Source organism: Grampus griseus, assembly GCF_964374135.1.
Source record: "Grampus griseus genome assembly, chromosome: 9".
Lineage (NCBI taxonomy): Eukaryota > Metazoa > Chordata > Mammalia > Artiodactyla > Delphinidae > Grampus > Grampus griseus.
The window spans coordinates 34357622-34501800 of NC_139003.1; the positions used below are offsets into that span (position 1 = coordinate 34357622).

The 144179-nt window shown below is 37.9% G+C and overlaps 1 protein-coding gene across 1 annotated transcript; it reads right to left on the reverse strand.

Moving 5' to 3' along the window:
- Positions 1-10540: 10540 nt before the first annotated feature.
- On the reverse strand, positions 10541-110101 carry MDFIC (MyoD family inhibitor domain containing). Its single transcript, XM_082662482.1, has 4 exons — positions 109924-110101; positions 87928-88050; positions 48070-48342; positions 10541-11872 (listed from the first exon to the last, which is right to left on the reverse strand). Exons 1-4 carry the CDS (start codon positions 110006-110008, stop codon positions 11625-11627), a joined length of 729 nt encoding a protein of 242 aa, XP_082518608.1. The 5' UTR covers positions 110009-110101; the 3' UTR covers positions 10541-11624.
- Positions 110102-144179: the final 34078 nt, after the last annotated feature.

Consider the following 144179-nt stretch of genomic DNA (forward strand, 5'->3'; position numbering starts at 1 on the left):
ATTAATGCAAACGTGGCATGTAATTATGCAGTGTATTAGCCCACCATATTTTTCATTTAGAAAAACTTTTTGAAGACGATCTGCCATCTTCCAAATGACGGGAAATTTTGAGTGAATATAGAAAGAATACAACTTTTTTGTCACAAATATATGCAGGCATTTGATACTTTTCAAAATCAGATACTTGTTGAAAATTAAGAAAGCATAAAAGTAACATGTTTTCTCTCATTAAATATGAATTTTACTCCCCATGGAAATAGTCATAGGCAGATACTCTTCTTTAAAGAAGAAATGATTAAAATGCCAATAGTATGCACTGAAATATTTTAAAAATAGATATGTTTTGAGCTAGCCTCTGACTAATTACTAGTACCACCTATATACTTCAGTACAGTTTATCATATTTAAGGTCAAAGAACCTAAACAACAAAACGTTTTGTTTAAAGGAAAATGTAATCTAAATAAATGGCAACCATTTGACTTCATAATATATGAAAAGCCTTAGCATACGACTCCTTTTATTCTATGATGTGATCTCTGAAAACAAAAACACCCAAGGAGTCAAAATAAACATTTTAAGAATCTAGCCAATTTAAGCTTTGGTTTGGATTTCCATTGCCTTGTCTTCCATACTTTCAATAATTAATAAATATTTTCATGAACAGATAAAAGCCCTCAGTTCATATTTTATGATCTAGTTGACAGATGCAAGTCAAACTTCCACCTGGGCAGCTGTATTGTGATTCCCTTCAAGTACCAGCCTCCACCACCAGGGACAAGTGACTTCCTTTTGCCCTGGTGACTCTCCTTCTCCCTTATGATCCTCAGGACACACCTATATTTTAAAGACCTCCTTGAAAATCCATTAGTATTTGCAACGTGAATTTAAGTATTTACATTTTAATGTAATTATTTTGTAAAAAAACAGAATTTAATTCTATGATCCTTTTGCAAATTTTTTGCGAAGAATAAAATAGTTAAAGCAGGTTTGGGTCACTTTATTAGGTAGAACTAAGGAAACAATGTATTAGGTAACGTATGACCTCAGACATGATGGGAACTGGACTTACTCACTAAGCCGATTAAAGAATGATTCATTTAACCAGTCAGTAATCAGTAACTGGTTAGGGATCTTTCGATTTAGTTAAAAATGACCCATCCATTGTGTGCGTAGCCCAGTGAAAATTTCCCCTTTCTTTCAGTTATTATGCTCGTAATTTTCATCCAGTGTGTTGTAGTAATACAAATCCAATTCTGCACATTGTTATTCATGATATACATATATGCTCATTTATTTACTCATTTGTTCACATATTAATTCAGTAAATATATAAATGGACACCTCTTATATGCCAGACACTCTGGAGATCCTTTGTCCACGTCCCTTTGCTTCTGTTTTTCTCTCACTTCTCCCTGTTAACCCCTGGCTTACATCCATTAGCATACATCCCTAGCATACTAGGGAAGTGGAAAATTTTACTCTAACATTTTTCTCACTGGTTCACCCACCTGAACACTATGTATACTACCATTCCCATCATATAAACCCTAAATGGAATTCTGACAAAGTTTCCTAATATTGGTGAAACCGTTTACAAGTACTTTCAGATCCATTAACTCACTAGTGAAGACATGACACTGGTGGCCTGAAACATGTATATACTTTAAAATTTCTATGAATTTGACTTTGATTTAACATTCATACAGTTTTGTATGCAAACACAGGGCACATTTAACTCGTTATTTCACCTGGAATAGTCTTTCAATTCTCTTTCAGAAATGTGTTTAATTCTGTCCCTCCCCATGGCGCCCCCACCCCCCAATCCGTTTCTACAGTCAATGCCTTAGGTCAGGCCCTCACCATCTTTTGTGCAAATGAACCCACAATCTTTTAGCTCCCGACCCACGTTCATCCTCAGTCCCCTCTAATCCATCATTCCTCTGCTGCCCCAATAAAATTATATCAAAATATAAATTTGATCTTGCCATTTCCTTGATTTAAATCCTCAGAAGGCTTCACTTTGCCTACAGGTCAGAGTTCAGAAGACTTCAGCAAAGCAGTTAAAGTGCTGCCTTGTTGGACTCAGTTCTACCTCTTCCCATAATCACCAACTCTATCCTTTCCAACATTACTGCAACTTCAGAATGCACCAATAACTATTTACTTTCTCCAAATCCCAGTTCAAATATTACCTCTTCTAGGAAAACTTCCTGGCTCTCCTGGGGAGCATTAGTCAGCCTCCATTTCTCCCTTCTCTTAGCAATTATACTGTCTCTATTAAAACTCTTTAATTCTATCAAATTAATCTGCATTCTCTCTCTAAACTGAGAATTCGTAAATGGACATCTTGCTATCCCTATTCCCAGCACAGGGTCTGGAACAAACAGGTTATCAGTAAAGTCTCCTTGACTAACTGGGTGAATATTGAGGCATCAGTTAAAATGTTGTCAGTTTACCAACTTGGGGGTTGAACTGGAGGACCAAGGTTGATACTGGACCTACTTTAGCTTAGAACTGTTTGACTCTGAAGGCATACAGATGTCATATTCAATTGTTTTATTACCACTGGTTACATTCACGTAGAGTCCCCAGATAGGACATTTCTGGAGGGATTCATTTCCATGCTAAGGTTTCTATGGTGGGTCTGCTTATGTCAATAATGTTGAATCATTTTAGGTTGTAGGGAAACATTATCTCTAGGGATCCTAGAGCTTTATAAACTCAATAAACTTTGGACCATTCATGGTGATGATACCCTCTTTCTTTCCATCTCCCACCGTCAGCTTGTTATAGTCTCAAATATTAGCATGGAGAGGTGTGATCATTGAACCTGAAGTTGTCAAGTACATTTCTGGAGTGTCTAGTGTAGTTCTTGCGATATTAAATTAGACTGTCCATGTTAGAGACAGACATCTAAGAGACCACCAGGATTTACGTTACTTTGATAAATCTTAGAAACACATGATAACAGTATTGGATTCAGACAACATGTGCATTTGCACACACACAAACTCACTTTTACTCAGTCAGAGTACTGGCAGGAAACAGATGGCTCACTCAAAGGGCTTAATTGAAGAGCATTTAATAAAAGGGACTGTTTACAGAGGAACAATCAGTTGAAAGGTAACAAAACAGGGATTTTTGAAGTTCCAGGAACCAGCAGAGGTGGGAAATATTACTTCCCCATGCCGGAGGGGGCAAGATCACGGAGTTGAAGCTATGGGACAGGGGTCACTGCACAAGATCACCTTATATGGAGGAATGGAGTTGTTAAAAATCACTGCCTGGCAGGAAGGGGGCCTAGGAGCACAGTGGGAATTAGTACCTTGACCTCTATCTCCTCCCACCTTCTGATTTCCCATTAGTGCTTGCCATCAGCCAGAGCCAATTAGAAATCAGAAAGCAAGGGATCCTGGCACAATGCAGGCAGAGACAGAGAACAGAGAACAGATCTGCAGGGACCTATGGAGAATGACCAGCAAATAGTCTTATGAAGAACATCTATCTCTTGGGGCTTCCCTGGTGGCGCAGTGGTTGAGAGTCCGCCTGCCGATGCAGGGGACACGGGTTTGTGCCCCGGTCCGGGAAGATCCCACATGCCGCGGAGCGGCTGGGCCCGTGAGCCATGGCCGCTGAGCCTGCGCGTCCGGAGCCTGTGCTCCGCAATGGGAGAGGCCACAACAGTGAGAGGCCCGCGTACCGCCAAAAAAAGAACATCTAACTCCTGACTCCTCATCCATCTAGGAAAAAACAAAAAGACTCATTGATAAGTAGGAACAAGACAGTGAAATACTGTGAGTTGATTGACTTTGGGGTCAATGTGTATAATAAGAAATAAGTAGCACATATAAGTATCTTCAGATAAGTAGCTATGATTTTCAGTCTCCCTTGGAGCCCATGCCAGGACATCCACTGAAGGTAGGAAAGATGGGAAACAAGGAACAAGGCAGATAAGAATTCAGATCCCAACTTCCTCACTCCAGTTTCAATCAGAGGCGTTGCTGCTGAATCTCTTTATTATATTAAGTTGTATATAAGATTGCTTAAAAAAAAAATACCTCTCTAATGGAAAGACCTGGGAATAGAAATCAGGTTTCCTACATTCTATCAGGAACTGTGTGGCTTTAGGAAGTGAACTTAAGCAGTCTGTCACAGTGTTTTCATCTGTAAAATGGAGGTAAAAATGTATATCTTGGATAAATCATGGCATTGTGAAGATCAAATGAGAAAATGTCTATGGTTTCCTTTTGAAAAGTTAAACAAGCTCTACTAACGTCAGGCCCTATCACTTTTGGATACTATCTTATAAAGCTGGTCCCTGAGTATAAGCTTGCCAATCATCACATCCTCTCTTTTGGGCTATCTTTCCTCTACACATGGAGCACTTCACTCAACTCCAACTGAAACATCACATACAAAGAAAAGATAAGCAGTAAGAAAATCCAAATGTATTGGCAATACCACTGCATGTTAAAAAGAAAGAACTAGACTCAGGTTGAACTCCGTTTTCGTGGTGCATAACTCCCCTTTCCATAGGTCCTATTAACTTCAAAGGGAGCTCTGTGCATGTAAATGATTATATTTATTGGATGCGCCAACTCATTCCTATCCTCCGGGCACAATTAGAAATATCATAGAAAAATGAATGTAGAGACTTGGATCCATGTTTGATATTTTATGGGAAATTTCCCATAGTTACAGATGTTAAAAATCCTGCCCAATGGTCCAGTTACAAATTTGTAGTATTTCTTCTTCTGTCATCCCTAGAATTATTTTTTTCTCTGATTTTAGAATATTCTTTTTTACATTAAAGGAAAAATATTCTCTTTAGGTCCAGATAAGCTAGTGATAAAATCTGGGCTTGTTGTACAACTTGGTATTGTAATACAAATTTAGACTGCAGACCCCTCTCTCTTCCAAGGAACTATTAGCACTTCCCTGAGAGTATATCATTAATACTTATAGCAAACCTGTTCCCACTTCAAGTTCACTCTGGGAACTGCTGGTTGAGACAGTGTCTAGGAACTGAATTCCTGGGTGTCCAGTTTAATATTACATTTCACTAAACCATACTGTAATTTCAGTGTTTGTTGTAAGTTCAGGCCATTATCAATGTTCTTGTTATCTAGTTGTAAACTCGGGTTTTTTTCCAGTTGAAATTGCCACAGTTAGTGGAAACAGATGGTAGGTATATGGAGAACTGTACTTTTCATAATGATTTATTGTTTGTTCTTTTTACATTTTTAAATGTCTCGTGGTTCTTGGTAGAACTGTCTCTAGAACTAATTCTTACAAACAACTTAATATCTTCACCTGGTCTTATCAGTGAATATAAGGGCCTTGCAAGTGTTACAGGCATGGCTTCTCAGCCATGCTATGTATATTATACACCCAAGAGGGCAGGTCAACTCTTTAACTGTACATTTTTTTTTGTAAGTGACAAAAAAGGAGAAAAATGGAAGAAGCCCCTCAAAGTGAATATTTAGAACTATGATGAAAGAGAAAACAGATACTATTCAATGATGAAAACCTTCACTGGAAGTGTACCCACATGTGATGGGTAGTGTGAAAAATACAAAGATTTTTTTAAACACTATTTTGTTAGCAATATGATTTACAAAAGATCATTCTAACTAGCCTTATAGAGAAACAAATAAAACCACATGCGCAAAGTAATTCGGATCCACTTTGAATTATTTGTAAGAAATAAGTAAGCAAAGGCAGTTTAATTTTAGTAAATATTTATAGGGCAAAACAATCCCAAGTATATATAACAATCAAATTTCTAGTGAAAATGTGTGTAAGTAGGTTTATTTTGAAAGGAGAAGTCCTACTCCCAGTGTCATAACCAATTAAATTCTCCAGGTAATGACCCCATTTGCATAGTGAGCGGAACCCACAAGTGGGAATTTTAATGGGCACACCACCTGAGTACAGTAATTGAGAGTGACACAACTTGAACTAGTTTTGTGCTTACCCCACTGAAAATTCTACTCATATTATTTTTAATGTCAAGCTACAAGTCAAATTTCAAGATGATGGATTTGTTCTTTTTTAAGCACTGAGTTTGAATAAAAGAAATGCTTTAATTCTGTTATGCATTGCATATCTTTGCTTTAACTAATCTGTAGTTCTGATTCTCACCATTGCTTCATTTTCTTCAGTGATTTGAATTTAATTTTATTCATTAATTTGTGAATAATTAGATTAAAAAAATACCATGTCCTCAGCAGCCAAATTGCTTTAGGATTGCCATTTAATGTACTTTTACCAGAATATGTATTATCGTTAAGCTGGATAATAGTTTACTAAAACGTAATTGTGTAAATATGCCCAATTATTCTTTCTGATGATCTAACAAAATCTAATATAATATGTATTCATGGGCATTTCCCTCCTCCTTCACCTCAACACCAATAAAACGCAGTTCCTGCAGAGCTGATCACAGGTGCCTTGTCATCTGAAGGTGTTACTTTTAAAAGATATTCTCCTTATCTCTCAGGCACTATTCATGTCCTTGAAAGAATTGTGCATTCTGATTGAGGGATCATATGACGTCCACAGTAAATTATATAATAAAGGTGATCTCGAGACTCTGAGAGTCAGACACATATGATGAACTGTGCTATCTAGGTTTTGAAATGACATTTTAAAACTTCTTTTGTTTCACTCTAAGATTGCTTGAGATCCTAACTATTTGTAGGTGTTTGACACCACTCCGCCACATCTGTAATTGGCATAGCATCCAGCAGACAGGCTCTGTACATCTTTACACTGCAACCTACCAAGTTAAGAAATGTATTGGTTCAATATAAAACAGCAGGCTGTTTTTAGACATAGTTACTAGTGCACAAGCTTTAATATGGCTTGGCTTCATCCTATAATGAGATCTTTTGGTTCCCTGCTCAACGGGCTTTTATTCCTTTGCAAAAGGCTATGAACTATGTCAAGTGGATCAGCTGCTTTTGTACACCCTCTTTCTTGGCTTTGGAATGTAATTCCTTTGCTTCTACCCCTTTATGCATCAGACAGAACTTAAGAACCTTTTCAGTTTTTCAAGCTAAACTTAGAATTTGTTTGAATTTGCTTTTCACTATTTTCCTGATAATTACATTCTCCACTGAACCTCAAAGACCTGCCTGAAAATGAACACTTAATTGCAGAGCTATACTTTGTCTTTAACACATATAGCTATACTCGATGTTGGTAATATGTCCAGGCATGGGTATCTAAAGTGATTTCTTCATGGTCCCCTCACAAATAAATTCAAGAGTCTCTTTTAGCAAGGGCTGAGGCGAGGCATCAAGGGCATACATAATGGACAAACAACAGAACTGGAACTAGTGGCCGCGGTTCAGTCGGAAGGGAGGGAACTACTCAGGTTGACATTTGGCAGCTTGGGGCTATAGTTGTTACCCTAGTGGGAGACGTCACACTGTTGTCCCAGTCTGATAAAGAATGAGGTGCTGCAGATTTCTGCTTGCCTAGATAGAGATCCTGCTTTCCAGGTGAGGCTCAGATGTGGCTTTGCTTAGAATCCTTTCCACGTACAGATTGCCGGTTGACTTTATTAAAATTTGATCATTCGGATGATACTGATTCATAGTCCTTTAAAGTACAGGGAGCAGCCATTGTGCACTGGGAATTTTGCAGTGTGAAAACACATGGTGGATTTGGTCACCAATGACAGTTTTTGCAAAAACCACCCTCTACGTTAGGGCTGCATCATAACGGTATTCCCTCTCCACAACCCCTTCCATTTTAACCAGAATCTCTAAAAGTAATCTGAAACGAGCAAGTATATATCAGTAGCCTCACTGTTGGAACTAACAGTTTTCTCACGGGAAGCGCCAAACTTCTTCCCTAGGATGAAACATCCTGAGGGTTTTTTGACTCCCTTGAGGGGCTTAGAGAAAATAGTCACTATAAATTTATTGGTTATAGGGGACATGGAGATGAAGGGTTAAAAAGACTGCCTTGTAGTACCTAATCCTCGATTATAAAATATAAATAGTGTAGAATAAACCCTATCCCTGTATTAACTGCTGTTTAAAACAAAAATGGTATGATTTCCTATATTAGTATTAAAATAAGAGAAAAATGGATATTATAGTATCTGATTAAATTTTATCTTGCTTGTCAGATTAGATGTAATAAACCTACAGGCCTACAAATCACAAGTAATTGGAAAGGGCATAAAGGTCTTGAATAATTTGAAAAATAATCTTACTAATAAATAAACTTATTCATTAGGTGGTTGGGTAAATCTAGGCATTTAAACTGGAATTCAAGAAGGCAAGCCACAGAGACTCTGGACTCAAGTCTTATTTATGTTAGGCAGTGAGTTTGACGTTTATAACATTAGAATCTAGGGCACTGATAGAGTTTGTATGGATAAAGAATGAAAAGTTATTACATAAGGTTGCCTTGGTTACTCCTTGAACTGTTCAGAGAAGCACTGACTGCTTCAGGTGAGGAAAATGGATATAGTCGATATACTATAAAAACACAAAAATAAAATTATTATATTCCTAAGTAAAAAGGCTTCTCCTAAATAAAGTGATTTTGGGGGATAAATACTAACAGTAAAACATTTCCTGTTACTTAAAAATTGTGACACTAAAGATCCTAGTTGAAAGTACTTCTGATGATTTACTCTTGGGTGAAATTCATTAAATTTAATACCCAATTGCACAGCTATTTTGTGTTTAATTTCAGTACACATATTTAAAATAACCTACCACAGTTTTTATAAGTTGGGAGATAATTCCAAAGCAAATGAGTAAAAGCAATTTACTAAAAAAATGTACAAAACATGCATTTTGCTCTATTGTGAATTTTTAAAAGAAAACTATGTTTTGAAATCATTTGTCAACTATGATTTGCAGTATAAACCGATCTGAATCTTTCATAGTTCATTTATGGGCATGAGTCATGTGATTTACATAATAAGACTAGGGAATCTTTAGAGAGGGATGTAAGGAGAAAAGAAAAGCTTAAGGTTTTAAATTATAGTTGAATGCGTTTAAATATCAATATATCAATTAGATTGAAAATAGGCTAAAGAACAAGAGAGAAGTCATTTTTTAAATTTCATAATAATATATTTGGGATAATACAGATCCAGTTGAAAAATATTTAAGATTAAATTTCCACATTTAAAAAGAGACCAAATCTATAACTGTAAACTAGAGCACTTAGTCATGATGACCATATAATTCAACAAAACATTTTACATACAGAAATTCTAAAATACACATTGAAACTATTTTCACATTTGCCTACTTTTGTTTTTTTCATTTATTTTTAAAAAATCATACATGGTACTTTATGGAGTGACTGCAGGATAGACAATAGAGCAAAAGTACTGTGAATATAAATATGAGAATAAAATTCTGCTATCAACTAATGCTCTCTGTTACAGAGAAACATTATTTTAAAAGTGCTAATATCATCATCGCAAATAGTAGCAGAATACACTTAAACATTAGTCAAACCATTTGGCTGAAAATTTTTGCAGGACAAAAAGTATAATATTTTAATGATTTCAGGTCATTAGGAGGTTTTATATGTCAGTATAAAGTTGATACTCTCACATCCTAATATATATGCATAAGTTAACTCTGGGTATATGTAAATACTCAGACTCTGGTTACTATGAAATAGTAGAAAGATGTTCTTATATTTCATTTGTTACATCAAAGATGCTCTTTAGACAAGGAACAGAAAGACAGCTGTTTACTAGAACTCTATTTAAAACGGACAATTTAACTGTGTGTGTGTGTGTGTGTATGCGTGTGTGCGTGTGTAAACAGTACTGAAAGGGGGATTCAAGAGTCTGCTAACTTTTTTTTCTTTTTTAAGCCTTTTAAGTAATGATACAAGTAGAAACTAAGTTTCATCTCAAAGGAAAAACCGTGGGTCTCATACCCATGCTTTATATTTAAAATCTTTCTTAAAAGACTAAATTTACTAAAAGGCTTCCTAAAAGTATGCATTTGTTTTTACTATCAATTTGATATTCAACTGGAAGAATCAAAAATAACTATTCATCCAAAGGTATACTTTCAAAATTTCTACAAGGAATTACATTAAATCAAACCAAACTACAATTTGGGGACATCAAACTTAGTAGGAGAGCAGGTAGTATGAAAATTTATCCTCCCTTTCATCTGCATCACACAAAGTCTCTATGTATTAGTAACTTTGTAACTTACTAAGTCGCTAACACTTAGTAAGTCTTGTAACTGACTAATTTCTTTATACTTAAGGATATTTATAACCTGCCATAATGGTTTCATTTAATATAAAGTTGCAGTACTGAAATTCGGTCATAGTAGTGGATGTCAAGATTCCTACTGAATTGGAAGGAATGGTTTGCATTTAAGATTAACTGTGTTTATAAATATTGGGGGGTTGTTGGTTTGTTTCTTAACAACCCCCCCAGCAAAAGACTTAAAGCTCTCAAAAAGAAAAGCTTTTGAATAAATCAAAATGAGAATGCTGAGATTTTAATATTAAAAATCTCCTAATTTAAGTGTAACTTTTCAAAAGTATTCCACATTCTTTAAAAAACATAGCTTTTTAAATAAAGCATTGTTTTTATCAAAACTTTATCATAACATCTAAATTATGTAAAAAAATGCATATTATTAGTTAATTTTATAGTTTAAAAAAAGAAAATACATACTTAAGGCGTTTTTCTTCTAACTGCTCAAGGGCACACACAGCTCAGGCTAGTCAACTAAAACTTGGTCCTAAATATAATTCATTCAAGCAGCAGATGAATCACTCATCCTAAGAGGCCTCCTTCAAATGCCACATTCTCCTTGAAGCCTTCTGAATATTCCAGTAGACATTAGCTTTCCTTTCTGTGTATTCCTATAGCCTTTTGAGTTTCTCTCTCTCATAATCCTCACTTCAGTATGCCCTGTGGGCTGGTTTATTCTTTACTGGTCTCTTTCCTCTTCTAAACTTTCCTATGCTCCTCTGGATTGGAGCTGAACGACATCCATCTCTGTGTTGCAGCAGGAGATTACACACAGTAGGCACTCAGCGTTTGCTGAGCGAGTGGCGAACACAGCATGGAGATGAACACTGGGTCCCCGACAACTGTGTGGGTTTGTTTCCCAAAGTTTAAAGAATACTTACTTTTAACCATTAATAAACATCACAAGTAAATTGTCTGATTTAAATAACCACTGAGAAATAATACATTTGGAGCAAGGGGCTCCTAAGAATGGTTAAAAGAAATAGAAATAAGTAAATAAAGGAGGAGACATTTTGTCTTTTTCTTTCTCCCTCCCTCTCTCCCTTCCTTCCTCCCTCCCTCTCTCCCTTCCTTCCTCCCTCCCTCCCTCCCTTCCTTTCTTTCTGTTTTGTCAAAATGTCCCTCAGTCGTTGTAACCTATTAAGAAGTCTAAAAGTAGTTAAAATTTCACATATTAAACCATGTAGATTTGGTTAGAGGAAAAAAAAGGCTCTCAGAGATTTCCTAAAATAATGAGTTAACAGTGCAAATACTGGATTGTTTGATGAGAATCTTACCACGTGCTTTTCTTTCCCCCTTAAAAGAAAAATTTTAAAACACTCTCCAGTTTTAATGCAAACAGAAGATAAATATTTACGAAGGAAAACAAATTCCACAGCATTCCATACAGATTTCCAAACAGTCTGATGATTCACAACAGGCATCCATGATGCCACAATCCATGTCACAGGGGCAGTTACAGTCATCTCCCATTTCATCTCCGCAGCAACAGCAGCAGGCTTCAGAGGTGCAGATGCCACACGAAGCTTGTCCCAGGACAATATTGCAGAGGGTCAGGAATTCACAGAACAGGCAGGCCAGGATACAGTGGACACAGCAATCTTCATTTTCAGTTGGGAGGAGGCCACATAGTCAGAAAAAGGAGGAACACAAAATATATAAATCATCAATATACTGAATAATAAGAATGGATGAAAATAATTAAGTAATCCAGAACCTAATGACATGCAGTCCTAGTAGTCTTTTGTGGGCTGGAAGCATAAAAAGAAACAAGTTAAATTCTAGATGAGCAATCTTTAGAAGTAGATACTGGATCTGGGGAAAAAAAAAAAAGATTGTACTTGTGTATATGTGTGTGTGCATGTGGGTTAGAGTATTACTCACACACTGTGCACTGGTCCTGCACTTTTCTATGCCTCTCATCCGTCTTCGCTATCTACTGCTCTCTGCTAAATGACTCCATGACATTATAGTCCTTCAGAAAATAGAAATTGCTTTTCCACTTCCTGTGTGGCAAAGTACTTTACATTTCTATTATTTCCCGAGACATCTCTAGTGATGCCTCTCTAAACAATAAATTTCATGAACTGATATAAAAAAGTGAGAAATCAAATGGATTACAATCTAATAAATTTAGTACACCATGTTCTAAACTTTCCTGTAGAATTTTGGGGCAAGTAAGTAAAAGGAACAACTGAAGAAAATTTCTGTTTCTGGAGGACTTTAACACATGCAATAAAAATAATTTAAGACCAATGTTATAAGACATTTGTCTATTTTCAGAAATATTTGTGAATTTTTAGCAGGATTATTTCTGGGTTTGTATTTGTGTTCCTTTCCTTCTTTTTCTTTTCTTTTTTAAATTTCATACAATGCAAGCTTTAATGAGGGGATTCTGCTTCCAACAACAACAACGGTACAGAACAACCCCCACCCGCATCCCACTGTCACGTGACTTGTGTATTTCTGTATTTGGCTTTACGACTGAGTGCCTTTGATGGAGTTTCATCAAATTGTGTATTCCATCATAAACTCCCCAACTCCTTGAACATTGCCATTTCTCTGTAGTCTCTAACTTTGTAGAGAGTCTGTAACTTTGTAAAAGGGGGAAATGTGGGAGATGCATACTCTACATGCCAGATGGCAAAAAGGGGAGAGAGTCAGAAAAAACTCAAAAAGGAAAACTCCAGAGTTGGCTGCAGAAATAAAGTCTAGGAGTTCTCTGGTAGCCTAGTGGTTAGGATTCCCGGCTTTCACTGCCGTGGTCCGGGTTCAATCCCTGGTCAGGGAACTGAGATCCCGTAAGACATGCAGTGTGGAAAAAAAAAAAAAAGCTAAAAAACACACCAGTGTTCCCTCCCAATCTTCTCAGTGCCAAGCCCACTCTCATGTAAAATTGTCTATGGAGCAACTGGAAAAAGATCACAGAACTGTAAGACTGTGAGCTTCTCTCCATCTTCCCCTAATGTGTTTAGTAGTACAGTAGTCCTCCTTTATTACTGGGGGATACATTCCAAGACCCCCAGTGGATGCATGAAATCACGGATAATACTGAGCTCTATATATACTATTTATTTCCCATGTATACACACCAATGATGAAGTTTAACTTATAAATTAGGCAAAGAGATTAACAATAATAACTGCTAGTAAAAGAGAACAATTATAACAATATTCTGTAATAAAATTTATGTGAATGTAGTCTCTCTTGAAATATCTTGTACAAATTTAATGCTTTTTCTATCTTAACTACAAACTTATTAGGTACTGTGGCCATAAGTTTTTACAGTTTGAGGTACGACAGCAAAATTATCACAGATTTCTTTCTCCTTCTTCACAATTTCATGGATAGAAGAGTCATTCTTACCATAGACTTTAGCAACCTCAGCATTAATTTTTTTTCTTTCCTTACTGAGAACTTTCACCTTTTCACTTAAAGAATTACTTTACAGCATCTCTTTGGCATATCTGAGTTGCCAGCATCACTACTCTTGTGCTTTGGAGCCATTATTATGTAAAATAAAAATTACTTGAACACAAGCACTGCAATATTGCCACAGTCGGTCTGATGACCAAGAGGGCTGCTAAGTGATGGTCAGGTGAAACATGCTGGACAAAGGGATAATTCATGTTTCGCGTGGGATGGAGTGGGAAGGCATGAGATTTCATCATGCTACTCAGGGCAACATGCAATTTAAAACTTATGAATTGTTTATTTCTAAAGTATTCCATTTAATACTTTGGTGTTGCAGTTGACTGTGGGAAAATGAAACCATGGAAAGCAAAACCACAGATAAGTGGGGATTACTATATCCAATCATATTAGGAGAACAGTAAAATCAACTTCATGGATCCAAGTCCACAGGCTTGGAAAGTTCTTTGTTTCTAGAGAGTCTATAGTTTCCCTCTTTCTACATTCTTTCTATAAATTTTTATCCTAATATCTTATATGTATCTGTTCAGTAGAGTTTTTCCAGGATTATGTTATCGTGATTTGTAAAATATCTGAAATGTTATGAAGAGCTAGCTTTATTATTATTACTCCTATTAAGAAACTAGTGTTTAACTGGAAAGCAACCCAGTTCTATTCAATATGCCTTCAAACAAATATCCATATTAACTAATTCTAAGGACACTTCTAACCTTAACTTTGTATTCTACTGTGGAATGCTTATATTTCAAGACTAAGAGGAGGAATCCACAAAAACTCACTTGATACTGAAAAACATTAAGTATAGTTATTGAGCATTAGATTCTTTATGTATTAATCATAAAATATACATTGAACTGTATGTAGTGAATCTATCAGTCTTAAAGGGGAAAGAATGGCCTTCCCACCCAGCCTTAGAAATAGAGGGTAATGATACCTTTGAAGCCTCCTTTGGTCCCTTCCTAAATCATCTTCCTCTTCCCTTGCTTTTCATTGTACTTTATACAACAGTGAATGTGTAAATATCCCTACATAATCTATCAGAAAGGAAACGATCCCATATAAATTCCCATAAGTAGCATTTTTCCTCAATATCATGTGTTTCAGACTTACCCTTCTTGATTCATGTAGCTAAAGTTCACTTGTTTTCTAGATGTACAGTATTCCATTGATTTAACACACTGTAATTTATTTATTCATCCTACTTAGGAGTATTTTGGTCATTTCCAGTGTTTTGCTATTCCAAACATTAATGTTTGAAACAGTTTTGTGCGGGTCTCCTAGAGTACACATGCCAAATAACTAGCAGTAGAATTGTTGGGCCACAGGATACGCATACGTTTAATCAAGTTAGGTAATACCACATTTGCTTTCAAAGTGATTGCTCCAAAATGTATTCCCACCAACCAAGTATGAGAATGCTCATTGTTCCACATCTTCACCAATCTATGAAACTGGCATATTTTCATATATGCCAATTCATTGAGTGTGAAATGGCATCTCATGGTGGTTTTATTTTGCATTTACTTGTTTACTAATAAGTTTGAACATCTTATCATGTTTTTGGCCATTCATGTTTCACCTTTGAAACAGATGTTCATGTATTCCCCTCACTTTTCTATTGAACTGCCTTTTTCTCTTATTGATTTGTAGAAGTTCTTGATATAGTCAAGACATCAGTCTTTTGTCAAGTATGATTGTCCTCTCTCAGTATGTGGCTTTTTGTAGTTAAAAGAGATAAGATACAGATGAGTTATCGTTTAGACCTTGAGAGTTTGAACTGATGAAGAGAAATTCAAATCTTGTTTTTAGCTGAAGATATGGGATAATAAGGCTGAGGAAGTAAAGTGGCAGATAGCCAAGTTTGGCAAATGAGTCAGTGAAAAGGAGAGGAGGCATTAACAAGATTCAGTAGCAGAATGAAATAAAAAGTTTTAGCGTTTGATTCAAAACAAGGGAGTGCAGCCATTCCGATATACAGAAAGGGAGGGGAAAACAATAAGTAATCAGGAGGGAGGGACTGAATGTAACATGTGAAATCAGCTGCCCTCAGGATGACAAGGAATGGGAGTGACATTCCCAACTAAACAACTCATTGGTGCTCATAGAACATATTAATTTGAGAATCAAAGTCCCTTCCAGATCTTAGACAATAATGATGGTTGTTATACAAAAATCAGAAGCCCTAAGCCAAGAATAGAATCTCTCCAAACTCCTACTTTTAGCCAACAAGATCTACAAAGTAACTGAAGTCTGTTAAACTTTGCATTTTTAGTAAACAAGGAACATGAAAAAATAAATTCTTAGCGCAAATAGATCGAACACTCGTTTTCTAGACTGTCTTCAACAACATAGTGTAATTTCTCTTTTTTTGAATTTTATTTTATTTATTTTTTATACAGCAAGTTCTTATTATCTATTTTATACATATTAGTGTATATATGTCAATCCCAATCTCCCAATTCATCCCACTCTCCACCCCACCCCCATCCCCCAGCTTTCCCCCCTTGGTGTCGATAGGTTTGTTCTCTACATCTGTGTCTCTATCTCTGCCTTGCAAACCAGTTCATCTGTACCATTTTTCTAGATTCCACGTGTATGCGTTAATATACGATATTGTTTTTCTCTTTCTCACTTACTTCACTCCGTATGACAGTCTCTAGGTCCATCCACGTCTCTACAAATGACCCAACTTCATTCCTTTTTATGGCTGAGTGATATTCCATTGAATATATGTACCACATCTTCTTTATCCACTCGCCTGTCAATGGGCATTTAGGTTGCTTCCATGACCTGGCTATTGTAAATAGTGCTGCAATGAACATTGGGGTACATGTGTCTTTTGGAATTATGGTTTTCTCTGGGTATATGCCCTGTAGTGGGATTGCTGGGTCATATAGTGTAATTTGTACAATAGATACAAGCAGTGGTTTTACATAGAATCAGAAGCCTGGCATTAATGAAGAAAAAAGCATTTATTAATTAAGAATGTGTAATCTTAGGAGAAGAGATATTTTCATCACTCTTTCAATTTTTTTAACTATTTAAGAAACTCGGCAATTCTGTTAAATTCTGGTTTAAGCTCTTTACAAATACTAATTCATTTGATTCAAATAACATCCCTAAGAAGCAGTAATGGTATTATCCCCATTTTACCACAGACAGATTACAGAAAACTTAGGAAATCTTCTCAAAGTCACAGAGTCAGGAAGTAGTAGGCAGGGTCAGAACCCACACAACCTGCCTGTGTAATCCATGGTCTAATCCAGCATGCTATGCTGCCAATACAGGGATGGGTCACTTCTAACAGTTCATCTTCCTGGCGGGAAAAAGATCAGTTATAAATCCAACTGATTTCTGCTGATATGTCTTGCTGATCTGTTTTCAGCCTCGATTCACATTTCCTTTCTAAAGATGATTCTGAATTTTAGTTTTAATGAAGACTTGATAGTAAGTATTATCCTTCAACATGTTAAGAGCAAAGCTGATGAGTTGGAGAACTCATAAACTTCCAGTTACATTGTTGAAACAGACATAAGACGTAGGCAGCCAAGAGAGAGACGATGTGTCAATCAAAAGAAATCTAAATTTAAAACTTAAAAATTAAGGTTCATATTTATATGAACAGAAGCATTGTAGAGATTATATAGGAACTCTACTGGTAAAATATACGGTTATGACAGAGTTCTCAAAAGAATAAGCCCTTTATGTAAATACTAAAACTTACAAAAATAGTCATCCTCTTAAAACATAGGTCCTACATAATTTACTAGACAAGCACTTTGGGCTGCTCTGAAAAATCAAATCTATGAATAGGGCACGTAAAGAAGCCACAAACCAAAATTCATTTTAGATATTAAAGTGATATTAAGCAAGGTGCATTTACAGAAACATCTACCAGAAACACATTCATTTTCTGTAGGTTATAAGTAGAGAAATACTTAAGACATGACAACAAAAAAAGAAACCAAAAAATGAATCCCTAAATCCTATCAAATCAATTTAATAATCTGGTTTGTATTCCTTTCCAAAAGCATTTTTCTTTTCAGTTGTGTTCTAGAAAGTAGTTTGATTGTGATTGGGGTAACGAAAAGGTTAAAATAAACCAAGAAGAAACAGCTGTTACAGTTTCTGTCACTGCCACCCCTCCCACTCCCAGGGGGATGGAGAATCATAAAAGGCATTATGTTGTTGGTTTTATTTGAAGCAAAGAGAGGATCGTAAGAATTAACAAACTAAGAAGACCTAAATGGAGAAACAAACTTTAAAAGAGACGAGTCCTCTGCATCCATGTAGTTCACTGTCAGAAATAATTGTTTTTCCTGCTGTTCTTGTGGTTTTTCGTTTTCATGGTTTTATTCGGTCATATTTGCAGTTGTTTGCCAAAAGTGTTTAACCTTTGAGAAGCCAACTAGGTTCTGGGAAGAATGCCTGTTCCAAACTAGGCCCAAAAGAATTGCACAATTCAGTGTATTACTGAGAGGAGAACTCAGCACAAGACTGACAGCTACTGTAAATTTAGGAAAACAGAGAAACACACCAGCAGCCAAGGAACTAAAAAGAAAGCATAAAAGGAAATCTTTAGCACAACATTTGACTCTTAAAAAAACTGTTATGAATTACTTGCAGACACAAACCCAAACAAAATCTCTGAGTCCTCTGAAAGGTCATCAATGTTAAATCCATGCAGCTGGCATATCTGGCAAGTGTCTAGCTTCCCAACACCCTGAAGGTAACAACTGAAACTTACTTAAACAGCATCTTTGATGACTGGTGAAACTATCTGTGACTGATCTGAGGGCCTTTGTTCTCTTGAAATGAGATGGAAGACTTATTTTTATAAGAATACACGAATTTAATAATAAAATCCCAAATTGTTTTACCCAATCAGAGGTGGCTCAAAATACTAGGCAAATGTGAGGAGAGCAGTTATAGTGAAAGGAACCCTAAGAACCATCAGAAAACTCTTTGCACAGGAAACTCAGCTGTATTCTAAATAAGTCTGTTTTTTTTAGTTTCCTTCTTTTAAGATGTGGTATGACAGGTGCTTTGAGTCTCTTGAAACAAAGACACTGTACAGCAGAGTACAGGGAAGGGCAAAGAACAGTGAATTCTGAGAATAACCCACAGCCCATTTTTAAGCGAAGGTAGATTTGTATGTGTCTTATCTTGACTGATCTCTAATAACATTTCCTATGACTGAAAATGCTTGAAAATACTTTCTTAATCAGGTCCCCATCATGTAGACTATATACTAAGAAACAGGGGTTCATTATTTTTTTCAACAGGTCAACAGTATGCCAAAGAGCAAATGCAGGTTAAAGCATGAACAGTCAGTTATGTGTAATTAGTAATTTGGGAGATTGTATTGCGATCAAACCTGACTCTAGCTTTATAATCAAAGCCACAGAGAACCCACAGGTGTCCCCATGTCTTTAGCTGCTAAGGCTCACATCCGCCCTGGGAGGGCACAGGGGGACTCACCACGCAGAGCAAGAGGCATTCCACTTCCCAGATATTGCTTTGCTGCAACTGTTTCTCAATACAAAATCAAAAAGCAGGCTGAAAGTGGGTTTTGGTCATCCTGAATTGCAGCCAGGATGGCTAAGTCAGTATCTGGCCTCTGTGAAAAGCCAGCTGTGAGGGACGAGACACAGACATCTCCAGGGAGTTCTGCTCCTCAAGTCACGGGGGCAGGAAATATTTACTAAGACGGCACGATAGCTTAGCTCCAAGTAGCTGCATGTCTCCAGGCCAGAGGACGCACAGCATTCTGGCCTACAGCCCTAGAATGACCTGCTGCTTGCATAAATTGGCCTGAAGTATGCCTCCCACACAGAGCCCTCTGGCACACTGCTGTCCCCTCGAGGCCATGCATCTTAGCCAAAACACAGTCAACATTTTCCTAGTAGGGAAGAAAGTGAGATAGGTCGGGAGGTAAAAGAAAGAGAGGAGCTACATTTTCCACTGCAGCACAAAGAGGACCCCACACTTACAGAAACTGAACAATGACCTTTACTATTACCTTTCCTCTCAATAAACTCAAAAGAACTATAGAAAAAAACAGTACCATTCTCCCACACCCCACAAAAGGACTCCTCAATCATATACCTAACACGTGTCCAAATCCTAGAATCCATCCTCCTCCTGTGGGAAGTGCATTCGTATTTTAAATTACAGTAAGTGGATAGCACAGATTTTTTTTTTGATTCTCTTATTTGTTTGCCCTGCTGCCTCCTCTGTTGCTGATTCATTAAATATTCCAAACTTTCAAGAGAGATTTGATCCAGTAATTGTTGGTCATGACTTAACTATAGCACTGATTCAAGTATTCCTTTCTAAAGAGTCACACTTTATAAAGTCTAGGAAGATAACATATATATCAGGTCACCTTTTGTTTCCCAGGAGCTTAACACAGAAATCTGCCAGGGAGTAAACACTCAGTTAGTAGAGGTGTTTATTTAAAACACTTAAAATGCAAAGTTAGTATGTGGACAGAGAGGCAGGGAAAGAAGAGTGAAAAAAGAGCAATGGTGCAAGTATTATGCATATGAGTTTACTGAATCTCTACAGTACTTTAAGATCACACATTTGATAGCTGGTAATAACAGTACTGTCCTCATAGGGTTAAGGTAAGTATTAAAAGAGACAATGTATATAAAGTACTCAGTAAAGAATTCATGTACATACTTATTAATATTACTGTGATAGCAACAAAGATAATGGCAAAATATTTATTCTAGAGAGGGTACAACTCTCTACCGTTCGATGTTTCATTCGCTCTGATTACCACAACAGAATAGGGCCATTCAATTTTAACCTAAGGAGGTTTATAAAAGGCTGTTCATAGTTCAAATACTTAAAAAGAGAGAATCAAGAAGGTAGTTCTAAGAGACAGAATCTGCAGAAGAGTGGAGCAGAAATCTGCCCAGAAAGATTTAGTCAATCTTATGTTTGGCTATGACAGGAGATTTAAAAATAATAATCATTTTCCATATTTAAACTATTATCCATTTATTTTCTCAGGAAGCTAGAAAGCAAAAACAGAGGAAAACCATACTTGAACCTACTCAATGGTAATTTTATTAAGTTGGCCAGTTGAAATATCTCTAATCCAAAAAGTTTAATTAATAGGAAGGTTGAATATAACTTTTGGATAACAAAATCTACTTTAGATCTTAAAAGCATTTTCCTAGAAAGAGTCACTGTATAAACAGTCTGCTAAAGTTGGTCACAATATCATCTATGGTTAGGACAAAAAATAAGTAAATCCTCTAGGTTTAAGGAAAATATATATTTGTATAAAATGATGTAAGAAATCTCTCCCAAAAGCCTAACTTAATATTTTCCTGTTTTCACTTTTGTAACTGTGTTTATTTAACAATTCACCTTTCAATTTCATTTCTGATTCGTGCTTGTTTAAATATTGTGCGAGGTATATTATGAGAAAAATCAGCCTTTTTTTTTTTTTTTAAAGCCATGTGGTACTGCAGTTGGGTGATCATGTAAAAGGTGATGATAGTAAAATAATACCTTTGCCATACGGGATGCTATTTATTCATTTTTATTGAGGTATAGTTGACATACAACATTGGTTTCAGGTGTACAATGTAATGATTCCATATATGTATATAATGCAAAATGATCAAAATATGTCTCAGTAACATCCGTCACTGCACATAGTTACAACTTTTTTTTCTTGTGATGAAAACTTTAAAGATCTAATGTCTATCAGAAAAATTTCAAATATGTAATGCAGTATTACTAACTATAGTCAATCCATATGACTTATTTATTTTATAACTGGAAATTTGTAGCTTTTGACCCCCTGCAACCATTTTGCCCACCCCCACCCCTAGCCTCCAGCCACCAGCAACCTGGTCCTTGTGTCTATAGCTCCTAGCTGCTGTTGTTTGTAAGAGGCCACATATAAGATCATAATGATATTTGTCTTTGATTTATTTCACTTAGCATAATGCTCTGAAGGTCCATCCATGTTGTCGCAAATGGCAAGGTTTCCTTCTTTTTAATGGCTGAATAATATTCCATGGCATAAATTTCCACATTTTCTTTAATCATTCATTGATTCATGGACACTTAGATTGTTTCCACGTCTTGGCTATTGTAAATAATGCTGCAATGAACACTGGGTTGCATATGCCTTTTCGACTTAGTGTTTTTATTTCCTTCAGATAATACCCAGAAGTGGAATTGCTGGATCACATGGTAGTTCTTTTTTTTTTTTTTAATATTACTTATCTTTTTTTTTTTTTTAATTTATTTTTGGCTGCCTTGGGTCTTCATTGCTGTGCACGGGCTTTCTCTAGTTGCGATGAGCGGGTGCTACTCTTTGTTGCCGTGCGTGGGCTTCTCAGGGCTTCCCATTGCGGTGGCTTCTCTTGTTGTGGAGCATGGGCTCTAGGTGCATGGGCTTCAATAGTTGTGGCACGTGCGCTCAGTAGCTGTGGCACACGGGCTTAGATGCTCCACGGCATGTGGGATCTTCCCAGACCAGGGCTCGAACCCGTGTCCCCTGCATTGGCAGGTGGATTCTTAACCACTGTGCCACCAGGGAAGCCCACACATGGTGGTTCTATTTTAATTTTTTAAGAAACCTCCATAGTGTTTTCCATAGTGACTACCAATTTACATTCCCATCAACAGTGCACAAGTTTTCCCTTTTCTCCACGATCTCACCAACACTTCTTATTTCTTTTTTTCTTTTTTTTGGCTGTGTTGGGTCTTCATTGCTGCACGTGGGCTTTTCTCTAGTTGCAGAGAGCGGGGGCTACTCTTCACTGCGGTGCACGGGCTTCTCATTGCGGTGGCTTCTCTTGCTGCGGAGCGCAGGCTCTACGCGCATGGGCTTCAGTAGTTGTGGCTTGCAGGCTTAGTTGCTCTGTGGCATGTGGGATCCTCCTGGACCAGGGATCAAACCCATCTCCCCTGCATTGGCAGGTGGACTTCCAACCACTGAGCCACCAGGGAAGTCCCAACACTTCTTATTTCTTGTCTTTTTGACAACAGCCATTCTAACAGGTGCGAGGTGATATCTCATTGTGGTTTTTTTAATCATATTGTTTGTTTCTTTGCTATTGAGCTATATGAATTCTTTATATATTTTGGGTATTAATCCCAATTTGCATATACTTTCTCCCATTTAGTAGGCTGCCTTTTCATTTTGTCGATGGTTTCCTTTGCTTCGAATAAGCTTTTTAGTCTGAAGTAGTCTCACTTGTTTATTTTTGCTTTGAAGGCAATGCCTTCGATTTTTGGATCAAATCTAAAAAATCATCACCAAGACCTATATCAAGGATCTTACTACCTATGTTTTCTGCTAGGAGTTTTATAGTTTCAGGTCTTACATTCAAGTCTTCAATCTATATTAATTTTTGTGTATGGTGTAAGATAGTGGTCCAGTCTCATTCTTTTGAATGAGAAAACTATCCAGTTTTCCCAGCATCATTTATAAAGTGTCTGTCCTTTCCCCATTGTATATTCTTGGCTCCTTTGCATAAATTAATCGACCAATATCCGTGGGCTCATTTCTGAGCCCTCTATTCTGTTCCATTGGTCAATGTGTCTGTTTGTTATGCCAATACCATACTGCTTTGATTACTACAGTTTTGATATAGTCAAAATCAGAGCACGTAATTTCTGAAGTTTTGTTCCTTTCTCAAGATTGCTTCGACTATTCTAGGTCTTTTGTAGTTCCATACAAATTTTAGGATTGTTTGTTCTATTTCTGTGAAAAATGCCATTGGAATTTTGATAGGGATTGCATTGAATCTGTATATTGCTTTCGAGGGTATGGACGTTTTAATAATATTAATTCTTCCAATCCATGAGCACAAGTATCTTCCCATTTATTTATTTTCTTCAATTTCTTTCAACAATGTCTTATAGTGTTCAGTGTAGAGGTCTTTCATCTCCTTGGTTAAATTTATTCCTGGGTATTTTATTCATTTTCATGCAGTTATAAATGGGATTATTTTCTTAAGTTTGATAGTTTATTATTAGTGTATAGAAATGGAACAGATTTTTTTATACTAATATTGGATACGGCAACTTTACTGACTTCATTGATTAGATCTAACAGTTATTGGAAGTGTCTTTACACGGTTTTCTACAAGATCATGTCATCTGCAAACAGAGACAGTTTTACTTCTTCTTTTTAAATTGGATGTCTACTTCTTTTTCTTGCCTAAATGCTCTGTCTAGGGCTTCCAGTACTATGCTGAATAAAAGTGGTGAGAATAGGCATCCTTGTTTTGTTCCTGATCCTAGAAGAAAATCTTTCAGCTTTTACTGTTGAGTATGTTAGCTGTGCGCATGTCATATATGGCCTTTATTGTGTTGAGGTATGCTCCCTCTCTGCCCACTTTGAGGGTTTTTATCACAAATGGATGTTGCATTTTGTAAAATGCTTTTTCTACATCTGTTGAGATGATCATGATTTTTATCCTCCATTTTGTTAATGTGGTGTATCACACTGACTGATTTGTGGGTGTGGAACCATACTTGCATCCCTGGAATAAACCCCAGTTGATCATGGTGTAAGATACTTTTAATGTATTGTTGAATTCAGTTAGCTGATATTTTGTTAAGGATTTTTGCATCTCTGTTCATCAAGGATATTGTCCAGTAATTTCTTTTCTTGTGGTGTCTTTGTTTATTTTTGGTATCAGAGTAATGCTGGCCTCACAAAAATTTGGAAGTTTTCCGTCCTCTTCTAGTTTTCGGAAGAGTTTGAGAAGTACTGGTATTAATTCTTCTTTAAAGGTTTGGCAGAATTCACCAATAAAGCTATCTGGTCCTGACTTTTGTTTATTAGAAGGTTTTGGGTTTTTCCGGGGTTTTTTTTGTTTTGTTTTTTATTACTCATTCAATCTCCTTCTTAAAAATGGGTCTTTTTGGATTTTTATTTCTTCCTGATTCAATCTTAGTAGGTTGCATATTTCTAGAAATGTATCCATTTCTTTTAAGTTGTCCAATTTGTTGGTGTATAATTGCTCATAGTAGTAGTCCCTTATGTTCCCTTGTATTTCTATGGTATCAGTTATAATGTCCCCTCTTTCATTTCTGATTTTATTTGAGTCACCTCTCTTTTTCTTGGTGAGTCTAGCTAAAGGTTTAGCTAAAGGTCTATCAATTTTGTTTATCTATTTCACTTATTTCCACTCTGATTTTTGTTATTTCCTTCCTTCTACTAACTTAGGGCTTTGTTTGTTCTTCTTTTTCTAGTTCCTTGAGGTATAAGTTAGGCTGTTAGAGATTTTTCTTGTTTCTTGAGGTAGGCATTTATTACTGTAAATTTTCCACATAGAACTGCTTTTGCTTTGTCCCATAAGTTTTGATATGTTGTATTTCCATTTCATTTGTCTCAAGGTATTTTATTTCTCTTTTGACTTCTTCTTTGACCCACTGGTATTTGATAGCATGTTGTCTAATCACTACACATTTGTGAATATTCCAGTTTTATATATACATATAGTTGATTTACAATGTTGTGTTAATTTCTTGTGTACAGCAAAGTGACTCAGTTATGCAAATGACATTTTTTCATGCTTTTCATTATGGTTTGTCACAGGATATTGAATATAGTTCCCTGTGCTCTACAGCAGGACCTTGTTGTGTATCTAACCTATATGTAATAGTTTGCCTCTGCTAACCCCAAACTCCCATTCCTTCCCTCTCCTAACCCCCCCACCCCCACCCCTTGGCAACCATCAGTCTGTTCTCTATGTCTGTGAGTCTGTTTTTGTTTCATAGGTATATGTGGAATCAAAAGTATGACACAAATCAACATAAGTTATATCATATAGTATCTGTCTTCCTCTTTCTGACTTACTTCACTTAGTATGATAATCTCTAGGTCCATCCATGTTGCTGCAAATGGCATTATTTCATTCCTTTTTTATGGCTGAGTAGTATTCCATTGTATATATGTACCACATCTTCTTTATTCATTCATCTGTTGATAGACATTTAGGTTGTTTCCATGTCTTGGCTATTGTAAATAGTGCTGCTGTGAACATAGGGGTGCATGTATCTTTTCAAACTATAGTTTTGTCTGGGTATATGCCCAGGAGTGAGATTGCTGGATCATATGGCAACTCTATTTTTAGTTTTTTGAGGAACCTCTATACTGTTTTCCATAGTGGCTGCACCAATTTACATTCCCACCAACAGTATAGGAGGGTTCCCTTTTCTCCACACCCTCTCCAGCATTTGTTATTTGTAGACATTTTAATGATGGCCATTCTGACTGGTGTGAGGTGGTACCTCATTGTAGTTTTGATTTGCATTTCTCTAATAATTAGTGATGCTGAGCATCTTTTCATGCATCTATTGGCCGTCTGTATGTCTTCTTTGGAGAAATGTGTATTTAGGTCTTCTGCCCATTTTTTGGTTTAGGTTTTTTTTTTTGTTATTGTTGAGTTGCATGAGCTGTTTGTATATTTTCGAAATTAAGCCCTTGTTGCTTGCATTGTTTGCAAATATTTTCTCCCATTCTGTAGGCTGTCTTTCTGTTTTGTTTATGGTATCCTTTGCTGTGCAAAAGCTTGTAAGTTTGTTTAGGTCTCATTTGTTTATTTCTGTTTTTATTTCTATTGCCTTGAGAGACTGACCTAAGAAAACACTGGTATGATTTACATCAAAGAATGTTTTGCCTATGATCTCTTCCAGGAGTTTTATGGTGTCATGTTTTATGTTTAAGTCTTTAAGCCATTTTGAGTTTATTTCTGTGCATGATGTGAGGGTGTGTTCTAACTTCATTGATTTACATGCAGCTGTCCAACTTTCCCAGCACCACTTGCTGAAGAGTCTGTCTTTTTCCCATTTTATATTCTTGCCTCCTCTGTCGAAGATTAATTGACCATAGGTGTATGGGTTTATTTCTGGGCTCTCTATTCCATTCAATTGATCTGTATGTCTGTGTTTGTGCCAATGTCACACTGTTTTGATTATTGTAGCTTTGTAGTATTGTCTGAAGTCTGGGTGGGTTATGCCTCCTCCTTTGTTCTTTTTCCTCAGGATTGCTTTGGCAATTCTGGGTCTTTTATGGTTCCATATACATTTTAGGATTATTTATTCTAGTTCTGTGAAAAATGTCATGAGTAATTTGATAGGGATCCCATTAAGTCTGTAGATTACTCTGGGTAGTAGTGCCAATTTAACAATATTAATTCTGTGAGTCTGTTTCTGTTTTATAAAGAAGTACATTTGTATCCATTTTTTTAGATTCCATATCTAAGTGATATCATATGATATTTGTCTTTCTCTGTCTGATTTACTTCACTTAGTATGATAATCTCTAGGTCTAATCCATGTTGCTGCAAATGTCATTAAGTCATTCTTTTTTATGGCTGATTGCAGGATCATACGGTAGATCTATTTTTAGTTTTTTAAGGAGCCTCCATACTGTTCTTGGATGGATGTTTTGAATATATCTGTTAAGTTCATCATGTTGTTTAAGCTATCCATTGATGAAAGTGGAATATCAAAGTCCCCTACCATTATTGTACAGCTATTTCTCCCTTTAGATCTGCTAATATTTGCTTTATATATTTAGGTGCTCCAATGTTGGGTGCATAAATATATATAAATGTCATATCCTCTTGTTGGGTTGACTACTTATTGTAGTTAAAGTTATTTTTACTACTTTTGTCTTTCAACCTCGTAATTGCTTTATAAGTGATTAATCTACCACATTTACAATGTTAGATTATTCTGAATTTTACTATATATTGACCGTTGCCACTGTGATTTATACTTTCATGTTTTCCTGTTACTAATCAGTGCCCTTTCTCTTCAGCTTAAAGAAGTCCCTTTAATGTTTCTTATAAGGCCAGTCTAATGATGATGAACTTGTTTTGCTTTAGCTTTTTTGGAAAACTCTTTATCTCACCTTCAATTCTGAAGGACAACTTTGCTGGGTAAAGTAGTCCTGGTTGGAAGTTTTCTTTCTGCATTTTGAATACATTGTGCCACTCCCTTCTGGCCTGCAAAGTTTCTGCTGAAAAATCTGCTTATTGTCTTATGGGTGTTCCCTTATGAGTAACAGTTGTTCTTCTCTTGCTACTTTTAAGATTCTCTCTCTGTCTTTAAATTTTGACATTTTCATGATAATGTGTCTTGTGGGTCTCTTTGGGTTCTCTTATTTGGAAATTTTGGGGCTTCCTGAATCTGGATATCTGTTTTGTTCTCCAGGTAAGGGGAGTTTTCAGCCATTATTTCTCAAAATAATTTTCCACGCTTTTCCCTCTTTCTTCTCCTCCTGGGACCCCTATAATATCTTCACCCTTTTTTTTTTTTTTCATTCTGCTGCTCTGATTAAAGAGTTCCACTGCCTGTTTTTGAGTTCACTGACCCTTCTACTTCATCTAGTCTGCTGTTGAATCCCTCTAGTGTATTTTTCAGTTCAGTTTTGTGTTCTTCAGCTCTGTGAGTTCTATTTGGTACTGTCTCATATTTCCATCTCTTTGTTGAAGTTCTCACTATGTTCATCCATTCTTCTCCTGAGTTTGGTGAGCATCTTTATGACCATTATTTTGAACTGTTATCAGGTAATCATTCATCTCTTCTTCATTAAGAGCTTTTTTTGAGAGTTTTTTCTTTCTCGTTTTGCCATTTGAAACATATTTCCGTTTCTTCAATTTCTTTGACACCCTGTGTTGACTTCTATGTATTAGAGAAAACAGCCACCTCTCCCAGTCTTGAAGGAGTAGCCTCACATAGGAGATAAACCTTACTGTTCAATCCTGCCCTAGCCTTTGGTTGTCTCTCAAACCTTTGTGATTGTTGAAGCAGCCTATTTTATTTTTAGCAGCTCCCAGTATTTGAGGGTGTGCCAAGACCTAACAAACAGTGTCCCTAAGAGGAGAATTTCAGTCAGCACCTAGGTCCAGGATGATTAGAAGCTAGACCTTAGTTAGCAGCTTTTAAATATATTACACTTCTGTGGGACCACAAGCATAAGTTCACTGGCCACCAATCTAGAGGTATCCCCTGGGTAGCAGTCACAAAATCAGGGCAGACGAGTCTACAAGTTCCTTTCCAGGAGATACTGGTGATCTGCAGCAAGGAAGAGAGGCAGCGCAAAGATGGCATCCATTGACCTCCATCCCCAAGTGTAGCTCTGCAGCCCCCTAGATAAGTGCCAAATCAGAAGCCTGCCCCTCCGGCCAAAGCTCAGTTCAAGCAAACAGGCATCTTTCACAAAAACACTGGGGATGTGTTTTAGTCTTCTGTCTGTGAAGTGCCCTGGGAGTGACAGCTAGCCAAGAACTGTCTCTCCATTGGTTACGTACCGTGGGATCTAGGAACGCAAGACCTGCTGGCCTCCTGAGCTAGGCGATCATGGAGCGTTCCCTGGCCCCTGGGTGGCAACCATAAAAACTGGCCCCCAGATGTGTATAAAAGCTCCCCTGGTGGATACATGGGTGCTCCAGAGCAGAGCGGAGGAAGAGCACACAGACAGCGCCTGCCCTCAGGTTTACATTGCAGGCCCTTAGAGGTGTGTTTAATTGGAAGCCTGCTCCTCAGGCCATAGCTATGAAGATAAGCTAATAGGCTTCTTTCACAGAAAGAGTTTCTTAAGACTATTGCCTCTTGATGTGTGTGGGTAGGTGGGGGGGGGGGTGTGTGGCCATTTAAGAACTCTTTGTCCTTTGGTGATGGTCTTCTGGGACCCTTGAGCATAAGCCCCAGTGGCCACCAGAGCTAGGTGATCTAGAGATATCCCTGGGCAGCAGCCATAAGAATCAGGGTGCTAGAGGAGGGTACAGGTTCCTTTCTGGGAGATACCCAGTGAACTGGAGGGAGGCGGGGTGGGGGCACAGAGATGCAGCCTGCCCACCTCTGTCCCCAGAAAGAACTTCAGTGGGCCCTTAGATGTGTGTTAAATTAGATGCCTGCGCCTCAGGTTGATACTTTAAGTTAAGCAAATAAGTCTCTTTCACATAATGTTTGGTACCTCTCGATTGGTTGTCTTTGCACTGGTCCCAGGTGACAGGTGAGTCACAGCAAACAAGCCCTTTAAGACTTGTTTCTCAGTCACTGTAGCCTTGTTGGTCTCACGGAAACGAGTCCCACTGGTAATTAAATCTAGATGTTTTGGGAGCTCATCTCTCCGTTGCAGGTCTTAAAAGTTGGTGTCTCTGATGTGAGGTTTAAACCCCTCACCCTCAGGGAGAAACTCCAGGTTTTGAGTTCTCTCCTGATTGTGCGTCACTGCACCAGGGGTGGGGTTTACGGTGAGATTGTGTCTCAGCCTCTCTTATCTTCTTTGATGTGGGTTTTTTTTCTCATTTGCCTGATGTGTAGGAGTTGCTCAGCTAGTTTTTAGGGTTCTTTTTAAAGAGGAACTTGTCCACTATGTAGATTTGGTGTGTCTTTGGGAGGAGGTGAGTTCAGGATCTTCCTATATCACCTTCTCCCTGTGTAGAATGTTCTTAGGCTAATATCAGTGACTATTACAGAGCACCCAGGGTTGGCCATGTGACACGAAGTTTTTGTGGCAGTGTGGGAGTAAACAAACACACTAAGAGGAAGCTGACAGTACACACAAGGCTGGGGTCAGGCACAACAACGCTCCAGGCACTTGAGCGTTCCTTAGCAAGAGTCCAAAGGGCTGAGCGGCCCCAGCAGTGACTGTTCCTGCGGGCCCCCATGGAGGCAGGGCAGCACCCCCAGCAGGACGCACAGGCCTCACGCAGGCAGGAGGAGCCTCACTTGAGAAGGCCCAGGATGTGCTCCCTGGCCCTGACAGAAAAGCCGGGCCCCAACCAAAGAGGCACAGCAGTCAACAGACACTGCAGGAAAGATGAAGGGAAACAAGCCGAGTAAAACGTTAGGGCGAAATGAGATACCAAAGCACATTTCAAAGCTGTGCACAGGAGGTAAATCCTGTTATTTATGGGATTAATTTGTGAATCAATGATGCCATTGTTCCTCTTTCCGCATCGCTCTCTCTCCACCCATGTTATCTGTTAATACCATCTGATTTTTTTTTTAAGGCACCATTACAAGTCTTAGATGAACAGGACATTGAAATTATAAGATATAAATACCTCCACCTTAATTTAGCGTACAAAAAACTCCAGAGCCAAGAAAAATGTATGATCTTGTTGTTTGCAATACTCTAGAATCGACAACAGCATATAAACCTGGTCTTCTCATACAAAAAAAAATTGTGTAGCCTTGTTAGTTATAATACTGTAAATTGTGTAAAAGAAGATAAAAACCCTCTTACTTAGCTGCTTCCCAATCCTCTGCACTCCATCAGGGACACCGCCCCCCCCACCCCCGGCTGAGGTTTCCCTGAGTCACAGCTCATTACCTACTATGACAATTCAGGCAGCAAATGGCAGAACTACCAAAAGAAATGCTGTAAGTGGTGGCGGTTGCTGTTTGTACGTCTGGTTTTGTGCCCCCCAAGAACGTTATTTCCCTGTTGCTGGAAGCCTCATCGAAACCAAAGATGTTTCCATTTATGATCACCCTGCCATCTTCATGAGTGGCACAGACAGCCAAGTATTATCCTATGTATTAGGATCTGGAAAATTAAACCCTGTTTTCTAGTCTTGACTCTGTCACTAGTAGGCTCAGTGACCTTGAGCAAGTCATTTCACTCAGTGTCCATATGCATAGAATGTGGGGGAAAATGATCTCCAAGTTCTTTTCAAGCACTACGTTTCTATGATGATACAACCTACTATTATCTATAAACAAACAGTAGATTTTAAAGCTCAGGGTCTTTTCTTGGCCTTGAAGAGAGCCATTGCTTGATTAACACAAAGGTCAAAGCACAGTGGAAAGTTAATTAATGCTGAACAGGAGGTGACTCCAAGCCAGCTAAGTCCCAGGAGCAGATGGTCAGATAGCATGTGTTTGTTTGTTAGGTGAAGAGAAAGCAAAGATGGATACAGGTAGTGGAGAGGCTATGCAAAGGCACACAGACAAGAATATGATAGTTTTAGAGATAAGAGTGGCTCGGTATTGTTGGAGCAGGAAACCCAGGTAGAAAGCCTTAAATTTTCTATTTCAGAAATGAGGAGGTAGGGACAGCATCAGTGGTAATAATATGGTATCAGTGTGGGTCAGGCAGGATGACTCTGAGGAATATTAAAGAAGGTGGGATTAGTAAGAGTTGATAAGACCCTGGAGAAGCAGTGATGGGAAGAGAAGAGTCAAGTGTGACTTCCTGGAGCTATTGACCAAGAAAGAAATAGAGGAAGAAAAATAGTTTTGTTAAAAATATTTTGAATGTAAGACAGGTTAAGCCTGAGAACACTCAAATAGAGATGTCCAAGAGGTGGCTGGAGACACTAGTTTGGAGATTGCGCGATAGAGCTGGGCTAGGGAGTAAGGCATGCCTGAAACTCTTAAGAGTGAGTAAAATCAAGTAGCCCAGGGAGAATGTCCCGAATGAAAAGAGAAGAGCTGCAAGGGAACAACAGCATTTAAGGAAAGGACTGAGCACTTAACAAGGGAGCAGAAACTCCAGGAAAGGGATGTGCGTTGGAAGCAAGAGAGAAAAATATTTCTGGTGTCAGCTCTGTTTAGCCAGAGAACTTTCAAGGATGGAAATGAATAGCAGTGAGATAAGGAGTGACGACTGAATAGAGAAGTAGGGACTACAAATGCAGATAGCTTTTCAGGAAATCTGTGAAGGGAAAGAAAAACCTGAGGAAGCACTACAAAGGGACGCAGAATTGAGAAAGAGACATACACAAACACTTGGATAAGCTCACAACATATATGCTGTGAGACAGGGAAGACTTGCGTAATTGCAAGAGTTAAAACAATATGGGAAGGGGTACTCAGAGGACTAAGTGGATGGCAGGACCTGCAGTAACAGGATGTGCTGCAGCAGAAGGGAGCCATCTGTTCCTTTGAGATGGGAGGTAAAAACAGGTTCAGATTATTTAGGTAAGTTTAGGTAAGTTTGCGGGAGAGGCTCGAGGTGGAGAGATACTGAGGAAATGCTGGATGGCCTCCTCTCCCCAGGCAGAGTGAGGGCAAGTTTCAGAGAGCTTTGTTGAAAGAGTAGCAACAAAATGAAGCAGTCATTGTGGAAAATGGGAGAGGGCAGGTCTGCACAGTTTGCTGCTGTATCCTGGTACCTGAGGGTCTGTGAGAATCCAGTTGAGACCCAATACCACACATGGGTAGTGACAGTGCTTTTTATGGATATCAAGCCTTCTTCACTATTGTTCAGCTCCTTGGTATAGAGAGAAGGTGAAAAGACAGTGTAGATTTGGGGTTCTGAAAGACAAGTATGTCAGAATGACAGGGTCTCAAGCAAGTTACGAGACTCGTCAAGAGATCCAAATATATATATATATATATATTCCAAATACATATAAAAAGAATATATTAGAATATATTTAAATGTATATTGTTTGCATATATATTAAATGCCATCATATAGATACTATTATGTGTATATATATATATATATATATAAAATAAAATGGTCAACTGGGGTTCAAGAGCCAGTATGTTCATATTTATTTCTGACTAAAACTATAGTTTTTTAAAAAGTAACAACAGTAATCAAAGGCACTAGGTTAAAGAATAAAATTGCACTGCTGTACAGAATTTAGTGCACAAGCCTGGGCACATGGCAGACCCTTAGTAAATACCTGTTGACTTGAAGAAATTCGTTTGTAGGGCCTGAGGCAAAGATTCCTTTTGGGTTTACTTTCACTTCTCCTACCACCCTACAGAACACATTTTCTAGGAGATAGCTACCACAGACGTTAAAAAGTTCTTTCTAAAGTAACTACTCTTCTGTCATTCCAAAATACAATTTCTGCATCCCTCACTGAGCGTAATTATTAGGAAAAAAAATAAACTTCAACTTCTAGTGTCAACTTTAAATTATGTTATGTTATGGGATGTTATTCCCCAAGAGGGCCGGTTCCTCCAGTTTGATTTCCCAAGAGAAGTCAGAGTAGAAATTTAGGCAGGTTTAATACATGGTTGGAAAAGTAGGATATTAATCCATTTTGCTCTTTTCTTTCAATTATCTTCACATTTCCCCCAAACTCCTGGATTTCTCAGTCTTTAGGAGACAACTACTATTTATTTGTATGAATATTTTTCCCTTCAAAATAGGAAATGATTAATTTCCCTGAGCAAACTTTTATAATTTTTCGATTTTTTTTTCTTCTAATTGCTTCCTATATCCACTTGAGAGCGGTCTACCACCTTCCATTTTCCCTTCTGTCAAGTGTACAAGAAGTAGGGAAGCCCGCACAACTTACAAAGGCCCTGTGCTGGGAAGGGGCCTGAGGCCACACTCTGCTGTATATCAATTAAAATCCCTTCGGAAGATTGATTAGTCTGAAACATTTTTCACCAGGTTGTTGACTTTGATTCTTTCCTCTGTTTTCTCCCATACTTATTTATGGAGAGTTACATTAAGATTATTCAAATGGTGGCAGGCAAAACCATGAAGTTAATTTTCTCCATGCCTCTGTGTCCTGGTATTGCTGATAATGCCTTGGTAAAAGAATATCATTAAAATGTAAAAATAAGTACAACAGTAACTTAGGGATTTACTATTTAATATAATTTTTAAGGTAGAAATTTGAATACGTCCTCAATTTAATATGAGCAAAAATTAAAAAGCTATTTACGAAAATGTGTCCTCTGCATTATGAAAACTGCACAAAGACATGTAAGTAAGTTTACAAGACAAGTATGTTACAAAAGAAATTTATACTACGAAGAATGTTATACTACAAAGAATGCTTAGGATGCAAAGGGAGCTAGAGCAGGGATCCTTGTTTATTTCCAAGTGCCATGACACGAACTAATATTTTTAAATGTGTAAAATGAAATATAAAAGATTTCAATGGAAACCAATTATGCTGGAATAGTTATCATAGTATTAAAAGTTGAGATAAATATGTGCTTTTTTTAACACATTAAAAACAAGATCTAGAGATGATCTCATAACTACTATAATTTTAAAGTAGTGACTAACATAAATAATATTTCATGATTTCTGAAATAACTGTAATGTAATGTAAAAATATCAGTCCCAGGTACTACTAACGCTACTTAAGTTTATTGCTTTCATTTATAATTAAGGAAAATTTAGCATTTCCTTCAAAGTTTAGAGGTTACTGACATTAAGTGGACTTTTTTTTTTCCCCATCAAAGTCATGGGCTCCCCTCAAAGCTAAGAACTCCTGAACTGGAGGATTGTAAGTGGATCTTTCAAATAGCTTCCTTGTGTATTCAACTGAACCCTTCTATATAAAACATTTTTCATCTTACAGGAGTTTTTCAGAAATATGGCAACTTTATACCACGAGCTCCCCTCTATCCTATTTCATACTATACTAGTTGAGAGTTATATAAATTAACTATAAAAGGTCCTCAAAACTGTCATAGTTTAACACTATATGTAAGTATTAAAATTAATGAGAAAACTTCTAAGAGAAGCTAGTGCAATTAGTTTTAGGACTCAGGCAGGGTCATTTAAGAATGCGGTTTTTTTAAAAAAAACAAAGTAACTATGTATTCTGAAAGAAAAGAAATCAACTCAAATATCATGAGAATCTAATTCAACCTAGAAAAGAATCACCGTTAAAGTCTTGGGTCTTAGAGAATTTGGGAGTTGCTTCTTTTAAGCTATATACCGATACAAACATACAAACTAAGAATAGTTTCAGATAGTTTTGTCTGAAAAGAGTATTAAAACATTTTTATTGAAAATGTCATGAATCACTGCCATTTGAGTTCCTCTAAATTGCGTAAATTGTTGAGTGAAATCAGGCAAAAGTTCTAACTGAAATGAGTCAGGAGGGAGGAAAGACAGAAAGTAAGAAAAAGAAATGAGGAGGCAGGGTGTTGAAAGACTGACAGACAGGTGGACAAAGATACAGAAGGTATGCTTTAGAATAACAACCAAAATAAGATAACCAAAATTCTGGGCTCGCAGGCCAGATCTTTAAAGATGGAAGCTTCTCTGATGAGTGTACAAAGCAGACGTATTTCTAGACGTGTTCCTGTTCCTTAAGAATCTTCTTTTTCAAAAATTCTTTGTTCAAAGTTTATTTCCCTCCAATATTACAGTTCTCTATTCATAAACATTTTAGTGTCTATTTAGCCAATAAAACACTAGATCCTTTAAGTGTATAGAGAGAGTGGTGGCAGGCACACCAAGGAAGGAATTGGGGAAAAAAAATCTAATAATAAAACACTGGGGAAAAAGAAGGAAATTTACAACAGCACCAAAGATAACAATAAAAAAATATAGTATTACTGAAACAGTTTTAGTTAAAGACAAAGGTATGTGAATAATCTATTTAGGTTTAAAATTCTGAATTTTCTCTTTCCTCCAGATTGTCAACGGGCAGCCACATGGCATTTAGACGTGAACTGAGGTACAAATGATACATCAGTATTTTCTTCAGTTCATCAGCTGAGGTAAATATTTTTATTCTTCTATCCTTAAAAATGAAACTAATTTTTAAAAAGTGAAAAACACTTTAGCTAAAGTAAAAATTTAGGCTAAGGTGAAACACAAAATGTAACGAAAATGTTTTGATTTGTCATGAGCATCTAAGATAAAGTTTTGCCCTAGGTGGTCACCTCTAATATTTGACGACAAATTATATTAAGTGAACAATGCTCTCTGATACTATTTTTCTTCATAAACTACAAGAGACTAATGAGTCACCAGTCAGTTTTCGTCAGAAGATTCAAAACATCCTGCATCTCTTCCCAAAAACTTCTTCCTTTGGGAATTGTAGTATTATGCAGTGTCTAGTGCTATTATTATAACTAGGAAATAATATTTTGAAATCCTTCTAAAATGAATGGAAACTTCTAGCATACTTTACATCATTACAAATGATAATTATAATTACAAATGATAAAATAGTTTCTTAGATAGATAGAAGGTTTGCAAAACTGTAAATCCACAATGTCAACTCCTACTGGTCATTTGAAAGATCACCGGTTAAATAAATACAAAGTGCCTCATATGTGTAAGCCTCCTACAGAAGGCACTGGAAAAGATAATGGCAAAATGCAGGGGACACGGGTTCGAGCCCCGGTCCGGGGGGGGGGGGGTCCCGCGGGCCGTGGCCGCTGGGCCTGCGTGTCCAGGGCCTGTGCTCCGCGGCGGGAGAGGCCACAGCGGTGAGAGGCCCGCGTACCGCACGTACACACAAAAAAATGCGGCCACTTTTTGCTAATGATCTAAAATCTGAGAGGGGTGATAAGAAATAGATACAGATATCAATAACTACAAAATAGGCACCTTCTAATGGATCTCTTCTGCTTCACCTACTCAAGGACATCCTTGTCCTGCAGAATCTACCAACTTCTTCTCCTCTACTAGCTCATTACCAATAACACTCGACCAATACATCCCATTTCTAAAAATATTCCCCTTTAGCTCACAGCCCTTTTACTATTCTCCTCTAGGAAAACTCCTTGAACAGAGTAGCCTAGACTTGCAATCTTTAATTTTTCTCTTTTCATTCTCTCTAGAACCCACTTCAATCAGACTTTTGTCCCCCTCACAACACCAAAAGTATGATGGTTCCCAATGACCTTCACAGGACAATGTCAGTGGTCACTTCTTATTCATCTTACTGGTCTTCTCAGTTGCCATTTGACACATGATCACTCCCTCCATCTTGAAATACATTCTTCATTTGGTTTCCAAGTGGCCCCCTCTTTATTGGTTTCTTCTCCATTGCTGACTATTTATCCCATTTTTTTCAGTTCCTCTTCATTTTCTGATGCCTACACATTGGACTGGTCCATAGCTCAGTTCTTGGAATACTAATCAACTTCCTGGGCAGTAGTTCGCAACCCTACATGTATATTAGAATCACGTGGGGAGCTTCTAAAGGATGCTGATGCCTTGGCCCCACTCCACTCCAAATGAATTAGATCCTCTGGGGTCTATACCCAGAGTCATATTGCACATCCTACTCCCTTTGCCCAGAATTTCTTACTCCAGGTACCCAGGTGCTGGAATTGAGAACCAAAATCCTAGGGGATCCCATCCACTGAACATTCTGTACCCTGATGACTCACAAAACATCTCAGGATGCAGAGCTTTCCTCTCACCTCCAAACTCCTCTATCCAACCACTTATTTCACATCACCACTTAGAACGACCATGGGCATCTCAAGTCCAACATGTTCAAACCAAACCCTGTTCTTCCCATGTCTGTTAATGGTAAATCCATACTTTCAACCGCTCAGGCCAAATAACCTGGAGTCATCCTTAATCCCTGTCTTTCTCTCACAGTGAAATATCATCCTTCAAGAAATCTTACTCTGCCTTCAAAATACATCCGTATACAACAATATCTCACCACTTCCACCACTGCCACCCTGATCCAACCCCATCATCTCCCATCTGAATTACTGCCAGAGTCACATAGCAGGCCCCCCTTCTTTGGCCACTGGGTACCTGGAGTCTACTCTCAGCACAGAAGGCAGGTGATACTTAAAAATGGTAAGTCAGGTCATGTCAGTCATCTGCTCAAACCTGTCACTGGCTTCCCACCTCGCTCAAATCAAAATCCTTACAGTGGCTCATTAGGTCCCCCACACTCTGCTCCTCACTTTACTGTTTAGTTCTTAGAGATATTTGATTTTAGAATAAGACAGCTGAAGGTATCCAGGGTCTTTTGTTACCTTCAGGAATAACACAATTTTGATACTACCTTAAGGATTTTGTTACTACCTTAGAAACCTGAGGGAAAGAATCATAACTGTTGTTGGATTTTCAAAGAAGCCCACGAACCAAATATAATCAGAATCTCTAAGAGACTACCACAATTAAATTAATTGGAATTTTGATTGTCTTAACCTTTTAAAGCCTTTGCTGGTGACAGTAATTCAGTGAAGAGTAGACCACATTAAAACACAAATATACTTTCAAAACATTTTAAAATTAAGCTACTGGATTCTGCAGTAGTTTCCTTACTCATGTTTCCTACACTTTTCTTCTAACTCTTTAACTGCGTGTTTACGTTCTATTTCCTGTCTTATACTATACTGTGTGTCAAAGCTATGGTTAAATTCAATCGAGGGCCTTAGCAATCTAAAGTATGAGAAGCTATCAACTTCCATCAACTTATGGTCCCAAACACAAGTCAGGAATTTGGAACTCAGAATCATAAATGTCTGCCCTGTCAGTGTCTTCCATTCAAATGCAATTAACGCTCCTGGAATGAGGTACGAGTGGGGACTTGATAGGCTTTTTAATCATTTCTTCATACCAACGTATTCCATAGAAGTTACTCAAAATGCTTCTAAGATTAATCAACCATACAACCCATAAAGAGTGGAGTTACCTAGGTTAACAATTCAGTAAATGCTTCTCTGATTACTCAGTTCTCATGCTTTGATAATGGATGTGCACTTACATAATTCAGTATACTGAACTCTAGATCTAAACGCTAAAGAAATGACATGCTGGCTTGTCAATAAGGGTATCATTATTGCCTTCTTAAATCTTCAACCTTTCCCCCTCTCCAGGATCTTTTCCATCCAAATGTAAACACACACAAACCTTTCCCATCTTAGAACAAAACAACCCTCTGCGGACTCTGGCCTTTCTAGAGCTATTGTCGTCAGTGTGTTTCAACCACAACCCCCATCATTCTGGCTTCTCCATAAAAATGGCTCTTAATTAGGTCACCAAATGACATCCACATTGTTAAATCCAACAGAATTATTTCAGTTCTCATCCCACTGAGGCTGTCAGCAATAACTGGGGCAATATTGGGTGCAGGCCTCTTCCTCGAGTTAAAACATTTCTTCTCTGGCCTCCATGACACCACCCTCTCCAGTTTGTTTCTTCTCTCACCTTTCTTACTGATTCCTCTGGGCCAGATCATCTTCCTCTTCTCTTCTTTCTGACCTCTCCCCTAGGCTATCTATCTTATCAGTGCCACGGCCTCACTCTGACGTCACTGCTGGAGAAAAGTTTGAACTTTCCATGGGACTGTCTCCCAAGTGCTCAAGCTGGATCCACGCTCCCATCCCACCAAGCTGGCTACCTGCCAGTGATCCCTGAGTCACTCAGTTCTCAGCCATGCAACCTTTGCTCTTAAATCTCTATTTGAGAACTCTCATCCAGATGCATCGTTTCAAATATCCCCTCTATGAGAACAAATATAAACTTAGTATGCTTGCCCCTAACTCCTTCGCTGAAGCTCCAGTGGTATACTTCCAAATGTTCTTGGATTGCATAGCATTATTTGAAATTGAACAGGTCTAAAACTCAACTCATGGTCAGCCTCAAACTATATTCAGCTATTCTTCATGATTTCCTAATTTCTATTCGTTTTCCCAACTAGTTGAACGAGACGATGAATGGCAGTCCTGCTTAGAACGCATATCTGACTGCTGCTTCAGTTCTATTCAGCTTTAGTCCTGGGCCAGAACCCTTAAACTCAATCCTGAAACCCTAAAGAAAACCTTCACTGCCCACACCTGGTACACCTCTTGGGGTTGAAAACAAACTGTAATCTGAGTAATCTGGGACAAGCCTGGCTGCTGCACCTACCTGTTACTGTTTCACCTAATAAAACATCACCTAAACTTACCATCACCAGATAAAGAAAAAATTAAAACCTGGATATATTAATAGGGTCATTAGATTTATGCAATTCTTCTTTCCACTTAGCCTATTATTCTGAAGCTGGGTTTCTAAACAGTCTCTTCACTCAGCTACCCCACACCCCAGTGCTTCCTGGCCAATCTATCTGTATCTATCTCCATTGTTTTGTTTCCTCCCCACCCATCTCCTGAGTGAATGCTAAGCTAATTTAAATTGTTAGAGCAGTGGGCTAAGCGTGCCTACAAAACCAAAACACCATAGGTGGAGTCCACATCCAGTGGCTAGCTGTGTCTATCTCTTCTTTAACATGGCCCACAAAGCTGTCAGTTATTAGAAAAGAAGCACTCCAAGATTTGAGGCATATTTTGAGGCGTTTCTATGTTTCAAATGTCAAATATATATATATATATATATATCAGAACCTTGTAAAATCTTTGCTTTTCATCAAATGCATGGATATGAGAATAATTTACTGTAGATCATAAATTACAAAGTTAACCTATTTTCCTAAACTCAAAAGGAAGTGTACTTAAATACTTACTTTTGGTCCTAAAGTAACACTTAGCACTTATAAATACTTTGATAGATAATTGTTTTAAGGACAGCTGATTCAACCCTTCAAGTAAATAAGAAGCAATGATTATATGTGCAGAGTAACATAGTCAAGTTTGGTCATGCCTGCTCTCCACACACACATTCAAACACCCTTCTCTTTGTGTTACTGTTGTTCCAGTTAGCTTGCTGGCTGAGCAATGAAATTTATTAAAATCCTGTTTTCCACTGGACTGGCAAATATTGCATCAGCAAGCAGAATTCTAAACCTTTCTCCCACACAATTATTCTGACACGGAATGGAAGGCACTGTGCCTGAGAAAACAGAACAAAACAAAACACAACATCATCCAAGCAAGTTAAGTATTTTGAGGGATGCAGCAATATATCTTGCCAAAGTTGCAGGAAACTTGTTTCTGAAATCTCAGATTATAATACTATGGTCACATCATGAAGTCCTATTATTATCATTCCACTAAAATACTAGTACTTCTACAAGAGAATTTTTTATGGGGGAAAAAGTGAATAAGATTTTATAATACTATTAAAACTAAGAATGAACCATTCAATTCCAAGTTTACCTTTCTAATTTTTTTTTTATGGTTTTAGGATTTGGGCACGTATAGTTGACTGAAAAACCATACGGAATAATGAGAAAACCTGATGGGGCTGGAAGACAGGAGTTCTGAGTTCCAAGTCTGCCCTGCCTCAGCTGAGTTTCTTTTTTACCTTTCTTTTAGCTCAAATATCTGCTCTCCCTTTTATCTCCCCTAAGGCTTTCAGCAGTTCCTGAGGTTTCAACCATAATGTCTGTGAAATGTTAAAGAATAAGTATCTATGTTCTCCAATTTATGTTCCTTACCTGGAAAATGTTATGTTTCAACATTTATGATAAGTCAGGCACTAGGCTGTGTGCTCGAAGCTAAAAGATGACTAGAACAGAATCTTTGCCTTCAATGAGATTACATTTTAGTGCCGAAGACAGAGAGTAAAAGAAACAAACTCCAGTATCATTTTGTATTTGGAGGATACTATGGGGACCCAAAAGAAGAGCAATTAGCCCAAAATTGGGGCATCAGGAGATGATGCTCGAGTTCTGAAAAAAATGTGTAGAGGTCAAGAAGGCAAAGTAAGTTATAAGAACATTCCAGGATGAGGGAAGATGAGCAGCAAAGGCATTCAGCTGTGTCAGTAACCATGTGTGCAGGGAACTTCAAGCATGCAGAGAAGGCACAATTTCAAGTGCAAGGAGTTAAGTCAGGGTTTGCAGATGATGAGGAGAGAAGGGGAAATGGTGAGGTCAAGGAAGGAGGGGGAGGGATCTATCTGAATCACCTAGTGGGCTTTTCAAATTGTCCTGCTCAGTTGTGCTATATCTCCTTTGAAGGCTGTGTGCCCCACCCAGACTGCCTCCCGGTCATGGCTGTACTCCTTCTACTGGTGACATGATGCCTGTCCCTATGGTAGTTGCGAAATACGGCTACACTATGAATGCAAGGGGAAATGCACTGAAAAGAAGAGGAACAGAGGAACAGGAGTCTAAAAACAAGACCGAGGAAAGGTAAGAAGCCAAGAGACTAGTTTAAAGAAAGGGAAGCAGAGAGAACGAGTAAAATGGGAGGACTGGGCTTAAGTCCCTCTCTATAGGTCCAAAGCTTTCCTAAAGAACTTGTTAGCATCCCCAGCTCAACAAGTCTAAAACCAATTCATCGTTTTATCTATGGTAATAGTTCATTAGTAAAATACAAAAAGATTATAAAGGCAATCAGAGTACAGATGCTTAACACATCGCAGTATTCTGGGTTTACATAATTGCAACCATAGAATTTCTGCATCATGGAGAAAAAAGAAATACGTTTCGTGATATAAAATGATGTCCTTCAGAGAAGTTGTAAGTATCTGGCTACATAGTTTTGGAAGAACAGGGCATCCCAGGCTGCCTGTGGACTGGTCCTTTCCAGTCTCATCTTTGCTACTTTGACTCCTCAGCAAAATACTATTTGTGGTTCTCTGAACAAAATACATTATTTCACAAGCCCCCTTCAGCCTTGAATGCCTCTTTCAACTCCCTAACCTTGTCTTATCCTTCAGGTCTCCATCCAGGCATTGCCCTGTCCAGAGAGCTGACATTCCTGACCCTTCCTTCCCTGTGTGCTCCTTCATGATGATGATGATAACAGCAGAGCCTGGCCCGGATGAAGTATATGCTAACTCAACGGAATGCAACATCAACTCAACTCCTCTTCACAACCGTCCTATGATACAGGTAACTAATTCTATCCCCATTTTACAGATAAGACACTGAGGCACAAAGAGATTAAGTAACCTACCCGAGGATACAACATGGGCCACTGGTAAAGCCAATATCTGAACCCAAGAAGACTGGTTCTAGAGTCTGTGCTCTAATCACCAGGCTATGCTGCCTCTAGGATTTAAAACGAGACTGTTCTTAGATATTGCCATGTATGCAATGCTCCTGACAGACACTTTTCTGCAGCATTTATGTTCAATGAGCTGCTGGGATGGGATATGCAATTTCTCTATAAGTACTAAATCTATATTTTAATATGAAGTATGTTAACTATCAAATATTCCTAAAAAGTATAAAAATCTCTTTCCAAAAATATCTTCGTTGAAACTTAATTTTTACAAAAACATACAGCTATAACTGGCACACCTAAGATGTGTTAGGATTTACTATTCCCATAAGAAAAATCATCTTAGCGTCTAATGAAAACCCTTGGTAATTTGAATATTATAAGATACTAAATTATACTATAATTATTTCAAAGGTCAAGAATCTTAAACATTTAGTCTTAAAACTTTCTACCTGGGTGATGCAATCAGGAAATTGAAGTATGTATGAAAATATTTAATTATATAAAACAAGTAGAAATCTACTAATTTAATAATCTTTAAATAAAATGTACAATATTTTCCCACATGGGTTTTTTCCCCTCTATTTCATAAAAGGAACTTTTTTAAAGAACATTTTTTTTAATGAATATGAGTACATATTTTAACTTTCCAGTGCTAGTTTCAAGGAAGTAGTTTGGAATAAAACATTGCATCACTTATTAACTCGTGTGAAACTCTATGAAGTTGAAGTTATAGTACTGAACACCACTGTAAATTTTTAAAAACTGGACTCAGACCCAATCCAGTCTCTTCAGAAATTTATGATCTAGTAGGGAAGGAAAATGGACACAGAACACAGGTATGAGAACTGTTTTTAAAATTTTAGAAGAATTTAAAGAAGGCAAATGTTTACTAATCAGAAGATCCCTGCCTGACCCACAGCTGCAATGATATCAATGTCCCATGTGATGTTAGAATGGCCACTAAATTACCTTTTCCTCAGAGAACTTTAAGGCAAAATGCCATAGTGGTTTCGAGCATAGACTATAGAGCCAGAATGATCTGGGGTTGAGTCTCATTTCTATCAATTTCTATCATGTACTAACTTGACTTTGGCGGGTTCACTTAACCTTTCTGTGCCTCAGTTCTCTCATTTATAATTAAACAATTATATACAGTTCATAGAGTTATAGTGCTATTAGGAGGATTAAATGAGTTCATGTGAGTGAAGTAGGTGGAACAGTACCTGGTATACAGAATGAACCTACATAACTAACTATGAATCAACATAGCTTAAAAAGAGAACCTGATGAAACACATGTCTATTTGTACTGAGGCCTTAAATAACCCACAGTTCAAGACATATGAAAAGATGCCACCAGCCCACTGACCCAGTTATGTGGCTGGGTCCATCCTTACCTCTGTATAAGCAATGGACCCACATCATAGCAGTGTTTTCCAAACTTGGTCAGCAAAGCAGCCCTTAGTGTCCTTAATGAAAGACTGTGAAAGAGTTATACATTTAATTCCACCATCTGAACCAGAACAATGTCCCTCTGGTTGTCAATATTGTAAATCATAACTGCAAGCACCATTTATCCAGAAAAAAACACACATTACCAATCTGGGCAAGGTTAACTGTTTTCAGCGAATATTGTTTTGCTAGCATTTGCTCACTTTGCTATAAGAACAGGCATAGACGACGAAGATTTAAGAAAAATGTGAAACAAAAGGAAAAACATAAAATGAGAAAAGTCTAGTAATTAAATCCCCCGTTGATTATTAAAAAATAATTTCTATCCATTTTTAATAGTATCACAAATCAAGCCTGTTCAAGACCTACTGTTCTGACATACAGGCCTCCTGAAATCCAGATATTATCTCTGTTTATTGAAACTATTTACAATAGCCAAGACATGGAAGCAACCTGTGTGTCCATCGACAGATGTATGCATAAAGAAGATGTAGAATATATACACAATGGAATATTACTCAGCCATAAAAAGGAATGAAATAATGCCACTTGCAGCAACATAGTATGATAATCTCTAGGTTCACCTAAGTGAAATAAGCCAAAGACAAATATCGTATGTATAGATGACAAATATATGATATTGCTTATATGTGGAATCTAAAAAAATGATACAAATGAACACACTTATGGTTACCACGGGGAAAGTGGGGGGGGGAATAAATTAGGAGTTTGCAATTAAAATATAAACAAACACTACTACATATTAGATAAACACAAAGGACCTACTGTATAGCGCAGAGAACTGTACTCAAGATCTTGTAATAACCTATAATGGAAGAGAATGTAAAAATATATATATATATGTGTGTATATATACATATATGTGTGTGTATATATATATACACACACATATATATATAAAAATCTCTTTGCTGTGCACCTGAAACTAACACAACATTGTAAATCAACTATATTTCAATAAAAAGAAATAATTAAAAAAGAATTTCTCCCGTTGCCCTGTTCTATCAGCAGGTATTAGATTTCTACTTGCCCAGAATTCACATATTCTATACAGCAAGAGACCTGTTCTGAGAGTCAAGCAGCTTTGCTATAAAGAAAGCACCACAGAATCCTGGAATCAAACCTAACCTTTTAGATATCTAATCCAAGGCATTTTCTAGAAAAAAGCAGCCCCAGACCCAAGTGCCCCAGCTAGTTGGTGGCAGAGCTGAGGTCCTTTTCCTTTTAATTTGCCATCTACCAGTTCTGTGCTTTTTGTTTGTTTAAACTTTCCTTCAAAACTGAAAGTCAGAAGAAACAATAAAATTTGAAGGCACAACCTTAAATAGCAGCAAAAAGCAGGAAGATGTCTATGTAGTAGGACAATGGAATTTTCATCTAAGTTCAAGTAATCAATCACAATAAAAGGAACCTACCATCAGGCTAAATTGAATAGCGTAAGAGTGAAGTAAATGGGTAGGACATTGTACAGTATGTTTAGACAACTCCACTGGCATTTCCTACTCCTCATACCCCCGATCCAATCTGGAACAGATTTTGTAATAAGAGAAGGATTACAAGGGACTTCCCTTATCCACACCTTTGTAGTGTGGGGAAGAGGAGGATAGTAGAGAAAAAGCAAGGAAGAGGAGAGAGGAAGGGAGAGTAGAATTATATTTCATTTATATTACTTCATTTATATAACTACTGGTTTTCCTCTTCCTTCATATGTTACTTACAAAGCTGCATTCTTCCATTAGAAATCAATTCAGACATGGTATTAAAAATAAGTGAATAATAACAAATTTTATAAAAATTCCATAAGCTATTTCAAGTTGGATATGCAAATGTTACCATTATTTAAAATCAGTAAATATCAAATGGCAAATTAGAGATTAGGGGCACAATAAGAAAAGTCAAATGTATAAAACAAGAAGATTTCAATTGCATTCAGTTATTTCACCCAATCACCTAGAAGCAAAGATTCTCTCTCAAAAATTGCATTGCCTTCCCAACTCCTTGGAGAGCCAGTTTAGTTAACAGCCTACCTATGCTTCAGAGATGACCATGCAGCTTACATGTCAAACTCATTTTAAAGTGTCAATCATGTCCCTTTCAATCTAATTAGTTTGGAAAGTAGTGTCACTGACCTGGAACTATGCAGACCATTTATTATCATATCATTTGATCAACCTAACACTTTACCTCAGTTGAGTTTGAGACACCTGTAGCCAAAAATGTAATATCCTTTCTCCCACTCATTACTGGTAACTCTCAATACAATTTCCTATTTACAACTCAATTTCTCTCTCTATGAATAAGCATGGCCAACTTCACAGAAGCATCCCCAGAATTTCCCTTCTTTAAGATTTCATGATAATTAAAATAGAAAGGTAAGGGGAATAAGAAAAATAGTTTCTATTTTATCTATATGAATGTATATATATACACACACAAACACAATACCTGAACCAGAAAAAATACATATATATATTTAAAAAAAAAAAAGATTCGAGTTTTTGATATCCACGAACTGCTGAAAGGAGGGAAGAGGTAGAGCAGAGGAACATGCATATATGCTGGGAGAAATCTGGGACCTTAAACTTGAGGGAAAGCTATTCTTTTTTTTGACACAACACCACCGCCATTTTTATAAAAGGAATCTGTAGGTTATAAACCCAACATCACCAGATGGGTTTGTGTTATAATAAACAACAGCTTTTCCAGCTTCATAGTATTTAATTAACAAGGTAATCACTAATTCCTGAGAGGTCAGAGAACGTAGCCTAGTGCCTCTAGCGAAGGAGCTAAAGGCCAGACCACAGTGAGCTTGGAATGAGGCAGGGCTGGGGGAGGGGAGCTGTCCAGGGCAGCACTGGTAGCTGGAAGATACCGGTCCATCAAGCAACAGAGATTACCTAGCCCACTCCCTGGCAAAAGCATGAAAATGACCAAATCTTTGCTTTAGTTTTGCATATTTAAAAACTGATTTGCAAGACAAAAATACAAGCGGGTATCTCTGAACCACAGCATAACATATTGAATCAGGGATGAAAAAAATACATACATTCATATGCCACCAAAACGTTGTATTTGTATTTTTAAAGGTGGTATTAAAAAAAGAAGTATAGCAGTCATATTTAAAGTAATGACTGTTCACTCTAGAAGACAATCTAAAGGCAGGATGTCAGCGGCCAACGCTTCCGTTTCCGGCCTGTGCTTTCCTTTGGGGAAGCTGCATTTTACCAAAATTCCTGTTTGGAGGATAAGCAAGATTCTGCATTTACGTTTGCTTGATCAAATAATTATTCGTGAATATGATTTTACATCTGGTCAAATAAAATATGCATATATTTCACACTTACCTTCAGGTGAAGAGCCTGTCTTTTGAGAAAAGACAGCATTTACTTTACTCTTCTTACTGATGTCACTGCTTACAGACAAGCTGGATTGAATTTTTCTATGCACTTTTTGAGAAACGGGTGCTGAAAGTCTTCGATTCTCTGCAGATACATGTTTGGCCCCGTGGTGGATTCCATTTCCATTGCTCAGACTTGGGTGGCCGTTCTTTATCTTGCTTATTTCCTCCTCACTTTCCTGTGCTGCAGTTTGAAGCTGAGGCAAGCGCTGAGGTTGGGCTAAGTGAAAAAAACAGGCAAAGTTTATCCAGTTAAAAAAATGACTATTTGAAAATAATCAAAATAGACTCAGTAACAGACTTTCTTGGATTTTACCCATGATCCTAAAAGTGAAGAGGAAAAAAAATAAAATAAAAGGAAAACATGAATAAACATGAACATAGAGAAAGCATAATTACTAAAAGGGAAAATGGGAAGGGGGTCATCAAGGGTGACTTTCCACAAAGGACATAAAAAGAGGAGAAAAAAAGGTATTTTTTTTCTTTAAAAAATTTAACTTGCAAATCTGAAAAACGTTAATTCAAAACTCATTCAACAGCTAATGTGGATTGTTTTCTAAGTCCCAGGTCCTTTTTTAGGTGCCATAGACTAACAGTATTATAGCAATATCCCTGAAAATGATAAACTGCTCAATTACCTTTTGAGATAAGAGGCAAGGAACAATGAGGTCAGGTATCAAAGCTGGATAAGAGAGAACTAGATAGTTGTTTTTCTTTTTAATTCCACTTTAAATTCTGAAGAAGAAAACCTTTTCCATATTCTTTGATTTTAAAATAAACCATTTATGGAAAGATAGGAATAGAAAAGAACTTCCTTAATCTGGCAAAAACGCATCTAGCAAAATTAAAAGTCAACACTGGAGAAGTGCTCCTTTTTCGTCAGGACCAAGAAAACAATGCCCACCTTCACCCTCTTATGCAACATTACACTGGCAAAAACAATAAACACCGAAAAGAAAAAAAACAGGGGTGAGTCCTGGAAAGGAAGAAACAAAATTTCTGAGATGGGTACATAATTGAATATTCCAGGGGAAATCTAAGAGACTGTACATTCTGAAAAACTAAGAATTTAGCAAGACTTACACACGATGAACCATATTCAAACCAACCAAATTCTACAAGCCAACAGTAAGCAACTAGTAAATATGCAAGAAAAATTGAACTCTTCATAGCAACAAAAGAAGAAAAACAAGCCAACAAACAAAAAACCCTATAAGTATCTAGGAATTAAGCTAGAAAAAAGGCTGCAGAGATTTCGTGGCAAAAATTACAAAATATTACTGAAAGACATAAAAGAAAACCCTAATAAATGGAGAGAGTATAAATGTTAATTCTGATAATATGTTAATTCTCCCCAATTTATTTAATGTAATTCCCATAAAATTTCCAAAAGGCTTATTTGTGGAACTTGAGCTGATCCCAAAATTTATAAGTAAGAGTACAAGAATCACTAAGGAAATTTTAAGGAAGAAAAAGACAAATGTGGGACTTGACTTACCAGATATAAAGTCTTATTTTAAAACTACAGTAACTGAGACAGTATGGTGGTGGTCCAGGCATAGACATAAACCAATGGAACAGCAGAGAAAGTCCCCAAAATGTGTATGTGTGCCCATGCAAATGCACGTGTATCTCATACAAAGAAATTTCAGATGGATTAAATGTCTATATATGAAGAGCTTAAAAGAAAATTATAAAAGAACATTTTATTAGCACGACACTAAAAAGGGCGAACTACTTTGATTCTTTGGACAACAAATCACAAAACAAGCGGGTGACTAGTGATCATCTGTCTGCCCAGCATTTCTGAATACGCCCATAGCTTTTGATAACGTGCTCTATCTCTTCCCTACATTCCTCTTGAGCTAGAGGGCACATACGTGACTTACATTCTACCAAAGAGAAGTATGCAGAAGTGCAGAAGGTGCAGAAGTACCAATGCAAGATGGCAGCCACAGCTGGGTCGTGGAGCCTCTCGCACAGACAGCGAAGAAGGCATTTGTTGGTCTTGGCAGTGGGTGCGGTGGCTGGTGTCCACTTCCTAGCAGACCAGTGGGCCTAGGGTGTAGCATTAGTGGGGTTTTCATTAGGGAAGCCCCGTTGAATGGATGGGCATGATCCTTGGCTGTGTAACTCTTGGGAGAATCTATTGCTACTAATACATTTATTTTCTATAAATTAGCTAAAATGGATTCTGGTTTTTGCAGCTAAGAGCCCTGATCTCAACCCAAAGTGTTATCTGTTTACATTGGTTAGGTAATGAGGTTCTTAAAATCAACATTTACCTTGCTTGTGTAGCTCCTAAGCAGAGTGACCAATCATAGCATTTCATCAAAACAACAGCAACAACAAAAAACGTTCGGTGTCAAATTTTACTATTATATAATTTCCTGGAATTTTAAAATCTGAAGCTGCTGTTTTAGTCTTTTCTGTTTATGATTATGAATAGTTAGGAAATGTAAATTAAATCTGAATACTAAGAGGTCTTTGACTTAGAAAAAGTATTGCATGCAAAACTGTAACAGTTATACATGGCACTGATAAGTCTAAAATGGACTAATTATCTGTCATCTGGGGACTACCTAAGACTTGGTATATATTTTTGACAAACAAGACAGCTTGCATTTGAGTGACTCTTTAGCACAAATTGTTTACTTACATTCTTGTTCACATATCCTATGTCTCTTAAGGAAAAACATCTTAACATACCAGAATATTTTACTCATGAATGTGCATATTGTAAGAAAAAAAGTTTGGTGTTTTTCTGCTTAATGAAAGCATCCTTTCATACCAAGGCTATTAACAATGATACCCAATTTATAAAACTAATATATGAACTCCTCTTAGAGTTATTCAGTTTTTTAGTGATAAAGGAGAATAGTTTTCTAAACATTTTATTATTTGGGAATAACACAAAGTAACAGCTATAAAATTTATCAAAATGTTCTGTTTTTCTCCTAACTTCTGCTGAAAAGAAAAAAGAAGGTTACTTCTCTGTTTACTAGCTATATATGCCCCTCTCAAAACTGAAATCAACAATCAAGGCTTGTGCAGAAGATCTATTTCTTATGGGTGTGCAATCACTTAATCCAGAGATTAATTTGCTGCTCCTGTAGCTTCTTGTATCAACTAGAATGACATCCTAATGACTGCTATTGAACATAAAGCTAGTTATGCATATGTATTTAACGGGATGCCAAAGAAGACAGTTAAACCTAATTTGGTGTTCTTTTCAGAGCTCCTTCCAATAATCGCACCAAATAAATGGAATGTTTTGGGCCACTTCTTCTCTGCAAAGAATAATTCAAGCAATCTGAGAGCTGGGTTAAGTTGAAATGTTACTGACCGATGCTGGGGAGACTTATCAATCAAAAAGGCGCTGTCATATTCCATAATCCAAGATCAATTTAAAATTATTATGTAATAAACATTCTCCATAAGTAAAAATAAAGGTGGCAAAAGACATCAGATCTTGCCACCAAATTCTAAAACCGACAGGTCTGACCTTTTCCTACTATCAAAATTGACTTTTTGCAAATTACTGGGTATGGCCAGAGTGATATTCAAACATATCCTTAATGATTTATCTACATTTCAATCTTCAAAATGATATCTATTTCTGTTGGCAGATAAATGATAGTACATTCATTTTTGTTTCACTGCCACCTAATTATTTTTAGTGTAGTTTGTATTATGGGTCAAGTAACCAAGTATTATCTCTTCGTTCCAGTTTCTTAACATTATGATTTTGTCAGATACATGCAATATATAAGTCAAATCAAAACTGGATAAACCCTAGATATATGAATTATCTTAAGACATTTAACTTCATTGATCATTTTTCATAGATGTGAATTAAATCTTACAGTAAAAGTACAACTAAAACCAAATCAGGAATGTGATTTTATTCTTGAATAAAGAACAGAAACATCTGACTGATTAAACCATAACTACTTGGTTTTAAACAGATTTCTTTTCCTTATTGTGTAAAAGTTGTGTATGGCTTAAAAAAAAAAGCACACTAATATGGAAACGACACAATGCTTCTTAAAACACAAGTGATGCCTAGGGACCCTCACTCTCCCTTTAATGATCCACTGCTCTCATTCAGCTGTCTTTCTTTTTTCAAATCTTTACATATGTGACAGCTCTCAAAAGTAGACCATAGACCATCTGGCATTTTCAGAGGTGTAACTTGTGCAAATTCAGCTCTATTGGGAGTGCACTGCTATCTTCTGCCTGCGTTATAAAGGGACAATAGAATGTAGAACTTATGAGTTGTTTTGAATTATTCATTTTTTTGCCTGTATATTCAAGAAATTTTACAAACTCTGCATTTTGTACTACATAATCACATGCGTTAAAGGTACAAAGAAACTTTTTGACACCTCTTTTCTACAGAAGCCTGGCATTTTGTTTGATATGTGAACATTCAGCATCTGTTATATCATTCTAAACAGGATGGGTGCTTCTACAAAAGACCCCATTTTAAACTTACTCTATATGAGCAAAAAAATGTATTCTTGATATTCAGTAACAAATGCAATACACATCAAAATTTCAAATACCAGTTATATGAACATTCAGCATCTCCAAACCTGGATAGCATTGGTCACCCGCTTACCATATGTGTAAAGAATTTTTTTTTTTAATCATTGTTCACACAATGCACCATGATTGTAATTTTAATATCCATGATGAATAGTTACAAATGTCTTAAGAAATACTGTGCTTTCTAGGTTCAAATGTTTTCAATCAGGAAGGAAACCAATAGAATTAGATCTAGTGATTTTCAATAATAATAAATATGGGAGTAATGAGTCAATAGCATGAACTTCTTTTGATAAATTTTTTTTTTTAAAAAACTGGGTGATATTGGAGCTAGTAATAACTATACTTGAAACTGCAGCTGCTGGAGTAGCAATATAAAGCAACATTCTGCTATAGCGTATAATCTATTAGCATGTGCAAATCGTCTTCAGTCGCTGGTCTCTTTACACAAGTCAGATTTAATAAAATTACAAAAGAATTCTCATGCCGTTTAGTCAGTTTAAATGGTTGTTGCACACATACAAAAAAAATCTAAATTAAATGCTTAGGATTTAAAACCGAATTTACTCTTCCTAGGGTTAGTCACAAAGCTTTTATTCGGTACCAAGTACTATGCTACTCCACGGTCACTATGAGACAGACAGACAGACAGACAGACACACACACACACACACACGCAGACTTAATTTATACATATCTATAACAAAATAGTGTTTTATTATATATACATAAAATATGCATCTACACACAATAATAGCTTTAAAAGTTTCTTACTTCAATATGCACTAATATGACAAAACTATACTACTTTATTGTTATAATCTAAATTTAGGCTAAAATCAACTAAAACAAATGTGCTATTAGACAACCAGGTATCAGCTTGATGCAAGCCTTTCCCAGTGTGCAGACCCTGGGTGGACCCAGCATCCTAACACACACTCTGGAAGCTCCTGGCATTTTCTATTTCTGTGTCCTTAGTTCCCCTCCAAGGGCCTTCTGATTTTCCATCTTCATTTTACTTAATGTGTATACTAACATACTGAGATATATTTTGGAACTGTAATTTTTTTGGAACCTTGATCATTTGAGAATCCCAATTAAATTCTGATTACATGACTGAGGCCTCACAGGATGGAGGGGATTGTCTTATGATGCTATCACAATGGTTAGCATTTTTAACAGTAATTCCTTTTTAAGTATTGCAAAATAAATCACCAGATGTCAGGGCTTAGATGTACTTCTTCCCAAAACAACACAATACAACTTTTAGAAGTTTGGAGAATTGAGCACTTTCCTCCATTTCATAAAGAACATTTAGGAAGTACTTAAACATCTTTAAGTAGAGCCTGGAAGAGGGTGATTGCTAGCTGTTCACCAGATCCATCCTCCCCATTGTCCCGGGCGTGGGGATAACCCATTTCCCAGCCTCCCTTGCAGTTCAGTTCAGCCACGTGTCCATGTTCGCTCTGAAGGACTGGGAGAAGAAATTATTCTTGCCACTTCTAGGCCAGGGCCTTAAGACTTGGGTGTGTCCTCCCTATACTATTTTTCTTGCACTTGGGCAACGCAGCTTTGACCACAGCTGAGCGAAATATCTTAAGGGATATTGGAGAAACCGAACAGAAGGAATCTGCATGGCAGCAGGGAACAGAGCCTCTCAGCGACCTGGAATACTCATCTCATACTGTTACATAAGAAATAAACCTTGAGGCGAGCGCTGTGCTCCGGGCGCCACAATCCTGAGGACACGGCCTCTCCGACACCTCCGGCCCAGGGGAATCGGCAGCATCCGCAGCGGGAGCGGCCATAGCCACCTCACTCGGGTCCTTCCCATCGCCTATACTGAGAGCCTGTCCCGGCCACAGGGACACCTCTTTTGTCCTCCCTCCGAGGCTCACGGGACCGACAGACGGCCGTGGCAACCAAGGGCCGGACTGCGGGCAGCAGCAAGCTGGCTTGCTCTATGCCAACCTGCTTCTCCACCTGTCTCAACAAAACCTGTTCCTACACCTGTAATTTGAAAACGAGACCTTCAAGATGGCAGAGGAGTAAGATGTGGAGATCACTTTCCTCCCCACAAATACATCAGAAATACATCTACATGTGGAACAACTCCTACAGAACACCTACTGAACGCTGGCAGAAGACCTCAGACTTCCCAAAATATATAGATTCTTTTCCTTTTTCTCTTTTCGTAGTGTGTATGTATATGTATGCTTCTTTGTGTGATTTTGTCTAGCTTTGCTTTTACCATTTGTCTTGTCTTGGGTTCTGTCTATCCATTTGTCTGTCTGTTTGTTTCTTTGTTCTCTTTTTTGTATAGTTTTTAGCGCTTGTTATCATTGGTGGATTTGTTTTTTGGTTTGGTTGCTGTCTTCTTTCCTTGTTCCCTTTTAATATTTTTATTACTTTTTAATTTTTAATAATTTTTTAATTTTAATAACTTTATTTTATTTTTATTTCTTCCTTTTTTTCTCTCTTTTCTTCTGGGGTGTGTGGCTGGCAGGGTCTTGGTGCTCCGGCCAGGTGTCAGGCCTGTGCCTCTGAGGTGGGAGAGCCGAGTTCAGAACATTGGCCCACTAGAGACCTCCTGGCTCCAGGTAATATCAAATGGTGAAAGCTCTCCCAGAGATCTCCACCTCAATGCTAAGACCCAGCTACACTCAACGATGAGCAAGCTACAGTGCTGGACATCCTATGCCAAACAACTAGCAAGACAGGAACACAACGCCAACCATTAGCAGAGAGGCTGCTTAAAATCATAATAAGTCAACAGACACACCAAAACATACCTCCGGACGTGGTCCTGCCCACGAGAAAGACATGATCCAGCCTCATCCACCAGAACACAGGCACCAGACCCCTCCACCAGGAAGCCAACACAACCCACTGAACCAACCTTAGCCACTGCGGGCAGACACCAAAAACAACAGGAACTACGAACCTGCAGCCTGCGAAAAGGAGACCCCAAACAAAGTAAGTTAAGCAAAATGAGAAGACAGAGAAACACACAGCAGATGAAGGAGCAAGGTAAAAACCCACCAGACCTAAGAAATGAAGAGGAAATAGGCAGTCTACCTGAAAAAGAATTCAGAGTAATGACAGTAAAGATGATCCAAAATCTTGGAAAAAGAATGGAGAAAATACAAGAAATGTTTAACAAGGATCTAGAAGAACTAAAGAGCAAACAAACAATGATGAAAAACATAATAAGTGAAATTAAAAATTCTCTACAAGGAATCAATAGCAGAATAACTGAGGCAGAAAAATGGATAAGTGGCCCAGAAGATAAAAGAGTGGAAGTAACTACAGCAGAGCAGAATAAAGAAAAGAGAATGAAAAGAATTGAGGACAGTCTCAGAGACCTCTGGGACAACACTGAACACACCAACATTCCAATTATAGGGGAACCAGAAGAAGAAGAGAAAAAGAAAGGGACTGAGAAAATATTTGAAGAGATTATAGTTGAAAACTTCCCTAATATGGGAAAGGAAATAGTTAATCAAGTCCAGGAAGCACAGAGAGTCCCATACAGGATAAATCCAAGGAGAAACATGCCAAGAAACATATTAATCAAACTATCAAAAATTAAATACAAAGAAAACATATTAAAAGCAGCAAGGGAAACACAACAAATAACACACAAGGGAATCCCCATAAGGTTAACAGCTGATCTTTCAGCAGAAACTCTGCAAGCCAGAAGGGACTGGCAGGACATATTTAAAGTGATGAAAGGGAAAAACCTAAAACCAAGATTACTCTAGCCAACAAGGATCTCACTCAGATTCGATGGAGAAATTAAAACCTTTACAGACAAGCAAAAGCTAAGAGAATTCAGTACCACCAAACCAGCTTTACAACAAATGTTAAAGGAACTTCTCTAGGCAGGAAACACAGGAGAAGGAAAAGACCTACAATAACAAACCCAAAACAATTAAGAAAATGGTAATAGGAACATGCATATCGATAACTACCTTAAATGTAACTGGATTAAATGCTCCAACCAAAAGACACAGACTGGCTGAATGGATACAAAAACAAGACCCATATATATGCTGTCTACAAGAGACCCACTTCAGACCTAGGGACACATACAGACTGAAAGTGAGGGGATAGAAAAACATATTCCATGCAAATGGAAATCAAAAAAAAGCTGGAGTAGGAATTCTCATATCAGACCAAACAGACTTTAAAATAAAGACTATTACAAGAGATAAAGAAGGACACTACATAATGATCAACGGATCAATCCAAGAAGAAGATACAACAATTGTAAATATTTATGCACCCAACACAAACATAGGTGCACCTCAATACATAAGGCAAATGCTAACAGCCAAAAAAGGGGAAACTGACAGTAACAAAATCATAGTAGGGAACTTTAACACCCCACTTTCACCAATGGAGAGATCATCCAAAATGAAAATAAGTAAGGAAACACAAGCTTTAAATGATACATTAAACCACATGGACTTGATACTTATAGGACATTCCATCCAAAACCAACAGAATACACTTTCTTATCAAGTGCTCATGGAACATTCTCCAGGATAGATCATATCTTGGATCACAAATCAAGCCTTGGTAAATTTAAGAAAATTGAAATCATAGAAAATATCTTTTCCAACCACAATGCTATGAGACTAGATATCAATTACAGGAAAAAAATCTGTAAAACACTACAAACACATGGAGGCTAAACAATACACTACTAAATAACCAAGAGATCACTAAAGAAGTCAAAGAGGAAATCAAAAAATGCCTAGAAACAAATGACAATGAAAACACAATGACCCAAAAACTACGGGATGCAGCAAAAGCAGTTCAAAGAGGGAAGTTTATAGCAATACAAGCCTACCTCAAGAAACAAAAAACATCTCAAATAAACAACCTAACCTTACACCTAAAGCAATTAGAGAAGAAGAACAAAAAAATCCAAAGTTAGCAAAAGGAATGAAATCATAAAGATCAGATCAGAAACAAACAAAAAGGAAATGAAGGAAAAGATAGCAATGATCAATAAAAGTAAAAGCTGGTTCTTTGAGAAGGTAAACAAAATTGATAAACCATTAGCCACACTAATCAAGAAAAAAAGGGAAAAGACTCAAATCAACAGAATTAGAAACGAAAAAGGAGAAGTAACAACTGACACTGCAGAAATACAAAGGATCATGAGAGATGACTACAAGCAACTATATGCGAATACAGTGGACCACCTGGAAGAAATGAACAAATTCTTAGGAAAGCACAACCTTCCAAGACTGAACCAGGAAGAAATAGAAAATATGAACAGATCAATCACAAGCACTGAAATTGAAACTGTGATTAAAAATCTTCCAACAAACAAAAGCCTAGGATCAGACAGATTCACAGTCGAATTCTATCAAACATTTAGAGAAGAGCTAACACCTATCCTTCTCAGTCTCTTCCAAAATACAGTAGTGGGAGGACCACTCCCATTCCAAGAGGCCACCATCACCCTGATACCAAAACCAGACAAAGATGTCACAAAGAAAGAAAACTATAGGCCAATATCACTGATGAACATAGATGCAGAAATCCTCAACAAAATACTAGCAAACAGATTCCAACAGCACATTAAAAGAATCACACACCATGATCAAGTGGGGTTTATCCCAGGAATGCAAGGATTCTTCAATATACGCAAATCAATCAATGTGATACAGCATATTACAAACTGAAGGAGAAAAACCATATGATCATCTCAATAGATGCAGAAAAAGCTTTTGATGAAAGTCAACACCTATATATGAAAAAAACCCTCCAGAAAGTAGGCATGGAGGGAACTTACCTCAACATAATAAAGGCCATATATGACAAACCCACAGCCAACATCGTTCTCAATGGGGAAAAACTGAAACCATTTCTTCTAAGATCAGGAACAAGACAAGGTTGCCCACTCTCACCACTATTATTCAACACAGTTTTGGAAGTTTTAGCCACAGCAATCAGAGAAGAAAAAGAAATAAAAGGAATCCAAATCGGAAAAGAAGAAGTAAAGCTGTCACTGTTTGCAGATGACATGATACTATACATAGAGAATCCTAAAGATGCTACCAGAAAACTACTAGAGCTAATCAATGAATTTGGTAAAGTAGCAGGATACAAAATTAATGCACAGAAATCTCTTGCATTCCTATACACTAATGATGAAAAATCTGAAAGAGAAATTAAGGAAACACTCCCATTTACCATTGCAACAAAAAGAGTAAAATACCTAGGAATAAACCTACCTAAGGAGACAAAAGACCTGTATACAGATAACTATAAGACACTGATGAAAGAAATTAAAGAGGATACAAACAGATGGAGAGATATACCATGTTCTTGGATTGGAAGAATCAGCATTGTGAAAATGACTATACTACCCAAAGGAATCTACAGATTCAATGCAATCCCTATCAAACTACCACTGGCATTTTTCACAGAACTAGAACAAAAAATTGCACAATTTGTATGGAAAACACAAAAGACCCCAAAAAGCCAAAGCAATCTTGAGAAAGAAAAACAGAGCTGGAAGAAACAGGCTCTTGGACTTCACACTATACTACAAAGCTACAGTAATCAATACAGTATGGTACAGGCACAAAAACAGATATATGACCCAGCAATCCCACTACTGGGCATATACCCTGAGAAAACCATAATTCAAAAAGAGTCATGTACCAGAGTGTTCATTGCAGCTCTATTTACAATAGCCAGGACATGGAAGCAACCTAAGTGTTCATCATTGGATGAATGGATAAAGAAGATGTGGCACATACATACAATGGAATATTACTCAGCCATAAAAAGGAACGAAGTCAAGTTATTTGTAGTGAGGTGGATGGACCTAGAGTCTGTCATACAGAGTGAAGTAAGTCAGAAAGAGAAAAACACATACCGTATGCTAACACATATATATGGAATCTAAGAAAAAAAAATGTCATGAAGAACCTAGGGGTAAGACAGAAATAAAGACACAGACCTACTAGAGAATGGACTTGAGGACATGGGGAAGGGGAAGGGTAAGCTGTGACAAAGTGAGAGAGTGGCATGGACATATATACACTACCAAACATAAAATAGATAGCTAGTGGGAAGCAGCCACATAGCACAAGGAGAACAGCTTGGTGCTTTTTGACCACCTAGAGGGGTCGGATAGGGAGGGAGACGCAAGAGGGAAATGATATCGGAACATATGTATATGTATAACTGATTCACTTTGTTATAAAGCAGAAACTAACACACCATTGTAAAGCAATTATACTCCAATAAAGATGTTAAAAAAAAAGAAAAAAAAAAGAAATATAGATCAATGGAACAGAATAGAAAGCCCAGAGATAAACCCACACACATATGGTCACCTTATTTTTGATAAAGTAGGCAAGAATATACAGTGGAGAAAAGACAACCTCTTCAGTAAGTGGTGTTGGGAAAACTGGACAGCTACTTGTAAAAGAATGAAATTAGAACACTCCCTAACCATACACACAAAAAAACTCAAAACGGATTAAAGGCCTAAATGTAAGGCCAGACACTATAAAACTCTTAGAGGAAAACATAGGCAGAACACTCTATGACATAAATCACAGCAAGATCCTTTTGGGCCCACCTCCTAGAGAAATGGAAATCACAGCAAGATCCTTTTGACCCACCTCCTAGAGAAATGGAAATAAAAACAAAAGTAAACAAATGGGACCTAATGAAACTTAAAAGCTTTTGCACAGCAAAGGAAAACATAAACAAGACGAAAAGACGGCCCTCAGAATGGGAGAAAATATTTGCAAACGAAGCAACTGACAAAGAATTAATCTCCAAAATTTACAAGCAGCTCATGCAGGTCAATATAAAAAAAAACAAACAGCCTCATCCAAAAATGGGCAGAAGGCCTAAATAGACATTTCTCCAAAGAAGATATACAGACTGCCAACAAACACATGAAAGAATGCTCAACATCACTAATCACTAAACTACAGTGAGGTTATCACCTGACACCAGTCAAATGGCCATCATCAAAAAAATCCAAAAACAATAAATGCTGGAGAGGGGTGGAGAAAAGGGAACCCTCTTGCACTGTTGGTGGGAATGTAAATTGATACAGCCACTATGGAGAACAGTATGGAGGTTCCTTAAAAAACCAAAAATAGAACTACCATATGACCCCGAAATCCCACTACTGGGCATATACCCTGAGAAAACCATAATTCAAAAAGAGTCATGTACCACAATGTTCATTGCAGCTCTATTTACAATAGCCAGGACATATAAGCAACCTAAGTGTCCATCGACTACTAGAGAATGGACTTGAGGACACGGGGGAGGGGAAGGGTAAGCTGGGACAAAGTGAAAGAGTGGCATGGGCATATGTACACTACCAAATGTAAAATAGATAGCTACTGGGAAGCAGGTGCATAGCACAGGGAGATCAGCTGGTGCTTTGTGACCACCTAGAGGGGTGGGATAGGGAGGGCGGGAGGGAGATGCAAGAGGGAGGGCATATGAAGATATATGTATATGTATAGCTGATTCCCTTTGTTATAAAGCAGAAACTGACACACCACTGTAAAGCAATTATACTCCAATAAAGATGTTAAAAAAATAAACTTTGAGTTAGCCATGGAATTAATGCTGGGACTCATTTTAAAACATTCATAGCTTCTATCAAAGCCTATGAACAACTATGTATAGTATATCAACATATAATATATGTAAATTGTCCCTAGCCCAAATGAGCCAAAAGACACCAGTCTTCCCTAGCAAGAAAGAAACAAAACAATATATTAGTAGCAGTGGAAAGACCACTGCCAAATCCACAGCCTCTGGTGGACCTTAGAAAGCAGCAGCTCAGCTTTATAACACAGGATCCGAATCTCACTGAGGGATAGTCATGCATCACGCAGTTCTGTAGGAAAAGTACCCCAGCCTTCAGCTGCCATTCGAGGACAGTGATACCACTCTGTCAAATTTCTTCCTTTACGGTGGCTGGAAGGAGAGCCAGCAGGGTGACCATCCACCACAGTTTACTCAGGACTGAGGGAGGTGCTGAGAGGTAGAACAGTGGTTTTAAAACCAGGACAGTCCCAGGCAAGCTAGGACCAGTCGGTCTCCTTTATATCAGGAGCAATCGGTACACAAGTGTCTTCTTCAACAAGATACTGCCAACAACAGATGGTGGGACGCGCGCAGGCTTTGACAAACAAGACCCACTAGGGTTTGAATTCTGGAGTCAGTATTTCCTGGTTCTGTGAGCTTGAGAAAGGTATTACATCTCCCTGGGCAGTAGGACCTTCACTGGCAAAATGATAGATCTTCATGGGCCTGGGGAGGTTTATCTTCCCAGTTCCACCCCATTGATTTCTCCCTCTTCACTTTCCCCTACTTAATCCCCTCCCCCGCCATTTCTTTCTGATTTATTACTTGCCTTTTATTTTTTATTCTGTTACCAGGTGCTCTATTTCCCCCCTATAAATCAACCCCAAACCTTCTTGTAAATAAACAGGCTTCAAATAAATATACAAACAGAAGAATAAATTCAACAATAAAGATCATTAAAGAAAGCGAGCTACACTTTCTTTTAATATTTGCATGTATTACTGAAAAGTCCCCAGACAGTACATCGATGAATAACACAAATTTTATTATATCCCATCCAAGTGGAGCTTTTCTCTCATGCTTGTTTTTATCCTCGAATGGATGACAAATTTGGCCTTACTTTACACCAGCTATTGAATATCAGTTTCTAGTTAACTTATCTGGATAATAGAAGCTCACCACCCATATATTCGAAAATAGAATATTTTCAGTTTACGTTAGCAGCTTTCATTATGGATTGCTGTCTACAAGCTTCATTTATATATTAAAAGAGCATATCATCCTCCCATCTAATCCCATAGTGAAGATGAGACCTCTGGTTGCTGTGGTCTCCTTCGTTCACTGACTCAATAGGTATTTCCCTCATTTGATTCAACTGATAAAGTGACCTCTGCACAATTATTTATCATTGTATAATAAATATCTAAATAAATGTATATGTGCTTATATTTTGCAGAAAATCAATAGCTTAAATGGTGTTTTTTGTATGACTGAAAATACATTAATAAAAAAATAGCACAAAGACACAATCTTCCAAAAACCTATTTTACATACTGCAATATTTTTTAATATGGTAACTTTAAAAGGGATGTAATGCCTTCATGTTCTTTTGAAGAATGACTCCTGAGTTTTCTAATAGGTAATAATGGGCATATATATAGGTAATAATGGGCATATTCATATTCAGGACAAATATATATATATATATCACATATACTATTTTTAGGTATAAAAAGGCATTTCCTTTGTTGTCATTGTTGTTTTTAAGATCGATAGTGGGCAAGCAGAAGTTTGAAAAGTCCTACTGTTCCTGTGTTATGTTTCAACAAATAGAAGTTTTCCTCCGAATTCTCAAAACAATAGCAAGTCAGGAAGTATTAAGTAGCTACACCTCACTTCAATTTTCAGACCATTAGTTAAACATTTCTTTGACCTTGCTAGTGTTTCACCATGAGGTTTATAGAAAAAGATTTTTTAAACTATTATTATTTGTTTTTAGAAGTAATCACTTTAAAAGCACCTGATCTATCACAATGGGATAGAACATATTCAAGTATTACCTTTTTAAATAACGCATCAGAAATGCTTAACCAAGTCACCATTTACAAACATTAAGCGACGTATACTATAGTAAAATGAGGGTAGTTGGCAACTAAAAAAGCAAATACTGAAAATCCCAAACACTTGAAACTTCAGAATTCACCCAGACTCTTTACACACTGATTACAGCTTTCAAGGACCACAAAGCATGTAAGAAGACATCCCGTTAAGAAGCATGCAGCACTCTTAGGTTTTAACTTAATATACACATTGACACGCTTGGATAGGTGCAGACTGCTCTCTGACGTAGGTCCTCGACCCAGCCTGCCTCTGGGTGCCTTCAGCCCTTCTCTATATGATAAGGCTCTCTGGTAAGGCAAGGTACAAGTCAAAAACCTTGAAACGAAGGTCTGTGATATAATATAAAAACCTGCATCAGGAGTAGGTTATTAAAATGGGAAACTAAGTAAAGCCAAAACTAAGTTTGGGGAAAATGAGGATCACTCCATCCTAGCTGGAAAATAAGCTGTCAGTATGAAACAGTAGCAAAGTAGCTAGTTAAAATAAGCAGTCATCAGTCCTTGGGACACAGATTGCATGCACAGGAAGGCTGGAGCTTTACGGGACTTTGCAGAAATCTGCCCGTATATTGGTATACTGGATTTCTCATGGCTTTCAGTAGCTGCTACAATAAAACAACAAACTCGATTCTAACTGGCCAACATAAAAGCTGACTAGAAAATGCGGACAGTTTTATTAAAGAAAGCTTTTTTTTACCTGCAAGCAACACGGGCAAAGACAGCATCACACAAATAATTTGCTACTCTGTAAACCGAAAAAGGTACTGCCCTCTGTAGAGATAAATTTCAAAAAGGCTTCCTTGCCTGAGCGCAAACCTTAGTGAGTAGAGCAAGGGCTAGATTTTGGCCCCCACTTGCCTTTGTGCAACTCACAGATATAAACCCGTAAGAAATAGCCCTGGTAGCCAGTAATGTCGGACCACTAAAGTTCATATATGTTACCTGAATTTCAGCAGCCAAATTATTTGTTACAGTCTGAATGCAGTGTGCTGACTGGGTAAACGTGAAGTGCTGGAAAATGGAATAAGGGGATATTAAGGAGGCGCAAGAGCCGCGGAAGCCTGAAACTCCAGGCTCTTTCAAGTGCCTTTCCTACTAAGTAGTTCATGCAACTCATTCACAAGGGATACAGCCTGGGGAAGGAGCCTGGGGAAGCATACAGCCTGGGTCAAGCTTCACCACCCACGTAAGTAGAGCTAGTGACAGGAAGCCATTAGATCAAGACTAAAGGAGACAGAGGGATCCCTGAACTCTGAAACTAAAGTGGCAAGGCAAGGGACCAGAGTCAGAGATCATTATTTGACACACAACTTTTGTGCCAGAAAATGAAGTATGCCACCCCTACCTCCAAAAAAAGGATATTGATAAGCACCTAACAAATATGTTAAAGAATTTATATTGCTAGAAAAAAAAAAAATCCCTAGCCTAGCAAATAAAGACCTGTAACTTGTTCTACCCTAAGGCAATCCCTGAATCTAAGTCCTTGTTGCCAACAAGAAAAAAACTGCTAAGGCCCCTGCTAGGGAATTCTCCCCAAAGCCCTTCTCAGAGATGGCCATGAAGGTGACCCAACAAGGGAAAACTTCTTAGCAGATAATCCTCGGGTAATCCTCGGGAATCCATCCACTGGCCACAAAACCCAAGGTTAGGGAAGAAACTGAATAGAGATGCTTAGATGACAGTCCCCGACCACAGCATCTTCTGGACTATCCTGAATCAGGGAAATACGGATATTCCTTAGACCAGGGCTGTAACTGAGTTTACATGGCAGCTATCCTATACTTCCTTCACCCTTATACAATCAGATACGTTTTAAGCCATAATTTCCAAGATCATGAGTCACTACGTCCAAATTTGATTGAGACCAGATTTCTGGGTCATTCCAGAGGAATAAAGGTCACCCAGAGATCTGTGGAACAGCCATATGACAATAGCTCTAGATATATCATCGGGATGTAACTTTGATTTGTCTCTCATTAGGCAGAGGCAGAGTACATAATGTTTGTTCAAAAGATAACTGGATTTCATTAGGTAGGAGTATTTTGAAATGATATGTAGGGAAAAAAACTATATCTGTGTAGACACACACAGAAATGTGTGCCAGTCAAACGGGGACTGGACCATAGGAGACACCTATTCTTGGTCCACCCAATGCCCCCTTTCTTCTGGTGGCTGTACAGATATTAATGAGAGTGGGACCTCCATTTGCTGACAAGAACCCTAATATTTTCTGTTACATAGGTTCTGTACACAGAGCTTGACAACTCTAGGCATTTGCTGACTTGCCCTTGATTATACAGCAAGTGCCTTAAGGGCAAGATTCTGTCTTCTCAGAGTTCCATCAACCTTATCAGGCACATACCTGCTGACAAAACGCCTTGTACGATGTTCAGCACCCAGTGGACACCCAGTGAAAATTAACTGATGATGATAAATTATACTAGCTTTTAAGCTGTCACTTGATCCCAGTATATAACCACCTTCCTGAATAAATCAAGCAACAGTTTGGTATTCAATATCATTATAAACTTCATCCTTCCCCTTCACGAGTCTAGGGAATTGCTGTAAAAGCATAATATAAGGATGGTGAAGCTACAGCAAGGATTCAAGAAACTCTGTTATAACAAGGGAATTAAAGATTCAGTTAGAGATATCAAACTATGTGTAGGGAAATGCATCAAAAATACTAGTTAAGTGACCTTTTTGAAAACAGCCTAGGAAAAGTCAGTACCAAATTATAGAGCGAAAAGTTTTTCCCCCTCCCTATAATAAAAGTAAATCCAACTTAATGTACAAGTAAAACTGGTATCTCCTTCAGATTACAGGAGTGGCAATGCAAATGAAGTTCCAGTTAGGAGATATGAAATTAGGGAGAGGAAACTATGAATTGCTAACTGAACGTTTAAAAAGTCCATTTATTTCCAATAGCTTATACAAGTGAATCAGAAAAAAAAATAAATTCTGTTACTATGAATTCCTCAGAGCTTTAATAGAGCACATAACCGTTAAAGTTCATTGGTATTTGTTATTAGTATGGCTTTTCACTCTTCAACAAATTCTTTTAAGATATGGCCCAAGACAAGGAAACCTTTGTACTTAACTTTTTTTTTTTTTTTTTTTTTTTTTGTGGTACGCGGGCCTCTCACTGTTGTGGCCTCTCCCGTTGCGGAGCACAGGCTCCGGACGCGCAGGCTCAGCGGCCATGGCTCACGGGCCCAGCCGCTCCGTGGCATGTGGGATCTTCCCGGAACCGGGGCACGAACCCGTGTTCCCTGCGTCGGCAGGCAGACTCTCAACCACTGCACCACCAGGGAAGCCCTGTACTTAACTTTTAATAGCAGTTCTCATTATAGATGATGCTGTCTCTGACATAATTTGAAAATAGGTCTCCAAGCAAAGTTTTCAGAATTGACAGGAAGACTGGGATGGTCCTAACTGTCATGTCCAACCCTAATAGGAGATCCTGTGAGTTTCCTCCATAAGGAAGTAATAAATAAGCTGCTTATCCCAGAAACTAACTAACAACAATATTCAGAATAATGGTGCAATACAGTTTTCTAAACCTGTAGAGGTAGATTCACATATATGAATTTAAAATTCTTTCTTATATGTGAACAATATATTATAAACTTAAGCATATTGGAAAGGTTTCAATATGCAAGTGAATAAGTGAAAATAACACTATTTTCTCATTATCTTGTCTCCTCCTGAGATAAAAGCTCTCCCCGCACCTCCTTACAGGGCTGCTTTAAATTTTTGGAGACTGATTGGAGGAATGTGAATTTTAGATTCTTGTCCTCACCAATGTATCAAGACAATTTTAGCCTCTGTGAGAATAAAATGTTTCCCAAACATAAGCACCAGGAAATGACTAAACACAGAGGAAGAAACTCATTAACCACATTTAAAGATGAATATGATTGAGACCATTTATACAAACATTTCTTCCTCTGATTTTGCCATTACAACATACAAAATCCATCAAGGTACCTTTGGCTGCATACTATTGATAAATTAAATAGGTTATTATAAAATATTTGTTGAGTACATACTCTAGTCCCAGGCTTTGTTCTAGGCATAAGGGATTTACAATGAACAAAATGTACAAAGACCTTGCCCTCACAGAGCTTTTGGATACCCATTATCTTGCATAAAAAGAAATCCAAACACGGTAGCTCTAGTATTATTAATTTCACAGGTTCTTTCGATATATTTTCACCACCATCCTTGGCATGTCAACTTTCCCATTTGACTGTTCCCTTCATAGTTACAAGACTCCCTGACACCGGTCCAGGCACCATATCCAGAGATGATGACAGTCCTTGAAAAAAAGAGGGAGCTCCTTCCAGCTGTCCCTTTTAAGAATATAAAAATACCATTCCCAGAAACCCTCCAGGAGACATCCCTCAAGGTTCATTTGTTAGCACTGCATAACATGCTGACCCCAAATCTCCTTCCTCTCTACCCCTAGAGCAAAATTTGTTTAAAGGTCTGCCCTCTCGACCAGACTGCAGGCTCCTCTGTAGCAAGAAACATGTCATTCATGCACTTGTATAGTCACTCAATGAGCATTTATTAAGTGCTGAAGTGCCCATCACTTCAGAATATCTGCTCCAGCACTTTGAACAGTGGTCACTTAGAAAAAATGAAGGAATGACACAAGAAAAAAATAATGCTCATTTTACAGCTCCCAATTTCAGCCATTTAAATAAAATCTTAATAAGTACATACTGTATACCTAGAAAAGTAAACAAGGGAAACATAAGCACAATTGCCTTCTCCCATACCTCCCTGATATAATGACTTCTTCTACTTAGTGATTTTTAGAACCTGTAGCAACTACCTTCATCCTCCAAAGCTCCACAACTATTCCACACATTTAAACGGCCAATTATTATTTGTAATTCAAAAGGATTGGAAAAATGAGAATGTCAAGTTTATTCATCACCACTGACCTCATATTATTTACTCAAAAGAACAATGCTCTGTTTTCCAATAGTAGACAAAAACACACAAATAATAACTGGAGCCAGTAGAAAAAAACTAAGATTGTTATCTTAGCACTTGAAGATAAAAGAGTGGGTGGAAGTGCTCATTATCTATGAAATTATGTCTTCTTTATGTGTTATGCCTGCTTTTGCCAAGTATTTATTGAACATCTACTATGTATCAGACAGAGTACTGAGACTAAATAGAGGTGAAAAAAGGACTTTAAACATTAAAAAAAATAAATAGAATATGCAATTTAAAATGATGGTAAGTACTATAAAGGAAAAGTACTGCTACCAGAGAGAATAACAAGGGAAACTATTTTGGTCTGGATAGCTAGGAATGGCATTTCTACAGAGATCTGAAGGGGAAGGGGCCTTGCAAAGAGGAGTAACAGGGTTTCAGGCCAGGTTAACAACTCATGACAAGCCCTGAAGCAGAAGAGGGCTCAGCACATTTGCTAAACTGATGGGGAGCCAGTTTGGCTGGAGAATATTCCACAGTCCTTTGGACCACATATTTATTGCCTAATTCAACTTATAAACAAATATAGTAGAAAAATGATAGACTGTGCTTCCATAAACAATTCCTGACAATATTTTTCAGATATTATGCTTCTTTACTATATAAGCCGTTATTATAATAAATTATTCACTTATAAGACCACTCTCGGTATAACTGACCAGAAATTGGCTTAAATACTTACTGTGAATAAAGACAGTCTCAATAAAAGGGTTCTTAGGAAGTTACATAAAGGGGCCATCAACTGTATATAAATGTAAAATACAATCACAATTTGGAATATTAGGAAACATTTATAGAAATCTTATCCTTTAATTACCTTCCAAGAAAGAAACACATACATCCATTTCCCTGAAATGCACAAATCTGTTTATATTGAAATTGGGTGAAAATTGTTCTGAGGCTAAAGAGAATTGCATGAATTATTTGATGTTCTTTAATAGTAAAATGAATGGTTGTGAGGGAATCTTGCTACTATTCTTATGAATCTGCACAGATTTTAGAAATAACACTATCACTCTGATTTGTCCTAATCTTCATATTTTATTCCAATTTCCTAAATCAGATTCCATTACTCAGTTAAAACACAATTCTCTAGCAGTAAGTCTCAACCTTTTTCCAACTCCACAGGGTTTATTTGAGCAACACACATGCTTTAGTAACATCTTGGTGAGGTTCCAAAAAACATACTCTCCCTCCAGGGATTCTCCTTGTCTCTTGCCTCGTGCACTCCACTGGAGAAAGAATCAGAATTCTAATACCAGAACCACAGGTGGGTAGAATGCTGACCAAAGCAATTTTTATCATGAAGATAAACTCTTAAGGGAGAACAAAATGGGCAACTGGACAGTGAATTGAATAAATGTATCTACCTGGGGACTTTAAAATTCCTATTAATTTCTAGTAATTATTTTCTATTAATATGGCCTTTCAAATCCCACACTGTGGTTTACAAATTGCAAGGGGTAACTAGATATTCTCATTGATAATCAAAGACCATTTTCAAAAATTATAGCCTTGCTCCTGCCACTAACTACCTGATTATCGTTGGACAAACTGTTTATTTCTTTCTGCTTACTGAAAAAATAGAGGTTGAATGCACTGATCTCTAAGGCACCTTCCTTAATTTTAATATTACAAGAGTATAGCTCCATGATTCACTGTCAACATGTAGAAAAACAATGTATATATGACATGATATCTAGAAAACAATCCAAAAAGAATCAGTTTAAGTACCCACCTCATTAGGACCTTGTCATTTAAAATCTAAGCCACCTGGATAATATCTATTAACACAGTTGTTAAAATTTTCTTCTTTCTCTAGAGAAAGAAGTATGAGGCGGGGAGAAGGTGTGACACCTCAAATAGAGGGACCTTCATTGGGAGCCAGACTAACCTGAAGGAGTCGTAGTAGCGATTGAGCACTTTTCTGTCCACCTACAGCCAACAATGACTAATTGAACTAGCTTCATTAGCCCCTCTGCTCTCAGCCAGTTGTTGGGAGCTCAGGAATGCTACTAGGGACTATGGTAGCCGACAGGAGGTAAGATGAAATCTCTTCCATTTGTTTTTTTCCAAAACTGGAAAACTAATGAGCAAGAAAAATATAAAAGTAAGTACTTTTCTCTGGTTTGTGATATTTGGTTCATGACCATCAATGATTAAGGGGAAAGGAGGTTGGGACTGCGTCTGTGTCTTGTCATGCAGGGAGTTAACTGTCACCAAGCACCCTGTGGTCAGTATGTCACTTGCTCCCATGCTCTGCCATTCCAGGTGTCCGAGGTCTGGAGCCTCCCTGGTTTAAATTCTCTAGAGCATCACTCTTTTGTGTCTTGTGAGGGTTGGAGTGGGAGTAGCACAGCTGCTCAGATTCAGTGGGTGGAAGGGACCTGATGGTCTAAGCCTTGTGTATGCAAACTTTCCACCTTCCCTCTTCTTCTCAGTCCAAATTTCACCCCAGATTCCAAGATCCCAGGTGTCTCCAAATCTTGAACTTTTAGGGGGTATTAAGTACCGCATTGCATTATACTGACACTTCAGTTCTGGCTTTCAGTGCTACAAACTCAGTTATTATTTTTCCATCTACTTTCCATCATTCAGAAAGCTCTTACCATTTCTGATCCACTGTTGTGTCCTTGTCTGTTCTCTATTTAAATGTGTCTTTTTTAATATTATTAATTTACTATCATTTAAGGGAGATTTCTAAAGAGAAAGGAATATGTATGTTCAATCTGCCATGTTGAACAAAACATGTTTTATTTTTTTTTAAACAAACTGAGAAAACAAGAAAATTTGGTAAAATGTTGACACTTGTTAAGTCTGAGCATGGTTGGTATATTGGTATTTGCATATTCCTTTTTTTTCCCATTTTTAAAGTAGTTAATTTAGTGTTAAGAAAAGTCAGAATTCCATTTATTAAGCACATAAATCCACACAGAAGTAAGTTCCTATTGACTGGTAACTTAGGTAGAAGCATCATTTTATACTGAGGACACTAATACAGTGGGATATTACCAGAAATCAAGGACGAAGAGAGTATGCTTTCTAATACAGTGGGATATTACCAGAAATCAAGGACGAAGAGAGTATGCTTTCTGTAGAAGAATATTCTCTTGTATATTTTTATCTGACTGAGAGACGTCATTTATTTTAAAATTAATTTTCAGCTTTAAATATAAGAGGGGCCTATTCAGTGCACATTTTCTGATGATCTGTTTTGGGTGGTTGTTTTTAAGATCATACGAAAGAGGCCATGCTATGTGTACTTGACTCTTCCCCCAACGCTGGATAACCAGTGAGAGCATTCAGAGAATCACACCCCATTTTCTTCCCTGGTTCTCTGCTTAGTATCTCTGGATCAGCCTAAAAATGCAATTATGGAAGAGAGTCCATTCTTTTCAAGGCATAACTCAAAGTGGTCCTGCACTTCGACCTTTAAACCAGGTACTAGTTATTCTCATCATTATATATAACTAATATCCATCTATAAACTTAGATTTAAAATACTTCCATTTAGATTTCCATGTTTGACCCTTCACCAACCTCAGGAGGTAGTGAGGGAAGGTACTCCTTCCATCTATATTCTAAAGATGCAGAAGTTGAAGCTGGATGACAAGTGACTTACCCAATGCCCCACAGCTAATGGGTTTTAGGCAGGATTAGAATCCAAATCATAGGACTCCACCCCTTACCTTCTCTACATACACACAGCCTTTCTCTAAGCACCAGTGTTACATGCTGCTGCTTTACTATGTCTGACCAGAAGGCTCACTCCTGTCAAAATGGAGCTGGGAGACAAGTCAGTCAAGCTTTTGGCCATTATTCCATTTTCCTCCAAATGCTTTGTCTATTTAGAATTTGGGAGTCAAGTTAATTGGCTTGCCACATGTATACCTTCCCCTACTTTAAAAAAGCACTATGCTATGTCTGTATCCATCGCCAGTGACACCTCCAGTTCTTCCAGAGTCTTCATACATAATCATGAACAGTATGTGAGATTTCAGCAGTTAGTTTGCAAGGCATACTAGAGTGGACTGCATCAGGCCCAACTGACTGGAAACTCTCTAAGTTGAGGCAGCCCTTATGAAGACTTATAAAAATTAAGTTCTCTGAATTATGACATTTTCCAAAGGACTAAGTTTTAATACTGTATGCCAAAAAAAAATCATAAGGATACAATGAGGGTGAAGATGTACATAGTAATAAGCCTCTTTTCCAAATAGACCATCAACAAATATTTTCATATTTGTATTAATATGCAAAGAAGTGAAAACAACACTGTACCTGCAATTAAAAGGGAAAAAAAGAAAACCACCCTGAAATGATGTAATGTCATCCACAGCCTCCAAGAAATGCTATTCTAGGACTATAAACTACCTGTTTTTCAACTCATAATTTAGTGGTTCATACACTAAAATGGACACTAAAATCTGTCATTATTACTGACCAAGCTATAATCGCAGCTATTCAGCCTCCTAGAATGGTAGATCCTGACTCTGTAAGCTGAGTTATCCTATTTTGTTTTTTAGATCCAAGAAGTAGTGGTTGGGCTTTTGTTTGTTTGTTTTTAGTAAAAAAAAAAAAAAAAAAAAAGAAAAAAAAAGAAAGAAAATGAATACTCCCACACATTTGTGCTTCTAACACATTTAAGTATGCACTCTGTGAACGGTTTCATTTAAATATTTTTGCTTTAACACTGTAGATGTCATCAGAAAAACAAGCCAAATGGAAGAGTTCTTCCCAGTGAGTGTTGTAACAAACCCCTGATTTTCTGTAGGCTTAATGGAGACGAGGAGCTGATCATGAATCCAGTGTTTATCAAACTAAGCAAACCTGAAAAAGGCAATGAGGAGCGAGCGATGAATCCTTGGCTAAGTAATGGGCTCCATTTCTCAGGAAGACTCTTCAACATGTTTCAAATAAGGATGATAACCTGTGCTAATTTCCCAGAGTGCAAATTTCACAGAGTTGTGCAAAAAATGAGACGGTATAGTCTTTTGTTTATGTCTCAAAAAATTAAGAGTCGATGGAAAATTGCTTGCATAGGGTCTTATACTACACATACTATATATATATCATAGCCTGATTAATTTCCATGATAAAACGGAAACCTTTGAAAGAAGTCCCTCAAGGTTAGAATGATTAGATTTTCTACTGTGCAAGTTTGGAATATTTATTCCTGGTAGCAAAATAGTTCCTTCCATAGAGGTAGTTTCTTCATTTTTACTTAATAAAGTCAATTTATTCCAAACTCTATTCCTCCTTTCCTCCCTCAGAATATACTTATTGCACAAATCTAAGTCTTCTTACTCTGTTAAGTGCTGATTTTTCTGGAGTAGGTCCATTATTCAGTGTTTTGTAAAGGAGTAACTCATAATAACTATATAACCAAGCCCTTTTGAATATTTACATATTGTGATACTTATTATTCTTATACAAGCAAGTGATTAGTATTTGGTTTATTGGCTACAAACAATGGTGCCAGAAGTTGTATAGAATTAATGCTTTCCAAGCAGGCCTATACATTTTTGCTATTATTCTTCTTTTCGGTATCCAGTTCTAAGTAACAAACTATGAACTTCTACATAGTAAGAATGGTTTAAAACCGCCCCTAATAAATCTTCTCAGTCTTAGGCTATACTTCCATACCACTGAAAGAAATAGCTGATATTGCACAAAGTTTTGAAATACACTGTTCTCCAAAGTATATGCTTCATCAGCAATTTATTTTAACATCCACATCTTCCTCTCAAAGGGAATTGAAACTAATTATGTTTTGTCCCAAGTGCCTAGATACCACTGATACCATATGAATTCATATATTATTCAAAAAGCTGATTTTTTTTTTTTTTTTACTTATTAATATGACGCTTAGGTAAACTGTATCTCTATTATAAGAGACTTTGCTTTACTCTAAGAACAAACTCTAGCTTTAATAGTTAGGGAGATATTCTTTCCAATATATCTATAAGACACTTAGATACAGTGTTTGGAAGGCTGCTTATTCCAGAAATTTTTAACTGAAAGAGACAGCTTACTCTGGTTTGGAACATAGTGTCTAAAGCAGATGAAAGAAGCAAGCATTTGTAATTCTTCAGAAAAAGAACAGGCAAAAGCGTTTTCATACTTGAAACATTTGACTTACGTAACAAACTTCGATTTTGACTTCATAAATGTCAAGATCCTAAGATACACCGTAATTCCTTATAGTCACATCAAATTTTAGATTTTCAAGTCTTTTCATTGAACAAGGCTAGGGGTACAAATTATAATCGTTCTTTACCAGTGTAATAAAACTTAAAGTGCTACATAGCAAAATTAAAAGAAACGCACATTCTGAACAATGTAAACATCTCTTGAGAAAACAACTTCCCCAAAGGGCTAAGACAGGTAGCCAGCACCTGGGCTCTCCCCAGTAGGCAGCCCTATCCATCAGTTCCTCTGGGTCTTATGGTCACAGCTATTGAGGAACCACTTTAAAAAAAAAAAAAAGTCTTTAAATGTTCAAATAAAAAACTAGTTTTCAGCTTATCATACAAGCTTATTTGTTGTAGGGCAACATATTTGATTAAAAACTTTATGAGTTCTAAGTCTGAGCTGTACCTCAGAACTAACTGGGGAGCTTTTAATAATTAAGATTGCCTAGACTTTTTTTCTGACCTAAGACAAAGGCAGGATGCAGTCATATCACTCATAGTGGTAGAACGGCAATAAATCCCAACTAGGAAATGGATTAGAACTTTCAGCTTGGAATATGCTTATAATTTGGGAAAACTGTCATCTCCGCCTGTGATTTTAATGCATTCTCTAGGGGACCACAAACAGCACAAAGTCCTTACCCTTTCCTCTGCTCCACCCCCCACGTGAGAATCACCGCTAGGTAATCAGGATATTAGCTGTGCAGCCCTAGGCACACTGCTTGACTTTTCTGAGCTCAGTCGCATCTATGGATAATAATATTTATCCCACCTGCCTGATAAAGTTGCTGGTAGGCCAAGTTAGATCATCAATATGAAAAATTTCATTAGCTATAAAAAGCTCTAAGTAATAACATTGTTAATATAACTAATAAAAAGCATTCTTTGATATGCATGAACTGTAGACGGGAAATTAGCTCCTTAAGAGAAGCAAAGAAAGTCAGTCCACATTTTAAGACAAATTACTACAGCTTAACCAATTCAAAGCCGTCAGACTCCTACAGAGAAGCTAAGTGCAGTCAAAAGGTACTGATTTTCATTTATTCAACAATTAACATGTACGTATTGGGAACAAACTCTCATGCATGGCCCTGGGCTAGACACTGTGAGGGATGCAAAACTGAATGAGATGCCGATACTGCCTTTAAGGAGCCTTCAGCTCGTGACAGGGAAGAGGGCCATCCACACGTGCACTACAACTTTGAAATTAATGAGTCCTTTAGGAGAGATGAAGATAAATACTCTGCAAGTCCAAATGAGGGAGAAATCACAGATGTCTGGCTGGAGATGTGGAAAGACAGGTAACACAAGTGAAGCTTGGGAGAAGGAAAATACAGGTAGAGGGAAGAGCAAGGAACATATTTTAACTAAGGGAAAAGTTCATGAAAGGAAGTAGTGGAGGACAAAGTAAAATTTATTTTATTCCCACAGTCATTCATCCAATATAGTTTACTGAAAGTTTCTTGTGGTCCTAGAGTAATGCTGATTGCTAGGACTGCAAAGGAAAGCCAGCAGATATCAGACATGTAATAGCAAAAATCAATTACAAACTGTGACAAGGGCTAGGAAGGAAAAGGTGCTATGAGAAATAGGGAAACCCATTTTAGATTGAGAGGTCTGGGAAAGCCTCCCTTTGGAAGCGACAATTAAGCCTGGGGTGAGATCTGGAATGCAAAAGCCCAGAGACAGAAAGGGACTCAGGGCATCCGAGGGACTGAAAGGGAGCCAGTTATAGCTACAGAGGCAGAAAGAGGGGCAAGAGTAGCAGGAGGAGAAAGAATTTCAAGAAGGAAACGTCCTATCAAATTTTACAGAAAAAGTGAGGACTGAGAAGAGGCCACTGGACTGAGAAAAGTGACCTATAAGAAGCCTATTTTAGTTGTATTTAACCCTTCCATAACATAGATCAAGAAAGGATAAGGTATCAGCTATACAGACCAGAACAGGCTTTGAATACCAGGAGGTGGTGTTTAAATAGGACATAACATGTCTCCGTGATGAAGGAATTAGAACATAATCTGAGTCCCTATTAAAAAATGTCATAAAATAAAAAGGCAAGAATGGACCACAAGTGGAAATCAACCAGAAACTGTACCTCTAGTACTAGCAGAGATGCCTTAATTGAGATTAGAGACCACGTATTTATACCAGAGCTGCTCCGTCTGCTACACAACATTTTTGGTCTATGATCCACAGCCCTTGGGATGTGAAGTGAAAAGCCTGATGGTATGGTCGGCTACCTTAGTTTCAGTGTAAGCTTGGCAGATACAGCATAAGGTTGTAAAATTTAGGGGATAATGAAGGATCATTTGCAGGTCCCAGATGGCCATGAAAAAATGGTAGGTGAAGTGAAGGAGGAGATGAGATACTATGGGGGAAAAGAACATAGTTAGCAGATTAGGCATAATTATTATTAAGGTAAAGTGCAGGAAGATATGAGAAAGTTAATTTCTGATTTCAAAATCTTAGAATAGAGCAGATCTCATTGATAGCAAGGTCCAAGGTGTGTCCATATTTGTAAGGTGGCTAAAGTGAAAGAGACATAAATTCTTTAGAGTTAAAGGAGGCAAGAATTGATGTGATTTCAAAGAAATTAAAAGAAGCTCTATGTCAGTCAAACACTGGGAAGCCTTGACTTAGAGGACACACAAGATACTAGTTAAGCATAAAATTGATTATGCTAGAAGGTGGAGCTGACGGCATGAATAAGGAGTCACAGCTATATTACACCCAACACCGGTTCACACAACGACTGACTATGGTTCTGCCATTTCATTGGCAATGTTAACAGGAAATTAATGTACTACCCACACCCCTTCACATCAACTTTCCAGGTACCAGATTGGCAACTGGGATCAAATTTAAAGTAGAAATGATGAGAAGATTTTGTAGCCTGAAATTAATTGTTCGCCCTGCCTTGAATTAGTCCAAACAGATTTGGACTTCATGGCAAAAGTATTATTCAACCCTCTATAAAAACAGACTTATATGTATATTTATATATACATTATATGTATAATCTTTGAAATTTAATTAATTAAAAAGGAATATTTTGTTTAAAAAATTAAAAGGCAAGTCATGCGTATCTAAATAAAAAATACCGAATGGCTTTTGTTCTGTTTCCTGCAAAAAAAAAGCCAGACCTAAAGTCGACCCTCTTAAATTGGCTAAAGTGAAAAATATTGAAGTCCTAAATATGTAAGAATATGGGTTTAATTTTACATTCCCAGTAGTAAATTTTCATATTCTTAGCTATTTGGTAAGACTTTAAAAAGTGTACTGGATATGGGAGAAGTGCAATGAGAAAAGCCTAACTCAGAGGACTAGTAAGACAATGTTAATTACACACGATCACACTGTTTACTAGGCGTGTTGTTGTCACCGCTGAAACCTACGTTATCACTCACCTTTGTGATTAGGACAGCACCTTGGTAATGTTGAAGGAATATGGAGAAGATAACCAGCAAAGACAGGTCTCTACATAGAAGACAGGTGAATATCTTTTTCATAAAGACAAGTAATGTATGGGCAGCATCCAAAGATGAGACGTACGGTCTTATTACGATCACACCAGCATGAATCAATATTTGTGACAATTCGAGACTGTGGGAATCTTAAATCTCCCAATCCAAGTTCTCAAGAACCATGGAAAATGTATTTAATTAAATATAATATGCCAAAGCAGAACAAATTTCTCCACCCACTCTCTTCTCTGGTTCACTTAATGCAATTTCACCCTCTAAACCAGCATCTGAGGGTTTTAAAAGAGATTTCCCTGACTTTTGTGTCTCTCGCTACAGAACCCAGGGACTTGGGAAGAATCCAGCTTCCGGTGGAGAACGATGGAGCTCGGATTTACCACCAAGTCCTGAAGGACTCCTTGAAAGCAGCACGGGACAAGTCACAGTATTGACTCCCAGCTGTGCTAAGCTGAAGGGCAATGGGACTCCTGAAAGGAGTGGAGAGGGAATTCCACCAATGCGCCTCAATCCGATGCAGCCCCTCCCTCTCAGTACTGAGCCTAGGTAAAGCTGGAAGCAGATCTCACCCCTTCTGTGGCTGGATAAGAGCTGGGAGCCACTGTCTCCCTTTGAGAGCTTGCCGCCTGGCAGCTGTTTCACGTAGCTAACGTCACAAGTCACTCATGCTTGTGACTAACAGCATAGCAACTGATTTGACAAGCCCAGAAAAACTCCTTCATTCTTGAATTTCAGGAACATACTAAAAAAAAATTATAAAATGTGTACAAGGTATACCTTTTTTGCTTACCAGAACTAAATCCCTGCTCTCTCAAGGCTCCAGCCAGGCCCAGCTTCATAGGCATGTGACCCGTGCAAGACCACTTGAGCCCCAAGTTTAAAAGGAGCCGTGAACTTGGTTTAACGCTCTGCTGTTGCCACGGTGAAATTCATAAGTTTTCAACAAGGGGCCCCGCATTCTCATCTTACACTGCTCTCCACCTCCAAAATGATATAGCTGGTCCTGTCTTCTGCAGAACCTGAAGGAAGCGGAATCTCCTGGCTTACCTGTGACCTGAGCATTTCCTACAGGTAACTGGGCTCTAATGCAGCTTTGGGAAGCTAGGCCCTCACCCTGATCAATTTTCCCTATATGGGAGAATTTTCTTTTTCAAATATTATTGCTTTTAATACAACAAAACAATTCACCTCATGGGGGAAAAATGCAATGCAGAAGATAGCATACAGAATGTTAAATGGAAGTCTTCTTCACCAGTATGTCCTCACTCAATTTCACATTACTCCCTAGAGCTAACTATTGTGAGGAGATATCTTCCATTAAGAAAAAAATAAATACACACATATACTTTGATACGCACACACTGATCGATATTAATCTGTTTTTTAAGTCCCAATTTTGTATGTCTACTGGACTAGTTGGAGAAGATCCTTTAGAATCTTCCAGTAAAGAAAACCAGCAGCTTCAAATCATGTGTATTATTCTTTACTCATTTCAGGGTCCTCAGCTTAGAGGATATCAAACTACTATCTCTCTGATCTACAGCAGGTGACTGACCTTAGCACAAAGCAGCAAAGACCCAGAGACAAGTTCTCAAGAACCATGGAAACTGGCTGCCTTCTTCTTAGCCACCAAGGTTTGGTGAGGAATTCAAGAGATTGAGATGCAAGAAAAACGTAGATGAAGCCCCAGCTTTGCCATGTTGCTTGGAGGAAACATCCGCATTTCTGTTTCCCCACCTGCCAAATACGGCCATTTTTTGTTTTTGTTTTTGTTTTTTTGCGGTACGCGGGCCTCTCACTGTTGCGGCCTCTCCCGTTGCTGAGCACAGGCTCCGGACGCGCAGGCTCAGCGGCCATGGCTCACGGGCCCAGCCGCTCCGCGGCATGTGGGATCTTCCCGGACCGGGGCACGAACCCGTGTCCCCTGCATCGGCAGGCGGACTCTCAACCACTGCACCACCAGGGAAGCCCCCAAATACGGCAATTTTTATGAAGCTTCCAAAACCTCTTCCCAATCAAGTACTCTGGGTTTAGGGAAAGCTATTTCCATCGCATCCTCAGGGCCACACTTCGGTCCTCGTCCTCACCTGGGATTGTTCCACCTCAGAAGTCTTAAATTCCTATTTCCCATTCTCATAATCCATCTTCTCTTTCCACTTATCCCATTCACCTACTGCATCTATACCTCTTTGTTTAGTTTCTTAAAAAAAAAGAGAAATCTTTAGGGATTCATTAGTATCACTGGTTTTTCTTTCTTATCTGTAAGATCCTTCCTGTCTTCACTTCTTTCCCAACCCATCTGCCATTCACAGCCCATCACTTCAAGCTCTAGTTGGACAATGTCCGTAACTCCTTCGCCCCACTGTCCTTTCATCACAACTATCATTTGTCCAAACTAAAAACCTTGGCCTCCTTCCCAGCACCTGACATTCCCTTTCCCCAGAGGTCTTACTGATTGATTGTACCCTATAAAAAGCTGAATCCATCTACTTCTTGCAAACCCACCTGCCACTACCCCAGTCCAAGCCACCTTCTTTTCTCAGTTGGATTAACACAACAGGCTCAGTTGATCTCCTAATGCCTTCAGTCCTTCCCATTCTTATTTATTTTCTAACTATTGCAAAAGCAATCATCCTAAAATATAGCCAAACTAAAATATAAATTGAAGTCACTTCTCCCTTCAATACCTTCCATCTTCCCTCAACGCTTATTAACAGATTCTTTCCCTCCATCTTTCCACCCCTCATCTCACATCTTACATCCCAGCTTACACAAAACTTCTCCAGCTCTCCTCAAGCTGGCCACGTTCTCTCTTGCCTCTAGACCTGTGGGTGTACTGTTCTTTGGGCCTGGAACACTCTGGCTCCACTCCCTCCCCTGCTCTGCTTGAGTTGGCCAACTCCTTCAGGTGTCAAAACAGACACCACTTCCTCTGGAAAGCCCTCTTGGACTCTCCCCTACCTGAGTATTTGTGTTTCTGAAATGTGAACACACAGCTGCCTGCACTTCCCCATCACAGCATTCAAAACACACACTATCATTTCAAGATGAACTGTATGTCTCTTCCACCAGACTGTAAATTCTGAATGTGGAGACCGCACCTGTATTATTCATCACTGTATCCAACACAACACAGTGTCGGCACACTATTAGCACTCCATCGTAATGTAACTGATTTTTTATTCAGTTTTCAAAGTTATATTTTGATTCCTAATCCTGAAAGTTCATTATAGAAACATGTTCTACAAATAATAATCTATGAGTAAATTCACAGTGTTCAGATCCAGGAAGTTTGAGGTTTGAGAACTAAAATTATCTAGACCGCAGTATTTATGGTCTTGATCATTAAAGGTTATTTATTTCTTCAGTGGTTAGCATTTTCAGGGTGGTCTCTAAGCTAGTTCCCACGCCTCAGCTCCTCCCTGAGGCTCAAAGAACTCCCAAATGGGAAAGGAATAAATCTGGCTCCCTCACTGAGCCCTCATCCACCACTTGTACTTCAATACCATCTCATCTCCCCCAGTAAAGAGCAAAAGATTTTAGGAATATCTGAAAATCTTTAACGAAAGTGTAGTAGGATATAGATTGGAAATTGAATGAGTCATGGTATTTGATAAAGATGAAAGGTAAAGTAATAGATTAAATGATAATATTAATAGGAATAATAAGAACAATAATAAAAATATTGTATTTTATAGAATACAAAACATAAAAACTAACTTAGAAAGGCAGCGAAAGATATAAGAAGAAAGGAGGGAGAGAAGGGAGGAGAGTGGGGAGGTAGGGAGAAGCAGGGGAAGGAAGGATAAAGAAGGAAGGCAGGGAACTGAAGTAGTCTCAAAAGTTTTTCTTGTTGGTAGGCAAGAAAAATAAGGAATAGGAGACCAAAAGGCCCTACATAAAGCGTCATCCCTACCCACCTCGGCAGACAGTAAACGTTATCCAGAGCACTGCCACAGTTCACTGAAAACACTTCAGAAGAGCCTTATCAGTGAACAGCAGTCAAACTTAGGACTTGATAGCTTCACATCATTAGAGTATCTATGGAACTTGGACGTTCCATATGGAACCTGACATGAATGAACCAGGAATCTCTGCCCTCCTCTCATTAATTCAATATACTTAAGTAATCAAGCATTTATTAATCATAAACCACGTAGCAGCCACTATGCTGGCTACTGTTATGGACGTAAATATCAATGGTCTCAGAAAGACCTGAAATATACCCAGGATGTACCCAGGATGTCTGGGCGTATAACCCATTGGAACCACAGAGAGAGAGAGAAAAAAAAAAAAAGCCTTATAACTGATACTTGGGCCCAAGAATAATCATAATAAAAATTGGTAAATTCACTTGAGTGTTTACCCACTTAGCTCTGTGCTAATTAGGCATACAGTGCGTTTTCCTGTATGACCTTTAAAGTAACACAATGAGGTATACAGAATTAGTACCTCCATTCTAAAAATGAGCAATTTGATCTCATAGAGTTTAGGGAACTTGCTCAACACCAGTACTAATAATGCATCCAAGGTCTGAACCCTGGCAGTCAGCTTGCATTGGTCTCCAGGTCCCTGAATCTAAGATGCTGAAAACAAAACATGGACAATTGTTCTCCCCAGCTTTTTGGGCAGAACCCAGATGAGCAGGGGGTAACGCACGCACCACGAGGAAAAAGTGTGTCAGGGAACTTGAGCTCCATTCTAGAACACAGCCTAATGGCTATCATCGACCAATGTGTTAAATATGGGTGACCATCAGAAATGGCTACTGATTTTCCACCCAACCCTAAAATCAAACCATGAGTTGGGTTTTGCATTGATTGATGGTTCATTCCTGTCTACAGCAACAAGTAAAGCACCCGAACTGTAGCTACATCACCACTTGGTCAGCATATTAAAAAAGAGAATTTTTCTGAGAGACAAATAGAGGACTAGACACTAAGCAAGATAGACGTCACCATGACTTACTCCCAAATGAATGAGCATGAAGTACTGATATCAGGGAAAGACTACCAGATTACCTAAGAAACACAGCAGGAAAGCCACATCTCCCAGTCCTACTGGGTGGTACTTACCTGGGGGGAGGCGGGGTGGGGTGCTTGTTTATGGCCTCTTTTATATAAAGTGAATTCTAAAGAAAACCAAATAATACTTACTGAGATGAGCATTAAAACATGAGAGCCGCTGAAAACATTTAAATCCTGACCTCTCAGTGTTCTCTCCCTATAGTCAAAGTGAGAAATGCTCTAAGTATATAAACAGTGCACCTGAGTAGTCTCTGCCTCTCTTTCAGTATTTTAGACAGAGGAAGCATTCCCTAATGTGATGAAATGGTATTCATTGAGGGGTGATCAGCAATAAGTTGGCAAAGGCGAGTAAAAGAAATGATAGAGCTCCTAACAACAGAGCCTGTTGAGAGGAAACTCAGAGGACGCCAAGAGGGTTTCAAGTAGAAGCATGAGTGAAAAAGCATGAGGCACCAGCTCCATCAAGAAGAGGTGAGTGTGAATTAGAGAACAAGGGCTTGCGTTCTACTACCAATTAAGTGCTTACTATTATGAGAGCTAAAACCTCTTCAAAATGAATAAATGGGTTAAATAGAATGGGGATTACCATTTAAGTAGAGCATTCTAACTTTGCTTCAGATCATGGGAATTCTACAAAATCACAAAGGAGAGAACTGGCTGAGCAAAATAGTTTCATTTAATGGGAAATTTATTTCAGAAGAGAAGCTAAGGAAAATTTCTAGGGTGAAGTAATGACATTTAGAATTAGGAGGCGTTTATGTAAAAAACAATGTCCAAGGATAAAGTTAAGTAGTAAGAATTTTCAGAAAGACCTAGAAAAAACTGAGAGAGAGACCTGAGGCATTTTAGAAAGAAGAACAAAGAAAAATGTAAGCTCTCTCTCCATAGGAAATAATTAGAATAGTAGAATTTGACCTAAATTAAAGGAAAATTTACTCATGCCTATGAGTATGAGCACAGTAACACACACACACACACACACACACACACAGACACACTCCTTCCTACCTTAGAAATCCCCCCAAAGACTGAGATGAAATGTTACTTCTGTTCCTTTTCTAGCCTAATTAAAACATGAAATGTTGCCTATTGCCTGTTATCAGTTTATGCACATTATGGGTTAAATAGAAAAATTAATATTAATTGAGGAAGTCACTTCACTGCAACATTTATTCCACTAAGTCAGAGGACTAATGATTAGTAAAGCAAGGCATAGCTCCAAATTCTATACTGTCCCATATATGCTAATCTGAGGGGAAAAGCCAGTCTTAACCATAGAAAGATACCCTTACAAATTCTAAAATGTAAGCCCCATTCCAGAAATTAAATTATACACCAAAATATTTTCTCCAAATACGAATGACTTTTAAACTGTATAAAGGATAAAAATTTATACAGTAAAAAAAACCCTTTCCAATTATAAAATTTCCTCACAAAACCTCCTTATGTTTTTAATTCTTTACTGATTTGATTTAGATTTTTTTAAAAACAAATTTAAGTGGTTGGCATCATCTTTTTCATTTAAATTTCCTAAGAAAGAGAAGCACAGTGCACATTCCCTGACCAGACTGTGTATGGCCTATTTATTTCAAATGTTCGATTCCATATGGATTTCTTCTCCTTTATTTATAACTTCCAGAAAGGATTCTAATAAGTCAGCAACTCAAGGGCAACCAATTTGAAATCTAGGCCCTGAGAGCATAATACCTCAGGTCTGCCACCTGTGATGTTTTCTAGAAGGACCAGAGAAGGCACACGAAGCTGGAAGGCCTGTGTAGAGCCTGCACCAACTTTGAGCCACAAGTGGGTGGTCCACTGAGGTCAGGGTTAAAGTTCACAGAATAATTTGGAAATTATTCTCAGCTTGGATCTCGTTTATGAGGTCTGAGAATACACCCTTTAATTAGAATACAATTTCCAAAGCAGCCACTCCCTTGACTTTCCAGAGCCCGGTTATTCTCAGAAAAGTAAAAACAGCCTCATCACACTGACAGCTAACAGTCCCCTATAAATTATGCCTTAAACATCTAACAAAGAAGGCAGCAGGCATCTGGGACAACAGAGACATTAGCAGCCAGCCCTCACTCACCACTCTCAAGAATAGATAAGAAAAAAGTCTCATTAAACAGTCACTCCCCTTCACTTCTTGCTTATGCAGCTGAACTGTCCCATGGAAGCTTGGAAAAAGAGTGGGTTGCACATTTGAAAATGTTCCCACACCCTAGCCGGCCTCATTTTTCTGATGATGCCTCCATCCAGCCAACCTCGCACTACAGTGGGAAACTAAAATCAATTCCATGAGAGCAAGCTGTCCGCCTCTTCAACGGTGCTCAGGGAGCCACACAGGACTCTGGCACAGGAGCCAGCCCAGTCCTGACTCACCACAGATGTTCCCCTCCTCCCCCATGCAGCTCTGAGCCACCGCCTTCTTTCCAGGGCCTATTGTTATTACAAAAGACTCACTGGGCCCCCAAAATGGGCTAGATGCTGAAGCATCTCCCTAACTGCAGGGTTAAGAGAGACAGATGTTAAATGACACAGAGATGGCCAGCGACTCAACGGGGAAAGCCAAAGATGGAAAGTCAGGCTAGGTTTGTAGAGTTCAGTATCTGGGAGTTGGAACAGCAGAAGCTATTAGATTATCAAACTTGCAAATGCTATCCAGACTTAAATCGGTTTTAAAGATGACATAAAATGCTCCATCCCAGCGAATCGAGATATCAAACTTTTCTGTAGACCCAACAGAGTAGCCTTTGTCTAGAAAAGTATGACCAGGAAAATAACAAAAATGTAGTTTTTGAACTCTGTCATCAGAATTCACAGTCCAAAGTCACCCACAAATATCTGGAAATTCTTGGCAACATGTTTTGGGCCAGAGAACAATACTGTCTTTGGCCATTATCTTTCAATATCCATTCATCTGTCAGTTTTCCCAGCAGCCCTCTCAGAGGGGGCCATAAAGCTCTCTCTCTGCATTCCTTCAGTGCATTCCTTCTAGTAGGCAACTAGACAGTTGTTCCCAAATACTCCACTGCCCCGTGATACAGGCTGCATCGTCATCTCAATAAAGAATTTCATGCAGTTTACAATATTTTCTTTTTATCATTGTCCATGTAACCAGTATAGACAATAGAGAGAGGAGTTCATTTTAAATCCATTCCCTTTAACGGTATGAATTCTGCAACTAAAATGAGCTTCATCAAATAGCACAAAAAAAATTTTAACATGTTAATATGACTTGCCACATCCTTAAACAACAGTACTTATGTTTTGGGTTTTGTCCTAAGAGTTCTTACTCACGTTTTCCTAGTGTGGGCCCTGGGAAGGGAGATTAGGGAAATAAATCAATTAAATGAAACACACACACTTAAAATTCTGTGACTGTGGGAAAAAAAATGAGCAAACAATTTTGTCTCCCAAAAGGTGAAGTTAAAATTGTCTATAAGACCCCTTCTCGCTCTAACTCTCTGGTTGTTTGGAAAATCATAGATAAAATATGCCAGTATCTCACAAAACCTTAAGTTTCACAACAGTAGAGTCAATATTTAGATAGAAGACAACCAATATATGTTTCAGCGATAAATGTTTACTTGAAATAATGTTTATTTGATTCTTTGGAGAAAGCTATATAAATCTCGCTCCTCACAAATTTCTGAGTTTCATTTCCTTTCTATTCCCTTCCCAAATAGAAAGGTGTAAAAAACCAAAATGGTTCTAAAATTAAACTAAAACACACTCACTTTTAGAACTTTTGTTTGAAAACTTGAAGTCTCCTTCAGTACTGTTTCTATTGTTATTTTTTGTTTTCTACAAAGTTGGCTTTTTCCTTCTATCTGCTTTTTTTCTGTTTGGTTTCAGTTAAGGACAGATACTGGGCATTCTAGAGAGGAAAGGCAATATTCCAAGATTCAAAGTAAATGTAATATGTAACACGAAAAAGGGTCTGTATTATGAAGTTGTCTGAAGTGAAGAATTAAATTTAAAAAAATAAAGTAAAACAATGCTTGATTCCCAGAATAAAACTTCTCCTCTGTCTACTCTGGAAAACTGAGAAGTGACACGATAATTCTGTTACCATGAATGAGAATTTCAAAAGATGTAGTACTCCTATGCCCTTCCAGGTGTGGCATAGTAGTGTTCTTTCTACTTACACATTCACTACAGAAAATTGTTCATTATATGGCAAATTCATCTTGAATCCACCTGGGGGAATTTAGCGACCAGAACAAGTAAAACCTGACATTGACAGGCATTCTGAATAGCACTCAAAAGATACTGACATTTCAGTGTATTCCCAGAGTAAAACAAAACTAAACCAAAGCTTCTTATATATTCTACAGAGCAATTTTAAGAAGAGAAAGAGAATAAAAAGAAGCCAAGTAGTGATAAAAGTGTTAACTGTAAAAAACAGGTTGGAATCATTTGGCCAGAAGAACAAGGACCGCACGGCATTACCAAAGCACTACTCGTCGTCCTTTACCTCCGTCTTTATCTTTTTAGTTTCACAGTCTGTTTATACCTCGAACTGTCTGACTTCTACTTAGTCACTGCTCAAGAAGGTATTAAGTTTTGTTTAAGTCTCTCTGAGGATGGAGTCCAAAATGTATAGGTCAATTCTTCCTTTTTAAAGATGGGATGAAAGCTGACAGATAGTATTATTTATACCCTACTTTTAGCGCTGCATTTTAAAAGACTCATGAAAAACACTTTCAGATGAACTCTGGTGATTTACAGATTTCTAGCAGAATTATATCAGACGATTAACTGAGAGCATATTATCATAGTCAAGTCCCCAAAGCACTCCAGTTTTCTCCAAAAATACTTACTTTTGATGAGTTTGTCATCTGAACAATTTCCCCAAATGGACTGGTCTTGCATCTCTCCATGTGTGAAGCAGCTATCAGTGGCTTGAGTTATATCTCTCTCAGTATTTTCTTTATCACATTTTTCTAAATAAAAAAAAATATATAAATTATCATTAAATGTTACATATTTTTCTCTATTTTTTCATTTTATAGATTTTTTAAAAATGCTTCTAAATCTGCCATAATTTAAAGAAATGGGAGCAGTATCTCTAGTAACTGTTGCATATGTTATTGACTCAATAGCAGAGCTTTATTGAGCACCTACTATATGACTAGCAGTGAAGATTTTACTGTAAAAATTACGTTAAGATTGTTGTAAAGAAGTCGTTGAAACAGCACATGACCTGCCATAATAGAAAAATGTGGTACGGTTACATCAAGGATGGAAGTGAGTCCATACATGCAGAGGGAAGGGGTGGCAGGGAAAGCATCAAAGAAGATGAGAGATTTATATGTGGGTTTATGGGTTCTCAAGGGGGAAGCCAAGAAGTAAGGAAAAGTAATGTCTTATTAGGAACATAACTCAGGCAAAAAGCAGGCTGTAACATAAGGTACAATTAACATTATAAGAGGTCTAGAGCACTAAAAAAAAGGTTCAAAGGAAGAAAAAGAAACTCATCAGTATTGAGAGCTCAAGAAAGGTGCTATAGAAAATGGTGCATGTTGGATGGTCTTTAAGATCAGCAGGAATTCTCAAAGTAGAGATGGGAGAAAGGCCATTCCAGGTGCATGGGTGAACTCAAAAAGCAGACACCTGGGCAAAAGTTCCAACTTTCTGCACTGTGAAGTACTTAAAGAGGGATATTAGGAAATAAGATGGTAAAAGTTTGAAGAGGGACATGCTATGGATAACTGAATACCAAGGTGAAAAATCTGGACCTTATTTCAAAGTGAAATAAATAAGTGATAGTAGCCACTGAATCTTTATGAATTGTCTAATCAAAGCCACACATAAGAAAGATTAATGAACTTGTACACACCAGTGGTTCTCTATCCTGACTGTACTTTAACTCACTCAGGGGACTTTTTAAAAAACATTCCTGGGCCCCATGACCTAAAATTCTAATTTAATTTGGGGGAAGGGGGCTTAGGTGATTCTACTATACTTACATCCTTGAGATCCTTGAGATTCTACTATACTTGATTCTACTCTACTTGATCCTTGAGATTCTACTATACTACTATAGAGATCCTTGAGATTCTACTGTACTTACATCCTTACATCCATCCTTAGATGGATGCATCTAAGAGGGAGGGCAGAGTAAGGGAAACTAAAAGGGAAACTTAGCACAGTCCAGGTAGAAGTTGATGAGAGTTTCGACAACTGGATAAAAAATGGGAAAGGAGGTAATTGGGAGAAAATAACTAGAGGATTCACAGATTATCAGAGAAGATGGGATTGGAGCTGACTGAGTTCTCTTAGTCTGGAGTTGACTGGAAAAACCTAGAGACCGGGAGAACAATTTTTAAAATATATATTTGTACATGGTAGATGTCTGGGCATCGTACTATGCAGTGGGGATACAATCAGTTACGTGACACAGCCCAGGCCTTCATGGAGTTTACAGTCTAGTGGATGAGTTTAGTGTTGAACATTTGAATCTGCAAGACACAAATAACATATAGCGAGAAACAGTCATCTTCCTAAATCTGATTGCTGAAGCCATTCAAATGAATACACTCACCAAAGGAGTGAGTATATTAAAAGAAGACTATCAAGGGCAGTCTGTACAATTAGAAAGGAGTCAGAGAAGGAAGAAAAACTAGATAATGTCAAGCCATGGAAGCAAGGAAAGGAAAGAGATTCAAACAGAAGTTGTTAGTCAACTGTAGTAACGTTTCCAGTGGAAGGAAAAATTTCTGCATATGCAGAAATTTCTCATGTACCATGGGGATTTCACAATTGAAAAGTTCTGCAATAAAACACATTTCAACACATGAAAATGCACGGACACTCAGGAATAAGTCCAGAGGCTAAGATTTCTGAAAAAAATAGGGTCTTCAATGCTAAGTATTTTTAGAAAGCAAAACCATATTCAGATAGCAGTAAAATATAAATTAGAAGCATGCTAAACCAATATGTTCTAGATTTATGTAACATTTACTCAGCATTATCCTAGAGAAAATGTAATCTTCCTGAGATGTGTTACTTTCAATTAAAATCTTGACTTTTTTAAACAACTCTAGAAATCTTTCCACTGCTACAGTCAACCCAAGGCCTTTCTGAGATGATCAACAGAAAAGATTTTTCTACCAACTCACTAGTACACAGGAACTCTCTCACCGCAGTCCTACATACTTGCTGCTACTGTCATGTAGCTGACTGCCGCCAGGTGTCATGCTAGTAGGCTTGATTCAATTAGTCACTCTAATTGTAGCTGAATGAAATTAATTATATAATTTTGAGCTGTTCAAGTTTAATTCCATTAAAATTAATTCATGAAACCAGGGCATTATGAAGCATTGCTGACTAAAAGAAAATAGGTATGAATAAAGCCTCTAGACACACTTGACTCACATTTGAATCGTGTCCAATATTCAAGTGCTAAAACACAGACCCTCTCAACTCTCCATTGACTAAATGAAAATGCCATGTGATCTGTACACACATAACTTAGTAGTGACCCAGTACTAAGAGGAAAATAAAGTTCTTCCTGTTCTGAATACTTATTAAGAGACAGTTATCACATTTTTTTGAAGTTTCCTTATCTGTGAAATTCTAGAATTAGATGATCCCAGGAGTCCTCAAGTTGAAAAAGAAAAGAAAACTTATCATCCTCTGTCTCATTATATTCAAGAAATTATAAATATGTAACAACTACAAAATCACAATCATCAGTCTATCCAACTTTGCCTCCTTTGAAAACTAAATGTCTTGGCTCAAAAGTTAGTCTCACCAATCACAAGAAATTGAAACTGTGATTAAAAATCTTCCAACAAACAAAAGTCCAAGACCAGATGGCTTCACAGGTGAATTCTATCAAACATTTAGAGAAGAGCTAACACCCATCCTTCTCAACCTCTTCCAAAAAACTGCAGAGGAAGGAACACTCCCAAACTCATTCTACGAGGCCACCATCACCCTGATACCAAAACCAGACAAAGATACTACAAAAAAAGTAAAGTACAGACCAATATCACTGATGAATATAGATGCAAAAATCCTCAACAAAATAATAGCAAACAGAATCCAACAACACATTAAAAGGATCATACACCATGATCAAGTGGAATTTATCCCAGGGATGCAAGGATTCTTCAATATATGCAAATCAATCAATGTGATACACCATATTAACAAATTGAAGAAGAAAAACCATATGACCATCTCAATAGATGCAGAAAAAGCTTTTGACAATATTCAACACCCATTGATGATAAAAACTCTCCAGAAAGTGGGCATAGAGGGAAACTACCTCAACATAATAATGGCCAAATATGACAAACCCACAGGCAACATCATTCTCAATGGTGAAAAACTGAAACCATTTCCTTTAAGATCAGGAAAAAGACAAGGATGTCCACTCTCACCACTATTATTCAACATAGTTTTGGAAGTCCTAGCCATGGCAGTCAGAGAAGAAAAAGAAATAAAAGGAATCCAAATCAGAAAAGAAGTAGTAAAATTGTCACTGCTTGCAGATGACATGATACTATACATAGAGAATCCTAAAGATGCCACCAGAAAACTACTAGAGCTAATCAATGAATTTGCTAAAGTTGCAGGATACAAAATTAATGCACAGAAATCTCTTGCATTCCTATACACTAATGATGAAAAATCTGAAAGAGAAACTAAGGAAACACTCCCATTTACCACTGCAACAAAAATAATAAAACACCTAGGAATAAACCTACCTAGGGAGACAAAGACCTGTATGCAGAAAACTATAAGACACTGATGAAAGAAATTAAAGATGATACCAACAGATGGAGAGATATACCATGTTCTTGGATTGGAAGAGTCAATATTGTGAAAATGCCTATACTACCCAAAGGAATCTACAGGTTCAATGCAATCCCTATCAAGTTACCAATGGCATTTTTCACAGAACTAGAAAAAAAAATCTTAAAATTTGTAAGGAGACACAAAAGACCCTGAATAACTAAAGCAGTCTTGAGGGGAAAAAACGGAACTGGAAGAATCAGACTCCCTGACTTCAGACTATACTACAAAGCTAATCAAGACAATATGGTACCGGCACAAAAACAGAAATATAGATCAATGGAACAGGATAGAAAGCCCAGAGATAAACCCACGCACCTATGGTCAACTAATCTATGACAACAGAGGCAAGGATACACAAAGGAGAAAAGACAGTCTCTTTAATAAGTGGTGCTGGGAAACCTGGACAGCTATATGTAAAAGAATGAAATTAGGGCTTCCCTGGTGGCGCAGTGGTTGAGAATCCGCCTGCCAATGCAGGGGACATGGGTTCGAGCCCTTGTCCGGGAAGATCCCACATGCCACGGAGCAACTAAGCCCGTGCACCACAACTTCTGAGCCTGCGCTCTAGAGCCCGTGAGCCACAACTACTGAAGCCCACGCACCTAGAGCCCATGCTCCGCAGCAAGAGAAGCCACCGCAATGAGAAGCCCTGGCTCAGCAACGAAGAGTAGCCCCCGCTCGCTGCAACTAGAGAAAGCCCGCATGCAGCAACAAAGACCCAACTCAGCCAAAAATAAATAAAATAAATCTTTAAAAAAAAAAAAAAGAATGAAATTAGAACACTCCCTGACACCATAAATAAAAATAAACTCAAAATGGATTAAAGACCTAAATGTAAGACTGGACACAATAAAACTCTTAGAGGAAAACATAGGAAGGACACTCTTTGACATAAATCACAGCAAGATCTTTTTTGATCCACCTATTAGAGTAATGGAAATAAAAACAAAAATAAACAAATGGGACCTAATAAAGCTTAAAAGCTTTTGCAAAGCAAAGGAAACTACAAACAAGACAAAAAGACAACCCTCAGAATGGGAGAAAATATTTGCAAACGAATCAACGGACAAAAGATTAATCTCCAAAATATATAAACAGCTCATGCAGCTCAATATTAAAGAAAGAAACAACCCAATCCAAAAATGGGCAGAAGACCTAAATAGGCATTTCTCCAAAGAAGACATACAGATGGTGAAGAGTCACATGAAAAGCTACTCAACATCCCTAACTATTAGAGAAATGCAAATCAAAACTACAATGAGGTATCACCTCACACCAGTTAGAATGGGCATCATCAGAAAATCTACAAACAACAAATGCTGGAGAGGGTGTGGAGAAAAGGGAACCCTCTTGCACTGTTGGTGGGAATGTAAATTGATACAGCCACTATGGAGAACAATATGGAGGTTCCTTAAAAAAACTAAAAAATAGAATTACCATATGATCCAGCAATCCCACTACTGGGCATATACCCAGAGAAAACCATAATTCAAAAAGACACATGCACCCCAATGTTCATTGCAGCACTATTTACAATAGTCAGGTCATGGAAGCAACCTAAATGCCCATCGACAGATGAATGCATAAAGAAGATGTGGTACATATATACAATGGAATATTACTCAGCCATAAAAAGGAATGAAATTGGGTCATCTGTAGAGACGTGGATGGATCTAGAGACTGTCATACAGAGTGAAGTAAGTCAGAAAGAGAAAAACACATGTCGTATATGAACACATATATGTGGAACCTAGAAAAATGGTACAGATGAACCAGTTTACAGGGCAGAAATAGCAACACAGATGCAGAGAACAAACGTATGGACATCACGGGGGGAAAGTCGTGGTGGGATGAATTGGGAGACTGGGATTGACATATATACACTAAATGTATAAAATGGATAACTAATAAGAACCTGCTGTACAAAAAAATAAATAAAATTAAAAAAAAAAAAAAAGTTGGTCTCAGGCTTTTGCTATAATCCACAGAACCCAGCCCAAAGCAAGGCTCAGAAAAAACTCCAAGTTTAAATTGGCTTGCTAATTCGCCACTTTTATAAGTGGTCACTTCTGTGACCGCTTGACTGTTCTGTGATTTCCCAACATATCTATTTTTATTTTATTAACATCTCTTTAATATTTAATGGGATACCAATATGGAAGCCTCATAAATGGTGTGCAGTTATATCTAATATTGAATAAATGCAATGAGAGTGAGATTTAATTGATAGATAACTGTAAAATGGGCCCCATGATGCCCAGCCACAGAACCAATCTAACTACAACTTTCAATAGGTTTGGGTTAGCCACTACTCATTAAGATGACAAAATAGCAGTTTCTAATAACAGATTTCTGTTATCAGTGTAGACTGTCTATCACTTCTGAATTGCAGCAGCAGAAGTCATAGTCCTTATTTAGTTAATTCCTTTCTGGCTTTATGAAGGTTTGTAGTTGCAATTCAGCTGCTATGTGGGCCCAAAAGACATATCCCAAAAGCAATCAAGTAATTTCAATGATGCAAAAAATCAACCTGTATCTTTCTACTAGGTTTCTATATACACATCCATTCTTCCCCAACTATATATATACAAGCACTCCTTCCCAACTTAGCAACTTTCTCTTAACAGGGGACCTTATCTCAATGATGCTGTTCTTCCACGCCAATGGTTCTCTACCACAGAGCACTTTAAACATAAAGATACACAAGTCCCAACCTCAGGGGTCCCAATTCAGGTGGTATGCAGGGAGGGGGGTGTCATCATCATATATGGCCAGGTTTGAGGGGCACTGTGCTAGGTAAGCTCTTCTGTACTATACAACTTACAGAAAACTTAGAAGAACCCATCGAACACTGAGACACAGACCTTGCTTCTCATCCCCTTTGTCACAGTATTCCAAGTTATCAGAAAGTACAATTTTATCTAATCAGTAATTAATACAGAGGTATTTAGTTCTGTCTCTGTGTCAGGACAACTCTGAGAATACAAAACCTGAATTACATATAACATTAAACAGTCCCACTAATAGATAAACATATAAGAAATATGTTTTCAATATTAATACAAAAATTGCAGACAGCTTAAAAATAGCACTAGAGCAAAGGATAGTCATATACCACTGGCATCTGCTGCCAAAAGGCTAGCTTCCCAGCATTCTCTTGTGCCTCCACTGAATAGGGACAATGCAGAAGAATCTTTGGATGAGGGGAAAAAAGCTTGGTCCCTGACAACGAATCCTCTAGCTGGGGAGACCAAACATACACACAAAACAATCAAGCAACTACAAAACAGAAGGGAATGAAAACTGCCCTGGGTCATAATTCTGGCTCAAAAACTGACCAGCTTTGTAACTGGGGCTGGGTCTCATTCTCTTTATCCAGAAATGAAGGCACTGAGCTGGATGGTTGCAGAGAACTGTTTTGGCTCTAAAAATCTGTAAATCTGAGTCTGTGCAAGTCTAAACAACAGAGCCAAAACTTCATATACACACTGTAGGGTGTTTAGAATGAAGTGGAGAAAAACCTAGAAAACCCTCTGTAACGCACTGGATTTGAGTTAATTTTCAAAGAAAATGATGAGCATGAATTATGCCAAAGAGTCAAAGGAAAAAAGCAATAGTTCTAAAGGATCAATTTAACTATAATATGTCCTACTCAGAAATGACTGTCTATCTTACAGGATCAATACTCTTTATTTTTTTCTATTTTTCTAAAGAAGGGCATGATGGTGAGAAGCAATGTCTCCAATCTTGATTTTTCTTGCTAAAGGATAATGAGACAGATTCAGGTAAACAGAATTTCCATTTGATTTAAAATTGTATAATATTTTACCTAGTTGGCGTTATCTAAATTTAAAACTTTGAGAGTTTTACTTATCTCAGGCAGTTGGGGAATAAAATAAGTGAATGGTGATTAAAAAGAGAGAAAAATCTAAATGTATTAAAAATAAGTCAATTGGATAATAATACATGTAAAATATATGTGCCATATAACAGCCACTCAGCTGGTATGTAGTTATTAAATAAGAAAAAAAGAAAAGAAAAAATGCTTCCTTTTGTTGAAAGAATTAATGAATTATTATAATTACAGTATTAGCAATTTTCAAAGGACTTTAATATATAATATTTATTTGATCTTCAGAACCCATCAACCATACAATAAAGAAAACGTTAGCTCAATTTTACTGATGAGACTACAGAGTAAGTCTCAGAAACAGATATTCAATTGGAAATAGAATGATGAAATGCCGAGTTGGAAAGGATCTTGCAGCTCAGCTAATTTCATATCCCTCCCAGGATAGAAAGCCCCCTGCAATACTCAGCCTTTCTCCAAAATTCCAAGGAATGATATCCCATAAAGGAATATATTCTATTCTTCATCAGTTTGATTCACTAGTAAGTTGTTCTTCATTTTGAGCATAAATACACCGACAGGTGATCTTTAACTAGTTCTAGTTCTGCTCACTGTAGGTAGAAATAATAAACTTAAACTTACTTCTATAAGACAATCATTCAAACTATTGACGAGGGATTTTTTCCAACAGTAGTCAAGCACATTTATTATCTCAATAGTTAAATGGTTTTAACAAATAAGAGTAACAGAAGAATTTAGTAATGTCGTATGAGGATGAAATGAGCTTGTCAAAGTTACAAATGAACTTTTAAAACATGTACAGTACTGTTCATGCCATGGTTTTCCAAGAAATAGAGAAAATATTGTCACCTAAAAGTCCAGATATTTGAATCTTTCCTGATAAATAAAGACTCTCGTTAGGTTCTCTGGGACAGAAATACTATCCTTAAACTGTACTTCTTACTGGAGAAATGGTTAAGAACACAGGATCTGAAATCAGAGTGCCTGGGTCCACCACTAACTATGTGAATCCTGAGCAAATTATGTAACCTTTGTCAGATTCTTAATCTTTAAAATGGGAATAACACCAGTACCTACATCAGAAGGTGGATGCGGAAATAAACGGAACCATGCCTGGAAAGCAGAGTGTCTGGTATACAACAAGGGCTCATTCACACTTGCTATTAGTATTACATTAAGCACCTTTACAATAAGCACCTTTTTAAAACCTTAGGGATACTGCTGAGGACAGTATCTATCTATTCAGTAATCCCTATGTAAGAAACTGTGCTAGAAATCTGTGTCCAGACTGAATATAAGGAAAACTATTCCTTCCTCTGAGAAGCTATATGTTATTTTTTTTTTCCTTATGGACAATGAAAATCATATGAGGGACAAATGTTCTCTTTTTGCCTCAAATTTGCAGACAAAATTGAGTAACCGGGTTGGACCCTACAGTTATACCTGTACATTTCTATTTTCCCTCAGGTTTGGATCTCCTGGGCTACCATACTTCCTATTATTCCGTTTGAATCTCTTTTTTAAAAATGTACTCTTATGGGCTTCCCTGGTGGCGCAGTGGTTGAGAGTCCGCCTACAGATGCAGGGGACGCGGGTTCGTGCCCCGGTCCGGGAGGATCCCGCATGCCGCGGAGCGGCTGGGCCCGTGGGCCATGGCCGCTGGGCCTGCGCGTCCGGAGCCTGTGCCCCGCAATGGGAGAGGCCACAGCAGTGAGAGGCCCTCGTACCGCAAAAAAAAAAAAAAAAAAATGTACTCTTATAAGTTACCTCAAATGTTCTTTTGAACTAGGCAGAGGTAGGTGTAAATGCACGAGCCAATCATCAAGTACTTCGGTCTACTTGTTATCCGTACTTTATATGCTTACTTTGCGAAGAACTAATATAAATGCTGGTCCTTGGCAGATATCCTTATAAAACCTCATAAAACTTAATCAGTACATAATTCACTTAGTTCTTATAGAAAGGAGCATTAGCAGCTTTCTTCATGCTTAAAATTTGGGACTGTTGCATGTTAGATCTACTTCAATTAAATATTTGATTTTAATCTATGATAAATCATTTATAATCTACATAATATGTATATTCTTACTGCTATGCAATCTATATTCATACCTCCTTTATCTGTAAACGTTAAACCATTTCATTTTTACTCTTCCATTCAAATACCAGCATTATTTCAGATCATCTATGTGTATTCCAGATTATGAAATCTCAAGGAATCTGAGACTAAAATGTCTGGGAAAAGTAAAAAAAAAAAAAAAAAAAAAAAATCTGGGTCTCTATTTCCCAGAGGCTAAGAACAATGTGGAAATCTACAAATGTTTCCCAAATGTAACCTTTAAAAACCAAAGATAAGGCAGCTTTCAGGAAGACCTGAGGCTCTGGAATTCTACTTCTTCAAAAAAAAAAAAAAAAAGCTTAATGACCTTTAAGAAACACTGCAAAGCCTACCTGCTTAGCCTAATGTTCTAACACAGATTAAAATCTCATTGTCCAAATCAACATTTTAAGATAACCAAAGCATTTTTAACAGATGAATGAGCATATGCAGAAAATTTTGTAATTTTATAAGTTATTGTATAATCAGATATACTATGTTTGTTGAATGAATTAAATGCTTAAATCAATTTAATCAACTAATCGTTATTACCATTACTTTGAAAAATAATAAGATTCTGAGCAAAATCTAAATTCACTCCTTCAAAGGGCTTCTTATGCATTTAGCAGCTTATGGTGTGTTTCGATTCAAAAGAATGAGAAAAATGACATTGACTCAACTAGTTTACAGGTTGGGGGTGGGTAGAGAACAGCAGGTTTTATACACAGCAAAGGGGAAAACAATTACCAAAAAATTACATGAATATGCAATTGAATACAGACACGCAAATGAATAGGTGCAAAATGCAGCAGTATTGCAAATAATCTCAATAATCTGGGCTCTAAATAAATGGGGGGAGAAAGAAGTAGACACTTTCCATTATAAAAAAAGTAGTGGGGAGGTTAGATAAAGGCAGGGTGGTGCAGGGGACCAGGATACATTATCTCAGTCATCTTAATCTCCTGCAACTCTTACATCTAAATCTAAAGTTCCTCATCCTAAAAATGTATTTTCAGGATAACTGAACCCTGACTCCTGCCTCCTCAGATACAAGTTCAATTGTGTTCTTTCTACCAGCAAATATACTCATATTAAAGCCAAACTCTCATAGGCTCATGGAATTTGGAGTGACATGGGCTCATAAAGCTCTCTTAGCCCAACCTGAAAACATGAACTCAGTTAAAAACAATCAACATTCAGCATTGCCAGGAATAAGCCGAGGAGAGTAGGCATGAATACTTCCAGGGATAGGGAAACAGCCTCAGGAGACAGCCTACTTCAACTTAGGATGCCTTAATTATTCAAAGACTTGTCCACAATTGTCTAAAATCTACTTACAGTTTTCACTGATTCATCATATTTTGCTCTTTGCAATCAAAACCTAATCTTCCCTCTTCCATGTTCTATCCAATTTTATAAGCACGATAGTCTTCTTACTCTTATCTAAAAAGCTATCATGAAAGAATTTGCCTTACTGACTGTTGAAATCCAGAGATACCATATCTATAGCAGTTCCCCTACTCAGCAGTCAATTAACCCTGCTACAATATAAAAAGGAATTGAGGATATTACCTTCTTCCCCTTTTTTAAAACAAGGGTACACACCCATCTTTAGTTTTTTTAGCATCATCATTATTCTAAGTGCCACAATTTTCAAAACTTTTCTGTTACCTCTCAGTTAAACTGAGTGATTTTATCAAGAACACTTTCTGCCCCAATCTCTCTGGTTAAGGAATAAACCCTTATTTGGCACTGTTACAAGAAGGAAGGCCAATGGAAGTCAAAAGTGAACCAAAGGAAGTTGTTTAATTTGTCAAGGCATTTGAAAGCTATGATTTGAGCCTGATCTTGAAATAAATGAGAGAGGATGGAGAAGAGCATTTCAAATAGTGGTGAAGCCACAAATAATAAGAGAATTTGCAGTATATTGAAATTGATTTCTTGGACTTCAGAATGACGGATATGAAGTAGAAGTCAGGGGATGCTTCCTCTCTGGTGATTCTCCTACAGGACAAAACCTGGAGCCTCTCATTTAATTCACCAACACAGCCTCTGACCTTCTGGACCATCTCTTTGGGACACTGCCTACTTTAAATTCTCCTTTAAGACCACCAACCCATTTTGGCTTTACAACCTCTGCAATCTCATTAACTATCGCAGTTCCAGTCACCTCCAGGAGGATAACTTGTAGATCCATTACCTTCACCCTGATTCCTGCCCTGACCTGTAGATTTGGAGTTTCAACTCTACACGACTATATCTTTAGCAATTAACTTAATATTTCCCAAAATTCATCACCACTTCTCTTCAGTCCCCGCCTATTTCTCCAACTGTAGTCTGTATATTGGTCGATGGTATCCACGGAATCACTTTTAGCTCTCTATTTTCCCCTTATTTCCCCGGCCCCAACAATCAGTTACCAGACCCTGCTACTTACAGCACCCCAATTTCTCTTAAATCTATACTTTCTCGCCCATACCCACTACCAGGGCCTCCCACCTTTTTCTGCTCCAACTGGAAATATTTTTCTAACACAAAGATTGAATGTGCTACTCCTTGGCTCAGTAAGAATTAAATTCATTTTGCATATGGAGGAAAAATTGTTATTTTAACATTGTACATATTTTAAGTTTGTAAACTCCTACACCTTTCCCATGCTCCATAATTTCACCTTGTATCTCAGTAAGAAATAAAGAGTAAAACCCCTCAGAAGATTTTCCTAAAATCCTGCATGTTGCTTGGATGATGTGATGGAAAAAATAAGAACAGGACAGGTCTATATTCATAGAGACCCAGAAGATTAAAGACTGATCCCCTATGAAAAAGAGTAGGAGAACCATTTCTTGGAGTACAGAAAGTGAGGAGAGGAAGCTTGTTCCCCTGCACTCTGCCACCTGCCTTCAGAGGGCCTGTCACCTGCTCAACCACAAGGTGCCTTATTTTTGGTGCTCAACACTGCATAATCCAAACCAAGAAGACCTACAAACTGTGCCTTCTTCAGCTGGGGTCACTCACAGCCCAACCCAGACAGAACTGACTCGTTATTCTGAGATTCGCTCTCAACCTCCAGAAGCCAGAACTGTGCCAGTAAGCTGGCAACTGCCCATAAACTCAACTGTCACATGGTACTTGTCGTAATCTTGAATTGATATTTAGACAAGGGATTACAATTTAATTTGACACACATGTAAACATCATCCTCTCACCTAGTTTACAAATTCCTTCTGGGCAGAACTATGTGTTATACATTTTCAACCATCACGGGATTTTCTACATAGTAGGAGCACAAGAAATATTTGTTGACAGGGTTTCCTGTTCAAATATGTCGATATATTTGATAAAATATATGTGCTAGCATGAAAATGTATTTCAGACTTTATTCCTGAAACTACTTAAAAATCGGGCATAGGGCTTCCCTGGTGGCGCAGTGGTTGAGAGCCTGCCTGCCGATGCAGGGGACACGGGTTCATGCTCCGGTCCGGGAAGATCCCACATGCCGCGGAGCGGCTGGGCCCGTGAGCCATGGCCGCTGAGCCTGCGCGTCCGGAGCCTGTGCTCCGCAACGGGAGAGGCCACAACAGTGAGAGGCCCGCGTACTCCCCCCCGCCCCGCAAAAAAAATCGGGCATAAAAGCACATGCATATGAATCATCTTACTTCAGATCATGTGGGTGTGAATCTGAAAACAGAAGTGGACTGCAAGTCGAAACCACAAACGAAATTAATGTTAAAATAACTCTCCATAGTTCCTACTTAGTGAACTCGAAGCGACCAGAACCTGTAAAATACAACTCAGTTTCAAAACCTTACAGTAAAAAAGCTCACCTCCTTCAGGATGTGTATGCTAATGTCAAAAGAAAATATGAAAAGTTTAAGTAACTTCAGTAAAGTGTTAATGGCAAGAGGGAGAGGAGGGGGAAAAAGAGAGACGCAGAGCATAAAAGGTAAAGACAGAGAGAGAAAATCATCTAAAACCCAGGACTGATTAAGATAGCAGGGAGGGCTGCAGCATCTTTTATCTGCTCCAGTGAATCACCAAAGTTCAACTATCCAAACATCCAGACTCTAGCCAGTGCAGAATCAATCCCCCCTTAATAAAAACTGAGTAAAGATTTTTTGGAATAGAAACATAAAAATCACATCCCATGCCTTTATACAGTAGAATAATTACATTGACTCAGAAAAACAATTTGGTTGAATTGTTTCCCTCCTCTGTTTGTTGTTGTTCTAACTAATTTTCCATTTGCAAATGGCCTAACTTTAGACTGTGACAATTTATGTGTTTCCTTTTCCCCAAAATCTTTTATTATAAAAATATAATGCTAGTAAAATAATTGCACACTTTTATTAGAACTTTCCATGAAATCACCTCACCAAGATCCAGGAAATGAGGTTCAAAGAAACAGGAAAGGCTCTTACACACCCAAAAATTCCACAGCTCCCCCAGTAGCCCTGTAAAGATCACTCAGTTATGTATATTAAATCCTTGTATGTGAACTGACCAAACAAGGCCAACAGGCATGATTCTTGCTGGCCAGAAATCATAGCCTTCTAACTGCACTGCTGGTCTCTCCAGCTCCCCATACAGCCTGGAACACGAGATCAGTTGGTACAAAGACACTCTTCCCACACATGCTTAATCCTCCTCCCTTGCCCCAGCCCCTCCACTGCTTCCATTCTGCCAACTTCCAACCCTGTGCTAATACAAAAACTCCATTCTATCTGCTTCTATTCCCAAGGTCCCGAACGCTTCTTGCTGAGAAAGGCAATCAACCATGCTGACCGTGTCCACTAAAAATTCATGCTGTTCATTCTTTGTTAAGCCCTCAGTGTTACTGAGCAGTGCTTTTGTTTGCCCCGGATTGACTCCCTCTTGAATTCTTCATTCTTCCCAATCTTTTCTACACATCTCAAATTTCTTGACTCATCCTAACACGCCCCCTTGCTCTCAGCAAATGTTACATCTATTTTGCTGAGAACATCTAGGCCTTCAATAATCTCTTTCTCACATGAAATTTTCTCTAGATGATCACTCAGCCTTTTCTCCCACCCCCATCTCAAAGGGGAACATTCCCCACTTTCCTAAGACTGATCGCATCATCTCCTTCCTTCCTACAATTTTACTCTTTCAATTACAAACACCCACTGCAGCACGGTCCACCCCCATGCTCTTTCATCTTTTCTCTCTCTATCCCCTGGCTTTCTTTCCATTAGTGTGTGGTGGACATGCTCAAAATCCGCCCATCCAAAAGGAGCCTTCTATACCCCCTGCTTCTCCCTTAACAAACCAGAACTCTCTCATCTTCCATGACCTCTAACACCTAACACTTCTGTGACCAATCCTTACGGACTCTGTATTCTTTTCCTTCTCCTCCCAAAAGGGCAGCCATTCTCCCAAGTCTGTCTTCAGTCCTCTCTCTCTCACTCTTGTGCCCATCCATCAGCTACTTGGTGGTGAACTCGTAGTCTGTGCGCCTGACCCTCACCACTCTCCTAGTAACAAATTCTCTTTTTCAGTGGCCTACTGGCTATCCTGGCTTAAGGATAAGTTCCATGGAACCAACATGATCAAAAGAAGACTCAACGGCTCCTCCCATGTTTCCACTCAGGCTAAAAAGCAAACCTGTGGATTACCTTACATTTCTACCTTTCCACCTTCTCCCATATTAAATATTTTGCCCAACCACATCAATTCCATTGAACAAAATTTAGACACTGTGCCTGGCTTTAGGAGATTCAAAAATGAATAAGTAAAAATCAATGCCCTGAACAATTTCTCACAGCAAGATAGAGCTCTATCCTACTTTTGCTATCATTCTTAAATCCATATTCTCAATTCTACTCCCACTGGTACTGCCCTAGGTCCTTTTATCTTTTGCCAGGCTATTATAATAGCCTCCTGGAAAATCACTGCCTTCACTCTTGCCTCTCCCTCCAAAATCATCCTTTGAACTGTCACCAGATTTATTTTCCTAAAAACACCAATTTGGTCCTATCCTTACCCTATCAAGAACTTTCAATGGCTCTATTGCCTACAGAAAGGACATACAAATTCCTCAGCAGGAAAATCAGGGCCCTCCTCACAATTACTTTAGCTTATCTTTACAACTTTACCTTTTTCTCAGCTCCTTTAATGCAGCTCACACAATGGTCTTAGTGAAGACCTCCACACTCTGTAACAGTCCCTTCCAAGTCTTGCTTTCCACATCCATGTCCACAGAGGAGAGTTTGACTATGCTTCTTAGTCCAACTCAAATCAAAAGTTTTCTCTGAGGTCTTTCCAAATGCCCCAGCTAGAGATGCTTTCTCCCTCCCATGTTCTGCCATCATTTTCTTTGTGCCTCTGTTATAACCTTTCCATCTACCTTATATTATAGGTATGTGTAAACTTATTTATTTCTCCCATCACTCTGCAAGTCCCAGATTTCATTCATCAATCTATTTCTCTCTATATCTGTCATACAGCATCATATCTATCTATCTATAGATAGATATGATGGAACATTCACAGAGCACCTGAGTAAGGCAGAAATAAACGATGTGAAGACAAACAAAAAGGCTATAGTAGAGATGAAAATCGGTATTAAAAATTTATCCTCTGTACAAGTATCCTGAATTATAAACACAAACATATAAATGCTTTCCCTAGTCCCATCCTCCACCCTGACCCCCAAACCGATGCTGTTCATCGCCTTTTGCTGCCACGACTCACACTTGCTCTGGACAGCAATCAAGCCCTCCGTTTACCCAATCATTTATTCCACAAATATATACTAGGGCCTACTTCAAGGTAAGCTGTGCTCCTCCCTCTCTCAAGATTTTGTGTCATCATCTTGTTTCTTAACATGGTCCCCTCCAGCTCAGTTCATACCATGCTATCCCTTAGAACTTTATTCGCAGTTCTCAACTCAAACACTTCAACCTCTCCAAACACTTTTTAGTCGTACCTTTTTTAACCACTTCCTTCCCCCCTCCCCTCTTAGTTTTTTCCCAGTTACATCCTCCTCTTACGCATTTGATTCTTTTACTTAGCAGAAGGAAAATGACTATGCCTAGCTGATAAGGCTTGCACTTCTCTAACTAAACGTGTAAAATGAACGTTAGTTCCTTTAGGCATACAGAGAATTGGGAATATAAAGTCCAAGGTGCTTGAAAATGCCCCCAAATCCTCTTCCAAATCTAGACAAGTTTCCTTATCGTTTTCCAGTTAAGCCTGTTCTTTCTCAAGCATCTGTATTCAAAATGTTTCACTCAATTTTGTTCGTGGTTATTTGTATGTGGTTGCCAGAAACATAAGAGTATGTTCTCTATAATTTATCATTGTAAATATACAAAATTTTCAACAATCTTTTGAGATTATGGAGGTAAACATAAGTTATCATTCTGTTTCTATGAGAAAAGATAATCCAGATTCCAAAAGTCCAATTTACAGGTGAATACAGCTCACATGCAAATTAGGGACTTCTTTCCTTATTATTGCATAATGCTGGGATCCTCAGAGAGAAGTGTAGGGTGGTGGGACAAAAATATCTACTGAGGTAGGCAGAAGAAAGTATTAAAAGATCTATTTATTTACTTATTTTTATCTCATCCTTTTAAATTTTTATTCATATATTTCTTTTCTAATATTCACAATATATTTGTACTATAGTACATATGATCTTGACAGGAACTTTTTTGAGGATGAATGCTCAGGCCTAGTTTTATTAATTGGGATATGGGATAAAAATGCTGGCGAGCTCTAAGAGACGGTACACGTGGAGTGATATGATTTAAAGTCTGGAATTTGAAAAAGGGACTTTTCTCAAGATTTTATTAAGGCTTTCTACCATATATATATATATATATATATATATATATATATATATGGCATGTCTTTCTACAGATAAAAGCCTCTAAAAACAATGATTCTCAACTAGAGATAAAGAGCACCTGGAGCTTGTTAAAAATGCAGATTCTTGAGTCTTACTCTCAAGATGCTGATTCTGTAACTCTGGAGTGGAGCCAAAGATGTCAGTAGCCTTGAAAGACTAGGATAGCAAGTCAACACCATCGACGTTCTGGGCCAGATAATTCTTTGTTGCGAGGCGCTGCCCTGTCCTGTGCATTGTCAGTTGTTTAGCGTTATCCCTGGCCTCCACCCACTACATCCCCGGGGCAGTCACCCCCACGCCTGTTACGACCACCAAACATGTCTTGAGAGGTTGCCAAATGTCTCCTGAAAGGCACTATCGTCCCCGATTGAGGACCAGAGATAGAAGCTGCCCAAAGATGACATACTTTGAGAAATGCCACTCTTAATCAAAAGGATAAAACGATATGATAAAAGTTGAAGAATATGGATATTACGAGCATACGTGGTATAATTGAAATAAACAGGCTTCCCATACAGGAAACCTGATTAGCCACTATAAATTCCTGACAAATCAGCTAAGCTTCTAAGTCAAAGCTCTTCTTGTGTAATTTCAACTTGAACATCTTCTCCCTAGCTTCTATTTTAAATTATTTTTAATTAACTTTACTGGCATTTTGCATCCTGCTATGAAAAGTCCGCCTAATAGTCTCAGAGGACTCTCCCAAGAGAGAAGAGTGCATTAAATCACACATTATCACATTAAAGAATATTCCAGCACACAGTCCAACAGTCTAAATCTTGGCAAATGCAATGGGGGAGGGAGGGCGGCTGCAGGGGCCGGAACAGGCTCAAGCGATTCTCAGTATCCAAAGCTGATTATCTTCAGTTCATCCATCCACAGGAAAAAAAGCTGTATTCATTCTCTACTTCAACCGCATTTACCACAAAACACCCTGATTTCTACTGTGTATGAGACCTTGGGCAAGTCACTTAAAGTCTCTGGACATCTCTTCTAGAAAGTGAGCCAGTTAGACTAAGTTATTTCTAAAGATCCTTCTAGTTACAAGTCACAAATATGGAAGCACTTAATCGAAAGGCTCTTTCAACCACATGGATTCTAAGAACTTTTGCACAAAAAAGCAAATACCTATCAGGATTGATAACACAATGAATTTTAAGATGCTTGATCCAAAAAAGAAAAAAAATGAGAATTAGGTGAACCCCCTATACAAGAGCCATTCTCTCTTAAAACAAAAATAAGTTTGGCCCAAACTGTCCTTCACTTATCGAGACACTTATACACGTACTTTGCTTGAGAAGGCAAATCAAGTCAATCTTTCAGAAGTTCGTCATAAACAGGGAAATGGTTTTAAATCACAGGTTTACTTCCTATTTTCTATAATAGAGATCACAAATCAGCTGTATACAGGCCATTTCCAGCCTGCAGGTGTGGTTGTTTTGTTTGGCCTGGATAAAAATTGAATTTCATTAGTTGCCAACTTTTAAAAAGGGCGCAATGATACATAAAACTCCCTATTTCCAGTATCTCTTGAAATACCGGAAGATATTAACCCAAATGGCAACAATGAGCTGGACCTGAGAAGTACCGTCTCCTGGGCCTGCGCTCTACAGTAGTCCCCAGTCCCCACTGCTCCCTACCTTCCCACACCCATTCTGGTTCCCTCTGACAGCCTGGGGCATATGAGCTTAAGTCCTTGATCTGTAACAATTTTCAGAATGCACAAATAAGATTTTTCATGCTTTCAGAGCAATAGAATTGTGCTTGCAGAATCACAGCCAAAGGGGAGAAGCTCTAAAGAGAGAGAGCTACGCTCTCAATACGAAAAACTTCCACAACTATGAATGCTGTTAAGGAGAACGCACTACACTGTAGGTGTCTAACTAACCATCTGAAAGAATGTAGAAAGAAATTCTAGATTTGATGGGGAGTTCAGACTAGAGACCCCTAAAATTACTTTCATCTTTAATTGTCTATGCCTTTGGTTAGTAGTACAGATAGTGCATCACAACACAGTAATATCTGTATAGATTATATCGTGTGTCTTTATGTGATATAATATGTATATGTATGCACATACGTATTAATACACATATATATTGTACTTTGTTCGCAGGGGAAGACTTGATCTTATCCTCCCCCTTCATGAAAAGACATTTTCTGTTAACTTTCATAGAACATTCCATTTTTCTCACTGATTTTAATATATAAAATTGTAAAATTAGGTTTCTATTAACTAAGCAGCCTTATCTTACCAGAGTACTATTCAACTATTATTCTGAAAAGATGATCAATAACCCAAGGACAGAAGGATGAAGATGAAAGAACTCGAGCAAGAGCTTAAGAGAAGAGTGGCTCCCGGGCAAAGGTTCTTCACTAACGTCTTTACCAATAAAACCACCCTAACCATGGCGGCTACGTCTTGAAGCTTTCTCCCTACCCACTTGCTCCAAAACTTTTTTTTCTTTCAGCTTATGAAATCTGCTTGTTTGAGACACAATCTTTTAACAAGATTCTGAGGATTTTCTTTTTTAAAAACTCAACTTTATATTACATTTACAATTAAATTGATGCCTACTTAGAGGATGTGGTGAGTCAAAGTTAAACTACTAAAAAAAAAAATGTTGCTGAGGTTAAGTCAATTTTCAGGTAAAACATAACCCGAGAGTTTCCACAGTGATAATGTGTTGTATGCAGTCCACATTCTCCTTCAGACCATTCTAGATGCTGGCTTCTTAAAGTCAGATCATGTGATACCTTACAGCATTACATCTGTACACTGCATTATCGCTGCAACTTCTACTGACTTAAAAAATGTGTATTATTAAAGTTGGACATTGTAGATATCACTAGTTCTAAATCAATTGTTTTTCTAGTGTGTTTGAGGTTGATTTTGACATAAGCATTTGTTAACAATAGTGATGAACACCTCAAGTGTGAACCTAAACATCCCATCAAGGAGTTGATATGACTACTGAGGGCATGCCTAATGACAAGAAAATGATTGCCTTGGCAATACAGTGTGAGGAACATGGGCTGCTTCTGGGAAAACGTGTTTATCGTTCTAGTTCTGATTTTCTCTGTTTAGAAAAAATGACTCACTGTTTAGGAGCAAAAAAAAAAACAATGATAAACATAATTCAATTTCACAGCCCTTGAATTCCACATTTTAATTTAGCCATGCATGTTTTCTGCTCTTACCTATTGTGGGTTCGACACTCACTTCTCCTTTTCCACTTTTTACTGCCTTAACAAAAAGAATCCCAAAAAAGCTCATTACGTTATTGCTAAAGGGGGTGGGGGCGGGGGGCATGGATCAGATAGGCTTAAAATCAAGAGGAAAAGTAAAATAGGTTTTGGAGCCCTGGAAAATTATTTCGTTTGTATCAGTGTCAGAACTCTTTAAATCAGAACCACCCTAAGAGGAAAATACATCAGGAGATTAAGATCCTTGTTCTCTGTCACCAATGAAAACCTGAAGTATGTTACCTTCAAGAGAAAAAAGATACTGTTTGACTTGTTAATAAGCTTATTGTGGAATTTTCCCAGAAACAGAAGTATTTTCTTTACAGGCTGAATGTGTTTACGCTTTGGAGGAACACAAAGAGCTAATTCATTCTTGAAAAGCATTTCTTTTGAAGCCTGTGTATTTCAAAACAAAAATAGTTATTGAAAACGTATGCATGAGCCATCCCAAAGCAATTGGTCACAGAAACCTGGATTATCAGAGTTGCAGACGAGTCCACAAGAAACAGGAAGATGAAGGGAGAGTGCAGGCTTGTTCAGAACGCAGTGGCAGTCCTTGATCTGATGAACGCACAGAACTGAAGAGAAGTAGTGGGGAAGCGCTTCAGAGCCCACACTGACGGGTCTTAGGCCCTGAAATGCATATGCTTAAGAAAGAAGCGATCCTGTTTCTCCGCAGCCTAAAGGAAGGGGGGAGCGGAGGGACCAACGGATCCCGCCCTCTTATCCGGTTGTTGATCTAGCGCTGCAGTGCTGGAGAACTTGCTTGAGTAATGCTAACTATGCAAAAGTTCACAAGGACGAGGTTGGCTCGGTCCTCGCACCAATTCCCCCCACACAGACCCCAAGCAGTAAATGTGCGAACACATTTTAAAATGCAACAATGACAAAGGAGCTTGCAACTTGCAAGCGACACTCACCCTGGGCCGCGTCGCCCAGCCGGCCACCACCCGCCTCGGCCCCGAGCTGGGGCCCGGGAGCGGGGTCTTCACCCGCCCCGGACATGGGCCGCTTCACGGAACCCTCGCCGCGCCTCCGCCTAGCTCGCCGCCCTGCGGGGCGGACACACTAAGGGCTCGGAGATGTTGGGTGCAGGCAACTGACCGCTTCTGGCGGGGATTAAAAAAAAAAGTGTTTTGAGAGAAGAGCACACCACCCCTGCAGGACATTCCCTCCCCCTCTGCTTCCCTTCCCCAAACCCCACCCCGGGGGCGTTTTGACTTGAAACCCGGGAGGAAAACTGTTACCCAGCAAGTTGACAGCAGTGAGTCCTAGGGGGTCGAAGGGGGGCGGGGGTACCCAAGGGGGAGAGGCTGGGAGATCGGATTTGGGATCAGAACCCATCCTCCTCCCGCCCGGGGGACCGCCACCTACCTCGGCATCCCCCCCAACTCACTCAAAGCCCCTTCCTCCTCCTCCTCTTCCGCCTCGGAAAGTTAGCGAGGCTCCGGCAGGGGCCGTGGGTCGCGCTGGCCCGACGGCGGCCACCCCTGGGTGTCCCTCCCCTCCTCCCTCCCGCTCAGCGCACACCGCAGTGGCGGCAACGGCGGCAACAGCCGCTCCTCTGCTCGGCGCTCTCCGCCTCCTCTTTCCAGCTAGCTCAGCCCCGCTGGCTCCCCTCCGAGCGGGGCTCTCTCCCCTCTACCTCTCTTTCCCCCTTACAGCGCGCCTGTACTCCAGAAACACTTCTCCCTCTGTGGCTCCTTTTCAGCATATCCGGGTCGGGGAGGCCTCGAACTCTTGGCTCTCGGCCCCGAGGCTGGGGGCGGCGCGACCCGGGCTCGGCCGCAGGCTCCCTAGCGCCCAGCTCTGTCTGGGTCAGGAGGCCAAAGCCCTACAGGGCTGGCGCTGGGGAAGATGGGGGGCAGGGGGGACGCCGGTGGGGGTGGGGGGGAAAGGAGGGAGCAGGCTCTTCCCTGGCTGCCCCAGAGTGCCCCCCACCCAGAGAGTCACCGCATTCCCTCTCCCTACTCCTCTTCCCAGCCCTGCCTCAGACCCACTGACATTCAGGGGATGCCCTGAGGAAAGTAGAAGCCTTTAGGGTGAACAATGCAAAACGAAAAAAGTATCAGACTTTCCCGGTGGAATACAGTAAGGGTGGTTTTGAAACCTTGACCCCTAGCTGAGTGTTTAATCTCTGACCCTAAAGTAACCTTTATTCTGTTTTTCAGTTCTTTCTTTCTTTGTATTGGTCAAACACGATCCTGGATAAGGAAAAACCTTTTGCAGTTGCATGAAGACCCTGGAGGCGTCCGGGCAGGCAAGGGTGACACCCTTGAGGATGCACTGGCCCAGGGCCTCAGGCCCAGTCTATTACAGGAGGAATGCCTCCCCCACAGATGACTTCTGTGGTGAGATAAACTTGTGGTCGGAAGTAAAAAGCTGATCAACTCTCCATTTATAAAGGAGATGTTCCAGTTGCAATTTAATCTGATGAGCCAAGAATAACAAGTATAAAATAATTTGCAGATGTAAAGTATTTCTGATAACTTTTGCTCTTTATTTCATTGTGAATGAAATGCAAAATTTGTAGAAAGCTAGAACAAACTCATTCTCTGACTTTCTAGGACAAGAGTAATGACAATAATGTTCTCAAAATTGGAGAAAATGTACATTGGATACATCTTCCTTCTAGGGGTATCAATAATATCCCAGGAATTTCATATCTTCAAAAAAACCAACTGGAATTGATTCCGATTGACTGAGAAGTCCTATTTCTTACCCTTAAAGAATTGGTGCAACCAAATTTACTTTCAATTAAACCTGAAAAACACAGCCTTTGAAGTTTCTGCTGACAGTCATTCAGACCATATTCTGCCCCAAAAGACGAATGACATTTTGCCCAACGACCTGTGACTAACAAATGCCTTTTTTTTTTTTTTTTTAATTTAGAGATTTCAGGAATGGTATGTATAAAAGTGCCTTAACTCTCTGAAAACTTGTCTGGGGGCCTGGACTATTTGGAATCTGCTTGATGAAAACAGATCAATTCTGATCTGCATTACATTAGAGAGCAAACATTTGAGGAAGCTTCACGCCTAGATACTATTTTATCCCTATTTTATATATTGCCTTGCCTTTTTAAAAAATGTACCCTCACTAAGATGTTAAACTCCACGAATAGTTAAGAAATTACAGCACTCTTCTAGAAAGTCATAGTCAGCGGTAAATATTTGTTAATTAAATTTCACACAGTACTTAATGTTGCACACATGGTAGGTGATTCAATAAATACTCCTTGAATTAAATTTAAATATCTTACTCTTTAACAGTGAAGAAATAAGATTCAAATAAAAATATTAGGAACAGGGGTGGGATAGGGAGGGTGGGAGGGAGGGAGACGCAAGAGGGAAGAGATATGGGAACATATGTATATGTATAACTGATTCACTTTGTTATAAAGCAGAAACTAATACCCATTGTAAAGCAATTATACCCCAATAAAGATGTTAAAAATATATATATTAGGAACAAATGAGAGGCTGTGTGGTAGAATCACCAAGACACTCAAATGCTATATCTTGCTCAGCAAAACTCTGAGCAAGTTAGTCAATCTCTCTATGCCTTGGTTGCTTCATAAGTGAGAATGATAAAAGAAACTCTTCACAGGGTCCCATAAGGACTAAATAAGATAATTTTCAGAAGGACATCAGCTATGAGGAAAGGTACTCAAAACTGTTAACTATTATTATTATTCAGCAGAAGCATTTTGATGGGTAGTGTTGAACATGGCATAATGACTATATCACAAGGGCCACATCAAAATACCAGGTAACCATGCCTGGTATACGTGTGCAGTCTATGCTTTACACAAATTATCTCAAAGACTTCTGACATCAGCCCTACCAGTACCTTGCCAGGATTACACTGCTAGGATTTATAGCTCAAGTCTGTCTGACTGAAAGCCTATCTTGTGTCTTTAGGTAAACTCAGGTCTTCCTTCTAGGAGCACCTAGAAGTCCATAAGCTTAGTATTTGATAAACCAGCAATTAAGTGTGGGCTCCTAAGTGTTCCCCAGGCTGTCCATTTACCCCATCCTTTGCTGTATTTCTGTCTTTCTGACTCATCGCTTAGCCTGGTTCCTGAAGTGCACTCCAGTGACCTCATCCTCTCATTCTTTTTATTCAACAAATATGTATGGAATTGGGAGGCACTGTCATGGGGGCTGGGGATGCAGCAGTGAAGATGATCAACATGGCCACTGCCTTCATGGAACTCAGTCTAGAAGGAGATATGGACACACAACCACTTAACAACAGTCGCTGAACGGGATGGCAGGGAAAGTTCTGGAATGCCATGGTAATTCTTTTTTGCAGGGAGATACAGTCTGGTCTAGGAATCAGGGAAAAGTTTCTGGAAAAAGTTATGTCTCTCCTGGAAGCAGAAGAAGAAACTGATAAGAGAAAAGACCGGTCTAGGCAGTGTGGGTGGAAGTGCAGAGGTTTGAGGGCAGCCTAGCATCAATGAAGAACTGAAAGAAGTCCAGTATCAGAGGAGAACCCAATGTGAGGGGGAGAGAGATGGAAGCCGGAGAGAAGAGTAGAGGTCTTAGCAACTTTGAACAAGGAGGATATATTTTCCAAATTTCTATTTATAAAAGGAACTCTGGTATAATATGTAAAATGATTTGGAGGCACTGAGATTGGAGCTCGGAAGTCCAATTAGGAGGCAAGGGATGATGATAGAAGTGGGAATGGAGCCAAATAGGCTGAGATAAAGGATAAGGAAGCTAGAGGAATCAAGGATGACTTCCAGTTTTCTGCATCTTGATGAATGGGGGTAATACTACCTACAGAGATGGAAACATTCAGGAGAAGCAGGTTTGGGGAAAAGCTGCTGAGTTAGTCATGTGGATGATGTAGTGTCTGAGAAACCTGTGAAATGGCTCATTGGAACCATGCAGTAGGCTGCTGGAGAGGTGTCTGGAATACAAGCACATAGATGGTATTTACTGGCAAGGAGGTCATGAGTACCCAAGGTGGGCATGCTGTGTAAGAACAGAAGGCCTAAAACACAGCTATGCCCTGACACTCAATCCAAATGTGTGCTTACTGGCCCCTCTCCGTTTCTCCACACCGTTCTCAATGCGATAATACTTTTATCTGACTAGTTTCGAGAGTCACCGTTATTTAGTACTACTACTGCCTGTGCCCCTCCACCAGCCCAGATGCCCCAGGTGTATCACCTGATGGTCCTGATTAAACCGGATGTGATCACGTCCCAAACTCTAGTCATCTTGATAGATGGAAACCTTCCCTGGGGACCAGCCCTCCTTTAGAATTAAATACCCTAGCCCTGGCTCAAAGCCCTCTACCACTGAAATCCCAATGTGCCTTACAACCATTCCTGCCTAGTGATGTACACACTGATGATGATGTAATAATACGTAAACACGTTGTGAAAGAGATCTGACATGAGCTAAGCAAATGAAATGAACTAATTAAAAGGATTTATAAAGCATCTTTGTGGACTACCACATCTTCATCACTCAGTCAACATTCAAACATTTATTGTGCACCTATTATATTCTAGGCCACATGTTAGCTTCTGAGATTTTTTTTTTTTAGTTTGATTAAATGTCTTGAAAAGCAGCTAAATTACTTTTCAGTTGGGTAGAGGCCTATCTGCCTAGCAAATGTCGAAGTTACTATCTTTGCATAGTTATCTAAGCCAGAGGTCTACAACTGGGGTGTGCTATTGTGCATACTTCCCAGGGGGTAGACAAGACAATTCTCTGGAATGTGAGGAGGAAACAGTAGAATGAGTATTTATATTTGTTTTGTTGTCATCATTTGTCATTTCAATTCTCAAGTATGTTTTAAAACTTATACAAAGTATTAGTACAAAAGTATGTATAATTTATAAATAAATATAAATTAGGGGTTCACGCTTAAAAGTATTTTACTGCTTACTTGGTTAAAAAATGATTTAAATGCTTTATATCATTTAAGGTACATTCAGTCAATACATTCACCCCGATTGTACCAAGGTTAGTTTTTCTACAAAACATATATACCTACCTCATTTAGGTAGAAGCATGACTTTAGCAATCCCCAAACCCAAGGACATATAAACATACAAACTGAGTCTCTTAGTACCCTCAGGTAACCTCCATAACCTTCACATAATGCCAACACAACTGCCATCGACTTTCTCAAATTCTACTCATTTTTTTTGGTGGACATATACTTTTCAACAAACTTTATTTTCTATTGTTCTACCTCACAGAAGATTTAGGGCACAGGGGCTTTGAGGAAAAGAGATTAGCTCAGGGAGCTATTAGGTCAGAAAAAAGTGACAGCAGAAGAAATGACAGCTGACAGACAGGGAAGATACAGGGAAATAAACACGTCATAACAATGCCTTTGTGAATTCAACTCAGTGAAACGGACTGTTCCTAATGAGGGCCTGAGTCATTAAGGAAGGACTCAGTTATGTTAGTGCTGCATTCTGTTTTTTAAGGAGGCAGGTGAGTATTTTTACATTTAAGGAAAAATGCCACCAAAAATAAAAGTTCACAGAAGAAAATGTTGCTACTTGAAAGAATAACTTTCACAGGATTACATTTTTATAGCTGCCAGGGAAATGAGCAATCATGATTCTAGGCCAACTTGCTGTGACTGTATTTCTCCACCTCCTGGTGCCCTGTGTGAAGAGGAGAGGTCAAGTGGACAGATTTCTGGAATTCCATCCTTACTTCAAATAGAGCACTTTGTTCTTTTTCTCCATAATGCATAGGTCCTTCCCTTAAATTTAACTGAGAAAACTGGTTCTTCCACTTTTTGAACATTTGAAAACTGCCGAAAGGCCCAACTCCTTCATTCAACATATAAAGAAATATAAAGACATAAAGTTCATTCATTAGGTTCAACAAACATACACTTAGAATCTACTGTATGCCAAACCATATGCTGGGCACCAGAAGTTCAAAGATAGAGGAAAACTGGCAGCTCAGAGTGTGTGAGGGAAGAGATGGGCAGAGAGCAGAGTGCGAGAGGGCCATTTACGTCAATAATGAGTGTACAGCAGGAACTTGAAGGCAGCAGCACCTAACTGCTCGAGCGTGGGCGGGGAGAGCCAGGGGATGTTTCAGAAAGAAGATACCAAGCTGAGTACTGCTGATGAGTAAAAGTTTGCCTGTCAAAATGCTTAGGGAATTCCAGACTGAAGAGATACTGCCTACAAAGCACAGAAGTGTGAAAGCCCCAGAGAAGTTAAATGACTCGGCAAAGGTCCTTTTGTAGGTTTGCTATAGAGCTAAGTTTCTAAACATCCAGGCTTCTTGCTCTGATGGATTATCTGGATAAGCCACGTAAATGAGTCCATCACTTCTAAGTGATGGTGAAGCTAGGGCATATCTGATCTTCCATTCAGGAGTTCCAACGATCTTCTGTTGTAAATGTGTGACCAAAGAATGCAGCATAGAATCTGCTGTTGCTGAATTAGCTTGACTTGTCCTTCCTACCAAGCTCTCAGTTAGTGTCCCTTTCGGTTGTCTGACTCCTCTGGCCTGGGGCACTGGCCTTCAGGTATTTCCTTGCTGTCACTGTACTTTCCTGCTTGTGTTTTGAAGGAATGGAGGGAGAGGTTAAGGCAGACAGTGGCACATGTCAGAGAACAAGTGGAGTGAAGGTAGAAATGGAAATGTGCTTCTATCATATGCAGCCAACAAGAAGGTACGTAGGCAGTGAACCTGGATATATAAGGTATTGTGGAAAATGAGTAAGTACAAGAGGTCTTTGAAAATGATGACTGATGTGCTAAACTCACAATTGGAAATACTTTTAGCATGATGATCCAGACAAAGATATTTGAAATAATGTAGAAGATGAGGATTCTTTTGTCACCATGGTCCCTAAACTCGTTTATAGTCTCAGGTAAAGAGAGGAACTTTCAACTCTGGGATTTAAACCAATGCCTCTATTTCTCCAAATTTTCTGTTAAGAGATAGGTGCTAAATAAAAAATGCAGGATTACAGATTGATTATATTGTTCATTCAATCCTGAGACCTATAATCTACTCTGGGAAAAAGGCAAAGCTTTCTCGAATATTCTCCCACCTCCCATTATTCTCCTCTCTCCTACTTTGAACAGTCTCTCCTCCCCAGGCACCTGGATCCCCATTCTATTCTCTTGCTGACCCAGGTTTCCGACCTTAAACACAAAGATATTCTAGGAGCAACAAACCTGTTCCCATGTTCATAGTCCCCCTAAAATGTATCCAGGCCCAGAAAGGGACCTAGGTTATTTGCTGCCACGTTGTTTTGGTGGCAGGGAGCTGGAGTCAACCTGGGCCGCCATCCCTGGGGGAGCAAGCAGTTGATGGCGTGGTTGCAGAGCATGTGCATTGTGTAGCTACTAGAAGAAACAGATTATACGCCCATGTCAGCCACAGAATGGATCTTTAAACATTGTACTTAGTGAAAGGAGTAAGGAACAATGTGATTTTAGCGCAGCACCAATTAATAATTAAAATTATATACACACAAAACAACAGAGCACAGTTTATAAGAACACACACAAGAAAAAGGACTTACATACACATCTTAGAATGGTAATGGGAGGAAGGAAAAGAGCGAAGAATAGGAATCAGGGGATATGGGGATGTAAGTATACGTATAGCTGATTCACTTTGTTGTACAGCAGGAAATAACACCATGTAAAGCAATTATACTCCAATAAATATGTTTAAAAAAAAAGAATAGGAATCAGAGAGAACATATAGAGGCAGATAAGCATACATACAAGAAAAGGGACTTGGACAGACCATGATAATGTGCCTGTACCAAGGGGCTGATAAACTCAATTCTTTGCTCTAGAGGTCCAAAACCATGACACCCATTACTGCCAATAATAAATAAATAATAAAGTAATAATAATCTACCAAACAAAAATTCAAGCAAGTCTTATTACCAGGCAATGCAATAAAATGACAAGAAATGAAGATGTTATAGGATATGTATTGAAAGAGGCGTATCTTACATATATCTCTAAAATCACTACAGAGGTGATTACCTAATTTATCTGTGTTAAAGATAACACAGCAACACCAGAACACTTTGGTTACTACAGCCCATCTATACAAAGCCGTATTTTCTTACTCACTCTCATATAGTCTGTTGTAGTCTGCTGGTATTGGCCCCTAAAAAGATATGCCCACATCCTAATCCCCAGAACCTGTGAATGTTACATTACTTGGTTAACTTGGTTAAAGGGCCTTTGCAGACATAATTATTTTGAAATGAAGAGATCATTCTGGATCATCCAGGTAGGCCCTCATGTCAACAGCAGGTGTGATGGTTAATTTTAGGTGTCAACTTGACTAAGTCAGGGAATGCCCACATAGATGGTTAAATATTACTTCTGGGTGTGTCTATGAGGGTGTTTCTGGAAGAGATAAGCATTTGAATTAGTGGACTGATTCAAGCAGATGAGCCTCCCCAACGTGGATGGACATGATCCAAAACTTTCAAGGCCTGAAAAGGACAAAAAGGTAGAGGAAGATGGGATTCACGCTCTGTCTGACTGTTTGAGCTCGAATATCAATCTTCTGTCACCTTTGGCACTCTTAGTTCTCAAGATTTCAGTCTCAAACTAGAATCTGTGCTCGTGGCTCTCTGGCTCTCAACCTTCAAACCACTCCACATGCTTTCCTGGGTCTCCAGCATGCAGATGGCAGATCCCGGGACTTCTCAGCCTCTATTTGATACTTTACTATAAGTCATATATATCTCCTATTGGTTCTGTTTTTTCTGGAGAATCCTAATACAGCAAGTGCCCTTATAACAGACACACAGACAAGAGAAGGCACTATGAAGATGGATGCAGGGATTGGAGTTAGGTGGCCACAAGCTAAGGAAGGTGGTAATTATCAGATACTAAAAGAGTCATGGCTCAGATCCTCGCCCTGAGCCTCCAGAAGAAATACAGCCCTGTAAACACCTTGATTTCAGACTTCTGAAACTGTGCGAATACATTTTTGTTGTTTTAAGTCACCAAGTTTGGGGTAATTTGTTACAGTAGCCACAGAAAACTAATACAACTGTCTTTAGAAAAAGTGAAATTGAAGCTCTTTAGGCCCAGTGAACTATTAATTATTTGATGTTTGCTATTCGCTCACTATCAAAGGGAAAAGCAATCTACTCTGAATCCCTGAAGGGACTCAACTCTTTTATCAAAAGCCCTTTCCAGGTTGACATAGGTCCAATACCTCCAGAGGTATAGCCCATCTCTTATAATTAATTATAACGACTACCATATACCAAGTCCTTTAAAATTTACACATTCTTTACCATGCATCCTCAATTTTATCTTAGGGATAACCCTTTCTGATATGTATTAAATGTACAATATTATAATCCCCATTCTATAAAAATAAGGAAACAACGTTTGAGAGAGTTTCAACGGAGAACAATTAAGTAGTAAGTTGAAAAGCTCAGACTGTAACTGAAATCTTCATGTAATTATTCATCAGATATTTATTGAATATAAGCTCTACCCCAGGCCTCCAGTTAGGTCCTGGCAGCATTTTTTTTTTTTTAAATCAACTACAAGATGTCAAATACTCTGCTAAACACTGGAATAAAATGAAAAGTGAAACACGTGTCCTGGTCTTCACAAAGTTTTAGTCTTAGGACAGGTAGACTTTAGTCAAATAATCACACATATAAGTATCTAAGTACAAATAGTGGTTAGTAAAGTACAATGGCATGCTGTGAGTGTGTGTAAGAGGGGCATAGAATTAGAGACAAAGTCTCTGCTCTAAAAGAACTTAAAAGTAGAGTAAGGGAAAGGATCAAGTAAAGAGAAGAATAAAATATAATGAGATTCATACTTTGAAGTAGGAATTGGGCCCTATGATGGGAAACAAGAGGCAGCAACAAACCCAATCCTAAGAGAGAGGAGTCTGAAGAATGAAATGGGTTTGGAGAAGAGCCTGGATGAGAAGGACTTAACCATAGATAGGAAGGTGAGGACGAAAGAGAAAGGAAGTAGCAAGTGCAAAGTTACAGGAGAAGGTGAAGTGGGCATTCAGAGAAATCCAAACTTTATACCTGTTCTACCGCATTTCTTACAACATGTATGCCTATATCAAATTAGGATCTCAGTTATATATTCCAGAAGTTTTTAATTCTTCTCAGAATTCTATTAGAGGGATTTCTAGACTAAGTTTTCTCCTCTCTAACAATGAGACTGTTTATTAAATTTCCCCCAGGTGATCAAACAAAAACCCATTTGAAGTATGCTGAAGATGCTATTGGCTATGTGGTGCTGGCAAAAATTCACATGACATGTACAGCACCGGGAACTCTACTCAATGCTCTGTAATGGCTTACATGAGAAAAGAATCTAAAAAAGAGTGGATGTATGTATATATATAACAGGTTCACTTTGCTGTACACCTGAAACTTACACAACACTGTAAATCAACTATACCTCAATAAAAATTTTAAAAGAAATCCACCTGACAGCCACAAAAAAAAAAAAAGAAGAGTATGCTTAGAAGGCTCACTTGTATTTACACCATAAACTGCACCACCAATACTACCAATAGTAGAATAATCTTGCCCTACAGTGTTGCTGGAATATGACATTGGCTGGAGTCCTTCAGAGTCTTCGGCAAGACAGAGGGTGCTAGCAAGATAGAAGACATGGTCTTTCGTCACCTAGTTCTATTGATTAAAAGCAAGTTACTAGGTCCAGACCACACTAAATGGAAGTTGATTACATGAGGGAGTGAATACCAAGAGATAGAGCTCATTGTGAACCATGTCAAAAGCTTCCTACCACAGTGTGTTTAGGCATAATAACATTTCTCTAGTGTTTTCCCTATGCACATATTCAAAGACTCTAAAGCACTATAGTTAGAAAATACAATGCCAAGTATCTATTTCCCAAACCTGTATTTTATTTAACAACCTTCCTGAAGTATAATTGTGTGTGTGTGTATGTGTGTGTTCTAAGAATTCTTTGCCTGTACTGAGGTTACAGATTTTCTGTTTTACCTTATGTCAATTTTGGTAATTTGTATTTATGGTAGTTAATTTTGTTGGCAAAAAGTCATACTTAACATTCTTCTGTTATCCTTTTAATATCTGTAGGAGATGCCATGACCATCCATTACTCAGTCTTGATCTGTGTCTCCATCCCTCCCCACCTCCCCTTTATTTCCTTGATATACTATCTAGTAGATGACCAATTTTGTTGATTGTGTCAAAGAACCAGCTTTTGGCTTTTAGATTTTCCCTATTGCTTGTTTGTTTCATTGAATTCTACTCTTATCTTTTTCTTTTTTCTATACGCGTTATATGCTGGATATTGTGAGTGTTATGTTGTGGAGACTAGATACCTTTATATTCCTTTAAAGAGTGTTGTTATTTTTGTCTTGGCAGGTAATTAACTTGATTTGATTTTCAAACTGAAAACTCTGCTTCATCTATGGCATCTCAAATTTCAGTTTAATTTTTGGTCCTTATGTATTCTTCACGGACTGGGGCAGAATTTATACATAGAACCTGAGATTACCCTTCTCTGGCTATTTTCAGGGCTACTTGTGATTTTCATATGGCAGTGGCCACCTTGAGCTGTCTCCTGATTCCTTAGACCAAAAATACCATGGGTTTTCTATTGGAGATTCAACGTTTTGCCCTTAATCCAAAGCTTGCAAAACCCAGAAACTCAAACCATGCCATTTCTTTCATTCAAGTTTTGACTCCCCCCTAAAATTTCTTAGCTTTTGTCCTTTGCCTTTATCCATAGTCTTCAAGTAGTTGGTTGTTTTTTTGGTTTTTTTTGTTTTTTTTTTTTTTGTATTTTCTCCAAAACTGATAGCTCTACTCTGTGGGAGGATCAGCTTCCCAGGAGTTTATTCCCCCATAAGGGTAGCAAAACCACCAAACCTATACTTTGATCAATGGAACACAGGTGCAAATATCTTCTAAGCATTTAATCTTATTAAAATGTGAGTTGTATTGTCCAATCTAAATCATTTTCTTTGTTTATGGATGAGCTAATGTTTTGTAAAAAAAAAAAAATATCAACATCACATTGTGTAGAATCAATGGACTCATAAAGGCTTGCTAAGTTTGTGGTACACATTTAATATGTATTCAGACTTTACTGTAATGTGTCTTTTTTTGTTTCTTCAGTATTTTCAGTGAATGAGTATTAATACAACCATATATTCCACCTTTTGGACCCTTACTATAGGACCCTTTTGAACTTATACATGTGTCTATTTTTCTTCATATATATTCAGAGCATATCTTATAACATTTCCTTGGGAACCATTATCCATGTACACTGTGAATGCATATTAACAGTAGAATATATTTGCACAATATGAATTTATCATATTGAATGCATAGCAAATTTTTAAAAATAGTTATAATATTCAAAGCTATTGATTTACTTAAACACAATACTTGCTATTCTACCATTCCTTAAATGTTATTTCTAAGTTTTGTAGCAGAAAATAATAGAAAACCTAGGTTTTCAAAGGACTACATAACCAAATCAAAAAGTTTTAAACAAAATTCTTTCTGATATCGTCAACAGAACACAGTCTATATAGGTCAAAGAATTAGCAATTATAGTTATAATGAACATATTTTCATTGTGCCCACTGCTTAGCTCTTTTCCTTTTCTTTTCTTTTTTTTTTTTTTTTGCAGCACACGGGCCTCTCACTGCTGTGGCCTCTCCCATTGCGGAGCACAGGCTCCGGACGCGCAGGCTCAGTGGCCATGGCTCACGGGCCTAGCTGCTCTGCGGCATGTGGGATCTTCCCGGACCGGGGCACGAACCCGTGTCCCCTGCATCAGCAGGCGGACTCTCAACCACTGCGCCACCAGGGAAGCCCACTTAGCTCTTATTTTTAAAGGCCTGTAATAGATGCAAAATTTGAATAAACTACTGAAATTCCCCCAACTCTGCAAGATGTAAATAAAATTAAACTTACAGCCTTTTAACAAATCATATGGTATGATAATTTCTGGATTCTTTTAGTTGATGAAAAACTACCTAGCCTCATAATATAAACCCAATATGTCATTTACTTTCCTGATGAATCTTTGAAGGTCAGCTAGTCACCAAGTAAATAAAAGCAATATGATCTGTGAGTTTTTGTGTGATTTTAAATACCTTGGATAGTGTTGCAGGGCCATAAGCTAAATGACTTTATGTAGCTGAGAAATTCAAGAGCTCTCTAGAAAAGAATATTTTAGGTCCCATTAGAAAAATGGAATCAATTTTCACAATAGCACAAAATGAAGGAGAGAGACCTCTCCACTCAGGAAGTGTGTTAATAAGAGCATGAATTCTAAGACATCTTGTCAGGAGACTCCAATTATGTACAGTGTGCCAAAGTAACTTCATAATCTAAATAATGTTGCTTCAGCCAGTAATCAACATGTTCAGTAATATGCACTCATGTAATTAACATCAAAGGCCTAAATAGCAAATGCCTAATTCTTTAACACTTTATCAACTGCAAAATAAAAGCGTCATGTCATTCAAAAAGAAGGCATTCTCTTAAATGCAAAACTTTCCATTTATAGAGAATTAGCTTTTTCTTCAACATGGTGATCAGATGAGTATAAAAATTATTAAAATTATAAAAGTATCTGTGGGGCTTCCCTGGTGGCGCAGTGGTTGAGAGTCCGCCTGCCGATGCAGGGGACACGGGTTCGTGCCCCGGTCCAGGAAGATCCCACACGCTGCAGAGCGGCTAGGCCCGTGAGCCATGGCCACTGAGCCTGCGCGTCCGGAGCCTGCGCTCCGCAATGGGAGAAGCCACAACAGTGAAAGGCCTGCGTACCGCAAAAAAAAAAAAGAAAAAAAAAAGCATCTGTGGAAATAAATAGTGAAAATATTTAGAAAGTGGTGCCCACTCTCACCATGTTTATTCAACATTAACATTAGAAGTCCTAGCCAGAGCAATTAGGCAAGAAAGAAATAAAAGGCACTCAAGTTAGAAAGGAAGAAGTCAAAATGTCACTACTTGCAGATGACGTGATAGTATATATAGAAAACGCTAAAGACTATCAAAAAATGTTAGAATAAATCAATGAATTTGGTAAAATTCAACTTTGGTAAAGTTGCAGGATACAAATTCCACATACAAATATCCATTGTGTGTCTATTCACTAATAATGACCAGAAAGAGATATTAAGAAAAAAATCCCATTTATAATTACATCAAAAATAATAAAATACCTAGGAATAAGTTTAAGAGGTGAAACACCTATACACTGAAAACTATAAGACACTGATAAGGCATTGAAACACAAAAATTTATTCCATGCTCATGGATTGAAAGAATTGATATTGTAAAACATCCATACTACCCAAAGTAATCTACAGATTCAAGGCGATCCCTATCAAAATGCCAATAGTATTTTTCACAGAAATAGAACAATCGTAAAATTTGTATGGAACCACAAAAGACCCAAAATAGCCAATACAATCCTGAGAAAGAACAAAGGTGGAGGCATCAAGCTTTCTGATTTCAAATGATATTACAAAGCTATAGTAATCAAAACAGGATGACATTGGTATAAAAATACTCATATATCAAAGGAACAGAAGACAGAGCCCAGAAATAACCCATGCATATGTAGTCAATCAATTAACAATAACAGAACCAAGAATATACAATGGAGAAAGGACAGTCTCTTCATAAATACTGCTGGGAAAACTGGACAGCCAAATGCAAAAGAATGAAAATGGACCACTATCTTACACCATACACAAAAATCAACTCAACGTGGATAAAGAATATGTGGTATGCACACAATGGAATACTACTCATCCATAAAAAAGAATGAAATAATGCCATTTGCAGCAACATGGATGGACCTAGAGATTATCATACTAAGTGAAGCAAGTCAGACAGAGAAAGACAAATATCATATCATGTCACTTATATGTGAAATCTAAAATATGAAATGAACAAATGAGCAAATGAACTTATTTACAAAACAGAAACAGACTCGCAGACATCAAAAACAAGTTTATGGTTACCAAAGGGGAAAGGAGGTGGTGGAGGGATAAATTAGGAGGTTGGGATTAACAGATACACACTACTATGTATAAGATAGATAACCAACAATGTCCTACCATATAGTACAGGGAACTATATTCAATATCCTGTAATAAACTATAATCGAAAAAATATGAAAAATTCAAAGAAAATATTTGCAAATCATATATCTGACAAGGAGTTAATATCCAAAATATATATAGAAAACATGTAACTCAATAGCAAAAAAAAAAAAATCTGATCTTAAAATTAGGCAGAGGACCTAAATAGACATTTTTCAAAAGAAGACATACAGAAGGCCACCCCGTCCATGAAAAGATGCTCAACATCACTAATCATCAGGGAAATGCAAATCAAAACCTCAATGAGATACCATTTCACACCTGTCAGAATGGAATGGCTATTATCTAAAGGATAAGAAACAGCAAATGGTGATGAGGATGCGGAGAAAAGGGAACACTTGTGCACTGTTGGTGGGAATGTGAATTGGGGCAGCCACTATGGAGAACAATCTGGAGCTTCCTCAAAAAGTTAAAAATAGAACTACCAGGGCTTCCCTGGTGGCGCAGTGGTTGAGAGTCCGCCTGCCGATGCAGGGGACTCGGGTTCGTGCCCCGGTCCGGGAGGATCCCACGTGCCGCGGAGCGGCTGGGCCCGTGAGCCATGGCCGCTGAGCCTGCACGTCCGGAGCCTGTGCTCCGCAACGGGAGAGGCCACCACAGTGAGAGGCCCGCATACTGCAAAAAAAAAAATAGAACTACCATATGATCTAGCAGTTCCACTTCTGGATATGTATCCAAAGAAAATGAAAACACAAACTGGAAAATACATGTGCACCCCCATGTTCATTGCAGCATTAGTTACAATAGCCAAGATAGGCAACAGTTTAAGTGTCCATCAATGAATGAATTTATAAAAGAGTTGTCACTCACACACACATAGGAATATTATTTGGCCACAAAAGAGGAAATCCTGCCATTAGTGACACCATGAATGGACCCTGAGGGCATTATGCTAAGTGAAATAAGTCAGACAGTGAAAAACAAACACCATATAATCTCAACTGTATATAGAAATGTAAGAAAACAAACCAACAAAAAAACTGAACTCATAGATACAGGGAACAGATTGGTGGTTGCTAGATCCAGGAAGTAAGGAGCGGGCAAAATGTGTGGTGGTCAAAAGGTACAAACTTCCAGTTATAAAATAATCATGGGATGTAATATCAGCATGGTGACTATAGTTAACAATACTGTATTGCATATTTGAAATTTGCTTAGAGAATAGCTCTTAAAGTTCTAATTACAAGAAAAAATATTTGTAACTATGTACGGTGACAGATGTGAACTACACTTATTATGGTGACTATTTCACAATATGTATAAATATAGAATTATTATGTTGTACACCTGAAACTAATGTTATATGTTAATTATACTTCAATTTACAAAAACAGAAAATAGGGACATATATAGAGTGAAATCAGAAATCTGTTTATAATACATTGCCTATTATTATGGAAGCATGGTGACATACTCTTCTTTTATCCAAAATAGAGCTTCTTCTGTCTTCTATAAGCTACTTGATTCTGCTGGTTTAGATTTAGAATTCTTTGTTCAAATAAAATCCTCCCATACACCATGTGCAAAATAGATAAGTATCAACGAATAGTTCACTTTAAAAATTTTTATTGACTGGTGGAAACCTCTGTTTTTACCTAATCCTTGATATACTTTCATGGAGCTACAGGTTTTTAAGAATCAGTTTGAGAAACAGTACAAGAACCCCTCAGAGGTCAGTGGCTATGTCTACCTTAGAGCTCCAGGTTCCTATAACTTGAAGGTGCCTGGCCCATAGTAGGCACTCTGAATATTTCTGAATGAATGAATGAATGAATGAAATAGATACTTTAAAATGTTGTTCCTTTCCGTAAGCTCATCTAGTGTCATGTGGACAAAGCCTTATGTATCCAATTGTGTTAGAATTGCTATGACAGTAAGATGTATGTGGCATAAATGGTAAAATATATCACATGGTATTTTTCAGAAACATAGTTTAAAACAAAGATCCCCAGATTGAATGAGTCATGGATTTGGGGTTCTGTGCAAATTCTGCCTTTACCTTGCAAGTTTGTCACTGGGACTTGTGCAGACATTACCTCATCTGTAAAAGTATCTAACCACAATTGGTTAGCTCATAAGTTCTTTTCAGCAGTAAAATTCAAATAGTAGTACAAACTCAAATGTTAGGAATTCTTTCTTAATTGATGACAAAGATACCCTAAATTATTCTTTAAAGCCATTATACAATTCTGAGGTATAGAAGCAATGCAGATCCATAAAATAAATATTCTCAGACACTGACACCTTAGCTTTGGTACTATGGACTGTCACATACACTACTGCTTCTTCTGAATTTTCATTTCACTTGTCATCTTAGTATTTAAAGATACCATTCAGTTGCATCTTTCTTTTAAATAGAAAAGATGAAATAAAGGATGAAAGTAGAAATGACAGATGGAGGGAAATATTTCAATTCCTACAAAAATAGTTAGGTTTCCACTCTTTGTAGAGAATAATAAAAGTCTGAAAGACTAGATGTAGACAAATGGTCTTTGAAAGTAGAAACCCACTAGGCAAATAAAAATTGAGATGAGATAGCATTGACATTATATGACATGAGAGTTAGTTCCTTGAGAGTAGGGACCATGTTTCCTTGTATTTCTTTCAATCATTTAAAAAAACTTTTCTAGAACTTATCTCGGTATTGGACAAATGTGCTCTGTTAATACATGTTGATCAAAACATGTATATGTTGATCAAAAATGATGAAAACAACCCAGAAAACAACAGATTTTTGGTAGTACATACAATGAATATTTATTAATTATATAAAAATGCATGCTGTTAGGGATTGAACTAAGCACTATGAGGAATTTCAAAACAATAAAATATAATTCTGCTTGAATTATTTAACAGTAAGCATAAGAGTTCATAAGGGGTCATAAGAGAGAAGCCATGTAATGTAAAATGGCATCTATATACACAGAAAATATTGGGGTGTCTCAGAAATACCCATAAACAGAAAACATTGAATGGCTGTAATGTTTTAAAAAGAGTTATATTTTGTTCACCCAGTAACTCATTTCTAGCCTTACAGTCACCGTCTCTTGGCTCAGTCATTAATCCTACAGGAAGTGATCACTTCATGATCAGCTTTATTCCTGACAAAAAAAAAATATCATATTGCTCAAGGAGGAATCTGCTTATGTCTAAAACTAGCAAAAGAAAAAAAAAAAGCAACAAAAAGTTATTGCTCAAACTTTGTCAACACCCTAGATGTATTGACACATTTTTTAAAATAAAACATGCCTAATAATTTCTCAAGCTTTTAATAGACAGGTTCTCTCTGTGTGTGTGTGCATAGTGTATAAATTGACTATGTGCAATTCCTACTAATTACTACAAAATTCTCCTCTTCTTTGTGCACATTTATACTTATATAAACACTTGTATCTTCTTACATCCAGGCCCTTTTTCTCTTTCTCCTCTTTTCTGTTCTCCATGTCCTTCTTAAAATAAGTTTGAGAAACTAACCATGAAAGTCTGGCTTCCAGGTGAAAATACTGTCCCTGAGGACTCAAAACTTAATGGTAGTGACTGCAATTGTGTACCTCATTAAGAAGAAATGTGGTAAAAGTCATAATAAGGAAATAATAGAAAGAAATAATTAAGGAGACTCAATTACTTCTGCCTGGGGAGGCATAGGATTAAGTCAAAATAGACCCATGCTTTTCCAAGTTAGAGAGGCATCCTGAACACAGAGCTTACACCTTACTGGGCTAAACATTGAAAAATAAACGATATCACATAATTCATGAAACGCCCTAATTCTCCTTCCCCTGTTTTCTTTTCCCTCACTGAACACCCAGGGAAGACTAGTTAGGGCTAGAATTCTAAATAAAGTAATACTATGATCCTCTAATATTAAGACAGCTGGCAAAAAGTATGCTGGACAAGGATGGGTAAGATTTCAAAAACTGACAAAATCACAATTCTTATTACTAGAATAAATCCACACCTCAGAGTAAGAAGCAGAGTCAAGAGGGACATAATGATACAAAATTCCTCAGTTGCTGATTCCTCATTGAAAGGAAAATAATTCAAAGAGGCAAATTTGACCAGCCTAAGTTGATGTGAATTAGTCTATTTCCCAATCATCTTGACTTTAAGCCGTGACTCATCAAGCTCCTTAGTGTCTTCCTGCAAATGCTTTGTGAATCCACACATTTTCTTTCCATTCTCCCCACTACCACCACATTCCAAGCACTCACACTCCACACTTGGACTGTTGCAATAGCTTCTCTACCAATTTTCCTAGCTTTGTATTCTTTTACAATCCATTATCAAAACCAAGCATGGATTTGGTCTTTCTGAAATCCTGAATTATTAGTAGTTGCTTTTCTAAAATTTTCTGTTTAACCACTTCATTTAAGATAAAAGTGAAAATCCTCCACCTGTCATTCACAACTCTGATCTCACTCTCCTTATTTACCTTTATTTTGCTTTCCTCTACTTCAGGAGGATCCTCACCATTCCTATGGGCCTTCCATGCTCACTCCTGAGTGGTACCCAGGCTTGTGCCATACTTTCGCCTAATAGATTCTTTTCCTTCTCTCCACCTTTGCAAACTCTGACTATCCTACTATTTTCACCAATCACTGTATCTCATATAGAACTTTCAACTTTCTGAACCATATTCCTGGGGAAGATGTTGTGTGTGAACCCTGAGGTATAGAGAAGACCATCAATGGCCACTGTGTTCAGGAAATGCTTTCCCGAGACTGTAAGTAAGTATCAGATAATGGGCAGAATTTGAACAGAGGTGACTGAGTGCAGCTACTTCTCTTATAAAGAGTGGCAGCTTAAGGAAGTGGTAAAGTCTGAGGGACCCTAATTCAGACCATCTTGGTTCAGAGTCTGTCTCTGTCACTTACCCTCTGCATCATGGGTCAGTTACTTAATATGAGTTTGGCTCAATTTTCTCCTAATAGAGTAGTTACAAGGATTACTTAGTCAGCACTTAGTAAATGTAAGCTATGCTTGATATTATTAGTAATACAACAAAATCATATCCATGATATGATAGCTTAACAGTATTGGTGAATAGAGAGATTCAAGATACAAAAATGAAAGAATGTAGGCAAATTCTTGGAGGCTTGCTGGCAAGATGGTGGAGTAGAAGGATGTGACCTCACCCTTTCTTACAAAAACACCAAAATCACAAGTAACTGCTTGTCAGTGAACAACCATTGACAAAAATCTCACTGGAACCTACCAAAAAGATACCCTACATCCAAAGACAAAGAAGAAGCCACAATGAGATGGTAGGAGGAGCTCAGTGGCGATAAAATCAAATCTCATAGTTACTGGATGGGAGACCCACAAACTGGAAAATAATTATACCACAGAATTTCTCCCATGGGAGTGAAAGTCCTGAGCCCCACATCAAGTTTTCCAACCTGGGGGGTCTGGCAATGGGAGAAGACCTCAGTGAACCTGGCTTATAAGGCCAGCAGGTTTTGATCACAGGGCTTCCACAGGACTGGGGGAAACAGAAACTCCACTCTTGGAGGGCACACCCAAGGTCTCATGTGTACCAGGACCCAGGGAAAAAAGCCATAGCCACGGAAATCAGAGAAGAAAAAGAAATAAAAGGAATCCAAATTGGAAAAGAAGAAGTAAAACTGTCACTGTTTGCAGATGACATGATACTATACATAGAGAATCCTAAAGATGCCAGCAGAAAACTACTAGAGCTAATCAATGAATTTGGTAAAGTTGTAGGATACAAAATTAACACAGAAACCTGTTGCACTTCTATACACTAACAACAAAAGACCAAAAAGAGAAATTCAAGAAACAATCCCATTCACCATCACATCAAAAAGAATCAAGTACCTAGGAATAAACCTACCTAAGGAGACAGATGACCTGTACTCTGAAAACTGTAAGATGCTGATGAAAGAAATTGAAGATAACACAAACAGATGGAAAGATATACCCTGTTCTTGAATTAGAAGAATCAATATTTTCAAAATGACTGTACTACCCAAGGCAATCTACAGATTCAGTGCAATCCCTATCAGAATTACCAATGGTACTTTTCACAGAACTAGAACAAAAAATCTTAAAACTTGTATGGAGATACAAAAGATCCCAAATAGCCAAAGCAATCTTGAGAAAGAAAAACAGAGCTGGAGGAATCAGGCTCTCTGACTTCAGATACTAAAGTTTGTATACTACAAAGCTACAGTCATCAAAACAGTTTGTTACTGGCACAAAAATAGAAATATAGATCAATGGAAAAGGTTTAGAAAGCCCAGAAATAAACCCAGGCCCCTACAGTCAATTAATCTATGACAAAGGAGGCAAGACTATACAATGGGGGAAAGACAGTCTCTTCAATCAATGGTGCTGGGAAAACTTGAGAGCTACATGTAATAAAAAAGAAATTAGAACATTCTTTAGCAACATACACAAAAATCAACTCAATTGGATTCAAGACCTAAACATAAGACTGGATACTATTAAACTGTTAGAGGAAAACATAGGTAGAACACTCTTTGCCATAAATCACAGCAAGATCTTTTTTGAGCCATCTCCCAGAGAAATAGAAGTAAAAACAAAAATAAACAAATGAGACCTAATTAAACTCAAAAGCTTTTGTACAACAAAGGAAACCATAAACAAAATGAAAAGACAACCCTCAGAATGGGAGAAAATATTTGCAAATTATGTAACTGACAAGAGATTAGTCTTCAAAATTTACAAACAGCTCATGTGACTCAATATCAAAAAAGCAAACAACCCAATCAAAAAATGGCAGAAGACCTAAATAAACATTTCTCCAAAGAAGACATACAGATGGCCAAGAGGAAGATGAAAAGATGCTCAACATTGCTAATTATTAGTGAAATGCAAATCAAAACTACAGTGAGGTATCATCTCACACTGGTCAGAATGGCCATCATCAAAAATCTACAAACAATAAATGCTGGAGAGGGTGTGGAGAAAAGGGAATCCTCCTACACTGTTGGTGGGAATGTAAATTGGTACAGCCACTATGGAGAACAGTATGGAGGTCCCTTAAGAAAGTAAAAATACAGCTACTGTTTGATCCAGCTATCCCACTCCTGGACATATATCAGGAGAAAAACATGGTTCAAAAGGATACATGTACCACAATGTTCATTGCAGCACTGTTTACAATAGCCAAGACATGGAAGCAACTTAAATATTCAACAACAGATGAATGGATAAAGAAGATGTGGTACATATACACAGTGGAATATTACTAACCCGTAATAAAGAATGAAATAATGCCATTTGCAGCAACATGGATGGACCTAAAGATTATCATACTAAGTGAAGTAAATCAGAGAAAGACAAATTTCATATGATATCGCTTATATGTGGAATCTAAAAAAAATGATACAAATGAACTTATTTACAAAACAGAATGAGAGTCACGGAGTTAGAAAATGAGCTTATGGTTACCAAGGTAGATGGGTGGGGGGCAGGGATAGATTGGGAGTTTGGTATTGACATGTACACACTGCTATATTTAAAATAGATAACCAACAAGGACCTACTGCATAGCACAGGGAACTCTGCTCAGTATTCTCTAATAACCTAAATGGGAAAATAATTTTAAAAAAATACCCATATATATATAACTGAATCACTTTGCTGTACACCTGAAACTAATACAACATTGTAAATCAACTATCCTCCAATATAAAATATAAATTAAAAAATAAAACAAACAAAATCAATGAATAAAACTATAAAAAATAAATAATCAAAAAAAAATGAAGGAATGAATCACAAAGAATAAAGGTCCTGGGAGATGAACAAAAGAGGGTCAGGACCAAGTGAAACACAGCCAGCGAATGCAATCATCGGAAGAGTCAAATATGGTGGTCCTTTCTATTAGACTCACTTTCTTGACAACTTTATTCACTCCCATCAGCATGACAGAGACAAGCACACTGTTAATGGCAAGTGGGATACTGATAACAGTGGCTTACTAGTTAATAAGAACAGGACAAAAACATTTTCCTACATAAATTCCTAATCCCCACAGAAATCCTAATAATTATACATTGTTTTCCCCACTGTGAAGATAGGGAAACTGGGAAGCTGAGAAATTACTTGCTCACTCACACGGATAAACATTTGTAGCAGTTGATTAATTAAATGCTTCCCATATTTCAAACTCCAGCAGAAATCTTTCCTGAAACCTAAATTCCAATTTTCAATTTCTGGATGGATGTTTCTCAAAGTTGAAAATGTTCAACAAACATATTCTTCCCTAATTTGCTTTCCATCTATTCTGCCCCTTCAAAGAATAATCTCTCCTCCCTCTCTACTCCCCTAACACTTGCTTCCTTTCTTTTGGCATTTGCCACATTTTGCCTCTAGCTGCCCTATAAAGGTTGATACACAGTGATGTCAAGTTGACCACCTTGAATCAAATGAATGCAGGCTTCATTCCCCCATGGTGGTCCGTTCTTGTACAGACACTGAGATGAGCAGTACCTGTAGCAGAACAGTTAGGCTGGTTTCTCAAAGTTATACTTTGCTGTGAAATATTAAAAGGGATTTTCTGTCTGCTTCTATTGTATGAAGAAATGAACTGAGGATGTGACTAATGTAGATAGTGAAAAGGACTCAGGTCACTACACTCAGTAGAGTGCTGGAATGAGGAAACTTGGTAAGTGTAGAATATATTGCAAAGGTTTCTCCTTCAGAGATTAGTTTTCCCAGATGTTTTTTGGGAAGGTATATGCATTTAATGTTTCTGATATGTGAAAAACAGTTCTATTAATTACAGTTCTTACCTGTTAGTAAGAATGCCAATTCCATAGTTAAGTCTCAGCAGTGCTGGGAAAGAGTAAACTGTGGTTTGTAAAATTTTCTGTTAAGAATTAAGAAATCAGTTAAAAATTAACCTTATCATGGATGTTGTCTATTTGCATTTCTTCTATAGCATATAAGCTTCTAGAGGATGGGTAAACTTGTAATGCACACCTATGCTCTTGTGTGACAAGTAGAAGGTGACTGTACTGGTGTGTAAAAATATAAACTTAACGGTGCTTCTCAGTAGATGCTAGTTGAAACTGTATGTTAAGATGAGCTATTTGTGGGAGAGAACATAGATTTTTAAAAGAGTACAATGTTAAGTCTAAATGAGAGGCAGGAGGTAAGAAGAAGATGAGAATACAATGCAGTCGCTGGGAAACAGAAATCAGAGCTGTCAAAGGGGAATTAGGAACAAAGAAATGTTTTCCGATACCCTTCACCTTCTCTCTCCGAATCCTTTGGGGACTGATAACCTGCTTCCCAACTCTACATGGTTCTGTTGGAGCTTCCAATCACTGCACACTGCCACATGGTCATAGGGATGGATGGACGTGAGCTTTGATGGGTCAAAGTTAGGCCCAAGGAGAGCCCTTCCTAGAGATTTACAGAGTTACTAGAAAAGAGAAATTCTCTTTCCCTATGATTCACCAACTGTAAGAATATGACTCAAGCTGTGAGTAGTCATATTCTCTACCAAATGGACAGTACCCCTTCTAATTAGGAAAGAGTGACACACAGAAGGAAGTCGACTTCAGAAAAGAATGACAAGAACTCTATTAGTTAATAGAATCAGTTTGACTAAGAATACACACACCCCTGTTCTTCCTAGTTCCATGAGCCAATACACTCTTTTTGCGAAAGCAATTTTTAGTTGTTTTTTTTTTTGGTCACTTGTGATCAGATATCGTAGTTAATATAGGAAACAGTTGCCAGAGGTATGACATATGTTACTGTAAAGTCAAGAGACTGAAGACAGAGAAACAGTCTCTGCTTTTGACTTTAAATCCTTACCAGAAATCTCTGAGAGTGTAATTTCATTATACTACTTGGGATAAAAGCTAGTTTTCAAGTAATCTATTAAATACCACTTAAAACTAGGGTTATATTTTGAAACTTTTTCTTGACCCTTAATACCACCACCACCACCACCACCACCACCCCACACACACACACTGAACAGACTCTCTGGATAGTTTTGTTCACAAATACTGAAGTCTCAGTATTATAATCCATCTAATTTAAAGAAATAAAACCATGAGCCACATAAGAAATTTAACTTTTGTTCAATCTAAGTGTTGTGACTAGGAAAATATTTCTGACTTTAAAACATTATTTCAGAAGTAAGGTGCTTAACATAAAGCTTACATATGGGAAATGTACATTCTTAGAACCCAAAACCTCACTAAAAATTACCCTTTCTAACAGACAATATAATTGTGAATTAAATACATAGAGAGTTGAAAGGCTCCAGTTGATATGTTAAGATTTGAAAAGTACCCCAAATATTGTACGAAAGATAATTCATCTAGCATGTAAGCTTCAACAATATGGACACTAGAAATCTTATCTACTGTGAGAAACAAAAATATATTAGAGAACATCTGAAAAAATTATTTTTCTCAGTTGGGATTGTCATATGGAAGGCACATCTTCTGCTCTGAGTTCTTTTGCTCCAGGTGGTGGAATTAATCACAACATTGCTTTCTGGGGCATAGCAGGAATCCTTTTCTCACTCTTAGGACATTTTTGCTTTTGTTTCTGTGACTTGAGTCAGCCTCTTGGAGTATTATAGTTTGGTATGGTATATTTTTATTCTGACAATTAGCACCCATATTATGCACTTTCAGTAGTAAAAACTCCATCTCAGAGCCAGAGAGCATGATTCCCATTCTTTGTTAGGTTTGTTACATGCTTTAAGAAATTGTAAATTTCGATTGAGTTTTCTGATTTGAACATTACATCACAGCAATATACTTGTGTAAGGAGAAAGTTTCTGGACACTAAGGGCGTATATTTAAAGACATACACTGTCTGAAGCCTAAATGCTTAACTTTCTATCAAAACATGATCTAGTTAGATTGGACATGGCTCATCCATGTCCGATCTAAAATGAGAGGAAAAAACTGGAGACAAACAACAACCCCCCAGATTCTCTTTTCTAACAATTATTATTGGGAATCTTTCCTGCCTTCAGTAAATATGTCAGTGATCATTGGAGGACTACTTCCTTTTTTAACCCCTGCCTAGAAATATTCAATTTGCAAATGGCATAAGACACAGAGTGGTAGAGTTATACCAGAAGAAGAAAGAAAAATGCCTGTGTGTGAAAGGCTGACTCTGCTATGTAATCAGAAAAACAGGATCCATTATTCACTTTAAATTTTTTAAAAATGACAATAAAGTGTCACTTGCTATTTTATTAAAAATATATAATATCTTATATATATAAGTATATATAAAGATAAAGCAAATTTTATACCAGCCTTATCTCAAGAGCTAAATATTCTCAAAATAAGGTCATCTTAGCACCTTGACAATAAGGTGAAATATGATTAAATAGTGGAAAATAAATTAGCTTAGAAAATAATAAAACATCGCTCACAATGAGTATTCAAAATGTGAAACTAGCTTAAATTAAACAAATGGCTAGTGCCAAATAATTTAGCCTTATTAGAATTGGATAAATCTATTCAGTACTAACATAAGTGCATAGAAAGTATAATGGATGAAATACTCCCAAACGATTAACTGTTTCTTTAGTTATTTCTTTGGAAGTGATTATAAATAGGGAGTTAGGGATAGAAGAGAAACTTTCCTGGTTTACCCTGTGTTTTGGGTTTTTTTTTGTTATTTTACATTGTATTAAATCTTTTACATTGAAAGTTTATTACCTTATGATTTGAGTAATTATAATTTTTAACTAACATCAAACTTGAGTTACATAATTATTTCCTAATCTATTTACCAATAAATGTATACTTGTATGGAAATTCCATTTATAAATATTCTTACACTTTATTAAGTATAGTTCATTCAAAAATATGCAGGTGAAGAAATGGTTTTTAACATCTCATTATAGGTTATGTGTTCTGTATATTTTGTATTTCCCCAAGTGCCCAGTATACTGTTTTGTACATAGTGAAGATGGTAGACTAATGAACAAAAATTAAAAGTAAAAAATAACTAAGATATGTATCATGGTACACCTTAATTTTTAGAAAAAAAGAAAAGAAATAGGTTGAGGAGGCTTTTTCAAAGGAACAACAAAAAGACCTGTTATAAAATTTTAAAGTTAATTTTTAAGGTTAAGAGAAGCTCCTGCATTCATTCATTTATTTAACAAATAATTATTGAACACACTCTGGACCAAGCATGATTAAAGATGCTAGAGATTCAATGAAGAACACGACTAAGTTACTGCCATCATGGAATATGCACACTGAGATCGAACGTGAAAACAGTACCAAAGATCCAAGCAGCCAAGGAAAAGGGCAACATGATGGCATGATGAGTTACTGCCTTGGGGTAGGCTTGATCAGACACATTCTGGGCCTGACCATGAAGTATGTGATTATAGCATAGTGACGACTCAAGGAGGACCCTGTATGCCAGTTCCATTGAACCCAGTATAGAAAAAGCAGAGCAGAGGGATTTCCCTGGCAGTCCAGTGTTTAAGACTCTGGGCTTCCACTGCAGGCGGCAAGAGTTCGATCCCTGGTCAGGGAACTATGATCTCGCATGCCGTGCAGGGTGGAGCCAAAAAAAAGAAAAAAAATAGGAAAAGCAGAAATACCTGGCCCTGGACTCCTCTCACTGAACTGATCCCTAAGTCTGCAAAGGTGACCGCTGAAATTCAGGGTCTCTGTGAGAGCAAGGGAGGCAACAAGGAGATGTACATCCACCTTCATGGTTCTCTGAGCTCACAGAATATCTGTTCTGCTGGTTTGCTGGGTCAGGGGTATAAAGCAAGGAAAAAGAAACCTAAAGCTGAGTATCTACTTTTATTCTTGTCAGTCTTTGAACTTGGATCAGCATTTATGTTCACTCCCAGTCTCACAATTCTTCAAGATAGACAACTTTTTAATTATCTGATTTTCAACTGAAATTCTTATCATGAGACAGTAACTAAAGGATACTTGTTAGCTAGGGTCATTCAAAGCTGAGGGAGGTCCAGGCCACACCAGTTTTCTTAGTCCCTAATATATTAAAAAATGAAGGGAAAAGCAGAATTATAAAAATGTTGATATATTAAAAATATTTATGTGTAACAAATTAACCCTTTTAGCACATGCATAAACCTCATGGACATTTTGTAATTAAAATGTCAAAACTCTAAGTTTGATGGCCTTCATTCATGTTGACCTTCACCTTTTAAGTTAGCCTCAGAACAAATGCCTGGAGCACAAGAACTCTCACTCCACTTACCAGACTTAATGCATATCCACCGATCCTCTCCTTAGTGCTAATTTTGCAAAGTATTCAGAAATGCTCTATAAGTCGTCATTTCTTATAGCCATTCTCAATAAAAGTGAAGGTCATGTTAAGTTTTGGCTCTAATAAGGAAATTCTACAAATCAAAATATTTGAGAGAAATGAATAGATACTGTACTCTTTAGACTGGTAGGTCCCAAACACAAAACCATGGACTAAAACGTCCCTTGGAAACTTTTCTAAAAATACAGATTACCAGGCACTACCCACAGGGATTCTAATTCAATAGATACAAGATGGAGTCCAGGCAATTCTGTCTTTTAAAAACTCTTTAGTAATTCTAATCAAAGAACAGATTTTGTAACCACTGTCTAAAACTCTTCAGTATATACTATTTTAACTGATTTTTATTCTATTAATATTTTGGTATATCCTTCTGGTCTTTTTTCCCCCCAAGCATAGATCTTTTGTTACATAGTCACACTAACACTGTGATTCCATTTTCTTTTCATTTTTTTTCTTTTTTAAAGTTGAAATGCATCAATTTTTACTATTTTAAAAATTCTAACTCATTTGATTATTCAAAATGGTGATGTATGTAAACAATCTACTTAACATACATTACATTTATAACTCAAGACAGAACAATGTAACCAATGTGCAATAAATAATATTAACAAAGACAGAGGTTGGGATATTTTAGATTAATAAAAACTGAAAACTATTCTCATTTGAAGATTCCATCATGATGTTGGTCAAATCTAGATCTCTAAAAATCTTAACAAATGAAATGGAAGGGATAGAATTCCAACTGCTTTTCTATATTGTAGGTGAAAGAAGTTTTAGAAGGACCATAAGAACTTTTAGAATGTAATTCATGAACCTGAGAAAGTGAATGATTATCTTTTATAGAAATTTGGAGTAGGATGTTTAAGGAAGTCTATGTTGAGAATAAATTTAAATACTGAAGAGGCCATGGAAGAAATGACTATTTTTTTTCTTTCTTAATATTATGTAAGAATTATCTATTCCATAGTTTTATAAACTATTTTTTCATTTTATTACAATCTATATAAATACAACTTGTTAAGTTGAATTTCATTCCCAAACAACTAGAAAAACAACATTGTTTGTTCCATTTCATGTACTATAGTGACCAGCACTAGGATGAATAATATCTAAAAATGAATTTGTAAACAAAATGTAAAGGCAACCTATCAAATGGGAGAAAGTATTTGTAAATCATATATCAAATAATGGATTAATACCCAAAATATATAAAGAACTCATACAACTCAATAACAGAGAAACAAACAACCTGATGAAAAAGCGGGCAGAGGATCTGAAAAGATTTTCCAAAGGAGACATACCGATGGCCAACATGTACATGAAAATGTATTCAGCATCACTAATCATGAAGGAAACGCAAAGCAAAACCATGAGATGTCACCTCACACCTGTTAGAATGGCTATTACCAAAAAGACAAGAAATAACAAGTGTTGGTGAGGGTTGGAGAAAAGGGAATTCTTGTGCACTGCTGGTGGAAAAGCAAATTGGTGCAGCCACTATGGAAAATAGTATGGAGGGTCCTCACAAAATAAAAAATAGAACTACCGTATGATCCAGCAGTTCCACTTTTGGGTATTTATTTGAAGGAAACAAAAACAATAACTCAAAAAGATATCTGCACACCCATGTTGACTGCAGCACTATTGACAATAGCCAAAAACATGGAAACAAACTAAGAGTCCATCGATGGATGAATGGATAAAGAAAACATGATTTTATATATATTATATATATCTCATATACGTAAGATATATATCAGATGTATACAGTTACGCCTTGAACAGCACAACTTTGAACTGCATGGATCCACTTATACATGGATTTTTTCAATAAATATATTTAAATGTTTTTTGGAAATTTGAAGCAATCTGAAAAAACTTGCAGATGAATTGTGTAGCCTGGAAATATTCAAAAACTAAGAAAAAGTTAGGTATGTCATGAATACCCAAGTTATATGTAGATACTACTTTATTTTATCATTTACTGCCATAAAACACATAAATCTATTACAAAAAATTAAAATTTATCAGAACTTACACACACCACACTTACAGACCATATACGGCACCATTCGCAGTTCAGAGAAATGGAAACAAACATAAAGGTGCAGAATTATGTCATAACTGCATAAAGTTAACTCTAGTGCATACTGTACTACTGTAATAATTTCATAGCCGCCTTCTGTTGCTGTTGCAGTGAGCTCCTATTGCAAGTGTCTGCTTAAAACGCCATGTGATGCTTCTCATCTCCATGTGAGAAGTTCTCTCTTCAGTAAATTGTATATCACAGTAAAAATTGATCTCTTGCAGTTCTCAACTATTTTTCATAGTGTTTAGTGTAAACCTTGGATAGCATCACAAAACCATACAAAGTGCCACTAGTAATGCTTCAAGTATTCCCAAGGAGAAAAGTCACGACATGACAAGAAGACGTTGGATTGCTCGATATGTACCATAGACTGAGGTCTGCAGCTGCAGTTGCCCACCCTTTCAAGATAAGTGAATCCAGCGTGAGGACCATTGTAAAAAAAAAGAAAAGGAAATTCATGAAGATGTCACTGCAGCTATGCCAGTAGGTGCAAAATCTTTGCACTTTTGGTGAAACACTTTTTTCTCATATTGGAAATGCAGCTCTTATGTGGGTGCAGGATTGCTATAAGAAAATCATACCAATAAGACTCTAATATAATTTGAACAAAAGCAAAGTTATTATACGACAACTCAAAGCAAAAAAAAAAAAATGACTCTCAAGCTGAAGAATTTAATGCCAGGAAAGGATGGTTTGATAATTCTAGAAAGAGATTTGGCTTAAAAAAATGTCAATATAACAGGAGAAGCAGCTTCTACCAATCAAGAGATCAGCAGAGGAGTTCCCAGATGCCATTAAGACAATCATTGTGGAGAAAGGATATCTGCCTGAACAGGTTTTTAATGTAGACTAAAGTGCCCTACTCTGGGGGAAAATACCACAAAAGACATTTACTTATTAGTGAGGAAGAGAAGTGAACAGCAGGATTTAAGGCAGGAAGGGATAGGCTAAATCTAAAGTTCTGTAAATGCAGTTGGGTTTGTGATCAGGACTGCCCTCATCTATAAAGCTGCTGACCTCTGAGCCTTGAACGGAAAAGATCAATACCAGCTGCCAGTATTTTGCTTGTGCAACAAGGGTTCTGGACAATGAGAACCCTTTTTCTGGATTGGTTCCATTGATGCTTTGTCCCTAAAGTCAGCAAGTACCTTGCCAGTAAGGGGCTGCCTTTTAACGTTGTTTTGGTATTAGACAATGTCCCTGGCCACCCAGAACCACATGAGTTCAACACCGAAGGCACTCAAGTGGTCTACTTGTCCCCCAACACGTCTCTAGTTCAGCCTCTAGGTCATGGGGTCATAAGGACCTTTAAAGCTCATTACACATGGTACACTATGTAAAGGAATTGTCAACACTATGGAAGAGAACCAGATAGAGAGAACATCATGAAGGTCTGGAAGGATTACACCATTGAAGGTGCCATTGCAGTTACAGAAAAAGCCGTCAAAGCCACCAAGCCCAAAAAGATAAATTCCTGCTGGAGAAAACTGTGTCCAGTCCAGACGTTGTACATGACTTCAAAGGATTTAGGACAGAATCAATCAAAGAAACCATGAAAGAGATTGTGGATATGGCCAAAAAGACGGAGGAATTGAAGAGCAAATAGACACCACGCCAGAGGAATTCACAGAAGACAACCTGATGGAGATGAGTGCTTCTGAACCAGTGCCACACGAAGAAGAAGATGGAGAAAGCAGTGCCAGAAAACAAACTTATGTTAGACAATTGGGCAAAAGGGTTCCTATTATTCAAGACTGCTTTTGACTTCTCTTACGACATGTACCCCTCTATGATACTGGTACTGAAATTAAAGCTGGAGGTGGAAGAAGGATTGGTATTATAGAAAAACATATTTAGAGAAATTAAAAAGCAATAAAGTCAGACAGAAATCATGACGTACTTCCATAAAGTAACACTGAGTGCGCCTGCCTCTCCCTCCTCCGCTTCCACCTCTTTCACCTCTGTCACCCCTGAGACAACGAGACCAATCCCTCTTCTTCCTCCTCCTCAGCCTACTCGATGTGAGATGATAAAGAACTTCTGATGCCACTTCCACTTAATGAATAGTAAATAGCCATCATGCCATACAGTTAATAAACTTATCTACTGTGTATGTGTGTGAGCATCTGCATGTGGAAATCTAATAACTGCACAGCAAGAACTGTATGAGACGTTTTTATGTCATCATTATTATTGCCTAAGTATTCATCATGTAGAACATTGTGTGCAAGACTTGTATGCCTATCCTTATATAGGCATAAGGTGAGGGATATTTAATAAAAATGTGTTAGTTTTCTTATAACTTTGATTGGAAAGAATTACATTATAGTACACTATGCCTCTCATAGAGAAATTGCCTATCAGCTTATCATCACAGGTAAGTGGGTTTTTTTAATGCAACAATGTTTCCAATACTGTATTATGCATATGACCATAATATGGTATGCCATAAAAATTTTATAATGATTCATTCATTAGTGTATAGGCTAGGCTACTGAGAAGCAATTGTATTGATTACACTAGGTACTATAAAGCAATCATTTCTGCTTCTTTGTTATCAACGCATGATACACAGGTAAGATTCAAATACAAATAAGTTCAGAGGTCAATGACCCAGATTCAGTATGTCACTTCAAGATGTCAGAGACTCAGCCTCCTTCTATCCTGTTGCTCTACCATGACCTACATTGCCCAGATAATCTCATGTCCAGGGTGACTGTGCCAGTTCTGGCCATCATGTCCACATTCCTGCCAGCCAGAAGGTGGAAAAGGAAGAACATACCTTCTCTCAATAAGAAAACATCTTAGAAGTTGGACATACCACTTTCCCTTTCATTCCATCTATCAGAACCTAAATGTACTAGATGACTCCTGGATAACAAAGGCAGGAAAATGTAGTTTTTATTTTTTGGATAGCATCTGCTCAGTTAAAAAAATCACAAATTGTATCACTATAGAAAAAGGGAAGAAGGGATATCAAGAAATAATACATAGTTTTTTCCTCCGAGGTTAAAGTTCTATTGCAGTAGGTTAGGCTATACTTAGTAAGGAAATTGACAAATGAGATTGCCAGTAAGAGTTTCTGGATATGCAAAGAGAAAGTTCATCTTTCTTGCTGATTTTCACACTACTACTAGCTCAGGATGATATTTTCAAATATTCTTGTGTTAACTATAGCTGGAAACTGTTAGCCCCCAAAATAGCAATTTCACTTTCAAGGAATAGGAAATGAAAGGAAAAGCATCAGAGTTTAGGCAACGATAATATCTTCTCAAATTCAGATTTATTTGCTTTGTTTTCTTGCTTCTTATCCATGAGCCAAAATGATAAATATGTGAGGTACATTTCCTAGATTCTCTTTTCAATGCCAAGCTTAATGTTAACTTTAATGGATTCTGTTAAAGGCATCTCTTTGACTCTCTGGAAGCATGTTGGGGAGACCCTGGTCTGGACACCTAATTGCAGCAAGTCTCAAATGGGGATAACAGAAGCCAAAGACCAAGCTGAGGGTATTTAAGGTGATTCATCTTCTAAGATAATGGCAGCCAAGAATGGGAGCAATTGGCTGCCACCAGAACCCAATTTTGAGCTAATAAGTTACCGTGTGTGAGAAAGATTT

What these genes read in the sequence shown, in the direction of transcription:
- MDFIC (XM_082662482.1), bottom strand. Translation starts at nt 110,008, where the DNA reads ATGTCCGGGGCGGGTGAAGACCCCGCTCCCGGGCCCCAGCTCGGGGCC. An exon ending in AGATGACAAACTCATCAAAA is followed by an intron (nt 48,343 to 87,927) that starts GTAAGTATTTTT and finishes TTTTTCACTTAG; the next exon opens with CCCAACCTCAGCGCTTGCCT. An exon ending in GACAGGCTCTTCACCTGAAG is followed by an intron (nt 11,873 to 48,069) that starts GTAAGTGTGAAA and finishes CTGAAAATGAAG; the next exon opens with ATTGCTGTGTCCACTGTATC.